This window comes from Mus caroli, unplaced genomic scaffold (assembly GCF_978045245.1).
Source record: "Mus caroli unplaced genomic scaffold, Mus_caroli_1 scaffold_4, whole genome shotgun sequence".
In the NCBI taxonomy this organism is placed as follows: domain Eukaryota; kingdom Metazoa; phylum Chordata; class Mammalia; order Rodentia; family Muridae; genus Mus; species Mus caroli.
Window position 1 is genome coordinate 76,516,447 of NW_028227259.1, and position 144,179 is coordinate 76,660,625.

At 44.6% G+C, this 144,179-nt stretch overlaps 1 protein-coding gene, 1 long non-coding RNA gene and 1 other non-coding gene across 4 annotated transcripts; 2 read left to right on the forward strand and 1 right to left on the reverse strand.

Annotated features, from left to right (window-relative positions):
• Window positions 1-23,142: 23,142 nt before the first annotated feature.
• Window positions 23,143-90,525, reverse strand: Usp46 (ubiquitin specific peptidase 46). Of its 2 annotated transcripts, none has more exons than XM_021163490.2 (9): window positions 90,364-90,525; window positions 62,106-62,186; window positions 57,406-57,619; window positions 54,046-54,275; window positions 41,619-41,695; window positions 30,281-30,364; window positions 27,583-27,780; window positions 27,093-27,171; window positions 23,143-26,546 (listed from the first exon to the last, which is right to left on the reverse strand). In XM_021163490.2, exons 1-9 carry the CDS (start codon window positions 90,397-90,399, stop codon window positions 26,445-26,447), a joined length of 1,101 nt encoding a protein of 366 aa, XP_021019149.1. In that variant the 5' UTR covers window positions 90,400-90,525; the 3' UTR covers window positions 23,143-26,444. The 2 variants fall into 2 exon arrangements, with proteins under 2 accessions (XP_021019149.1, XP_085692885.1); XM_085836759.1 differs by lacking the exon at window positions 90,364-90,525 and adding an exon at window positions 87,785-87,893.
• Window positions 90,526-115,056: 24,531 nt separating this feature from the next.
• Window positions 115,057-116,462, forward strand: LOC110295283 (uncharacterized). The gene is made up of 3 exons (XR_002378036.3): window positions 115,057-115,270; window positions 115,489-115,550; window positions 116,017-116,462. It is a non-coding gene; the product is annotated as an uncharacterized LOC110295283 (long non-coding RNA).
• LOC115031232 (small nucleolar RNA SNORA26) lies at window positions 115,661-115,781 on the forward strand. Its single transcript, XR_003836843.1, has one exon. It is a non-coding gene; the product is annotated as a small nucleolar RNA SNORA26 (small nucleolar RNA).
• Window positions 116,463-144,179: the final 27,717 nt, after the last annotated feature.

The window sequence follows — 144,179 nt, forward strand, 5'->3', positions numbered from 1 at the left end:
AGGACAGTCCTCAGGGCCTCAGAGGAGTTCGTGAGAAAAAGACTACATGGAAAATGTTCATTTTCGCGGCCATGTTAGGAAGTAAGAAGAAAAAGAGAATGTATGTGAGAGCGCAAGTTATCCTGTGAGTAACTGAGGCTCATCTGCTGGGGAACTCCTAGAGACACTGTAGCCATCTTCCAGCTCCTGATTGACAGCTGTCCCCAGAGCCTTTAGCCTATCAGCTCAGAGCGGGTCTCTGTGTGGAGCCTCTTTGGGAGTTTGCAGTAAAACTTTTATTTGTTTGTTCATTTGTTTTTTAAGATGGTCTCACTATGTAGCCCCAGGAGACCTGGAATTCTGTATGTATGTCCAATAAGATTTATCTGGGAGAAGGAAAGTGGCTTTTCTCTAAGAGTATAGCCTTGGTAATTTGATCACGTGGCAGTGGAAGACCACATAGCAACCACATCATGACCAAGAAGCAAGTTGGGGAGGAAAGGGTTTACTCAGCTTACACTTCCACGCTGCTGTTCATCGCCAAAGGAAGTCAGGACTGGAACTCAAGCAGGGCAGGAAGCAGGAGCTGATGCAGAGGCCATGGAGAGATGTTTCTTACTGGCTTGCTTCCCCTGGCTTCCCCAGGCTTGCTCAGCCTGCTCTCTTATAGAACCCAAGACTACCAGCCCAGAGATGGCACCACCCACAAGGGGACCTCCTCCCTCGATCACTAATTGAGAAAATGCCTTACAGCTGGATCTCGTGGAGGCATTTCCCCAACTGAAGCTCCTTTCTCTGTGATAACCCCAGCCTGTGTCAAGTTGACGCAAAACTAACCAGTACAACAGGGGAGGGGGGACAAGGTTGGGAGGAGAGGTAAGGGAATGAATCTGAGAGGGATTTAGGAGAAAGTGTGGATGGGATCCAAATATGTTGTATAAAATTCTCAAAGAACTGAAACTGTAGACAGCTAGAAAGAGCAGATTCTTTTACACAGTGGCTCTCAACATCCCTAATGCTGGGACCCTTTAATACAGTTCTTCGTGCTGTAGTGACACCCCCCCAACCATAAAATTATTTTTGCTGGTACTTTATAACTGTACTTATGCTGCTGTTAGGAATTGCAATGTAAATATATGATATGTGGGATATCTGATATGCTGCTCCTATGAAAGGGCTGTTTGATCCCCAAAGGCAACACAGCCCACAGGTTGAGAATTATTGTTCTTTAAGATTACAAGAATGGGATAATACGTTGTGGACCCATGGCATTTTCTAGGCAATGGCGTTAGTCCATAGGCCTCTTGCCTGTGTCCCTCCCCTCAGCCCCATCCCATTCTCATGCGTTCCTCAGCATTTGGCTTAGTTAGCAAACACTTAACTTTCTCAACGATTGCCTAAGACTTCACACTTACCTTCTCTTTTCTGGCAGAAGACAGCAACCAAGATGCTGCCCGGACTGGTTCCTTCTAAAGACTTGGAGAATACGATCAGTTTTTCAGGTCACCTGGCCTTGTCACTGGCAGAGGCCGCCATCTTTGTCCCGTGACCTTGGTTCCTCGCACATCACTTGCTCCTCTAGCTAGCTCACATTCACTGGCTCGCCCTGTACTCTGTGCTAGTTGCCTTTCTGTTCTGTGGAGACTAGTGTTTTAATGCAGGACCTCCCCTAAGTTTAGAGCAGTCTCATCTGAGAGCCTATACTAATTGTGTCTACCTCTTTACCATAACTTCACATTCACAGGTATCAGGAGTTAGGATTTGAACCCATTGTACCAGAGGCTAAAACTGAACCCACTGTTAATATATAATTATCTATTTATTAGAAAAATAATTGCACTTGCAGGAGAGACTGAGAGAGAGGGGGAGGAAGAGAATTTACAAGTTTTCAGGATGTATAGAAAAACATCTGCTTCCCCTCTGCTGCCAAACATTAATTTGCTGTAGTTGTTTGGGGGTTTTTGTCTTCCTGAGATACCCTAGAGGAAAGCAGGGTTTTCAGTAGTTATCCTGAAGTTTATGGATAAACACAGGAAACAAAGAATTTGTTCCATGGGTCATGGCCTTGGAGATGTATTCAAGTGCTTTCAAGCTAGGACTAATTATTTAGTTTAAAGGCTGATAATTTATTTGCCAAAGAGTCAGAAAATAGCCAGAGATTAAAGAGCAGCTGTGGACGAATTAATTTTATCCTGTCACATGACCAAGAGCTGGCAATGCACCAGGAACAAAACAAGTAAGAGAGTTAGAAATCCTGAGCGTGGGCAGTAGACTTAAGCTGAGGGTTTTCTGTTTTCCACGGCAGAGAGGAATCAGAGCACCAAACACCTAGTTGTCATGCCAGGCTTCTCAGGCACTTGTCAGGGCACTTGCCCTGTTTCTTCTCATTTGCTCCTCACAACAACCTGTAGGGGTGACCATTCCCATGTTAGAGACAGACACCAAGGCAGTGAGAACTCAGTTTAGTCAAAAGCCACTACACGGGAAGTCTTAAAGAGAGGCGAGATACCAGAGCGCCTACTTCCAATGCCTACTGTTTTAAAAGATTTTTCTTATTATTACTTAAAACTACATAGAAAGCAGAGATTTTGTTTCACATATGCTAAAGGCCCATGCGTTGGGTGGAATTTTGCCTATCACTATCAAGTACCAAGCCTTTCTATTTCCAGCCTTCTATCCCTACCTTCCCATTGCTTGATCCATCGAGAAAGAAGGATGTCTTTCTCCAGACGAGTAAGAGGTGAAAACATGCTTCTGAGAGCAGTGTCTCTATTTGCCTGCCCATCCAGCTCTGGATTCTAGGCACTGCAGGCAAGGCCCACATGAAAGATGCTCTGGTCATTTGAGTAAGAATGGAGCCCGCATGCTAATGTTTTTGAATGTTTGGTCTTCAGTTAGTGGATTAGGAGGTGTGGCACTGTTGGAGTAGATGTGGCCTTGTTGGGTGGGCTTTGAGGTTTCAAAAGCTCTCACCAGGCCCAGTGTCTGTGCCCCCCGTCTCTCTCTCTCTCTCTCTCTCTCTCTCTCTCTCTCTCTCTCTCTCTCTCTCTCTCTCCCCACACTACAGATCAGGATGTAAAGCTCTCAGCTGTCACTCTGCCACCATGCCTATCTGCTTCCCACCATGATGGTCATGGATTAACCCTCTAAAACTGTAAGCAAGCTCCTGATCAAATTCTCCCTTCTTTAACTTCTGTTGGTGATGGCATAACCATAACCAGCAAGAGAACAGTAATAAAAACAGATGCCTTCCAACATCAAAACCACGACAGTCCAGACTACAGGTCATATAAAAATTTTTAAAAGAAAATAAAAAGGTCAGTTATAAGAAAAAAAAATTAATTGAACCATGGTGTTCAACAATGTGTACTAGGCAACAAAATTATTTTTAAAGACCCAAGAAAGTGGTAGCTGAGCAAGCGAGGGGCGTGGTTGCTCTTGATTAGGGCAGGACATATGGGAAACTTTCCAGAAGGATCTGCCAGCATTCTGTTTCTTGGCGTGTTTTAATTTCGAGAGTGTTCAGTCACAGTGTCAGCCCATGGCTTTGTGTGCTGGTCTGGCTCAGCTTTATTTTACATTAAATGCATGAAAGTTTTTTTCAATAGCATTTTGATTTTGAAATAATTTATATTAATTATATATGCAGAAGCAATGATCATACAAAATGACCAGAACAGATAAGCGTGGTTCTTCTACATATCTAAGAATGATCAATGCCTGTGTCTCATCGGGACTCTTTTGGTGCTGTTTGAGTTTTTAAATTACACATGTATGAGATATAGATTTACAAAGCAATTTTAACATAGAATAATCTAGGGATAGTAAAGATTTACTTGCAGAACTCCCAGAATGATTTATTGGAGAACACAGACCACCCAGCCTAGCGTCAGCTTGCAGTGGATTCTCAATAAGTGGTTGTGCTCATATTTATTCTCTGTAAAACGAGGACATCAATCCACAGATTCCCCGGTACTAAACAGAGTATGCTATACATTCAGCAAGTACGTATTTATTAAACAAGTAAGGGAATAGAGTCTTTTTCATCAAATCCAAAATAGCTTCAACATAAATGAGCTTCCCAGCCTATCCTTTACCACTGTGAACTGGTTAGGCAATGTGACATCAGACTGAGGCACTTGCTATCTGGATTAGGGGAGATATTCAGGCTGGGGCTGATAGGACTCTAAAGAATACAGCTTCTCCATCCCAAAGTAATTGAGAAGAAAGAAAAAAACCTAAAGTCTGAAACCACAAAATGAATACAAAAACTAAAAAACATTCAGGTTATTTAGCTTATCTCTACTCTTACCCAAGTATGGGCTAGACTTAGTGATTTGTTGAAAATTGAACATGGAATAAGAAATACAAAAATGCTCTTTGGCCTGGACAGTAGAAGCAAGATGGGGAAAGGAACACCATCCTTTGGAAAGAAATGCAGAGCCATCTCAGACTAGAGGAGACAGGGAGACATGGTCACTACATGGAATGCTGTGTCCTGGATTACATCATCATACAGAAAGGGCTCATTAGTGGGAAGGTTGGAATGAAGTCTGCAGTTTAGTTAATAGTCAAAATATGGCAATGTTGTTTTCTCAGTGTTAACAAATGAACATACTGAGGCTATGGGGGATATTGACAGTTGAAACTGAATGAAGCATGCAAGGGACATCTGCAATATCTTGTCAACTTTTCTATACATCTATTCTAAAAGTATAGTTTCTATATGCCCTCCAAGTGTGTGAGAATAGGTGCACAGCAGGTAGGAGCCACATAGGACACCAGACTCTCATGTCCTGGTGCACTGACTGTGGACAGCCTTGGACCCAAACACTATTCCTTCGCGAGCAGCTTTCCCTGGGCTACCCCTGAACAGATCCATCTCTGGAGCATCAGGCATTCAGGGTCTGCTGTGAAGCAAGGTGTTCAACCTGGAGTGGGCCTTTATAGCACATATTATGAATAGTGGCTCACCATCTTTACAAAGAATTCTAAATGGAATTATTTAACCATTTCTCTAGCTTTATAAATCGTAGCACATTTACTTCCCACTCCTAAGAGACCAAGAACGTTTCAAGTAAAAACACAAAATATCTTAAAGTTTTTGGAAAAACTACATTTAAGATCTTCTTGTTGCCTACCCACGCCTCCAAAATGTTAAAGCACAAAACAAGGAACTGCTGGAGTTATGTGGGAGTTAGTGTACTGGCTTAGTTATGTTTCAATTACTGTTAGAAAACACCATAACCAAGAGTAAGTTAGGGAGGAAAGGATCTGCTTCACCTTAGACCTTAGAAGTCCATCACTGAGAGAAGTCAGGGCAGGAACCTGGAGGCAGGAACTACAGCAGAAGCCATTGAGGATCCTCTGTTCTTGGCTTCCTCAGCCTGCATCCTTACACAACCCAGAACCACCCTGTCCAGGAGGGTCGCCACCTGGGCCATCCCACCGCAAGCATTAATCAAGACAACACTCTGCAGACTTGCCAATTGGCCGATCCAATGGAGGCATCTTCTCAGTTGTAGTTCTCTCTTCTCAGATGACTCTAGCTTGTGTCAAGTCTTAAAAGTAGGTAGTACCATATGCCAAGTACAGATACTCTACCTGTGATTGTTTGGTTATTATAGCTCTACAAATATGTTAGAGAAACTATTTGGAAGGAGAAAATATGTTTAGCTCACAGATTCAGAGATTTCTATCCATGGTCATTTGCCTTCCATTATTTCTAGGCCAAGTGAAGCAAAACCTTCTGGTAGAAGGGCTTAGTACAGCCAAGTCACTTACTTCATGGTGACCAGGAGGCAGAAAGAAAGCAGATCTGTATTACAAGGCTTCCATCTTCTCCTTTCTGATCTATCTAGGACCAGCCTATTGGATGGTTCTGCCCACATTCAGAGTGGCTTCCCACACCTACTTAATGGATGGTAGAAACATTCTTCGGACACACCAGAGGTATGCTTTAATAATCTAGGTGTTTCTCAACCCAAGTCAATTGCCAATCCAGATTAACCATCACACTGCTTCTTATCCAAAAGGCAAGAAGGTAAGGTATGAGAAGTGGGAGCTAAACGTTGTGAAAAACAAAAGCAAACAACAAAGTCATCTCCAGACACTTCCTTACTTTCTCCCATAGCTAAACTCCTGGGATGAATGGTTTAAATGATGGGAATCAGAACAGAGTAGGGAAGCTTTTAGGGGAGTTGCTTGACTTGGTTGAGAACTTAGACACAGTGGCCAGAATTTAGAGAAATGAAAAAGAGGAAAGGATAGAAGCAGGTCAATGTGTATAAGACCTAAATGACCAAGGTCCAGAACTTTAACCCACTGAGATGCCCCCCAGAGCGTGCAAAGCTTGGCAGCAAAACCATCTACCTCCCATCGTTCAAAGGACCCTCTGATGAGATGCAGCAGGAAAACCCTATCAATGGTCTGTCACCTGCTCCCTGGCACTCCTCCAGCAAACACCAATGGAACAGCCATCTTTCAGAAGTCGGCACCCTTCAAAAGTCCTGACTCAAGAGGCAAAGCAAGCCTGGGGTTTAAAAAGGCTGAAGAGACTTAACAAAATGTCCAGGGTCATCACTGCCTAGAAGGAAATAAATTACTGCACGTGATGTTTTTAAAGCCAACTGACAAAACAGGAATGCGCACTGTTTATAAGATAATAGTTGTGAATCAATGACCAATTTCTTGAATTTGATCCTAGTGCTGTAGGGTGGTATAAGAAAATGTGGGCTAAGGACATCACAGACTCAAGTGTTTAAGAATACAGCATGGTCCTGTCTCCAAAATACTCTCCAATGGGCCAACAGTTACAATAAATCACATATATGTAGATAAAAGTACAAAGTTACTGATATCTACGTATCTACTTAAGTGGGGCAATGGGCTTTGCACAGACAGCCTGGTGTCCAGTCGAGCTGAGGTCTTGAACCCCAGTGGTACCCAATGGGTGATAATTTCCACCTACATGGGAGGAAAGGCATTTAATCATGTCTCCTGGACCCCTGGTTCCTGTCGAAGTTACTGCCCTCACAGCCCCCACAAGAGAGGCATGTGGCTAGCAGTCACGTAGACAATGTCCCAAACTTCTGGCATGCTAGCTAGATTCCTCCACAGTTACCTAGCAACAGCAAGATAGCAGCCCACTATAAAAGGGGCTGCTTGGTCCCTCCTTGCTCTCTTTAAGCTTTCTCTTTCTCCTTCTCTCTCTCTTTTCTCTTCCCATATCTCTCTCTCTAAGCTTTTACCTCTCTTACTCTCTAGCCTTTCTTCTCTCTCTCTCTTCCCCCTTCTCTCCTCATGGCCATGGCTGGCCTCTCCCTCTCTCTCTCTCCTTTCTCCCTGCCTTTCTACAATAAAGCTCTAAAACCATAGACTGTCTCTGACTATCAAGGCCCGCCATGCTTGAACAATGGGATAGGCTTTCTCCTAATGAGCCGTGTATAATCTCCCGACAGAAAGCCATCCTACGCTGCAGCCACAGACCGGACTAAGGACTCTCGCCTGCGTGGGAGCCACTCAGCGCCCCCTCTCCCTCTGCTCTCTTATCTCCAGGGCTGAGTGCCGCCCCAGGGCCCCTATTCTGTTTCCAGCTCCAGCGTGGGATGCCGGAGGCTGAGAACCTGGTACCTGGGGCTGCCCTTTGTCCACCACCCATCATGTGCGGTCAGTGGCCTAACATAGCCAGATGCCCACCCAAAGCTGTGTGGAAAGTGTTGGGCAGTCCTCCCACGTCCGCCCACCCAGAGCACAGGAACTCTGGTGGGATGCGGGCACCCTCCTACCCCTCTTCCCACACACCCATGGTCCTGCATACTTATACATGTGTAGATATAAGATGACAATGTTATTAAATCAGAATATCTACATGAAGAGTAACTATGCTTATTACACTATTGCAACTTTTTGGTATGGTTTATGATCTTTCAAAGTGAAATATAAAAGAAATCTCTCAAGCTCTTATTCTAGGAGTGTATTGGGTTGAGCAAGAAAGTCAGAGCTAGAAAGGATGGAAGATGGCTTGGGCTCAGACATTGGTGGTGGCTGTCGAGGGATCCTTCTGTTGTTGACATGACTTGAACGTAGAGGGATAACCCTGGGGAATGAAAGAAAGACTATGTTTTATTTATGCATGTTAACAGAATTGCACTAGTTTCTTACAATTGATCTAGTAACATAACGCTAATTTCCTAGGTATCATTAAGATCATCACTAATGTAAGTGTTATATATCACATCGTTGTGATTATTATCAATTTCATAATAACATCTCCATTGTTATAATAAATTATCATGAATGAACATGCCAAAACTCCAGCCAAGTGCATCTGGGGTCCAGGAGATGTTGAGAGAAAGTGATGCTGTGGTGATGGTGGTGGTGGTGGTGGCATAAGTGTTAGCACGGCTGTTGGCATTACTGGTTATGTTGATATTCTTGGTAATGGTAATTGTTGGCAACAGTGGTATTGGTGTTTGTGGTGTTGTGGCTGGTGTTGGTGGTATTAATGATGTTGGTGATATTGATTATTGTTGGTGTTGATAGTATTATAGGCAGTGTTGGAATTGGTGGTGATTGTAGTGGTGGGTATGGGATGTTTGCTGCTGATAATGGTAAAAGCCTTCCACTATTCTGAGATGCAGTCAGGTTGGTTACCCATTGCTTTGGGCACAGTCTGTTTAAATTCTAGACTGATAATGGTGCCTTCGGCTTCTCTCAGTGCTTCAGACTATAACAGCACAAAGGTTATCTGACAAACAAAATTATGTAAGAGACCTTAAAGTTAAAGCGAAGAAAGATGTCATTGAGGGCTTTGAATCAGGAGTCCACTGAGCCTTCTTTCCAAACCCCAACTTACAACTTTTAGATGTATTCTTTTTATCTCAAAAATAGGCACGCAAAAAGGGGGGGGGGGTCATAGTCTGAAATACTGAGAGAAGCCAAAGGCACCATTATCAGTCTAGAATTCAAACAGACTGTCCTCAAAGCAATTTACAAAGAGTAAATTTTGTTTCATTTACAATGTCTATGGTGTGTCTTTGGCAACGATTACAAAACAACTACAAATCAAGAAGGCAAGTTTCACAATTAGACCCACTGGAAATTCTAGACGCTGTCGAAAGGGCAATAGTGGAAAAATACACTATCGACTTTCAAGCGTCTCTCGGGCTTAGGAAACTTGAGAAGAAAGAATTCCGCGCATGTCAGATGAGGACAGACATTAAACAAATGATACTGTCTTCTGGCAAACTTAAATTTATGTCTCAGATTACCATACTTGGATGATAGTGGTGCGTATCGGCAAACACGAACCTTACACAAGACTCTTGGCGGACTATAAAGCCAGGTGGTGCTCGGCTTCCATTGTTAGCTCATGGTCCAGAAAACTTCATGAGTCTGTCTGATTTACTCAGTTACATTCTCTGAGCTAATTTGACACTCAGACATGAATACAACCCTCTTCTCTATGCCTGCTAGTGTAAATCCTTCATCCTTAGTGGGAAAAGTTACAAGTTTAAAAAACAAAAAAACAAAACAAAACAAAAACCCTGTTCATTCTAAGATAGGTGTACAAAGATACTCACAGCAAGGTTGCTTATAATAGCCTTATAGTACGGGCACCTGGGGCTGCCCCTTGTCCACCATCCGCTGTGTGGGGTCAGTGGCCTAACACAGCCACATGCCCACCCAGGGTTGTGTGGAAAGTGTAGAGCAGTCACATACACACAAAAAAAGAGTCACAAATGATCTTTAAATAAATTACACACATCCATAATTTGAAAATATATGTGATGGTTTTATTTTTATTAAAGAGCTTCAAAACTATCAATCTGGGGGAAAAACAAGCCGCAGAACAAAATCTAATGATGTGAATTTTTAGAAGGCAGTGTAAGTATTTGTTGTGTGGTACACGTACCGATATGTACGCTCAAGGAAGAAGTTTGGTAAGGGCCTTCCGCAGACTTTCATTTGTGAGAGAAATGTAAGTGGACTGAGTAAAGGGGACTTTTCTGAGTTTTCTCTATGTAACTGGGTAGTCGAAAAAAAAATTTTATCTTTAAAAATGTGTTTATTTTTTTTAAAAATTCAGTTGTATACAAAAGTGTTTCGTAGTTTTTAATTCTCAAGACAGACACCCAACCCCCGCCACCCACAGCCCAATATTTCTGGTATGCTTCAATATTTCTGGTAACAAGCCCATCTTCCCCTTACAAGAAGTTAATGGCTCAGAATGGACCCTCCTACAGAATTACCATCACCAACAAACTGTTTAAGAGCTAAAGACGCCAACAAGCAAGGTTCTTTCAAAATGAGGGCAGTGAAAATCCCTACAATGGCAGTAACTTCCAGCAGACACCACGACAGAGCACCATCAAATGCTGAAAGCTAAAAAATAGATATCGTTTTCAATAGTATTTCATTTTCTATTGGAAAAAATCTTTAAATTACATTAAATAAGTCTCTTCCCCCAAGAAATTGTCTAGCTTTTGTTATGATGCCTGTAAAAAGTAGGTAACAATAGGAGACATGATCAGTAAAAGCAGTGCTATGACCTGATCCACTTGCCTCAGAACCAAACAGACCTGGCCACACCTCACCATAGACGGCTGGGGGGTGGGGGTGGGGAATAACCGTGCCAAAGGCGACACAATCATGACACCTTCCAGTGATGACTGCAGGCTCCGGAGTTTCTAGCAGTCTAAGGAAGCCGTAACAAGATAGGTAAGGAGACACCAACATCACCCCCTACCTTATGCTGTATGTAGGTTTGTCACATGTATAGACACTGGAAGTCATGCTTGAGAAAAGGCTATTCCTCAGTGGTGCCAACAGGCTGATGGGTACACACTAAGACAGGTACTGAAAGATGAAAATGTAACTTCAAACAAAATTTTAACTATAGTCGTGATTGGTATCTATTTTTCTAATTTTACCAAAAATACATGTATTTAAGTCAATGGCAATAAAATGGCAAAAAAAAAATTTAAGAGATTTAAGGTTGTTCTGTATTATATTTCTTAATGGTCAACTCGTATTTATTTGTGTATTTATTTTTTTATTTGGGTTGGGATTTTTTTGTTTGTTCCTTTGTTTGTGTTGAGGCAGGGTTTCTCTGTGTGGTCCTGGCTGTCCTGGGACTTGCTCTGTAGACCAGGCTGGCCTCAGACTCAGAGATGCGCCTGCCTCTGCCTCCCAAGTGCTGGGATTAAAGGCGTGCGCCACCACTGAATCCAGCACTTATTTTTAAAATACTGTTCTTGTCTGCGAGAAGTGATGCCTCTTGGGAAGCTGAGGCAGGAGAATCACTGGACTCAAGAGTTCAGCATAGGGAGACCCTGTCTCAAGAACATACTAGATCAGTAACTCCAGCACTTACGAGACTGAGGCAGGAGGATTGTGAATTTGCGATAAAGTTGGGCAGCATAGTGAATTCCAGGCCAGCCTGGGCTACATGACAAGTGCTAACTGAAGTTTTCAGGAAAAGCTCATACCCACATTAAACACTACACGAAGTTGATCAACTGCTTAGGGCTTCAATGACTGTGGACAGTCAACATTACAATTACAATCCCAAAGCCTTCTTATCTTAGTCATCTTAGCCCCCATGTTTGCTGCCTGACTCTGTGCTTGATCAAACATCTTGTGACTGTTAGGTAAATCCCTTTGAAATGTCCAAACAGACCAGAGCTTTCACCAGCAAAAACCTAATACTGTGAGCTAGTACCTGAGGCTATAGCTGAGCCTGCCTAGCTACAGTGCACACACATATACACACATACACACACATACCACACCACACACACATACACACCCACCATGCACACACACACCACACCACACACACATACACACACACACCACACCACACACACATACACACCCACCATACACATACACACACCACACCACACACACATGCATCACACACACCACACCACACACACCATACACACACACACACACACCACACCACACCACACCACACCACACCACACCACACACACATACACTATACACACACACACACACCACACCACACACACACATACACATACACTATACACACACACACACACACACCACACCACACACACACACATACATCACACCACACATACATACACACACACCACACACACATACATCACACACCATACACACACACAAACACACACACCACACCACACACACATAGCACATACAGTATGAGTGTACACACATGCACATCACACCACACACACATACATCACACACACACACACACAGCACATACAGCTTGAGTGTACACACACACACATCACACCACACACACATACATCACACACACACACCACACACCACACACACACAGCACATACAGCTTGAGTGTACACACACACACATCACACCACACACACATACATCACTCACATACACACACACACACCACACACCACACACCACACACCACACACCACACACCACACACCACACACCACACACCACACACCACACACCACACACCACACACCACACACCACACACACACACACACACACACACACACAGAGCACATACAGCGTGAGTGTACACACACAGAGGGCGGGGATGATGATGGTGGTGTTTTGGTCTATGACTTTCTTTTTCTGTTACTATAAAGACGTCATGAAACTGTTACCACCTTGGAGCATGGAATTTAAGGTGATCTAGATATGTATTTGTACTGGTTTGCTGATTGGCCTGCAGGCCCCGTAGCATGTGACTGTAGACACGTGGATGCCCTTTGCCCAGATCCATGCATGAGAGTAAGAGCCATGACAGGCAAGCCTCTGCCTTCCAGGAAGTGCAGAAGCAGGAAAAACACTGACTTAACCACACACCCCTGGTCAGACCAGCTCCTGGGCCAATACTCCCTCAAAGCCAAAGTGTGAGAGTTAAAATATGGGGATACTCGCAATTTCTTTCCTTGATTGGCCACCAAAGCACCCATCTATACCCCAGGTCCTAATCTGTAGCATGTACTGTCCAAAAAGATGCTAAATAGCTACCTTTAGAATCAGGCCACAGTGTAAGACACACACTGATGGTCCAGACAAAAACCAAAAAAGCAAAAAAAAAAAAAAAAAAAAAAAAAAAAACATAAAAATCTTACCCTTAACATAAAAAATCATTAAGCAAAATAATACTAGTCTCATTTTCTTTCTTAAATTAATAGAATTTCAGCTACTATTTAAGTATGTACTTACGGGCTGGAAAGATGGCTCAGCAGTCAAGAGCACTGACTGCTTTTCCGCAGGTCCTGAGTTCAAATCCCAGCAATTACATGGTGGCTCACAACCATTCGTAATGAGATCTGATGCCCTCTTCTGGCGTGTCTGAAGACAGCTACAGTGGACTTAGATATAATAATCAATAAACCTTTGGGCCTGAGTGACTGGGGCTAACCAGAGCGAGCAGGACAGACCAGAGTGAGCAGAGGTCCTAAATTCAAAAATTGCAGCAACTACATGATGGCTCACAACCATCAGTACAGCTACAGTGTGCTCATATACATATAAATAAATAAATAAATAAATAAATAAATAAATAAATAAATAAATAAATAAATCGTTAAAAAAAATATGTACTTACTCAGAAGATTTGATGGCACCGCTATCTTCAAGTAATAAAAATTTAGAAATCCATCACTTGCATTGTTTTGGTCATGTGGTCACAGACATCACTGTAGGAGCTGGGTGTGCCTTCCCCATTCCAGCCCTGCAGTGGTTAGCCAGAGGTGTGCTGTGATTCCCTACTTTGCTGGCAAACAAACTGGAGCGGGCTGATATACCCTGGAAGCTAATTTGTGTCTCTGGTTTCTGAGCCTGCTCTTTGAACTGCTATGTTATTGCAGAAGGAAAGCAAGAAATCTAGTCTTCTGAAGGGAGTAAAATGCTGCCTCTAAACCACCTCATCATTTGGACTTGGGAAGACTCTGGAACACCGTTCCCCCCTCCCCAGTGTTCTCAGAAACATAAGATTATAAGAGAACCCTACATCTCATTGTAACCACATAAAGGTTTCTTGGTGGTTCTTAAAGTTGGAGGAAAGTGTTCAGACAAGGGACAAGGGATACACACACGCACGCACACACACACACACACAGAGAGAGAGAGAGAGAGATTGAAGAGGACTGAGCCAAAGGGGCACAGAGCAGCCTCTTGATCTCCTAAGAGGTTGTTATGAACACTCATGGGGGCAAGGTAACCTTTCCCCTTCCAAGTGGATCAGATCTTCCATCTTGAAAGGCCCGCAAAGGGTTTCAAAAACACAATGTAAATGGCATTATAAGGAAGTCAGGGTCTTTGGAGGACATAGGCCCTCCCTGAGTGTGCATGTGAAACTTTCAAAGGTCTCTTGGTTGTAGTCAGAAAGTGCCTGCCTCAGCTTCAAGAATGTTTAACCACAGTGTCATTCTGAGCACTGGAAGTCACAAGGCAGCAGCAATGCCATTGGTCAACTAGCCTGACCATCCGAGAGACACATCTACCAAGACACAACTGCAGATTCATCGATTCCTTCACCTTTAATCCTTCCCCCAGGGAGGTCTCACAGGCTGTTATGGAAACCTAGTGAGCTCACCAGGCTGTTATAGGAACCCAGTGAACTAACTCATGCTAAGTGCTGTGACGGTTAATCATGATGGCCAACCTCATTGTACTGAAAGGCACGTGGGTGTGTGGAATGCACATCTCTGTGTTAGTGAGGGTTCCAGAGACAGATCTGGAGGGTTCTGACCTCATCGATGACTTAAAAGAATTTTATTTTTATTTATTTTTAAATTGTATGCATGTGATATTCTCCTATATGTATGCATGCATGCATGCATTTATGTATATCATGTGTGTGGTTGATGTCCACAGGGGTCAGAAGAGGGCATCAGATTCCCTAGAACTGGACTTACAGGTAGTTATAAGCCACCATGTGTATGCTGGGAACTGTACCTGGGTCCTCTGTAAGTGCAACAAGTGTTCTTAACCATTGGCCCTTTTCTCCACTCGCTTAGTCAATGGTTTAAACCAGTGATAGATAGATATTGAATGAATTGCTGGCATATGGTGGAACTGTGGATGGTGTCATGTAGTTACAGGAAGTGGGTTACTAGGGATGTGTCTTGTAAGGGTTCATTCTGTCCCAGGCTCCTTCCTGTTATGCCTCTGGTTCATGATCACCCTGTGGCAAATGACTTTATTTCACCACACCCTCTTTGCTATGGCCCCCAAACAATGGAGCCAACTAGCAGGAGCTAAGACTTTAAAAATCACAGCCAAGATAAGTCCTTCTACGAAGTCCTTGTCACAATGAAAAGTCTAAGGAACACAGGCTTACTGCCTGGCACAAGATAATTGCTCAATAAATATGTGATAGGAATAATATATATTTGCAAAAAAAAAAAAAGTGCCAGTCAAGATATCAACCACATTAGTCTATTGGTTCAACTGGAAGCATTCAGCCAAGACGCAGTCTGGGTCATGGGTCACTGAATGAGGAATTCTCAATGGAAGATAAGACGAAAAATAAACAATCTAAGGCACAGTGCCCCGGGGACACAGTGTGTGTTGGGGCAGGAAAGCAGGTGGCACAAAGAGTACAAATAAGAGCAAATGGGCTCCCTACCAAAGAAGTCCTCTTCCCGTGTGGGGATTGAACTTGGCTCTGGCTCAGACCTCACTTGTGATGGATGTGCCAGCATGAGGGGACAAGGCGATGGTGAGGTGTGAACACAGGGATTTGGGGAAAACATGCAGCTACTTCAGTTTCTTCCCGTCCTCAGTGACACTGAGTTCGAATGAGCTCAATGCCACCTCTCTGGGGGGAAATGAGCCATATGAGGGAAACCCAAAGGCTGAGATAGCTCAAGGGAGAGCCAGAGGGAAGCCTTACCTTTGAAAATGTCAGATTGATGGCTTTTGAGCTGTGTTACCTCAAACCCTGCTCTGGACTTCCAGAAATCTCTTCATGAGAATTTCATTTCTACAAAACATCTGGACTCAACAATCCACCAACATCCTTGGATAGCTTATAAATTAAGTTTGAACTCAACGGAGACTTGATGTCAGCTGGGAGGTTAACTCATTTCTATGAAGAGCCCTATTCTTGCTTCTTTGAATAGAATTCCAGAGCTTGTTGAATCTTTCAGAGCATGGCTCTGACCCTAACAGGAGCTTCAGTAACTGTGGGTTCAGCCTCCTTCCATAGTCTGCTCTTTTGTTCAATGAGAGTCTGCATTTTTAATTCTCCCATAATAAGAAAGTTTTCTTAGACATAAAATATGTCTGCCTTCCCTGAAGTTTCTTTCTAAGATAAATTCCACGAGGCAGCTTCCACTGAGTGTTAAATGTGACAAAAGCCACTCAGTAGTCACGCCTCGGAAGAAGAGCGAGTTCTTTCTCCACATCCCTTCAGCTCGGCTTTGCAAGTCTTCTTTAGTGGCAATTCTCACACTTCCACTGTTTGCTTCTTCACAGTTCCTCTTCCCAGAATGTCACAGCAGACTTCTTGTCCGATGCCTCACTCCCCCACGGTGTCTGCTCCTGGACTTAGGAGGCTCATGTAGTCAGCATCTTTTTACATGGCTTAGACTTGGGCGCCAGCAGACGCAACGACAAACATCTCTGGTGAATAATAATCTAGGACAGTTCCAAAGTGCACACCAACTTGCCAGAAATTCTTCAACAGCAAATAGGTGCTTCTGTACCGTTTTACGGAAGTGTGTGTGCATCAGTGCACAGGTCCACGTCTATGTGTGTTCAATGTGTGTACCCATGTGTGTGTATGCAAACATGTATGCATCTGTGTGCATGTGCATGTTTATGTATGTGTACTCATGTCTGTGTATATATGTATGCATACATGTGTGTGCATGTCTACATGTGTGCACTTGTGTCCCATGAATGTACCCATGTGTGTGTGCACACATGTATGCATCTGTGTGCATGAGCATGTTTATGTGTCTGTATTCGCATGTGTGTATGCATGTGTGGAGGGCAGAAGACAACTCAGAACAGTCAGTTCTCTCCTATCGTATGGGTCCTGGGGATCTAACTAGGGTTGCAAGGCTGGGAGGTAAGCCCTTCTACCCCGTAAGCAATCACACCGGCTCATCTTGTAATTTTTGGCAGCCAAACTCCATAGGTTGTTAAGCATTGGGTCAAAGTGTCGATCAGTAAAAGCCAGCTATTGGCCTTGGGCAGGACACCAAGGATTGAAGTTGTGCTATGTCCCCTTACATGCTTACTTTGGGCTGTTTGTCAACACTCCCTAAAATAGGAGGGTGGCTCCTTGGTCTTTGATGTAAGCCTTTCCATCCATTTCGTATGTTCTCTCCTTTCTTCCTCCCCTTCTTCCCTCATCAGGAGGTTGTTTCTTTGTAGCATTAACATGTTCAATGAGAGTGGCATCAATGTCTCTCAGGTCCCTGTCATGCAGACCCATCAGGATCATGCATGTGTTCTGCTCAACCGCTTTTTGAGACACAAGGTTTGAGAGACAAGCAGGTCACTGACTTCAAGAGCCCACTTTCTCTGCAAAGGCCTCTTGCTTTATTCTGCAGAAAGATGAGAGCGCTCTGACTTCACCTTTGGCTTGCTTTCACAACAGCAGCCCTGGGTTTGATGTTCTAGTTTAGGGTTTTGTTTAGTAGAAAACTGTGCCACAGCTCTTCTGAGAAAGCTCGGGGGGTGTTTTAGGCCATTCTCACTAGAGGGCACCACACTCTACTATTGTGTCCTGGGTCAACTCTACACCCAGGGCGTGTACTTGGTCTAAGTCTAAGCTTAGGGTTGTGGAAAACTTTTGAGTGTACATAGTAAGATCCAGAGAGACTAGGACCATCTCAATTAAGGCTTTCTGGACTTCCGTTGGGAAGGCTCTCAAGTCACGCTTCAGGGTTCACCCTCAAGTTGGGGATTCTGGTGCCTCAGCAAATACAAAGGCTCTGGAGACACAGCTGAGCCACAGGGACTTCAAGAGTGGCTCTAGAGGCTCAAGCCAATGTGCTTTCCAGAAATTTCTATAACTCTGCTCTTTTGATAAGGGAGAGAAGCCTAAAGTCATTGTTTACTCGAAGTTGGAAGACTTGGCATACAGACCAATGGAACGGACCCCTCAGAGAAAATCGCTGTATTCTGTGGTCATTTTTTTTCCTTCCCGCTCTTAGACCAGCAAGGCACAGAAAGTGATTTACATCTCCTTCCGCTAGACTACCCACACAATTACGGTATTAAGCTGAGTCCAGTGCAACTGCAGCTGGGGCCATGCGTTATGCAGAACCCGGGGCATCTACTAAAGGGGTCTTAGAGCTCAAACAGACCGAGCCTCCGGCTGGGACTGTGGAGGAGGGCAACAATGGCTTTTCAGGATCCCACACCATTAGGAAGTGGAGTGGTTCTCTGTATATCTTGATATCTGGGTCAGATGCAAGAGGAGACAGAGTGAGAATTGGTAAAACAGCATCCCTCCTCACTCAGACTCCGGGAGCAACGCTAGCTAGCATTTTACCATTTACACCTCGGCCTTGTTCTTGCCTGCACCTAGAGAAAATTATGAAGTAGACATGTTTCTTGTCTGACTTCCTCATAGTCACAGCATGACCTCGTCCAAGGCTGCTGTTCTGTGAGATTGCTTGTGGCAGGCAAGGAGACCCATGGCTTAGCTCTGAGCTGCAGGCCAGCTCCTGTCAACATCCAAAGAGAAGCTTTCTCAGGCTAGCTCCTGTCTGTCTCAAAAGATCTTCCCTTACTGGCCTGTGTAGTCTTTCTGCCTAGTTCTCATAAGAAAGGTCTCTGCATGTTAGAGTTCGTCTCCACATGGAGAATTGCTGCTGATCCACACAGAAGTGTGTGTGTGTGTGTGTGTGTGTGTGTGTGTGTGTGTGTGTGTGTAGTGTGTGTGGTGTATATATGTGGTGTGTGTGTGGGGTGTGTGTGTGGTGTATATATGTGGTGTCTGTGGGGTATGGGGGTGTATATGTGGTATGGGGGTTGTGTTTGTGTGGTGTATATGTGGTATGTGTATGTGTAATTGTGGGGTGTGTATGTATATATGGTATGTGTGTGTGTGATGTGTATGGCAAGTGTGTGTGAATGTGTGGTGTATGTACATGTGTGTATATGACATGTATGTGTGAATTGTGGTGTGTGTGTATGTGCTGTGTGTATGATATGTGTGAATGTGTGGTGTGTGTGTATATGTGTGAAATATGTGTGTATGGTGTGTGTGTGCGCGCGCGCATGTGTGTGTACATGTGTGGTATGTATATATATATATATGTGAGATATGTGTGTATGGTGTGTGTGAGAATGTGTGGTATGTATATATATGTGTGAGATATGTATGTATGGTATGTGTGTGTGTGAATGTGTGGTGTGTGTGTATATATGTGTGAGATATGTGTGTATGGTGTGTGTGAATGTGTGGTATGTATATATGTGTGTGATATGTATGTATGTGTGTGAATGTGTGGTGTGTGTGTATATGTATGAGATATGTGTATATGGTATATGTGTGTGAATGTGTGGTGTGTGTGCACATGCCAGAGATTCTTGGGGCTTGACTTCTTTGAACAGCTTAACTGTCACACCATTTTGTCACTTTACAGCTGTGTTTTATGGCCTTTAAGTATCTGTGTCCTGGGTCCCATCTGACTTTTCAGGACAGGGATGAGATGTAGCTCAGTAGTGCAGTAACAGCCAATGATGCATAGGATCAGAGTTTGATCCTGGTCCCGTAAAGGTGTGGGCACCATAGCCAAATTGTGGCAGGGTACCCCAAGGCTAGGAGCTAAGCCTTAATGAGTCTTAACTTGTTCCCAAATCCTTCTCCAAACCTATGCCTTTATTCTCCTGCCGTCTACACAGGCCCTCACCCCAGGACAGGTTCTTCAGAATGTTCCTACTTCAGAGCCATCATAGGCTTCACAGATGTGTCTACTACCATCCCATCTTTTGAGTAAACATCCTGAGGCGTGATCTGTCTTTTCTAGAGGATCCCCACAACGTCCAAAGCCATAGTCTTCGGAGTCCAACCAGGCTCTCTCTCTCTCTCTCTCACACACACACACACACACACACACACACACACACACGCACACACACACACAGAGCTGGGGAATGAACTCTGATATGTATAGTCCAAGCGTTCCGCATGCCTCCACTTGACCCCATCCATCCTTCAATTCTTCTGGTGGTCATTTTTAGTTGGTTCAGCCCATGGATTCTCTCCAGCAAGAACCATTAAGACAGCCTCTAGAATGTGAATACAGCTGGATTGGCTGAATATATACACATGGTGGTTTTAATTGTTGAGTCATTTTGCTTCCAACCAGGTCAGAGCTGGATCTCCATTTGAATTTCTAAATTCCCACTGTCACGAAGAGGTGAAACCTAATGGGAGCCTAGCCCATGACACCTGCCTGCCTTTCTGATTCCCATCCGACCTGCATGCTCGCTCTTGAGAGATGAAAAGTAAAAGATGGGGGCTGGTGAGATGGCTCAGTGGGTAAGAGCACCCGACTGCTCTTCCAAAGGTCCAGAGTTCAAATCCCAGCAACCACATGGTGGCTCACAACCATCCTTAATGAGATCTGGTGCCCTCTTCTGGAGTGTCTGAAGACAGCTACAGTGTACTTACATATAATCAATAAATAAATCTTTAAAAAAAAAAAAAAGAAAAGTAAAAGATGAACCCGTTTTATGCCATGATGCTCCAAGGTAACAAATTACAGCCTTGTAGCAAATGAACACAGAATTAGGCAACCTTTTCTACATATTCTCATGTCATTTCTGACCCTGGTCTCTCATCACCAAAATGAAATTAATCTTCATTCTTTTGTAAGTTCATCAAGTGTAGTCCAAAAGCACTGTAATTCAGATGGGCAGCTAAAAATCCCAACACTTGTTAGAAAGCCAGTAACACTACTGATCACACAACTTCAAGACTCTCATGCCTTGATTTTCCTGCTAAGTTTGGCCAGAGTCTAAGGACTCGGTAATATGTAAACATGTTGGTTAGAATACATAGATACTTGAGCTCACAAGAGGCACCATCTGGACTTTCAAAGGAATGACTTTTGAGAAGATCTAGTTTTAATCACGTGTGTACACACATGTGGGTGAGGATACCCACAGAGGCCAAAAGCACCAGATACCCCCAAAGCTGGAGTTACAGGCATTGCTGGGAACCAACTCAGGTCCTTCTGAAAGCATACACACTATCCCACTAAACCTTCTCTCCAAGTCTCAGAAAGTTGATTCTGTCGAAAGATTAAAAGGCAAAAATACTCTAATCTATTAGTGAAACATAATGGGTTTGTACTTTGTTTAAACTTTTGCTGTTGACAGTAGGAGCTAAGACAACAGCTCATGCAACCCTAAAAGCAGCAAGGAAAAGTGGGCCCTAAGGAAAGGCCCTGCACAGGGCACCTGTGCCAAATGCCACTGCCTACCCCATAGGAGGTAGTTCTAGAACTTAAAAGATTCCACTTTTATGCAGATTTTTTTCTGAGATAAGAAACAAGGGGGACCCCTTTTGTCTCATCTTTCTATACCTCCACAAGTGTTAAATAAGAATCATTCCACCTAAGGTATCATTAGGAAAAATAGTCTGCTTCGAGTATTGTCCTTGAAAATTTATCCTTAAGAAAAGTGACTCAGCAAATGTTTTCACACTCATGTAAGAATGAAGCCATGGACATGGGATTCCCTACTAATGGTGTGGGTTGTTTGCTTGCTTAAGATTTATGTTATTATGAGTGTTTTGCCTAAGTGTGTGATGTGTACCATATGCATGCCTGGTGCCCATAGCTGGAACTGAAGCTATGGATTGGGGTAAGCTATCATGTGGGTGCTAGGAACCAAGCCCAGATCTTCAGTGAGAGCAGCTAGTGCTCTTAATGGATCCATATCCCCAGCCCTATTAAACTTGTTTTAAGCATCCATGAGAACAGAAGAACATTGGCTGAAGAGAATGACTTCTTATTCTCTAGAAAGAGATCCCTGAGTGACTTGTAGTGACAGGCCTACCTCTGAAGTCCATTTGACAGAGAAAGAAAACAGCCCAGGAAAGGAAAATCTTTTTCCCAAGAAGGTCTTCTGTTCCTTTGGGTTATCCTGGAAGTCGGGTGCTTTCCCAGCAGCCCACTTGGCCCAGTCAGAGTCAAGTATAGGAATCCAACTAAAGGTTCAGGAACAAAGAAACTTGGAGTTAACTGCCCAGTCTCTTCTCCCAGCCTGTAGTGTCATCTTTTGATATCGAGGTCTAGTCATGGACTCAGCTCACAATTTCCAGTCCACACATGGACCTCTTGAAGTCACTGGCTTGAAAAGCCTCGGCTGTGACTACTGTGGGCTTTGTGCTTGACCACAGGGCAGGACCTACGCTCATGGATGTGAGTAGAAAAGTGGACTGCATCCAAAGTAGATTTTTGAGGGCAGGGTCTCAACAAATCAGGCCAGAAAATCCAAGCCCCGGAACACACTCCTACTCCTAAAAACCAGTACTCACGGGCCCCCAGAGCTGGAAGCCAGATCCTTACTTTAGAATCGTAGGTGATAACTAGTAGGCTCCCACACAAGGAATTCATTGTGACGTCTAACTAGCTGGTGCTCCATTCTTGACACTGATATTTTTCAAGGTACTGTCTCCCCAACAGCAGTTTCCGGATTCTCTTCCACAGGCTGAACTATATTCTCAGCAGGGCATAGGTGTTGCCAGCCTCATCTGTGCTCCTGCCTTTCCATAGTCTGATAAGCAGGATCTTCGTGTTTTCAGAATTCTGTTCAGAACGATGCCCTGCTCAGGATCTCACCACTGGCTCGTATGTGATATCAAAGACTTGAAGGTCACTCATGTGACAGTATTTAGACGTGGTTCTCTAGGAAGATGACTTCTGTTTTATTAGTTTTTCTTGCGAACACTTTTAGAGGCAGAGTTTTAAAGTGGGTGAAATTTCCTGAAACTGACAGTATTGCTCAAAGGGTTTAAATTGATTACATTTAAAAAAATTTAAATAAAAACTACAAGCTTTTTTTCTTTCTTTCATTCTTTTTTTTTTTTTTTTTTAAAGCAACAAAATCAAGTGAATGCCACACACATACAGTAACTATTTTGGTTACAGAAATAGGAGCCAAAAATAAATTAATGTAATACTAGAAAACAGAAATTTAATTAGGCAGAAAAATAGGCAATAATTGTCTCTGGCCCATGGCATTTGCATGAGCTAACCACGATGGTGCCGGCAAATGCCGACCAGGTACAGCAAACGGGGGATGGGGGGGGAAGGGGGGGCGGACATTTAGTGCCACGATATTTTAATACACATGAATATACAAAGTTGATCAAAATGAAATGTTTAAAAGATAAAAATCCATCCATAATAAAGCTACACTCCAGTATCTAAAATAAGCCTTAAGCGCCAGTTAGAACAGACTTTCAAGTTAGGCATGCCCATGAGATTAAGGGCACCCATGAAAACCATGCACAGGGGCCTCTGCTGTCATTTTCCATTTTCCGTTATGCCCAAAATATAAACGGGACATGAAACCATGTGGGAATGGCTTCCTATTCAGACTAACACCCTGATGGCATTCTTCCCGGCTTTCTTCAAGCCAGTCTACCTGATGAGACCTTGGAATGGGAAAAACTGCATCAATGTAACAAGACTATGCACACCAGCTTTTCACTAACATTTGCTTTGAAACAAAAGATTCAGCATACTGCACCATACTCTAGATGATAAAGTAGCAAAGAAACATTTCATTTTTTTAAAAAAAATGTTAAAGTCTCTTGAAAGACACTTTTTAAATTTTTAAAATTTTAAGTTTCTTTTTAAGTACCCAGCTTTTACAGAAATTAAGAAAATTCAGCAGGCTTAATCACTCCTGCTGGGGGAAAGGACATACAGACCCCCATCGGGGACTGTTGCTGGGTCTTTGTGCTATCTCTGTGCCCTGGGATTGGTCTCACGTGTCTCACAGCCACTGTCATCCCCTGCTTAATACTAGGAACCAGGGAAAGTAAGTTAGAACATGACTTCTCTGTGGGGAAAAAAAAGGATGGGGCATGGGACAGAGCTGCCTTGTGTTTTCTTTATTGAGAAAGAGGTAAGTCACTACCAGATCGTTCTATACTGGATAAACTGATGGAGTGTTGATGGAGATGTGTGTTTGGTCTTCTCCGGTCTTCTTTCCCAGCACCATACAACCAAATGAATGTCAGTACGATAGTTTCAGCGATCGCTCATCTCCTTCGGTTCCAAAACCTCTTCACAGATACTCAATTTTAACTTACTTTTTTCCATTAAAAGCAACGACTTTGGTTACATTGCTGGGGAATACTTTACATGCTCACAGGAACAAAAGAAAGGAAGAAAAAGAAAGACGAGAAAAATGTGCCGAACCTTACAATAGCATTTGGGCTTCCATTTGAAACATTTTTGTCTAATAAATTAGCTGCAAGAGTTGTTTCAAAGATAGTTTTAATAGTTTTTGTTCTATGATCAGTTCCAAATATATTAGAGACCAGTAGCCATTTTTTTTAACCTTTGTAACCCACAGTGAAGTATATGGCTGTATGTATACAAATATCTCAGGCCATCAATCCCTTACACTTGAAAAAGTGCCTCACCTTAAAGAATGAAGGTTCACCATCCATGTAAGTGATTAATAAATATGCTTCATGGAGGGGGGAAATAAAGACAAAATATTTATAAATATGCATTGCCTCTAACCAAGGCAAAGTCCATTTTCGTCACTTGCATAAGAGAGTAACATGACACAACCCTGTTTCGTCTGCTCCAGTGAAGAATGAGACATGGCCCTTGAAGCGTGAACAAATGAAGCGTCGGCATGCTGAAGTTCCGAGTCACAAACAATTCAAGATATTTCAGAAATAAGGAGTCCAGTTTTCACCTAGATAAAGTGCTATCCTCTTCCTGCTGCAAAATGGCCACTGATGATTTCAACTGCAGTTTTTGAGTTCACATTACACCACGAGTTTGCATGTTCATTCGCCGACGTAGTACGTCGCAACACAACACATTCACAGTATATTAACGTGTGTAGAAGTCAACTGACATCCCAAAAGGAAGCCAAGGACTATGACCCATAGTATTTGTAGGAAAACCAAGATCCATTCAATGGTAAAACACCAAATCAACCCTTTTAATAAAAGGTACCAGTATGCAAATGCTCTAATAAATACACACATAACAAAAGGGGGAAACGGTGAGATAAGGTTCTTCCTGGAAACTGTCTTGTCAAGCATTCTAGGAATCTGAGCCACCATCTTACCTCTCCACCCACCTCCTAACACTTCCTGTGACCCACCTCACACTGCACTAACTCCAGCAAAACTCACCAGTGCCTCCATAAATAGACTGAATGTTAAAAAAAAAAATAAGAAGAAGAATAAGAAGCAAGAAGCTGTACAATCTGCTGATGGTTGTCAAGGTGAACAGAGTTCTTGATTCCTCGTCTTCCTCATCTAGGAAAGATGCTGATGTTGACTGGCTAGAGAGAGCCCTGCCAGAGGCAGTCAGCTAATGTCTCAGCCCTGGTGCCACTGACTAAAAAACATCAGCAGGATTGAAAAGACAGTTTGAAAAGCTTAGCGGTACCAAACATGAGAAGAAGACAACTACAGGACCTGATGGAAGAAAATCATTCCTAAAAATGAACAGCATCAAGCTATTTTCCAGAAACGTGGCTTTTGGTAGAAAGATAAGTAACTTCTCACTGACCACAAAAAACATCTTCCATTTGGCTTTGCCTGCCCTGAGCTCCAAAATGTCTTAGCCCCTGGGATTCTACCAGCTAGGTAAGCACAGTTGGGTGCAAACGCCATCTACCAATGACAGCCTTACCTCACCTTGCTCCAATGTGGAGGAGGATTTTGGCATCTAGGCCACTCACTTTTAAACATTTTCACTTGCACAAACGTAAAGCTATGGTTGCAACCCTAACAGATGAATATCTATCTACCCAACTCCTCCCATCAGAGGAGGCAGGCATGCTAACAACGGGTAGCAATGCTTTCAGGGACCTGTCAAAGGAATGCATGGGAAGGGGGGCCCCCAGAAACCATTCAGGAAGCCTACCAAACACTCAGTATGGACTGTGACATTTACAGGAAATATCACTCTGGTTTAGCCAGATGTGACAAGCGGCATTAACCATTCATCCCAATCTTAAAATTAGCAACAGTTATTCATGTAAATCTGACTATATAATCCGACTGCAGTTAACTCTACCTCAGACCAAAACAGAGTCAGGAGTAGTGCTGCATGTAAAAAACACAAAGGAAGGAAGGAAGTTTAACACTGCCGGACCAGTGCGCATCATAGTGATGACATCAGCGGGCCACTGGGGGGGAGGAGAGGTCTGCAGAGAAACCACGGCTCTAGTGCTTGGAGTATTTCCCTGCTTGAATGAGTCTCGCGCTCCACCAAGTTATTCTCTTGATTGATAGAATAAAATATATCCAGATTCTGAATTTTTTGATATATCTGACGTTAGCCCATAGAATTCCTCAATGGCTTGAGCGTCTATTTTCTGCAACAAAGGGGGAGGGGGGAAGTGTCATTATTTATTGTTCGCTTCCTGGGTAAACAAAATTTAAGCTGTAAGATACATGAGTTGGTATAAAAAATGCAATTAGGAGCCTTGGATGGTAAACAGCTCATTGTATACATTTCACAGATGCAAACTGCTGGGGCTGGGAGGAGACAACCCTCTCCTCTAATAGTAACCATACAGAGATGCCCTTGGAGACACTTAGGATGTCTGACTTTCAGGCAGTAACTAGAGGGGTCTGTGAATAACCTCAGGTCTTTCCATTTATCAAAGCTCACTTCCTTTTGTGTCTACTCTACTAAAAAATAGCTACCCTAATGGGTTAAAGCAGATTCCACCATTGAGATTAGAATTTATAATATTCCTTTACAAGAAATTGAATGCGTTAAGTAGGTGGATGTAATCTAAGTCGTTCCATAGTACTGGTAAGTGGGTCTATTTAGGTAACATTTGCAGGAGTTGTCCCACCCCAAATCCCTTCTCTATCCTGTGCCCATGAGGTGTAGAGGTAACCTATAAGCCTACCTCTACAATGTCGTCATCAAACAACAGCCAGAAGCCATGACTTTTTACGATGGTGATGTAATGCCCACGGTTAGGACCACTGGAAAAGAATGAAGGGGAGAAAGTTACCAGTTAAGTGCGTACTTCTCTATAACATCCCAATTCCATCCCAATTATCAATGCAAAAATCTAATGTCATCAAGTATAGCCACCACAGTGGCACAGACCTGGACTCTCAGCTACTCGGAAGCTGGAGCAGGAGGTCAAATTCAGCCTGGGTACCATACAGACATGCTGTTTCCAAATTAAAAGAACCGTGGACTAGTTTTTGTCTAAGTCCACAATTCTGGCAGAGCACCTGGGTGTGTTGGCACCACGCTGGCCATGGGGGTGTGCAGAGGCCCATTGGGGGAAAACATATTCAAAGTCGGCAATTAGGAGTTACTGTATACCTACTGCCTGCCAGAAAAACACTGAGCAAGATAAAACATGTCTCCCTGCCCACCTTTACCTTCCACAGTGAACGACCACAGCAACCAGGTCATACATGCGGTCCAGGTTCACAGCATCGCTGGAGGTGTTGAAGAGCCGGAGTTCCAGAGGGAAGACCACCCGGTAAGACAGCTTGGTGTACCTGTGGAGCTGTTCCATGTACTTGAACCTCTTGAGGTGCAGGGCCAAAATCATGGGCAGCTTTTTTACCCTCATCCTAAGAAAACATGAAACAGAAAACCAATTGTACCCGATGCCTATTAGAGGAAGAAAACACGCTATTGCCTATACACAAACAAGGCAGGATGGGCCCAGTAAGTATCCAGACTTTCCACAAGCAGAAAGATATACCCATGTCTGTTAATCGCCAAGTGAGATGGCCCAGCGGGAGCCCTGTGCTCCAGTTGGCGGGCCCGGCACTAGCGTGCCGTTTCTCTTTTTTAATATTTTCCTTAACACAGGAGGGCTGAAATTTTAAGAAAAGGAAGCTGGGAAAAGGAGCAGGCAAATGATGCAGACAGAACTTCCGGTGCTAAAGACTAGCAGAAGGAACCGTCTGGCACATACCTGGGCATCAAACACCACCGCTGCCAGGCTCATGCCCACATCTTACTCTTGTGATTTCGTGCCACGTGGGTCCTCTATCATGGTTCTCACTCTAGGTGTTTATGAAATGCAGGGGTTATCTTGGGGCGCTATCATCAAATCTGAATAGGGCTCCGACTCTTTTTGGTTTTTCGAGACAGGGTTTCTTTCTCTGTAGCCCTGACTGTCCTGGAACTCACTCTGTAGACCAGGTTGGCCTCGAACTCAGAAATCCTGAAACCTGCCACTGCCTCCCAAGTGCTGGGATTAAAGGCGTGCGCCACCACTGCCCGGCTTCTCTGTCTCATTTTTGAAGCTTCCACGTGTGATAATGTATTGAAGGTTTTGAGAAATACTGCGCTGGAGGAATTGATCCAATCCTAGCCTTACATAAACAGTTTCCCCCACTACTCTCTGACCATTAATTAACATTCCTGGGTAAAGTGTCTGTCTCACAGTAACAGCTGTGTAGATAACACTGCTGGAACACAGCACCCAGCTCTCCTCCCCCAATCCTCCCCAACCCCACCCCACCCCCACCCCCGCCCACCGATGAATGTGCTGAATTAGCACAAACACTGCTGGACCTGTGCACATTTTAGTATGTATTTTTTGGAAGGGGCTGATTCTAAGAGAATATTTATTGAAGAATCTCCTAAGGTAAAAACCCTCCTCATAAAAATAAACAAGGTAAAAACATCAGACAAAACAGGCATGACGGCACATGCCTCACAACCCCAGTGCTGGAAGGGAGGTGCAGACAGGAAGAAGTGGGTTTTAGAGCAGCCTGGGTTATACAGCCAGACCCTGCCTCATAAAAACAGATTGGTGGAAAAACAATAATTATAGGAGACCTCTATGTTTCCCAGAAACATGTGTCATTTTAATGCACAAAACAACCAGGGTTGAGCAGAAAACACCTTCATGCCACACAGGTAGACCCAGGCTTCCTGAGGTGAAGCAAGAGACTCAGCATGGGAGGCAGAGACAGTGCCAGCTAACACAGAGCACCAGCTGCCTGCTGTAGGGGTTGGCCTTCTCACATCGATGCCAGAAAGGAAGCTATTCATGGGTAGGGTTAGGGTGAAGGAGGCTAGGCAGAAACCTCCTCACTGCAACTCCAGGTCTAGATCCTCAGCTCCAGAGGGCACCGCTGAGTATCTAAGAGCTACCTTGAAATCTCCAGAACCAACGTGGAGTTCACAGGAAGATTAAACTTTCAAGTTTTTTGGATTCTGGAGACCAGATAGTGATGAACACCAAATTAGCTCAGAGTATCTAAGAGCTGTCATTGGTAGGGACCCGTAAAAAGATGACGGACCCTGGCTACGATGCCAAGTCAGAACATGGTAGCTTTCTTCAAGACGGTTTCTTTGTGTAGCCCTGTCCTCTGAACTCCTTTATTCTGTATTCCTGCAACTGGTGTGTCCTTGGTTCACAGCTCCTTATTAAATAACAGATGGTTTTTAAATCCTTGGCTGTAAGTAAGAAAGCCAAAGTCTACAGGAAAAGCAGCAATGTGCTGTGTACTGTGATAATTAATATGCTTTATTTAACTTATCTTTAATCCTAAGAGGGTAATGAGGATGTTCAATCCCCACTGTTTACCAGTATCCAGCACATAGTAACACTCGGTACTTGTTGATGGTAAAAAGCATGCGCAGGCAGACATAGGACCACTCTCTGAGGGCAGCATTCTTAGCTAGTGTTTGAATATGCTTGGCCCAGGAAGTGGTACGATTAGAAGGTATGGCCTTGTTGGAGTGCATGTGTCACTGTGGTATGGGTTTTAAGACCCTCATCCTAGCTGCCTGGGAGCTCGTCTTTTCCTAGTGGCCTTCATATGAAGATGTAGAACTCTCAGCTCTTCCTGAACCATGCCTGACTGGATACTGTCACGCTCCTGCCTTGATGATGATGGACTGAACCTCTGACCTGTAAGCCAGCCCCAATTAAATGTTGTCCTTGTAAGAGTTGTCTTGGTCATGGTGTCTGTTCGCAGCAGTAAAACCCTAACTGAGATAGCCAGGTTTTCCAGATGAGGTCGCTGACTTTGTGAAGTCACTGACTCTGTGCAGACCCATGGAGCCCTTCCGACACGAGCCCCCCTCACTGATTAGCCCCTTACGCACCTCTTCTGAGCCTCCTGTTTGCTGCAACATGTTTCACAATAATATTTTTGTTCACTACACAGCGTTTCTGTGTTGCTGAAGTCTCTGTAGAGAAAAAATATTTTCACCTTTTAAAAAACAGCCCAGACATACTTAATACACCGCATTTAAACCCCTCTATTACCTGGAAGATAATTCCCAAGTGAAACTGGGGAAAACAATAATCACAGAAGAGCCTTCTTAAGACCGGACTGTTGTGCCATTAGAGCACATCTACAGGCCCTGGCTGTGGCTTCACTGTGAGAGTTGGAAAAGCAGGCTGATTTAAGCTGGGAGTGTTGGCACACACCTCCAATCTCAGTGATCCAGAGGCTAAGGCAGGAGGATGGGACATTTAAAGCCAATCTAAACTACACTGTGAGGTCTAAAGCAGCCCCTGTTCCCAAACAAAACAAAATTTTATTTAAGGAGACCCAGACAGATACAAACTAGAGTTTTAACAGATTCAGAAGGAAAAAAAAAGTTAGTATTCAGGAGGAGGAAGAGGAAGAGGAAGAAGAGGAGGAGGAAGAAGAAGAGGAAGAGGAAGGAGGAGGAGGCGGAAGGAGGGAAGGAAGGAAGGAAGGAAGGAAGGAAGAAAGAAAGAAAGAAAGAAAGAAAGAAAGAAAGAAAGAAAGAAAGAAAGAAAGAAAGCCGCCATTACTGAGGCTATGGGGCACTCACAAAAAAGGGATCTACCCCCGGGCGTGGTGGCGCACGCCTTTAATCCCAGCACTTGGGAGGCAGAGGCAGGCGGATTTCTGAGTTCGAGGCCAGCCTGGTCTACAAAATGAGCTCCAGGACAGCCAGAGCTATACAGAGAAACCCTGTCTCGAAAAAAAAAAAAAAAAAAAAAAGGGGGGGGGGGAATCTACCATGACTGCCCTCTGAAAGACCCAACAAGCAGCTGAAAGAGTCAGATGCAGATATTTGCACCCAACCAATGGACAGAAGCAGCTGACCCCTGTTGTTGAATTAGGGAAGGCTGAAAGAAGCTGAGGAGAAGGGCAATTCTGTAGGAGGACCAGCAGTCTCAATTAATCTGGACCCTGGAGATCTTTCAAACACTGGACCACCAAACAGCATATACCACTGATATGAGGCCGCTGACACATATACAGTAGAAGACTGCTGGGTCTGTGTTCATTCAAAGATGATGCACCTAACCCTCAAGAGACTGGAGGCCCCCAGGGAGTTTAGAGGTCAGGTGGGAAGGGGGAATCCACGTGGAGATGGGGTGAGGTGGGGAGGAGGTGTGGGATGTGGAGCAGGAAGAGGGTGGATGGGGACGGGGAAAGGAATATGGAGTGTAAAAAATAAATTAAAAATAAAGAAAAAACGAAGAAGAAGAGGAAGAGGAAAAAATAGTTAAGTCAGGTCCCCCAAAGGCAATCATAAAATCCAAAGTGGTATTTCTATATTAATTAAAAACTGCATCTCAGAGGTTCCATTTTTCAAAGACCGTAAGAGTTACAGATACTGAAAGCAGAACTGTATACAACTGTCCTTATGTCCTGCTTAAACCCTAGGAAGGGTATAAGGGTGTGGCTCAGGTGATAGAGTGCTTGCCCTACCACATGCCTGGGGCCCTGGGTTCCATCTTCAATGCTGCATAAGCCAGATGTGGCAATGAAAGCCCATAACGCTTGCACTAGGATGTGGAAGCAAGAAGATCAGGAGTGCAGGGTCACCTGCCAACCCCTAGCTGAGTTTGAGGCCAGCGTAGGCTACATAAGACGCTGCCCTTCTCTCTTTCTGTGTGTGTGTGTCTCATACACACACACACATACACACTCTCACACGCACTCACACTCTTTCTCACATACACTCACACACATTCTGTCTTTGTCTCTGCCTCTCTCATACACACACACACACGTATTCTCTCGCACACATATTCTCTCTCTTCTCTTCTCTCTCTCTGTCACTCATACACACACACACTCCTCCCCCTCTCTCTAACACACACACTTGAGTCACTCACTGCTCTCCCACACACCCTAGGATAAGCACTTCAATCTGCCTATTTTAAAAACAAAGGCCATTATGGCCGTGCTGGACACAATCTTATCAGAAGGTTCTTCCGCCTGCTACTTAGAGCTTTCGCAGCGTTCTAAATGTCACAAGGCCTTCCATTCTTTCTGGATTCAACTCTGCATTTCTGTGGTCAGCTTCAAAAGGCTGAAAGCAACATTTAGAATCTCCTACCCTGTAGTTTCAAAAATGCCTGTTGACACTCCTTCTTCACACCAGCTCCCAGCAGCAGAATGATCAGGTTTTATTAAACAGAAAATGGTATTAATGACCTATCACTTACAGAGAACACATCAAAGGAAAGCATTGTCCATTTGCTCAATTCCCAGATAGGCGCTAGGTCCTGGGGATTTGGAGAACAGCTATACTCATACAGCGACAAGTACAAATGAGCCCATAAGTATACCTTAGTCATCATAAAGCACTAGAGGTGAGTCCGCAGCCTAAGACTGCCCTCTAACAGTTTGCTGCTGCACTCAGGAGAAACAGTCCAACACCCACACTCACAAGCCCTGGGCATCAGACTCTACCAATCCTCTGACCCTGCCTCTGACTCTAGTCTGCAGCTTACTGATCCAGCTACTCCTGTGTGGGCTGTGCTCCTCTGAGGAGGAGAACAGGTAGGGGCTACTTCTCAGCAATGAGAGTGCTTTTCAGAGCCCCCCATGGCTGGGATGCCTGGCTACTCAGAACTCAGGGAACCACCTCTCTCCAGGGTAGGTTTCCCTAGGGAACTACCCAGCTCTGACCCCACTGCAGTGGGTTTTCTTGTTTGTTTTGTTCTTAAGGGTATGTGTGTGTGTGTGAGTGTGTCTGTGAATGTGATTGTTAGAGTGAGTGTGGTTGTGTGCATATCTCTATGTGTATTATGTGAATGTGTATGTATGTATGTCTATATATGTGTATATGTGTGTGTATCTGTATGTATCTGTGTGTGTGTGAATATGTGTGAGTGTGTATGTGTATATGGCTGTGTGTATCTGTGCATGCATCTGTAAATGTGTGTGTTGTGTGGGTGTATTGTGTGAATGTGAGTGTGTGTATGCATGTGCCTGTGTGTGAATGTGTGAAAGTGTGTGTGTATGTTGTATGAGTGTGTTATGTGAATATGAGTATGTGTGCATATGTCTCTGTGTAAGTATGTGTAAAGTGTATATGTGTGTATGTGTACATGTATGAGTGTATGTGTGTGAGTGTGTGAATATATGTGTGTGTGTGTACTGTATGAGTGTGTGTCTGTGTGTGAATGTATATGTATGTGTATATGTATGCATGTGTATATGTATATTGTATGAGTATATGCCTGTGTGTTTATGTGTATATGTGTGTGTATCTGTGTGTTTATGTATATATGTGTGTGTATGTATGTATGTGTGTATGTGAGTGTGTGTATGTATGTGAGTGTGTGTCTGTGTGTGAATGTATGTGTGTATGTGTGTATATATGTGTATGTGTATGAGTATATGCCTGTGTGCTTATGTGTATATGTGTGTGTATCTGTGTGTTTATGTGTATATGTGTGTGTATGTATGTGTGTGTATGTGAGTGTGTGTATGTATGTGAATGTGTGTCTGTGTGTGAATGTATGTGTGTATGTGTGTATATATGTGTATGTGTATGTGTATGAGTATATGCCTGTGTGCTTATGTGTATCTGTGTGTGTATCTGTGTGTTTATGTGTATATGTGTGTGTATGTATGTGTGTGTATGTGAGTGTGTGTATGTATGTGAGTGTGTGTCTGTGTGTGAATGTATGTGTGTATGTGTGTATATATGTGTATGTGTATGAGTATATGCCTGTGTGCTTATGTGTATATGTGTGTGTATCTGTGTGTTTATGTGTATATGTGTGTGTATGTATGTGTGTGTATGTGAGTGTGTGTATGTATGTGAGTGTGTGAATGTATGTGTGTATGTGTGAGTGTATGTGTGTATATGTCTGTAAGTATGCATATGTATATTATGTGAGTGTTGTGTATGTATGTGTGAGTGTGGATCTGTGTGTCCGTCCGCATATTATGCACAGAGGTCAGAAGAGGGCATCAGCTGTCCCCTCTATCACTCTCTTCCTATCCTTTAAGGAAATCTTCTACCCAAACCTGAGCTCATATTTTCTCAGCTAGTGCTAAGATCCAACCATCCTCCTGCCTCCACACACCTCAGAACTTTGGTTGCACACGTGCACATGATGCCTGGCTTGTTACATGAATTTAGAACCCTGAACTTTGATCTTTGGACTATACACCAAGGACTCTTAAAAGGACAGGGAGAGATCTTGTGTGTTTCAATCACTGGTATATATCCAGCCTGACCTTGCAGAATGAATGAATGAATGAATGAAGACAGAAGAATAAAGTTCAGGGGGAAAGCAGAGAGAAAAGAGATAATAAACGTGTCCTGGAGTAATCAAGGGATTTCCCCCGAAGAGGTAATATCCAACTCAGGACAGAAGGAAGCGTGCTGGGGAAACAGAGTCACAAAGGTAAGGCACACGGGGGGAGAGCTACGGTTACGGGGGGCAGTACAAGCTCAGGCATTACTAAGAAGCTTGCATGGTCCCACAGCACAGCGGCTCCTAAACAGCACAGGAAAGACATGAGCAGACAGTGTTTCTGGAACCGCTACTTTCCACAGCTCCACCGAAAGGCGTAGGAAACATCAGGAGGCAAGGAAAGCCTTGACAGGCAATCACGCTGGACCCTCAGATTTCAGCCCTTATTGTGCAATCACACTGAGTGAAGACCTCGCTGAGTAACTGCTCTGGAGCAGCGTTTGGAGTTGTTTTCCTGATGAGAGTCATCAAGGAAACCACAGCCAAGAGGAAGGAGCCAAACACAGTCTGAAAAACTACACATTCTTTCTAGGCTAGCATAGGATAAAACAGTGAGAGTTTTCAATGGTTGATTATCCTGGGTCTCAAAATCCAAAATGACAGTCCCCAGCATTTAGAATGCGGATGCTCAATCTGTATTCATTTAAGGGCTTCCTGTGATGGTTTGAATATGCTTGGCCCTGGGAGTGGCACTATTTAGAGGTGTGGCCTTGTTGGAGTAGGTGTGTCACTGTTGACATGAGCTTTAATACTCTAGACCTAGCTCCCTCGAAGGGACTATTCTGCTAGCAGCCTTCAGATGAAGATGTAGAACTCTCAGCTCCTCCTGCACCATGCCTGCCTGGATGCTGCCATGTTCCTGCCTTGATGAATAATAATGGACTGCACCTCTGAAGCCAGCCCCAATTAAATATTGTCCTTATAAGAATTGCCTTGGTTATGGTGTCTGTTCACAGCAATAAAACCCCTAACTAAGACACCCTTTTGTTTTGTTTTGTTTTTTTGAGACAGGGTTTCTCTGTGTAGCCCTGGCTGTCCTGGAACTCACTCTGTAGACCAGGCTGGCCTTGAACTCAGAAATCTGCCTGCCTCTGCCTCCCAAGTACTAGGATTAAAGGCGTGCACCACCACTGCCCGGCTGACACCCCATTTTTAAAAGGTCACCGTGCTCCTCCATCCCCAGGGGGTCAGAAGCACAATGCCACCAGGTAGTGATGGCGCACACCCTTAATCCCAGCACTTGGGAGGCAGAGGCAGGAGGATCTCTGAGTTAGAGGCTAGCCTGGTCTACATAGTAGGTTCCATGACAATTAGAGCTACAGACAGAAACCCTGTCTCAAAGAGAGAGAGGTGGGGGAAGGGGGGAGCATAATGCTATAATAAAAAGCGTGAGGCTGTCATGACAATGAATCTGAGAAATGGGACCAGAAGGTAGGCCACTGAGGGACTGGCCCAGCAGTAATGGAGCAGAGTGGGTCTGTGAGTTCACACTGCTGGTTTGTAGAACGAAAGTGCTAGGCATATGTAGTACTCCTGCAAGCCTCGCACTCACAGGCTTAGGTAAGGAAGCTCGAGGCCAGCCTGGGCTACATGAGGACACTCACAACAACATCAAAATAATAATAAAGTGAGCAAGAAAGGTTGGGGACGTTTTCCAAAGCCATGCTAAAATAGGCAGCAGGCAACAGAGAGGTCTTTCTAAAATGTAGGATAAGTTCCCAACGCACAGAAAAGGCTGGGGAACTACGGAGTTCAAAGCATTGCCTTCCAAAGGGTCGTAGTGGCAATCAAACATTATTTTTAAGGTTCACCATGGGAACAAATCTCATAAGAAATGCGTGCCTTTATAAAGAAACTTAAAAGCTTTATGGAGACAGCCTCAGCATGAGTAAGTGGGGCCGAGGGTGGAGATCAGATGTTCCAGTTCCACCCAGATGTCAGCCTGCAAATGAAGCACCAGAGGAATACGGCCAAAATACAGAGTCTGATTCTCAAGACTGCATTTCTAGTGGCATCCCCAGCACTGTGCTGGTTCACTGACCAGAGCAAGACAGTGAAGAGAGAAAGGGCGCTGAGCTTCTCAAGGTTCAGTGGTACCAGAATCGCCAGGGCGTGCCTTATGGACAGAAGCCCAGGCTCACTGAAGCTCTTCATGTGTGCGATGCCTCTACTCTTACTACTACCCCAGGTGATTCTGGTATATGCACCCAAGCCAGAGAACCACTGACTTCAATGTTAACCAAAGAAAGGGGGATAGAGATGGAGGAGGGGTGTGCAGGGTGAGTAGGGGTATGTACTATGGAAATCGGTGTTGATCAGTATTGTGGTTCTTCAAACACACACACGTACACACACATACACACACAAATGTATGACCCAGCTTACCACTACTGGGTTCATGCTCGAAGGACTCTTAAGTCCGAATACTTGAGACTTAGGAGTCAGGATACCTCAGAGACACATGTGCATCCATGCCCCTTGCTACACAATTTACAATACACAGGACCAGTCTAACACCCCAGAGATACTTGTACCTCCATGCTGATTGTCACAATGCATGGAACCAGCCCAGATGTCTGTGGACAGATGGTATAAAGGCAATGCAGTACATAGATACAATGGACGTTTATTCAGACATGAATAAGAATGGAATCACAACGCACAGGAAAATGAATGGAACTGACATCATTATGCTAAGCGAAATAAGCCAGATTCAGAAAGATACACTCCTCCACCGCCCCTCTATGTGTGTGTGTGTTTCTCTGTGTGTGTGCCTGTGTGTACCTCTGTGTGTGTGCCTGTGTCTGTGCTTGTGTGTGTGTACTTGTATCTGTGCCTGTGTGTATGTACCTGTGTGTGTGCCTCTGTGTGTGAGTGTGTGTGTGTGAGAGAGAGAGAGAGAGAGAGACAGAGACAGAGACAGAGACAGAGACAGAGACAGAGACAGAGACAGAGAGAGAGACAGAGAAATAAAGGTCTATAAAGGGAGGAAGAACTTCAACAGAAAATGACGAGATCTTATGAAAGCAGGGGGCAGGACTGTTTGAAGAGAGACAGGAACCAAGGAAAGGAAGTAGATGAGAAGGCAGGGGAGTGAGGTGGGTAGGTAAGAACAAACTGTAATGTCTGAGAATGTCACAAGGAAACACATCCCTTAGTACATTAACTAAAAGAATAAACTTAAAAAATCTGCGAGTGTCAAACTCCAGGAAATGCCACATGTCAGTAATGACCAAAACTAAGACGTGGGTCACAACCCAGGAGAGAGATACACATGGCATTCAGTAGGGTGACAATCAGTGTAAACTCAGGACAGAAATTGAGTTTCTCAAAACAGGCAGAAAGCAGATTCCTAGAGATCAGTTTGCACACAGAGACAGCTCTGAGGGGATTCAGAGGCCGCTTGGACACCTGGCTGACCTCCTGGCCTGAGAGGGTTTCAAGAGAGAGGAAGACGAAAGTCCTTTTACGCCTGAGCTCTGAGAGGTGAAGAGCCACAGGAGAGCGAAAGAAAGGAGCTCACGGGAAGAGAGACAGGGCTTAGAAGGACAATCAGGACAAACTGCACACAGTCTGAGTCTTTGCCTGAGGCATCTCGGAGCTTTTCAAAGGAGGTGGGAGCGGAGTGCGGGGAGGCACCCTCTTTCTTAGAATCCTCAGTCACAGACAGCTCACCCTACCTAGGACGAAGTTCTGAGGCCTGACAGATGAGCTTTTGGATCGGAGAACAGTGTGGATCCATGGCTTCTATCCAGCTGATTTCTGAATTTTAATGTTATTTATACCATTTCTCTGGGACAAGAGTTTGGTGAGAATACACCGGACTCTGTCACCTGGTCCCTCTGCAAGGAGGAGAGTGTGTGCTTACTTCAGGTCCCACGACTTCAGCATGAGTCCTTAACAGTCATTAAGATGGATGAAAGACAGAAAGCTCACATCATAAACCCTAATACAGAGGACGTTAAAGAGCTCCCAACTGAAAACCAAATAAGATGAAGCCAACCTGAATTGAGTCAGGGAGACCAGCGTAGTGGTCATTCCATCTGCAGACTCAAAGACTTTATTATTTATTTATTTATTTATTTACTTATTTATGTATTCCTTTATTTATTTGAGTCCTTAGTTATCATGAAACTCACTAAGTATACTAGGCTGGCCTTGAACTCAGAAAAGTTGGCCTGCCTCTACTTTCTAAGTGCTGAAATTTAATGTGTGCGGCATCACAACCACTTTAACCCAAAGATTTGGCAGGAAAAAACAAAACAAAACAAAACAAAACACAAAACAGCTAATGGATCTGCTGGAGTTACCTACCCTGGGTCTGCTGCACTTTTGACAGAAGAGACGGAAGCTGTGGCCCCATCAGGAGTTCAATGGTGAGGGGCAGCCGCTGGCTGATGTATGACATCATGACATATAACGTATGACTTTATGACATATGAGGGCAGGTGTAAGTGAGCCGGCCAAGACCTAATTTAGGGGTGATCTAAGTTGTGGAGTACTTATCAGGAGTACTGACTGGACTGGGCTGTCCATTCACACAGGAATCTGATGGATCTCAAAGTCCAGTTTGGGAGCTATGATGTTATCTCCATTGTCAACTTCACCGGATTTAGAGGTACCTAAGAAATATGCTTCCGGGGGTAGCTGTGGGTGCATTTCCAGAGGGGGTAACGGGGAAACGCATGGCCCACAATGAATGTTGACAGCATCATTCCATGCACTGGTGTGTAGGACTCAATACAAATGGGGCAGCAGGCAGGGTGGGGGAGGGATATGAGCTGTATGTGAGCATTCACCTCGATGTTTTCTAACTATGGACTTAGTGTGACCGATGGACTGCCCTGTGTTCTGGCCACCATGTCTTCTCTGCTGTGATGGACTGTAGCCTCAAACTGTGAGCCAAAACCACCCTTCTCCCTGTCAGCTGTCTCATCTGTCGGACATTTTATCACAGTGATGAGAAAGGTGACTAACACAAGACCAATTACACACTGCCCTTCCCCATCTTTGCCATGTCCAACCTCCGCCTTGCTTACACTGCGGAAACTGAACCAAGTTTCCCATTCCGCCACGGAAACAGCAGTCCGTGATTCAGTTCTCCATGGCACATCTGGAGTCAGAACTAACCACTCAGCGCTTTATCCACCTGGCTTCAAGGCTACAGCTACCACAACCTTCTTTCTAACAACCAGGGATTCCCCATGAGGCAGAGGATGCTGCCAAACCTCCTCAAACCCCTACGTCTACCTCGTCTACTGCGTGAAGAAAGGCAACATCCTTCCCCACAGGACAATGTTGGGACAACTTTCTCTTTTTCCAGTCAAGTGCACCAATACAGTCATAAACTCTAAGAAGACCCAAAGATGGTCTGTTTTTACAGGAATATCACCCAGTCCCTTAACAAAACCAAGCTGAAGAACGAAGCCAGCCTGCAAAACACACTTCAAACCCTCCTTGTTTGCTCCATGCTGAGAGTGGAGAGGGAGGAACTGGGAACTGGGAAGTGGGAAGTGAGTGGAAGTCATATGGCCTACCACACCAAGAAGCTCTTCCAGCAAGATCCCGTCTGCTGATTCTCACTGATGCAAACCAACAGAGCCCTGTTATGATACTGTAAAACTTGTTATGCTACTGTCCACAGATGTCCACAGCTGTGGCATCTGTTCGTTGGGGCAGCCCACCCAAACCACTGAGCCACATTAGCATCTTCGCCTTCAGCCACTCTGTAGGGCAGTCTTGTCCCTATGCTCTGGGGGTCATCTGTGTAGTCCCACTTGACCAGAAGTAGCCAGGTCTTTAGGCCTTAGAGCTTGGTGATTTGTGACATTCGTTCCTGTAGCTTTTGTCTAGGACAGAGAAATTATAAGCACCTATTTCCTTGTTGAAAGGGAGTGGGGATGGGGAATTTTGCCCTTGCAACAATTCCAAACATTTTCTTTCCTTTAAAAGGAAAGAATTTGAAGGATTTCTTTTCCTTTAAAAAGATTTATTTCACTATATGTATGTGCCTATATATGGGTATGGAGGCCATAGGATTGGATCTCCCCCCCCAAAAAAAAAACTGGAATTGCCTGACATGGGTACTGAGAACTGAATTCAGGTTCTCTGGTCAAACACTGTGACCACATAATGACTGAGCCATCTCCCCAGCCTCTCTGCACACAGTTTCAATGCATTAAGTGAATATGTCCTATCTGCAGTAATCCTGGGCACATGTTGTTAAACACTGGCTCATTACTGTCTCTTGACACTAATGAGGGGCCTCTATAGAATATTAAAGCAATGCAGAAAAGGCAATTCCATCACTAGTTCTCAAAGCGCATAAATGTTCAGCACAAGGTTACCTCAGAGCAGTGGTTCTCAGCCTTCCTAATGCTGCGATCCTTTAATGCAGTTCCTCACGTTGGGATGACCCCCAACCATGAAATTATTTTTGCTGCTACTTCACAACTGTAATTTTGCTACCGTTATGAATTATAATGTAAATATCTGTGTTTTCCGATGGTTTTAGGAGACCTTGGGGAAAGCGTCATTCAACTCCCAAAGGGGTTGCGCCCCAAGGTTGATTACTGCTACCTTAGAAAATGAGTCAGTGACTGGCATCGGTATCATTTATTAACTATGTGAGTGAGTAGATGCTTGCAGCAGGCAGACACACACACACATACACAGAGCTAAAGCACGTCTGCATTACAGATTCAAGTTTTATTTTTAACTACAGCGATGAGTTACTTCCACCTGATCCTCTCTGCTCTAAAAGACCCTCCCTACTCCAAACCATATTTGTTTACTTTTAATCTCTTGGGAGGAGAATAGAAAATTAAAGAAAAAAAAAATAACAAGGCTCTAACTGGTTTAAAAGCAGGGGATGATTTTGTGGGATTGGAGTTCCCTTGTGTGCTTACTAACCAGGTCAAAAGTTCAAACCCCAGGCAGAACGCAAGCAGTTACCTCAGACAGTGGGTGATGGAGGTGTTCTGTTCCACATCGACAGAGAGGTCAAGAAAGTCTTCATCTTTGCTACTCACCTGAAGCAAAAGAAAAAGGGCAGGAGGTTAGGTACAAAATACACAGCAGACACCGCAGCTAAGACTTTGAGCATTTAAGGGAGCCTGACATGTGATAGCAATAAAGTCGCATGTGGCTATGAACACTCACCAAACCAGAGTTAGTTCAGAACGTCTCAACCTAATCCCAATTCAACGTCATTCCTTTCACGGTTCTGATTTAAAACGTGGCAACTAAAACTCAGCCAGGTTTCTCTTCCTCTTCCTCCATGTTCCTTATTGTTGCCACCAATGAGTATTAGACAGGAATCTATGTAGCCCACACATGGAGAGGATGGGGACAGAAAAAGTCCAAGAAATAAGAAACCTCCACCCACACAGTGACCCTTCACCAAGTCCAGTTCCTTGAAGTCCCTTCCTCCATTGCCCATTCAAGCCCTGTGAGACCAGAAAACTGGACTGTTGTGCTAACTCCCCCCTTCTGGAGCTGTCCTTCCAGAAGTGGTCACCATGTGCAGAGTCCTGTGCTGTCATTCCTGAGCTGGTCACACAGCCCATCCTGATACAGGCCACTATCAGCTAAACCTGCTCACTGCTCCAGTTGTTCCCCGGACCTTCACATGTCAGTCAAAGCTCCCGGAGTGACTTCTTACTTGCCACTCACTCACCAACAACCCTGAGGTTTTACAGTTTTGATGGTGGACTGGGAGGAATGAGCTGGCCCAGCAACAAACTCAAAATGTTCAGTCTGCCAGTGGGAAAATGAAGACCACACTCATTTAAAAGACAGTGTCGACCCTAAGTCGACACACTTTGCAGGGGTTATAATAATACATCACAGTTGTACTGGAGCCTCAGAGATACAACAGTAGCTGACAGTAAACATCGGAGAACTGATACAACCACATGGCATAATATATTTTCTATTTCCCTTACTAAAGCTCAGAAGGTTGGCTCTGGCAGTAAGTAACTAAGATCCTGGTTTATTAATATGTGTGCGCTCGGCTCTGCTTCTGCCCTTGGGGTACCAAGACTGTTTTCAGTGTGACAGTTCTTCTCTGTTCTGGGAAGTGAAACAGCTCTTCTAGACAATATTCAGTGAAGCAGCTCTCTTTTATTAGGGGGTAACAAAGGCTATATAAATCTTAGAGAGTGGGAAGGAGTTTTCAGGGTGAGTTTACATTATTGGCTGGGGCTGAAGTATTGGGAATCCTTTATTTGCATGAAGAGGGATTCTAGGGGCTTCAACCTGTAATTTGGCCATCAGGGGACTGTGTCTACCTCAATGAGGGTTGTGGGGCTAAGTGCCCTGGGGTGTGCAGGCCCACAACAGGGAGGGGACAATCCTTACTCCTGACAGCCTCAAGATGAGATTTTCAGGGTTTGGATATGTCTCAAACACACCCTTGCTCCAGGTCTGTGCCGTGTCCCATATCCTGCTCCGCACCCGCACCACGCTTGCCCCACATCTCCCCGCTTTTGTTTTATTTGAACTCAGAGATTAGCCTGCCTCTGCGTCCTACGTGCTGAGATTAAAGGCATGCACCATCATGTCTAGCAGGAAGCGGATTCATTAAGCCACAAAGGAATCCTGTGGAGATCCAGATCATCAGCAATGGTGAATATTTGTGTGAATGAAGATACGGATTGATTGCCATTCTTGCTTTGCCTTTCAAAATAATACTTGTGCCCGGTAGTGGTGCTGGTGCTGGTGGTGGGGACTGTGGTGGTGCTGGTGATTGTGGGGTAGTGGTGGTGGCGATGGTAGTGGTACTGGTACTGGAGATGGTGGTGGTGCTGTTGCTGTTGCAGTTTAAGGGGGATACACAGGTTGAACATGCACATCAGTAGACAGAAGAGTAAGGACCACCTTTTGCAAGTGCTATGTTTAGTTACTGACATAATTTCTAGTATGCAAGAGATACACAATAAATGCATACTACATGAATTGCTCAACTGAAGATGAACTGAACGAAGATTAAGATACCTAAGTCAGTGGCCTCTCAGAGGCAGAAATATGAATCTCCTTCTTTTAAATACATATTCCCTTTTCACATTTGCTCACAAATATTATATATTTAAATAAAACATTCTCTTAACTGAAACAGCCCCTCTCTGGGAGAAAAATTCAAGGACTATGGCCAAGTAGAGTCACACTAAAATTCTATGAGGTTGGGTAGAAGGAGGCAGGGGAACCAACTACTCTGTGGGATGAGCTGTAACTCACTTTCGGTTTAACTGTTTCTGCTCTGTTCTGAAGACACAGAGCTCCCAGGATGAGAGTGATAACGCTCTGTTCAGTAAGTCCACCCTGGCGGGGAGATCAAAGTCCTATCAGGATTTTTCTCTATCCCTGCCCCAAGAAGTCACAGTCCAAATGAGGCCCAGTCAAGAACTATACTGCGGAGGTATTTAAATGTTTGACAAGGTGGAGCTGAGTTTGTTTGTCGGTTGGTGGAGGTGGTTAGAGAATTTTTTGAGGTGGGGGGGGATGGGGGGGGAGAGGTCTTTTCTTCTGCAAGCTGCCAGGAAAGCATATTCTTCCCCCACACAAGGATCTGGTCGAAGGGAAAATACAGCTTGTCTCCAAGGAAACGCATCACTAAAAGATTCCAACACTCTCAGCATGAAAAGCCTACAATCACTTCTCCTTTCTTCTCTTAATTCTGAGCCTGGTATCCTTCCCTCAAAAAAAAAAAAAAAAAAAACAGCTCCCCACCTTAAAAAGAAGAGAAAGAGACCCTACTTGCTCAGTTTTAAATAACTATAACTCATTAATATTAATTTAAATAACTATAACTCAGCCTAAAGGCCATATTTACATCATGAGTGAGTGAGGCCATCTTTAAATATGTGTCTACCTCTCCCGACACCTTGCCTGAGTTAGTGGGAAAGCTAATAGTGTCTTAGGACTCCACCAAGATGACACTGCCATGACTGGTACCCAAGGATGGACTGCTGCCCACCTGAAAGCCTTGCCTCAACTTCCACTGAGTACATGAGCAACCTCCTGCCTCAGCCGGCTCCACCCCAGATCTGTGGGGGTCTCAGAGGCTCTGCTGGAGCAGTAGGAACCTCTGAAAACTAAGCAATAAGAGCTGAAGAACTGGTATAGTTAATAAAAGAGTTCTTTGCACATTTGTTTGGCCCCAGCAACAAATATAAAATCTTAAAGCCACAGAGAATCCCTGAAAAGCCACAGATCTTGCAAGGCATAAAAACCTCAGCTTTACATAGAAAGAAGAATTAAAATAAACAACTTCAAGATTAAGGTCCAACTGACCTAATAAATCTTATGAAGCAACAAAGGAACAACCGTGGGAGCAGTCAGACTCCAGTGGAAAATCCTTGAAACCCCGATCCAGAAGTGCCCTTGTCAAGGTTGTGTGGACAAGTGAGCTCTGATTACCCCTTAAAATAGGCCCTCCAGATCCACGGCAGAGGAGACCATTTGTCTCCATAGATCCTTCATTTGGCATCTGGGCCGCAATCATAGGCAACGCTTTACCAAGAGAGAATGGGCAGGAAATCAGCCATTGTCCTCAGAACTCGAAGGCTGGTACAGAGGTTTTCCACAACTTGAGGAACAAGAAGAGGTTGAAGGGGGCGGGGGGTGGGGGTGGCAAAGGCAAGGTGCCCCAAGGGCTAATCTGCTACCCAGGATCAAGAACAGCTTAATCCACTGTGACATTTCACAGGTGGGGGCTTTAACAATTCTGACTATATTGAGTGGACAGTCTCTGCCCCAGGACAGAACTCAAAGGGGGTTCCCAAAGGAAAGTTAGGTTTTTGGATTTTATTAAATCGTCTATGAAACCCAGTCCTGCACAGGCAACAAGCAGGAGAAGCCCAGAGGCCATGCACTTTCTTAGAAAGTGCAAGGCTTTCTAACAATTAGAGCTGGCTAAAAATGGAATGTGTCCTTGGGAGATTGGGTTCCCTGCCTCTGGCCAGTGTCCACTGGATGATGGTGACCAACTGGCTAGGACACCATAGAGCATGGCTGGGACACCATAGAGCATGGCTGGGACACCATAGAGCATGGCTGGGACACCATAGAGCATGGCTGGGACACCATAGAGCATACCCGGGCATGGGCAGAACAAGGATTGGGTGATTCCTAGGAGTCTGTCCAGATCTGGGATCTAAGAAACAGTGGGGACTATTCAAGTGACCAATAAAGAAAAGTATACATATTTTTTCTTGTCTCATATATATATTGTATCATATGTGTGTATAGCTTGTCGTGTGTGTGTGTGTGTGTGTGTGTGTGTGTGTATTCAAATGATTTAATCAAGGGGGAGGGTTAAAGATTGTTCTCTCTGGATTCTGAATAGTCCACCACAAAGAAATGATAAGTGCCATAGTGGCTATATTAATTGTTAAGATTTGCTTTATATAATGTATACAGTTTCAAGACACCAAATCATTGTCTGATTTGTACATTATATGCCACTTTAAAATAATAAATAAAGATGTAAGTCTTTAATTCTGTTTTCATTTTCATTGTTGTTTTATGCTATAAGCGTGCTTTGCATGCATGTATGGCTAGGTGTAACATTCACGCTCAGTGCCTATAAAAGCCAGAAGAGAGCTTGAGATCCACTAGAACTGGAGTTACAGGTAGTTCTCAGCAAGAGTAGGAAGTATTCTTAATCACTAAGCCATTTCTCCTGTTTCTGTTTATTTTGTGAGAGTTTTGCCTACACATATGTACCAAGTGCATGCAGTGCCCACTGAGGACAGAAGGGGGTGTGGGAGCCCCTAGAATTGGAGCTGCAGATGGCTGCAAGCAACCGTGTGGGTGCTGGGACCAAACCTAGTTCCTCTGCCAAAGCAGCAAGTGCTCTAACCACTGAGCATCTCTCCAGCCCCAGGATGTGCACTTAAAATCAATATAAAGAGATTGTTCGGCCCTCCAGAAAGAGACACTATAACATCTAGACAGTTCCAATCCTCTTAGAACAAATACTTCCATATGATTGAAGAACTAGAGTGGAATATTTGGATGCAGGTTCCTGTCTGAGCTAACCCTTCAGGAAATAAGCTCAGAAAGCGACTTCTGAGGCGTGAATACTTAATGCAACATTTGCATGCGAAGGATCATTTGTTCTGTTTGTAAGGTTTTGCTTTGTTTTGTTTTGCTTTGTTTTGTTTTAAGCTATGAATATGGCTGAGCCTACTATCAGAGTCATCCTGAAAATCCACACAGAATGCTGCCGAGGTGGATTTACTAACAATGTCCAATCATATCCGCAAAGGAGGGATCGGCTGTGGATATGCTACAGACGTCCCAGCTGTCAAGCCAGAACGCAGTGCCACACTGCTGCTTCCAGCCTCACAAGCACACAGACTAGCCTGCGCTTCCTTCATAGGGTTTGGATTTGAGATTGTAATTATATAACTGATTATTCATCTTGTCCTTCAGATCGGGTTTTGTGGTGGAAACCAGAGAAACAAGGTGAGCATGCATGCCCAGTCTTCATCTCTCTACACAGCAGTGTGTGTTGGAAAGCCATTCAGTGAATATAATAACACTTACACAGCCACTACATAGCAAAGGAGATGTCAGAGGGGTAAGGGTGCGCTAAGAGCGCTCACGCGAGTGCTGAGGAGACAGCTCAGTGGGTGAGAGCTCTTCCTGACAAGCATGAAGACCTTCTTTCAGAACTCTAGCACCCCCACATAAAAAGCAGGTGTGGCTATATGCTCTCATGTATGTACCCCAGTACTAAGTGATCACTGCAGCTTGCTAGCCACAGCCTGGGGAAAAAACATCAGGCTCCTGGTTCAGTAAGAGACTCTTTCTCAAGGGACTAAGGTAGAATGCAATAAAGGAAGACACCTGACATCCTCATCTGGTCTCCATATATATCCACGCATGTGCCTTATGCCTGCCTGCACACACATGTGTACACACACACACATATATATGTATATGTACACACACATATATGTATATATATGTGTGTGTGTATATATAATACATATTACATATACACATATATTATATATAATACAAAAGTAAAGAAAGAAAGAAAGAAAGAAAGAGAGAGAGAGAAGAAAGAAAGAAAGAAAGAAAGAAAGAAAGAAAGAAAGAAAGAAAGAAAGAAAGAAAGGAAGAGACAAAGGGAGAAACAAAATGCTTACATAGTAGAATGTTCGCATAGGTTGTAAACTATAGCATCTTGAGGACTGGACAAATTATAAGATGTCAATGATGAACATAATCTGCTATCCCATACATCTACTTTCATGAGACACAGGATAGAGAAACATGAATTCTGTGGCTAGATTTTATGTATTACAATATCCATGACAGCATTGTTCACAGTATTTTCCCCAAAGTAAAAATGACCAGATAGCCACCAACCATAAAGCCAGTGAACTATGAATGATGTCATCATTCATCCACTAAGTCATGGCATGGCAATGACAAAGAGTGAGCTAACTCATCGCACCAAGACACAGTGAACCTCACCAGGGATGCTACCCAAAGGAACCAAGACACAAAAGGCTACAATGGACATTCATGTAAAGAGCAAAATAAGCCAAAGTATACCATGAATGTTAAGGGTATGGCGAAAAGTAATGATTCCCGGCAGATATGCAGAGAACGGAGAGATCAGAATGAATGCAAACTCTTTCACAGAAACGTGGTTTTACAAATATGTTGATCCCTGAACATTCAAGACAACATATGAGAGAGGGTCAATTTGACTAAAAACTAGTGGGGGGAAAATGTCTAAAAAAAAAAAAAAATTACATCTTAAATTCCAAACAACAAAGAGTAAGCTGCTTGGTTACTGCAAAACCACAAAGCAGAGTTCAACACGAATAACTAAGGCTAACACAGCTCACCACCACCATGTGAGAGCCAACCGGCTTTACCAGGCACACCTAAAGATACGCATGTCCTATGACCAGCAGTTCTGTGCCTGAGGGATACCCTAGAAAGAAGTGCTTGCATGCACACATACACACACACACACACACACACACACACATCAGATGTGTGTGAAAGGGTTTCCAGCACTGGCACTTAGAGAAAGCTAAACACCAGACTATCATCAAAGAATGGGAAAATAAACTGTGGTACATTCCTGAAATAAAATACTACCCAACAATAAAAGAAACAGTGAACCGCACTGTACACAATCAAATGGCTGAATCTTAAAAACACGAGAAAAACAACTTCAGGAGACTATCTGTATATGACTCTATACACACATATAAGCGTGAAGGTGCAGAATTAAGTATATGTCTAGGATTAAACATGCAGAAATATAATACCTAAAATCTCAAAGCAGGGGGCTAGAAAGAAGGCTCAGCAGTTAAGGCACCTGCTGCCCACTCAGAGGACCCAAATTCAGATCACACCACACTAGACAGCTCACCGTCTCCAGCTCCAGAGGACCAGATGCCTCAAGCCTCCATGGGCACCTGCACCCACATGCCGACCCACACACCTACACATAACTAAAAATAGTAAAATTTAATATTCTTTAAAACTGCAAAGCAAGTGCTAAGAATATATAAAGCTGAAAATAATGATGTACTCGGAGGTAGAGGGTGAGAGAGGGAGAAAAGTGAGATTGGGAAGAAGGACTCAGAGGGCGACAGAGTGAGGGATGTGCAAAGTTTTGTTTTTAAGATGCTGCTCCAAAATCAGCTTTTTCCAATGGAGAAGCACTGGGTACTTCAGCCATAATCCAGTAGCCCCATGCCCAGTAGTTGACCAACACAACACCTTCATGGCATTGTTGTTGTTGTTGTTGTTGTTGTTGTTGTTGTTGTTGTTGTTGTTTGAGGGGTTTTTTTTGCTTTTTTTTTTTTAGGTTTTTTTTTTTTTTTTTTTTTTTAGTTTTTCGAGACAGGGTTTCTCTGTATAGCCCTGGCTGTCCTGGAACAAACTCTGTAGACCAGGCTGGCCTCAAAACTCAGAAATCTGCCTGTCTCTGCCTCCCAAGTGCTGAGATTAAAGGTGTGTGCAACCACTGCCGTGCTTGCTTGGTTTTTGTTTGGCTGTTTGATTTGGTTTGGTCTTGTGGGCTTTTGTTTCCTCTTGGTTTTTTTGTCCATTCTGATTTTCAGTTTTTGTTATGCTTTGTTTTAGAAGAAAGATTGAAAGAACGTGGGTAGAGAGATGGGGGTGAACTGGGAGGGGGGGAGGAGAAAAAGATGATCAAAATATACTGTATGAAAAACAAATTAGATAAAATACTGTTCCTACCCTTTCGTGCAAGTCTTTCAGTGGGCATGAGCAGAAGTCTTTCAGGGACTTCTCAGAAGCAGATCTACTAGAGAACTGCTGTCATTTTATTGTAAACGTTGGGTAAATGGGGAGCCAGTGAGATGGCTCACAAAAGGACAACAGGCAGTGGTAAGGGCTCTTCTACCAAGCCGATGACCTGAGTTCAATTCCCAGGTAGAAGGAGACACTGACATTTGAAAGTTGTTCTCTGACCTCCCAACATCACCTTGGCATCTGCGCGTGCACACACAACACTCATATAATACACTCTACACACACACACACACACACATACACACACACATCATATACATATAAAATTTTAATTAGGTAAATAACATCACAAAGATGTTTTCAAAATCTAGAAAATATTACAGGACAAACAAACTGGTTTCTTCAACAAATTAATCACAAGAAGGAAAAAGGTGGGTGGGGGGTGTGAATTATAGATTAACACACATGCTAATAAATTAACGAACATTTGGACTGGGGAGATGGCTCAGTGGTTAATCACTTGCTGTGTAAGCAGAGTTTGCATTCCCAGAACCCACTTAGATGCTGAGTGGGCGTGGTCACCCACTTACCATTTCTGCCTTGCAAACAAGAGAATGGGGATCCCCAAAGCAAGCTGGCTCTGGAGATCAGCTGTATCAAGTGAGCCCTGGGCTTTATAAACAGACCCAGAAAGATGATGGTGAAAGATGGTTCTCACATGCACTCATGCCAGCCACACACACACACACACACACACACGAAAATAGAAAATTGAAAAATATAATTAATCAACTGCTACAAAAACAGGACATAATCAGGCAGACTTCAACACTGAGCGAATAATAGCAGAACTCTTTTGAGGTGTGAAAATCGTATTGTGCTTTTTAAAAGACTTAATTTTTAATGATCTATACAGATAATAAATACACTGCAAGTGGCATGATATCTGGAGTGTGCTTATAAAATAACCCAGGTGGAGGAGGGAGAGGTGTGGAAGGAGAGGAAATGAAGGTGAGCCGGAGTTAGCTCATCAATCCTCGGGCACACACACACACACCATGCACTGTACTGTCTCAGTTTTTGTAGCCGTTTGAATTTTACTGAAACAAGAAAGTAAAAAGGGACAGAAAATGGAGAGGGCAGAGATCCAGACAAGTAAGGCTGTGCCAGAGACGCTTTGGTGGCTACATTTGTAAATTCTCAAGTGCTGATCTCTAGACTTATATAATCACAATTTTTTTTTTTAGAAAAATGCTATAAATTTATCATCTCCAGATGGGAAGAATACTTGTAATTTTTAGTCTCCATTTGACTTATCTGTGTTTTCTAACTATTTCTGTTAGAAACCCATCAGAATCTTGATTCAAGCACTGTTGAAAAGGTCACCGAAAAGATTGTCAGAGAGGCAGAGCCCCCCCCCCCAACCTCTCTTCGATGCTGAAGTTTGAATTTACATTTCTTAGCCATTGAGGGATCACAACTTGCAAAGGGCTGCTCTGACCTCCCAAAACTGTCATTGACCTTCCATTCAGAGAAGCTAGGGTATGCGGAGACACGGAGCCTTTCGGTCGTGCATTTTGGTGGCTGAGAAAGTTGCTTTCTCTCTCTCCACCAGAAGCACATCCTTGTCAGAAGCCAACAGCGAAGACTCCTGACCTCAGAACTATAAGCCTCTACTCTTTGAGGGCTCCTCTCTTAAACTGTGGATTGTGACCCCACATGGCTTGACATAACAAAATGGGGGAGCTGCAGAAATTCTGGTAATGAAAGGGTTCCAACCACACAGTGACCAAAATCAATCCAAATCAAACGCACGACGAACCTGGGGCATTTCTGACGGCCCTCACCCTTGTTACTCTGAGACATCCCTGAAGTCTTGGTTCTGAACCCGCGACACACTCATTTAGCACCGTGCGCGCCAACATTACTGCCTGAAACACGGGGGCTTGGCTCAGGTCTGAGACGACTGTATTTTATAACTGCAATGCTTGTCCTGCAGTTTTCTGCTCTTATAAAAACAACAGTTTAATTATAGAAACACTTTATATATTTTTCTGCCACCATTCCTTCGCAGGTAAGTATTAAGTCAGTATATGACTTTTTGTTTTTTGTTTTTCATTTTTCAAGACAGGTTCTCTTCATGTAGCCCTGGATTCACTTTGTAGACCAGGCTGCCCTTGAACTCACAGAGATCCACCTGTCTCTGCCTACTGAGTACTGGGATTAAAGGCGTGCACCACCATACCTGGCTAAGGATGCTTGATTTAAAAATCTGCTCTTACAGTTGCTGACTCGAGCTTCTTTTAAATATTGCTAAATGGGGGCTGAAGAGATGATTCCGTGGCTGAGTGGCATATGTTCTGAATACACACTGCTCTTGTTTAGGACCTGGATTTGGGTCCCAACACCTACATAAGGCAGCTCCTATAACCCCAGTTCCTGGGGATCCACAAGCCTCTTGTGTCCTCCAAGGGCCTCTGCTTGAATGTGGTACACATAAACTCACACAAGGACACACACATACACATAAAATAAAAATAAATTAAAACATCATTTAAAAGCACAAATAAAAAAATTACAAAATTAATGTCTTGGGATTCGGATAGAATGCCCAACACTTTATGAAATGGCCCTAAACATACTTCTGCCATTTTTTCCTATATGTTTATGTGCAGCAGGGTTCTCAGCGCTGATGGCTATAAAAATCAAAATATTGATCACCTCTGAAAAACACTAAAGGTGTTCTGCCTCCCACAGCATCAAAGAGTCAGCCATGATTGAAATCTTTGTGTAAAAATAAACAAGTATACAGATCCCATTAGAATGCAAATACGGTTTCAACAGTAATAAATGGTAAAATTATATGGACCCCAAAGAACAGTTGTAAAATAAATTTACGATTATTGTAAATGTTTGGTTTTTATGTCTACTTTATAAGCCGGTCATATAAAAATTTCTTGGGCTAAAAAGAGGTCACAAGTAGAATTAAAAAAAAATGCTAAGAAGCCCTGGTTTAAATCACCCTGAGGGATGGCCGTGCAAACAGCCAAACAGCAGTGGGGTGGACCATGGCAAGGGGCCTTGAGCAGATCCTGCTAAAAGCTACTTATCTCTTCTCCCCAGAAAAATGTATATTCATCCAGGTCTGTCTGAATCAAGAAATCTGACAGTTCTAAAGGAACATACAGACTTTCTGTGGGCTTAGCAGTTGGGATAAATGACAGATGGCATCCATTACATGCTTTGCTGTATGTCAAGTACATCTCAAATTAAACAGCCGCCACCAAATCCACTCTTCTCAGACACCAGAGGAATAACGTACTCAACATGCCTGCTTTACAGACCAGGACAGGAAGACAGAGAAGAAAACGGCAATGTCATGGGAAAGTTGGAAAAGTCTTTGAGAGTCAGGGCTGGCACAGAAACTCAGGCAGCTGGGCTCTTACCTAGCCAAACATGAAGCCCCTCTCAAAGTTAAACAAGCAAATAAAAATAAATAAAAATCTGAGTCACTCCCTAGAGAAGATAGCCTTAAATCCAAATGGCTTTAAGGGCCTTCCATGTGCCAGATACAACCAAGTACACAGAATCATCCGAAAGCCAAAATAACACTGCACCGGGCCTCTCACCTACCCAGAGGAATACAAACGGGAGTCAATCTTCCTTTCGCTCTAAGTAGGATACACCACAGTGGACTCCCAAGAAGTCAAGGCAATGGTCTCCGCATCACCCCTGATCTCTTTATGGTGAGAACTTTATTAAGTGGGTCATGGTCTAGTCCAATACTTCAGTGTGTAGCCTTAACATCCACCCATGGAATACAGTAACCTAACATCTTGTCTCCCAGCAGGTGGAGGAGGAGAGAGGGGTGGGTGGAGCAAGCTGGCTAGCCAATAAGTGAGTGCCAGACACTTGTCTCCAACACTGAGACAGACGTCACAAGGAACCCACAATTCCAAGAGTTTGCGCTTGACCGTCCAAGGCATAATAAATAGGATAGTCCACACGTACTGAAAACAACAGTAAGCATGAGATATCTCAATACACATATACAAGGTAGATGGACCCCACCACCACCACCACCACCACCACCCACTCACCCACCCACCCACCCAGTACTCACAGTTTCACAGTTCAAGCATCGAGTTTCGTTAGTGAGTGTTCCCTGAAAAATCTCGTGGACCCAGGTGAGTTCTGGCTTATTGTTCTCGGCTGGTTCGTTCATGTTGCCGTTTTTTAACTTCCCGTTTTGTTTTTCCTGTTTCTTCTCTTCCTGCAGGATGTCCGCAATAGTGTTTAGCAAATAATTTAAGAACTCGTGAGCATCCTGCTGCATGTAGTTATCAAAGAGATCTGGAAAGGAGAAGGTCATCATTTCACACTCTGCGTCTTCAAGAGCGAACAGACGTTTTTAGCTTTGCGCGACAAGCTTCAGTAACGATATCCAAAGACTGGGCAGGCACGGCATAGAATCTCTACTGTGCAATTACAAGAGAGTAACTTCCCAGAGAATCATTTCTTTCCATTTCCTACCACCCACCATAAACTAATATCCCCTAGCTCCCTCCAGTCATGTACAACAATGATCCAAAGTTTAACTCATTCTAGAAAAGAACCAAAATTACGAGACAAAAACCTTGATTAAATAGCTATTGGTTTTGCCTGCATGCATGCAGTGTGTGTGTTGGTGGGAGGAGCGCGCATGCGAGCAAGTGCACACTTGTGTACGTGTGAGGATTAAGAAGGCAGAGGCTGACACTGGCATCTTCCTCAATCACTCTCCACCTTGTCTGTTAAGAAAGGGTCTCTCCCTAACATGCTAACTCTGGCACTCACTTATTGGCTAGCCAGCTTGCTCTGCCCACCCCCTTCTCCACCTCCACCTGCCAGGATTACAAGCAGGCTACCACACCTGCCAGGCTGGCTTTGAGCACTGGGAATCTGAACTCCAGTCCTCTTACTTGCTTGAGTACTTTATTATCTACTGAACTCCCAGATAGCAATTCTTAATATGTGACCTCCAGTGACTAATTAGTCATTGAGTCATTTTTGCCATAGCAACTAAATGCCATTCCCGAGAGCCACATTAAACCTAAGGCCAGCCTGGAAGACTCTTACATGAAAGATGAAAGAATTGTGAAGTATATGCGAACAGATAACATTCCCACAGTGCTCCTAAAACAAACGCAAATGCCCTAAGCCTACTGCTGACCCTGCTGTCAGGACAAGCAAGCAGCTAGAAGCCTCTACTGCTAGGCCAACTGCTTACAACTGCTTGCAGCTGCTCACCACAGCTACCACGGCTCACCCCTGCTCCTCCTTTATTCAAATCCCGTTTATTCTAGCATACATCAACATTACAACTTCTAAAGCTAGCTATCAAATTAAACAAAACTTTGTAAAACAAACACTGGGTGACTAAGTTCATTGGAGTAAGTTAGAATTTTGGGCAGATACAACTTGCCACATGAAATAGTCCGATAATCAGTGTAAAACTTCTGGAATTTACGACATGTTTCTATCACTGTTTCCCTCCAAAAAAAAGGTGCTGATTGGAAACCTTGCACTGACTTTCGTAGCATTACTGTCCTTACCACGGACAAAGCACCCAACCAAGTTAACTCAGAGGAGGAAGGATTTGTTTGAGCTCGAGGTTCCAGAGGGTTCCACTCCTGCTTGTCAGCCCCAGACCCTGGCGCAATGGAGTATGGCAGAAGCTACCCACCTCAGGGTGCACAGGAGACACAGAATGAGAGAAGAACTAGGAACCAGGTGTCCCCTTCAAAGGCTCACGCCTGTGATCTACTTTACAGCTTCATCCCAGATCCTAAAGTCCCCATGACCTTCCGGAACATCATCCCCAGCAGAGAACCAGCAACCTCAGACTGAACGCACACGTCCCACCCAAACTGTAGCCCCGAGTTACTTCTAACATGGCAGAGCCTCTTTAAGTAACGTGTGCTTGCTCCGTTCACAGTTCAGAAGGTAGTGCTGTTCTGCTCAGAGAGTCATCAACATATTTCACCCTAGGGGTACAGCAATCAAAGGTCTGCCTTGGACAGTTCTATTTTACCCTTACAATCCTTCCCCAGAGTGCAGCATGAAGAAAGAAAGAAAGAAAGAAAGAAAGAAAGAAAGAAAGAAAGAAAGAAAGAAAGAAAGAAAGAAAGAAAGAAAGAAAGAAAGAAAAGGAAGGAAAGAAAGAAAGAAAGAAAGAAAGAAAGAAAGAAAGAAAGAAAGAAAGAAAGAAAGAAAAGGAAGGAAGGAAGGAAAGAAAGAAAGAAAGGAAGGAAGGAAGGAAGGAAGGAAGGAAGGAAGGAAGGAAGGAAGGAAGGAAAGAAAGAAAGAAAGAAAGAAAGAAAGAAAGAAAGAAAGAAAGAAAGAAAGAAAGAAAGAAAGAAAGGAAGAAAGGAAGAAAGGAAGAAAGGAGAAAAGAAGGAAGAAAAGGAAAGAAATTATTCTAAATGGGATGTCAAATATCAAATTTTGTTTGTTTGTTTGTTTGTTTGTTTGTTTCACATATAATGGGAAAAGAAGAAATGTCTTCTGTTGCGCAATGGCTGTGCACTGCTTCAGTCCCAGCATGCCAGAGGCAGATGCAAAGACAGGGGAATCTCTGTGAGTTTAAGGCCAGCCCAGTCTATCGATCGAGTCCCAAGACAGCCAGGGACTCAATTAATTTATTAAATTAATAAAAGGGAGAGGATAAATTAACTGATTAATTAAGTTTCATATTTGCATCAGGGTCTAAATATGTAGGTGGCCTGGTCTAGGTGGCCTGGAACACAGTAATCTGCCTGTCTCTGTCGCCTGAGTGTTAGGTTTAAAGTTATGCCACTAGTACACCTGCTCTCTCTCTCTCTCTCTCTCTCTCTCTCTCTCTCTCTCTCTCTCTCTCTCTCGTGTGTGTGTATGTGTGTGTTGTCTATGTAACATTTTTTTTAATTTATTTATTTTATATATATGAGTACACTATTGCTCTCTTCAGACACACCAGAAAAGGGCATCAGATCCCATTATAGATGGTTGTGAGCCACCGTATGGTTACTGGGAATTGAACTCAGGACCTCTGGAAGAGCAGTCAGTGCCATCTCCCCAGCTCCTGTGTCTATGTAATTGTATGTAACATGTAGGGTATTAGATCTTCTGGAACTGGACTTACAGGTGGCTGTGAGCCACTCAGTATGGGTCCTGAGAAGCAAAATCAAGTCCTCTGGAAGGGGAGAATATACTTCAAAAGAGTTCATTCTTATCCACTGAGCCATCACTCCAACCCCTGAAATATCTTTTCTTAAAAAACACTGTGGCTGACCATGCATACTCTCCCTTAAAAAAAAAATTAAATGAGTTTTTCATTTTGAGGCTACACAGAACCACTGCCGTTCCCCATTCCAGAGCCTCGAACCCACGACGACCAACCGCAGCAGAACCTCTGCTGTTCCCCTTACCGGAGCCTCGAACCCACGAAGACCGCAGCACTCACCGTTCTCTTTCCTCAGCCTTGAAATGAACTTCTTTGGTGGGATGACGCCAACCTTCTTCTTCTGCGTGGCAATGCTGTGGAAAAGGTCTGCCAGGCATGTCAACAGGTTTTCCTTCTTTTTTTGCTGGGCCTTGTATGCCAACACATTCTCCCGGAACGGCCGGCAGAAGTACAGCGCTTGAAGCACGGAGTTACAGTAGCATGTGTTTCCAAACTGCCAAAGCACAAGAGGAGAGGCTGCAATCATCGCCCGGACGTAAGCCACCGCCGGACAGGAGCGGGGAGAGAGGTGCCACCGCCGGACAGGAGCGGGGAGAGAGGTGCCACCGCCGGACAGGAGCGGGGAGAGAGGTGCCACCGCTGGACAGGAGCAGGGAGAGAGGTGCCACCGCAGGACAAGAGGAGGGAGGTGCCACTTCCGGACAGGAGAGAGGCGGGAGGTGCCAGGATCCCGGGACCTGCCAATCCCTGCGTTCCCGTATTAGAGCCAAGCGTGTCTAATTAGGTAAGGGTGGATCTGATCAACAAGGTCAGGGGCAAAGGGGTACAGCAGTGGTTCTCACGCTTCCTGATGATGTGGCGGCACCCCCCCCCCAACAATAAAACTACTTCATAACTGTAATTTTGCCACTGTTATGAATTGCAACGTAAATATCTGTCTTTTCCAACTGTCTTTGGCGACCCCTGTGAAAGGGTAGATGGAGCCCCAGATGGGTCACGACCCACAGGATGTTCAGAGGGGTCGCAATCCATGGGTTGAGAACCACACCCCCTCCTTAGCTGTAGTTTTACTTGCTATGCTTTCAGTTATGGGGAGTCAACCACAGTCTGTGAACATTAAGTGGAAATTTACAGAAATAAGTTACCTATAATTTTCTATTGTATACCATTCTGAGAGCTGGGATGGAATCTCACACCATCCTATGCCATCCTGCCCAGGATCTGAATCATTCCTTAGTCTCCTGTATCCACAAAAATATGGTACCTGCCCACTAGTCATTTAGCAGATATCTTGGGTATCACAAGTAATCTTCATATTATTTAACCATGGCCCCATCCTAGTTTTAAGAAACAAACTAATACTGATAATTTGCTGTAACTGTTCTATTTTATTAGAACATAATTTCATCTCTTGTGCCTAATGTATAAATTAAACTTTATCACCAGTGTATATATATAGAACAAAACAGTCTATATAAAATGTGGGACAATCCAGTTTTAGACATCCGTTTGGGGTCCTGCAATGCACCCCTGACAGATAAGAGCTTCTGATCCATCCAAGTCTATAAACTTATAAAAAGCACTCTGACTAGGAATCTAAGGAGGTCTGGTGCTTAGAAAAAGACAAGAAAGAAACCCACATCACATGGGGACTCAGAAAAGCAGCTGGCTAAAGAAAAGACACAAAGTAATATTTAAAAAGCTCCCCTGGCTGCAGGCATGGTGATGCACATTTGTGGTCCCAGCTCTTGGGAGGTTGAGGCAAGAGGATCACTGCAAGTTGGAAGCCAGCCTGGACCACACAATGAGTTCCAGGCAGCTTGAGTTATACAGGGAGAACCTGTCTCAAAAACAAACAAACAAACAAACAAACAAACAAACTCACATGGCTATAAAAATAAAAATCGGGGCTGGAGAGATGGACCAGTGGTTAAGATCACCAACTGCTCTTCCAGAGACCCTGTGTTCAGTTCCCAGCAACCACACAGTGGCTCACAACCATCTACGACGTGATCTGATGCCCTCTTCTGGTTTGGCTGAAGACAACTACAGTGTACTCATATACAATGAAATAAATAAATCTTTTAAAAAAAATCAAAAAGAAACTGAAGGGGCTGGGGATATAGCTCAAGAGGAGATTGTGTGTGCGTGTGTGTGTGTGTGTGTGTGTGTGTGTGTGTGTGTATGCATATGTACATGTATACATACACGCACATACAGTGCAGGGAGTGGGTGGGTGTGTATTTAAGGAGTTAAGAACCACTTGCTCAAACAAAGCCTTTAAGGAACAGAGCTTGTTTAGGGCTGCAGTGGCTGCTGCCGCACAGTACAAAATCTCACTTACTCCAACGCTTACTCCAACACAATGGAGCAAGAAGTGCCTTCATAGGCGCCCCTGCCTTCTTCCCGCCTCTCTCCTTCTAAGTTACCCTGCCTTGTGTTTCGACCAAGGTGGCAATTGTCCCAATATGGTATCACACAAGTCCCTGGTCTCTCTGTAATCAGATTAGGGCCCACACAGCAATACTCTATCCCTCTCCAGTCACAGACACAGAGATTTTTTACTTCGGAGGGGAAAGTCATTATCTCACTGGTTTCTAAGTGACTGGAAGCCCAACTCTGTTGGAGGCCCTAGCTGAGACCTGTACTTTAAGGTGTTCCCACTCAGTAAATGAACAGGAAGAAATTCCAAAGCAATAACAAGATCCATAGCCTGGATTATAAAACGCTGCAGAGGTCAAACAGAGCATGGGCATCTCTGAATGGCTTTGTGGCTAGGACATCTTCAGTTCCTGCGTGTTCTAATGTTCCCTGACACAGTCACATAACAGGTGACAAACCCTTTCACACAGAGGCTGGCACCTTCATAAATTACCAATTAAGGAATCATAAATGAAGCTATTAATAAATACAGCTCTCACGAGTCTTCTACAAGGTAGGCAACAGCCTTAGTTCTCTCTCCATAGTCTACATTTGTATTTTCCTTAGCTAGGGAAGAATTTCCAGGAATTGAATGACTCTCTTCAGAGAGTTAAGAGGAGAACTATTCACAGTTGCTAAAATAAGCTTTCTATTAAAGTTTGAAAACTGAGTTTTGCCAATACAATACCCTGTATTTCCAGGGCCTTATGTAGCCTTCCTCTGTCCAGTCTTCTCTCTCCCTCTCAGGATCTTTCACTCAGACACCCTACAGCCACAACCGGCCTGATCTAGTAGTCAACTCTGAAGAAATAAAAGGAATATTTTCCAAGTGTCTACAACATACTGCAGTCTCTCATCAGGGCCTCACATAGTCTCTCTCTCTCTCTCTCTCTCTCTCTCTCTCTCTCTCTCTCTCTCTCTCTCTCTCTCTCTCTCTCTCTCTCTCTCTCTCTCTCTCCCCCCACCCCCACCCCCACCCCGTTCATCCTTCACTGTGACTCAAGAGGGAGAAACCACTGCAACCACAATTACTGAATGCGGAATGGAGGAGCAGAAAGGCCAACTTCCTTGCCTGGGATCACACCACCAGTTAACAGTACAGGAAGAATTCAAATGTAGCTCTTTCCTTTATACCCAATGTAGCATTTACTTGCAAAGAATGTGTCCAGCTTCTCCCAGCAGGAAAGATACTGACAGAATGGCAGAGCAGCTGCTCCAGAAACCCAAGTGTCTGTGAGCTAACAGGCTTAGCACCTAAAACTTTGACTCAATAAAGACACAGTGACGTAGAAAATCCATAGGGGTGATGGGTAATACCACTTTAGCTCATAAAGCCAGATACTAAGGGGCTCCTGCCTAGCAGAAAGAAACCCAGTGTTGTGGAACAGTTTCCTCCAAGATTGAAACCCTCCATCTGGTAGAGAAGCTCCTTACATAGGAAAGTAAAACACTCAAAACAGTTTCAGGAAGTCCCTGAAACTGACCAGATTCACTGGGCCCCTCCCTGCCATAGTAAGCAGAGCTAAACTACAAAGAAGACTCTAGGAAGAACAAAAGCTGCCAGGAAGACTGAGGCTGGAACAACTGAGCGGAAGAAGCAGAAACCAGTAGAGCTGCTTGGAGGAGGTTTAGACCAGAGTCACTAGGAAAAGCCACTCTCTGCCCTGCTGAGCTGCCACCAGTAAGCTGTGCAGTGAGCTCCAGGTTCCCAGCTCTGTGAGCTGTCACCCATGCCTGGGTATGCCTTGGTAAGGCAGCTGTCTTTGTCTCCTGTAAGTAATCCCTCACCCATACTTTTGTATCCCCAATAAAATTCATTGGCTCACCAAATTAAACTTTGGTGGTGCCTGTAATTTGGTCTGTAGTGAGCTCCCTATCTGGGGTGACTGGATGTATGGGTTGTATCTCCCTACGAAAAATTTTGTCATACAACAATTGGGGCCAAGTAATTCTGGGGTAAATGACTCGTGGTTCTTGATTGGCAGCCCTCAGTTACGCATGTAACTGTAGATCTCTAATATCAGCTGTACTATCAGCCAAGCACAGGTAACCAGCTACCAAGTCTTAAAACTCAAGGTGTATTTTTGATCCATACCAAAACAAAGACTGAGAGGTCACGCTGTGAGAAAGGGAGGAACAAGCAAAGTGGGTTTGGCCACACACTAATGACATCACTATGAAAGCGACACAGACAAAGGAAAGCCCTCAAGGCAAATTCGATCAATAATGTAGCAATTAAGTCCTCTGCTGGGGACAACTATTACAACATTTTAAAAAATAGATTAAAGTGCCCTTCTCCAGCATTTGACTCTGCTACTAACTAAAGCACACAGGCAGTTCTTTAAATAGATTTGGCAATGGCAGAGGAGAGCTAGGAATACTCAGGCAGAGAAGGATCCCTCCAAGTTCAAGGCCAGCCAGGTCTACATAATGAGCTCAGGACCAACAGAGCTACATAGCTAGATCTTATCTCCCCAAAACAAAACAAACAAACAAACAAACAAGTCAGGAGCTTTACGTCAAATACCCTAAAGCAAATGGAAACAATAAATACTTACATTGACCAATCCGAAGTAGTGTTCATTGATCGGAAACTGCTCTGGTCCAATGTCTTTTTCCAGAGCAGAGGCATTGGTGCCCTACAAGAAAACATAACAACAGTTCTGTGGCATGAAAACAGATGAGGAAGTTGGGGGATGGAAGCTGGCCCACTCCTGAAACAAGCATCCCTTGTCAGCAGTGTATACTGGATGTGCGACACTACAAGGAAATCAGGAGACTCACTAGCAAGGCTTTCACTCTATTGCATATCCAACGTACTTGTGGCCCTGGCCCTGAGCTTTCGATTAGGAAAAGGTATTTGAGATAGATATGTAAATAACAAGATGGTCTTCTGAATAATAATAATATATTGAATAATAAAATACTCCAGATGGCTGCAGAAATAGAGGGCCTGGAAGATGGGACCATTGTCAAAATCAACATCTTCATTCTGCTAAGGAGTTCCCACACACCCACTCAGCCAGGCACTAAACCAGGCATTTATGAGAATGGTGAAGATACAGACATATAAGACAGCTCTCATGGGGTTCCCATTTTCATATATGATGATGGCCTGAAGCACAAAGCAAACCTATTAGACAATATACCAGGAGCTGGTGTGTACAGCAAAGGAAAATAAACTCAGAGATGGGCTGAGGCCGGCGGGAATGCTACAGCGAGGGCTGTGTGAACGGTAAAGGCTGCCCAACTGCACCTTTAAGTAGAGAACTTAGAGGTCTTACTGAGAAGGCTCTAAGTACAGACAATGTTGCAGATCATGGAAGGATCCAGTGTGAGTCCTGACAACTATGGGATGCGTCGGATTGCTAAGCCTGGTGATACTGGAGCACAGTTAAGACTAACAGCTCCTGTGCCTTCTGTGCCGGGGACTGTGCAGTTTATCCTCATGACGCGCCTAAGAACTACACTATGTGTGATGGCTGTTCTCCGCTGTCTACATCTGGAAGTGACTTAATACCCAAGAGGCTGTGAGGGATTTTTCATAATTAAATCATCTGCAATGGGAAGACCCACTTTAATCCAGATCTTTAGAGGAGGTAAGATCCACCTTTAACCTGAGCCACACCTACTGGCGGTCTAGCTAAAGGATGTGAGAGAAGGAAGCTTGCTTTCTTCCCCTGCTTGTTCTTGCTCTCACTGGCAAGTGTATTCCTTCGCTGGCAGTAGAGCCTATGTCTTCAGGATTCTAGCTGAAGACCATCTGAGATATATATGCAACCTCATGAACTGAACAACTCCAGGATTTCCGGGTCTTCTATTGGAAAGACAGCCATTGTTGAACCTGCTAGACCGCAGCCTGTTACCAACTCCCAAAGGCTGAACTCAGGAATCGGTTTCAACCTTATCCAAATGTTGCAGCAAGCCTATCCATCCAAACTGTGATGAAGCCCACAGCCGGGGCCAAGCACGGGTGATGGATAGTCATTTCTCCCAAAGAGCTGAGTGAGCTGGCTGTAAGGGGATAAAAAAGCTCACTCTAGTCAGGGATAGAGTCATCACTGACCACAGGGAACAGGTTCCAGATCCCTGAAAGACACTCAGTTCCTTCACATAAATGGTATAGTAGTTGCTTATAACCTATGCATATCCTCCTCTATGCTTGATATCTGCTGCTATGCATATCCTCCTCTATGCTTGATATCTGCTGCATTACACATTATACCTGGTATAATAAATGCTATATAAACTGTTGTTATATGTGTATACATACATACATACACACACACATATACACATATATATACATATATATCAACATATATACCTGGTATATATAAATGCTATATTCTACTGTATTGTTTACAGACTAAAGACAAAGTCCGAGTGCTCGGTACAGTTGAAATGTTTAAAACGTTTCTGACCTGTATTTGACTGCTCTGTGTGTACAGAGCCCACGCATGTCGGGGGAGTAGTGGGTAGGATCAGAGCCCTTTGCTGCTGTTATTCCCTGACCATCTGCAGCCTTCTCTTTCCCAGGCTGTCACAGAAGACTCGTAGCTCTCAGAGACACAAGGATTTGGGAGACAGAGAACAGAAAGCTAAGCATTTTATATTTAGAAAGAAATACTACTGGGCCTGGGGGTGAGGGATGATTCATGATTTAAGAGTACATAACTGCTGTTGCAGAAGACCTGAGTTTGATCCTCTGATAGCTAAGTCAGAAGGCTCACAACAACCTAGAACTCCAGCTCCAGGGGATCTGGTGCCCTCTTGATTCCACAGACACCTGCACATACATGTAGATAGACAGACAGACAGATAGACACACACACACAGAAACACACACAAGAGAATAAAACTTAAAGACATTTCTAATGTTCTTTTATTTATTCTCTGTGTGTATGAATGTTTTGCCTGCATGTGTATAAGTGTGCTCTGTGCATACCTGCTACCAGAAGAAGGTGTCAAGTCTCCCTCAGACTGGAGTTACAAATGGTTGTGAGCTACCACGTTGGTGCTGGGCCAAACCCAGGTCCTCTACAAGAGCAAAAGATGCTCCTTAACCATTAAGCTATCTCTTTAGCGCCCCTCCCCCAATGCTGTGTAATCTTAATTCATATACAATCATTTCCTCCTCCAGAAAAGACATGGCCATGAAGCAGACTGGGAACCAGTCAAAGTGGTCACTTGCCACAAAACACACAGTAAGTAGAAGATAACTTGAATCCAAGCATCCAGAACAGCAGTACAGCAGGCTCTCCCCTCCCGCTTAGGTTTCTGTGTGATGTCTCCCTCTCTCTCTGCTCTGGCAACATTCTAGTCTCCTTTACCCACCATCTGAGAGAAGACACAGTGCTCAGATGGGAGGCAGCTTCAGAACCCTTTCTTCAGAGTTGTGAAACCATTGTCTCCACAGCTTTACCACAGCCGACCTTTTGAAATAACAGATCAAATTACGGCAGGACTTCGTGGAACAGACAAAGAACACCAACATTTCTTAATAAAGCTATTTCTAAATCATAAACTAATATGAATAATGGGTATTAAATAGACCTACATCTATTTTTTTTTCAAGCAAAAGTAGAATGTTTGCCAGCAAGAGCAGGATCAACGGAAGATACGATGTATCAGTGGTTGGAACCAGATCTCATTGGATTTTTCTTTATGAAGAAGGGCAACATAGAGAAGTTAACAATGGTTTTGCTAGTTAGTTCTTTGGTTGAGGATGGTCAACCCTCCTTCCCTTGTCAAAAGCTCTTCTTTCTGAAGTTGGTGGCCAAAGTCCCTCTCTCCCTCAGTGGCCCCCAGTCATAGAGGACTCGCCCATAGGCCTCAGGTTTTGCCGTTATCCTGGGTGGTTTCAGGATCCATGTGGAGAAGTCACGTGGCAGAGTTGCTCTCCCAGCAACCTGACAGCCTCTTTTCTAGCTATCTTTTATTCCACTGTATTCGACTCCAGCCACCCACTAGAACCCAAGCACAGCTCTGCCCACTCTTTCTTAAAGTCTCCCATCATGGAGATATCTACACTGTGCTAAAATTATACTGCTTTAGATATAAGGAGTCACCCACAAGCTAGTGTGTTAGAGTCTCGGTCCCCAGGTGGTGGCACTCTGTAGGCTGGGATACTGTTTAGTTCTGGAACGTTAGGGGGCGGGGAATGGCTGGAGAAGTCAGGCAACTGAAAGCAGACCCTTGAGGGATGCATCTTGTCCTGGCCATTTTTTTGCATCCCCTTTTCTCCACTCTGGCAGCCACCGTGTGAACTGTTCTGCTCAGCAACACCCACGTTCTAACAGCGCTGAAGCTATGATCCAAAACAAGCAACTCCATCTTTTCAAACTTCACATGCCTAGGGAAGTTGAAACTTGCAAAATTCATGAGGGGCCCCACTCCAGAGCTATGGAAGCAGAAAACAAGCGCTCAGGGAAGAGACTGTGACCAGTGTGAGTGCAGAGAGGAGATTCTTGGACCTGTTAGCTGCCTGCCAGCCCCAGGACTACAACTCCCATGAGGCCTCCACCTTTCCCAGATACAGCTGCTTTTGAGTCATACTTGCTCCTGTAGTAACCCCTCACCCACACTCTAGTTAAAAACCCAAGCAAAAATACATTTGTCACCAAGTTAGACCTTTTTCACAACCATTACTTTGGTCTATCCTATCCTGGGGGGAAACACACACACATACCCCACAAGTGGAAGGAGAGAGAGAGAGAGAGAGAGAGAGAGAGAGAGAGAGAGAGAGAGAGAGAGAGAACGAACTATGCCTCCCCTGGAAAAGTCCCTCATACTACAGCAGGTGGTAAGAATTTTTCAGCTCCATTATAACCTTATGTAATCACTATGGTAAATGTGACCCACCATTTACCAAAACATTAGTCAGCAGCATATGTATGTGTGTGTGCACGTCTGTGCGTGTCTGTGTGTGTGTATGCATATATATGTGTGTGTGTATGTGTATGTATATATAATCAATCAATAATAAATTTGTGTATATGTATATATACATATATACATATATATGTGTATACATATATACATATTATACACACACACATATACACATATATACTGTTGTATACAAAGGTAGAATTCCAGTCTACCAAGGACACGTTTGTTTTAATTCCCCAAACAAGTGAACACAACCCTCACACAGCAAAGGAAACCTGAGACGATATTAATTCACACATCTGCTGGCCAAACAGAATGGGGCTTGCTCTGAATTAATCCAGTGGGCTCAGAATGCTCCCAAGTGGCCTTCAAAGGGGAAGCACAGACAAGGAGAAGGAAGGGATGCGGTGTGTATGATGACCTCAGAAGCTTTGCAGAGGGAGGCAGAGACAGAGCCAAGGCGTGGTCCAGTCCCCACCATGGACATGGCTGCAGCTCCAACACGATGCAGCCCTCCACCAACTGGGCTTCGGCCCAGTGAAACCTGCTTTGGATTTCAGAACTATCAGAAAGTCAGCGAGGCCGGCAGGATGGCTCAGCAGGTAAAGCACTTTCCATGCAAGGCTGGTGACCTGAGCTTGATCCCCAGGACCCATGTGAACACAGAAGTGGAGAACCAAGGTCAGAAAAGCTGTCTGTCCTCTGACTTCCACACAGGCCTTGATGTTATTCATGTACCTCTCCAATATTTAACAATAATAAACCAATCGATAATAAATAAATCTGCTCTATTTAAAGATAGTAATGTGGATTGTTTAAGCCACTCAGGTAATAGAATTGGCTACAGCAGCCTAGGACCCTGGCACTGTAAGTTTAATGGTTCCCGTCTGTAAGGACTGTCTGTCCTTCCTCACCTCCATATCTCTCCCAGCATTTGCATAGTCCTTAGACTCCATCCCAGCACCCAAAAGGGGAAAAAAAATCTCCTTCTGGATTTCACCCCCGCATCACCCTGAGAAGCTACAAATATAGCCAGCTCCCCAGAGCGGGACTTGTCGACAGCTGGCTTTTCCCAGAGGTGGCCTGAGGCCTCCCCTATGTCTCTTTCCAGGGTTGCAGGAGAAGCCTCTGCAAGGTTTCAGTCAGGAGCCCCAAGCCAGCCATTTCTGACTATCTGCACCTTGCAGGCTTCCCTTGGAGCTCCATGTGACACTACCCACTGGCCCTTGACATCCATCTACTCAAAACATCTCGTTCCTCTGGTGTCGTGTCCCCCCACCCCCAGTAAACAGTCCTGCTTTCTCCAGGCTGGACCCTCCAGGTCATAGCCAACATCCCTGCTGAACTGTCCCCCGTCCATCACTGTGCACTGCTGACAAACTCCTTCAGTCTCTCCACTCCAGCCACTTCTTTTTCAGCTGCAGCTGGGCAAGGTTGCAGGATATCTCTCACCCAAACCACCACCAGCTCCTACCGAGCCTCTGCCATCCTCCTTAGCCAGCCCTAACTACTACAGGAGACGGCGTTCTTTTGAAACATGAAATTGTTTTTGGAATTCCCCCTGGTGGCGTTCAGGACTGTCACTAACCTTTCTTGTCACTCATCCTCTGCAAACCCTAGCTGGACCAATGGCTGCCTTTCAGTCTTCAGACACCCACACTCTCTCCTTGTCACTTTGCCCTGCCTATACCTTACAAGACTAATTGAAAGGCCAACTCTTCCGGGAATGCTTCATAGAGCCTCCACTGAGTTACCACACATGGCAAAGGGGATTTTGTAGATGACTGAATGAAGGATCTTGAGACAGGAAGATTTTTCTGGATTCTCTAAATGAGAGATGGATTTGGCAGGATGCTTCAGGTCCCCAGAGGTCGGGGTAAGTAAAGATAGGTGATGGTGGAAACATAGCTCAGATATACTAAAACCATCACACTTCTGGTCCTGGAGACAGAAGGGCCTGTGAGTCAAGGAACAAAGGCAGCCTGCAGAAATCCCAACAGCCAGGAAGCAGAGGTGCACTCTAGGGCGAGCAATCTGGCCACACACTTTAAGAAATAATGGTGGTCTTTTTGAGCTGCTAATTTAGGATGTGTGTGTGTGTCTGTGTGTCTGTGTGTGTCTGTGTGTGTGTTAGTGTTTGCACGTGTGTGTGCAAGTACACATACCCCTGTGCGTATATGCATAGAAGCCAGAGGAGGACATTGGGTGTCGTGGTCTATCACCCTCTACTTTGTTCCATTGAAGCAGGGTCTCTCACTGAACCTAGAGCTAAGCTGGCAGCTAGTAAACCCTATTGTCCTCCTGTTTCTGCCTCATCCCTCAGCACTGGAATACCACATACAAACTGCCACACTTGACTTCTTACTCAGATGCTAGGATGGGGGCTCAGGTCCACACACTTGCCCAGCAGACTCTCCTGCCTACTGAGCCATTTCTCTAGCCACTCGGGTAATTTCTGATAGCAGAAAGAAGAAACTGATACACCTCTTCCACATCTCTCCATGCACATTGTCTCCCCCTCCTATGACAGTTATTATTTCTATAATCATTAACATCTGATTTAACCCATAACGATATATGACGTGGTAACCTTCACAATACTACATTCTCAGTGAAGAGCACATAGTAGGCCTACAGTGCCTACAGACTAGATGGATGGTCAGGTGGCTGGGCAGACAGGGGTGGTTAGGGATGTCTGTGATGCAACTGTGTGCATGACAATGTAGACCCAGGCCTGTATATTCTCCCAGTGTGCTGTTCAATGATGCGTAAGTGGTATCCTCCATCACCTCCCCATCCTCCCATTCCCTTTATAGACACACAGGAATTGGTTTCCATGGAAACAGAATGTAACAGATATTGACATTTGGAACTAAACTCTTGCTTTTACATCCTAGCGTTTTCCTTTGGTAACATGAATCTTTGTACCTCTTCAACAGATTTGGGGGTTATCTCCATTAAACATAAATGCATCCATGATACAGTGACACACACGAGGGCACTCATGTGATAGGAGTGGGGATGAGTACTTAAAGGTTAATTAGGTGGTATCAACCAAGAACTTAAATGACCATGTCTCTCAATCCTGCAATTCTACTTTATTACATAGATATACTCATACAGGTGGATATAGAAAGTATAACAAAGACCTAACTCATATGTGTGACTTCACAAAGTGGAAATCCATTTGACTCTTTCATATCAGTGTTCAAGATGGTGCAGTGCAGGTCTGGTGCAACAACCCCCGCAGTGCTTTGGACACAGAGTCCTCCTAGCTTGTCAACTTTGTTGTGAGTAGGAGTCAGATGACTAATCTAGTTCCTGCCACCGAATAATCTGTCACAGCAAAAGGGAAAAATGAATGGATGTCTTTCCCCTTATAAGGAGGCTCTTAAGAACTACAAAGGATACTTTTGCTTATAAGCCCTCTGACCAAAAATCTCAGTCATGGAGCCACATAGCTGCAAGGGAGCCCTCGCAAATGTGCCCGTTACCTAAGAATTTGTGGCCAGTTAGAAGCTTCTCTTACCTAGAAATAGAAAGTAGATATTGAAGGGACAATCAGCAGGCAATATCTCAGATGGTCTTTGCAGCAAAGGTTGCAACAGAAAAATTTACAAGACCTCAGAATACCATGCCAGTCTTTTTATTTCTGTAGTATGGAGATTGAACTCGTGACCCTCTGCATGCTTCTTTTCAGGTACTGCTGTGTAAAGTGACAAGTAATAGACCAACTGCAGGGTACCTAGGTAAGAGTGTACCTAGGTCATCCCTGGAATGTCATCTCTTCAGTCAACACACAAGGCCCCTGTTTGTGCCTGCTGTGTCCCCCACACTCTTCTTTTTCTGAGGAGCAGAGCCAGAGGAGCCTGTCCAACTGTTGTATTCAATACCTGCATTTTAGTGAAAATTGCCAGAATTCTTGAGAAATTCCTTGGCTTGGGGGTTTGTTTTAATTATGTTTGTAAGGTTTTCATCTGTTTGGTTTTTTTTGTTGTTGTTTTTGTTTTTGAGACAGACTTTCCCCACTGTGTTGTCCCAAGTGAAACTCAACTCCTGGACTCAAGTCAGCCTCCTACCTCAGCCTCCAAAGCAGCTGGGGTTACAGATGCCTACAGCTGCAGCAGCGGACTAACAGTCAAGAAAATATCAGTGATGTTGCCCAAGAGTACGGCTGAGGGATGAGACAGTCGCCAAAGGCTTTTCTTTTATTTTTTTAAAGATGTATTTATTTTATGCATATGCGTGTTTTACCTGCATGTGTATAGGTGGACTACTAGGTGCCTGGTGGTCACAAGGACATCAGATCTCCTAGAACTGAAGTGACAGATGGCTGGAAATCACCATATGGCTGCTGAAAGCTTAACCTGGGTCCTCTGCAAGAGCAACAAGTACTCTAAACCACTGAGCCATCTCTAGCTCCAAGAGATTTCTTTTTTAAATCCTCTTAACTCCGAACATTTTATATGGAGATGTATTATTTAGGAACTCATATTTAGCATGTTTAATAAAAGTCTAGTAAACTAATCCTCTACAGTAGTGAGCTAAGGCCACCTCCGTCACTGTTGCCTGCCTTTTCTTACCAGGGTTTGTCTTGGAGCTCTGTCCCTTCACCTCTCTAGGAGGTCAGAGTGCCTGGTGCTGATGTCCGGCCTGCCTATTCCACAGCACAACAGAGAAGTGACGCAAACAGTGAAGGTTAACAGTACTGTATCAGTCGTGAAGCGCATTGTCTACACAAAGCCTCGCCTCCTGTTGCAGGCACCTAGGACAATGGCACAAAAGGAAAATCGGAGGCCCTGAAAAATATAAACGCTGTTTGTCCAGGGGCTGAACAAAGAACCGATCCCTGTGGGAAAAAAAATCACAGGATCCGGAAACCTAAGAAACAAAATTCTTACTTCAGTCAGTGAGCGAAAGTGGGAACGTTCTGAAAAACAATACAAAGAATCTTATTAAAAATAGAATCTGAGCTGGGACCAGTTCCAACAAGACCGTAATGTTAGCTTTTCAAAGCACCTCCGGAGACGACCGAGGGGGCCTCCGACACTCGCAACAAACAACTCTAGAAAGATGAATCATGAGCGCATAGGATGGCACGAAAGAACTGTCTTCTTAAAACCATTTTTTAAAAGCCATTTATAAGGAACACAAGTTAGAATTCCCCCAGGGGAGGGAGGTTGCCAGAGAGAAAGAAATAATTAGAACACAGCATCACACTAAGGTCAAGGTCTACAAGAAGTGCCGAGAACATTGCTGCAATGTGTGAGCCAAAACCAAAGCCAGGGAGGCCAGGAGGCATCCTGGGAAGTGAGCTAGACCACACCACAGGTGTGAACCCAGTGCCAGAGAAGCAAATGCCCTTGCCCTGGATCTCCCCCAGGCAGCTCCCGTAGCTCAGGACATGTCACCTCTCTTTCCATTTTGTTCAAAGTAGAGAGGAGACCCAGGGAGGGCCTAAGATTATATCTAAATACATACAGAGGAAGGCACTGGTTATAGAGAGTTGAATTAAAACAGATGACAGGCATGGAGGATGTTGCCGGTAAAATTCTAGTTCTATGTTCAAAAAGTTACTAAACCAACGAGGTGTCTGTAGAACAATGAAACGTTCAAAAAGACTGTAGCCCTGGACTTGCAGTGACAAAGGTCATCCCATAGACAAGTGAAAGGATGTAGCCCAAGTTTTTAGAATGAGTCCAGAGCTCCCAGTAAGGCTCAGAAGGAATAAGGATCCTGGTGCCTTAGGTGTAATCAAGACAGATTAAGTGGAACGGGGTATTGACTGTATAGGCACCGCTCTGAGGGATTTCTGTGTACTCACTGTAGTCCTTACAACAATTATAGTTAGTCTCCCATGTGTGTGTGTGTGTGTGTGTGTGTCTACATTCATGTACATGTGGGTGTGTGCCAACATATGGAAGTAAGAAGATGATGCTGGCTGTCTGGCTCAGTCACTCTACCATATTTTTCGAGACCAGACCTCTCATTGAATCAGAGCTCATCCATTAGGGACAACATTGGTGTGATACAGGAGCACCCCTATGTCAGAGGCATCCTCTGAAAGAGAAAACATCCCAGTCCTCTTATACAAAATGTTCATCAGGGGCTGGAGAGATGGCTCAGCGGTTGAGAGCCCTGGCTGCTCTTTCAAGAAGATCAGGATTTGATTGCCAGCACCCAGAGGGAGGCTCACAACTTTTTGTAACTCCAATCCCAGAGGATCCAACTCCCTGTTCTGGCTTCCTTGGGAGCCAGGCACATACCTGGTGCAGACATACAATGCTAGAACATAACCGTACACGTGAGTAAAGCAAAATAAAGCAAACCTTTATAGGGCATACAACCTGCTTGGAGAAAATGAATCTGTGAGCTGGCAGAAACAAGACATGTGAAGGAGAAAAAGGCTTTTCATCATTGTGTCCAAGCCTTTACCCAAGTAATAAAATTATGTTAAATTTTAAAAGGCAAAATGAGAACGGATTTTTAAGGAATGAATCAGTTAACACTAAATAATAAAATAAGGTGCAATCTTACCACCTCCAACTTTTAAATTCCTGCCTGTAGATACTACAAACAACATAACAAAGCAAGGGACCATGGAGAGAGAGGGTGTAATGACCAGGGGTATGAAGAACAAAAGTGTCTTAGTCTGTCATATGTGGCTCATCTCTCTGGGCTATGGAAAGAAGAACGGGGGGGGGGGGGGGGGGAGTGGAGTTGGGTTAGAGAGAGCAAAAGTGCAAGCTGAAGCACACTCACTACTCCTTCAAAACAGATTGAGGGGAGAGACCCTTGCAGGGAACAGTCTAGACCATGGTCCCATCCCTCAGAGCTGCACCCTGTCTCTCCCTCTCCAGCTGTCTCCAACTCACCCTGTGGCTGCAATGTCCCGTAGTCCTTGACCTTCCTTCTTACAGACTGTCATGGTTTGAATATGCTTGTCCCAGGGAGTGGCACTATTTGGAAGTGTGACCTTGTTGGAGTAGGTGAGGCCTTGTTGAAGTGGGTGTGGCCTTGTTGGAGTGGGTGTGGCCTTGTTGGGGTGGGCGTGGCCTGGTTGGAGTGGGTGTGGCCTGGTTGGAGTAGGTGAGTCACTGTGGGCATGGGCTTTAAGACCTTCATCCTAGCTGCCTGGAAGCCAGTCTTCTCCTAACTAAGACACAGACCTTTCCTTTCGGCACTCATCCTAATTTATAACAGAGTAACTTATTAGTTGACATGTCACCCTACTAGATGCCTATGTGCAGCTCACAGACCTACTCTGCCTGCGCTTCCAGATGTTTATATAAACTTTAACTGTTATAATACGGCTGTGACCAGCCAGGTATTCGTGGCAACTACGTTCTGAGAGAACAATCGGATCATGGACTTGTTGCAGAGATACTATGACCCAGAAATCTAAACTCTGCGACTAGCTCTCTACAGAGAAGCCTGCCAGCTCTACATAAGATCCAGAGTCTCCTCAGGAAGTGATTATGTCTGATTCGTATGCCACCCCCTAGCAGTGCTTTCCATAGAAAGAACTTGACACATCTGCTCACTGAACAAACTTGGGAAAATGAGGAAGGATGGGGAATGGTGTGTACTCAGTGCTCCAAGAACCGCACATCTGTATGCTCCTTTGATCTCCCCCACAAACCCAAGGCAGAGAATCCTTGCATCCTACACAAGGAAATGTTGAGGCAAAGCTGCCAAGCAAGCTCACTGAGCCAATGAGGGCAGAGCCAGGGACTCACACATCTGTCTCCGGAATCAGCTGCTGACTACGAGTCAGGCCAGAGAATGCTTCGTTCACATTTTTAGTAATTCCTGAGCTGTGAGTGGAGGGAGCCGGCAGACGGCCAGGAGTGTTTTCTGGCTGCTGACTGGGCATATCCCTGAGTGTTATGAATGGCCATCCCAGTTATGAGCACGCAAACACCACCACAGCGCTTCAGCGCTCCTAAGCAACACTGAACCTAACTCTCCCTGTCAATAAATCATCAATAAAGCAGGCCCCGCCCCCACCTCCCAGGCGAAGGAGGGCGGTGCATGATGAAGCTGAAGAGGCTGAAGTAACTTGCCAAGATGAGGCCTGAGCCGGCAGAGCTCAGTGGTGGCCACACTCTACAACTCCAGCTCCTTGTCGGAGAACCATTTCTAGGCACTTCTCTGGGCTTCGGCAGGAAGCCAGCCGTGCGTAAGAAGGCACAGCGTGACAGATACATGGCAGCATGAGTTCCTGTCACTTATGTGACTCTGGAAGGGGTGATGTTTCTCAGCAGCCTAACATGATCCCATGTAACAGCTGTTCCACGGAAGCCCAGCGTCTACTCCCGGGACATCTGACTACGCAGTGGCACAGAGTCGCCCTACTCGGTGAAGGACACCTGCAAGGGGCTCTGGCTGATGAAAGTCACACAAGTTAACTTCAATTCTGGGTCTATGTCTGTTTTCCAACCCAGAGTGGAGAAGGACAAAACCGCCACCCAGCCACTGACTACAGGGAACCAGGAACAAGAACTTCACTTGGCCCCAGATCCCTCCGCAGGGATGATGGCCCTTCGGCTCTGACTTCCCCCATCTGTTCTCATCTCATTACTTTTCCAAGAGGTGGTGTTAGAGACGGGTCCTGGCAAGGCCTGGAAGGTGGTTCCGCTCCGCACAGTTTTACTGCACGGTCATCTCATCTTCCCGCTGCCCTAGCCTGCCATCCTGGTCTCTGCACTCAAGGTCCACAGTGAAAACAATGAGCCAGGCGACCCTGCTCCCGGCAAAAGGAGAAGAGAGTCGCCATGCTTGAGTATTAGCTGCCCGGTCACCTCTAGGAATCACATCCTTCCTGAGCAGTGTGACGCCATTAGAAATATTTAGTATAACAAGAAAAAAATCAGCAATGTATGGATTATAAAAGCAGAAATCTAAACCTCTGCATTGTCCCCCCTCATGGCAAAGAGCATGGTGGTGAGAGAAGGAAGGAAAGGAGAAGTGAGCAGTCCTTTAATGTTGCTTGAAAGTGTTAGCACCAGCACCAGCCAGCTCCAGAAGTGCAAACACATATCTACAACAAGTGGCCAGAGCAATTCTGTATCTGTCAGGCTGAGTCATAAAAAAAAAAAAAAAAAAAAAAAAAAACCTTGAGGCTTCTGTTTTATATATCTTTGGGTTTCTATTTCATTTGGCTCATCCTTTTTTAAAAATTGTATTTTACTAAAAGATACGGGTCTGAGACAGACTGAAAATAAAGACAAAGCACGCACTATCTCACAGACTTTGAAAATAACTGCCCAAAGCCAAGCACGGAAATGAGAGCGTCTTCCGTCACAAGTCTGAACAGCTCCTCAGGCACACCTCTAGTAAAAGAGACACAAGTAGAAAGAAAAAAAAAGCTAACAGGCCATTTGCCCCCAACTGCCAAGCATAAGAGGTTTCAGTGTGACACCTGTTAAGTAAGGCATGCTGTTGGCAATACCAGCAGCATGTGTGTCCTTGTAGTTTTGTTGGGAAAACAAAAAAACAAAAAAACAAAAAAAACCAAAGATTTAAAAACTACTAGTGGCTGGGCAGTGGTGGCGCACACCTTTGATCCCAGCACTCAGGAGGCAGAAGTGAGTGGATCTCTGATTTCGAGGTCAGCCTGGTCAACATAGCACATTCCAAGACAGCCAGGGCTACAAAGAGAAACTCTGCCTGCAAAAAAACAGGAGGAGGGGGAGGAGGAGGAGGAGGAGGAGGAAGAAGAGGAGGAGGAAGAAGAAGAGGAAGAGGAGGAGGAGGAAGAAGAAGAAGAGAAGGAGGAGAAAAATGCTAGCTGACAGAGACCTGGTGGATGAGGGAGCTCTTTACAGAGTACAGAGCACAAAAGCAGATAGGATAATCCATGTGTACTAAATGGACTGTGTTTGTAAAAACTAGAAGGAAGAGACTGAAGGAGAGAGCTTAGAAGTTAACAACACCTGTTGCTCTTGCAGAGGACCTGCGTTCAAAGCACCGACGTGGTGGTTCACAACCAGCCGACCCTCCAGTTCCAGGGGATCTGATGCCCTTTTCTGACCTCCAAATGTGCCAGGCACGCACAAGGTGCACATGTATATACAGGCAGAACACACACATAAAGTAAAATAAAATAGATGAATCTAAAATAAAAAAAATTAATAAAAATAAAGATTAAAACTAAGAGTAAAACCATACTTGGCTGAGTGTATAAAAGATGCCTCATGAGAGCCAGGCAGTGCTGGCAAACGCCTTTAATCCCAGCACTCGGGAGGCAGGGGCAGGCAGATTTCTGAGTTCGAGGCCAGCCTGGTCTACAGAGTGAGTCCCAGGACAGCCAGGGCTATACAGAGAAACCCTGTCTCGAAAAACCAAAAACAAAAAAGCCTCAGAGAACACAGAAGCTATAAGTATTGACAGCCATCGAGGACAGGAATTGGAAAGCACTTGCATTTTTGAACACTTTCCTTATACACACTTTGAAATTTTTGTCACATGGACACAAATCACCTATTCAAAGGCTTGGTTTAAAAACTTAGAGGAACTGTGTATTTGGTACTACATATATTTTCCCAGTTAGTAACTCCTACCTGTGCACACCAAATAACTCAAAATAGGTGGCATGCACTCCAGATGACTAAATATCCTTCAGTGGACCATATACCATCCTTATCAGGAGATGAAAGCACAATGATTCCTAACTGATGATTCCAAAGCATGGCTACATGCAGTCAGCCTGGGCATCCTGAGGACATTTAAGGATAAAGCCATGGCCCTTCTACCTATTGCCTTCCCTAACTAAAGCCAACAGTAGGCTCCAACGAGCTTGCCTTTGTACCACCATTCCTGCAGGAAAGGTGCTTTCTGTTAGGCCCAGACAGGTCAAGGAGACCTACCTGACACCACTAAGTTAGAAAGAGACTGGATCCTGGGATCTGGGGGGATAGCTCACAGCTCCAGACCGGCATTCCGGACTCCTCTGCTTATGGACAAAGGAGGCACTCAGAAATTCGTAAGTCACAGAATGTATAGGTACCACGTGAAGCACGAGGCATAACTGACTCCATCTTAGCCCCACAGCAGACCAGGGAGGCAAATCCATTCCTCACCCACACCATATTGCATGAGAAGGAGATCTGTGAGACGGAAGAGCACTGGACTCTTAGACCCAACCAACAGCATAGAAAAACTCAAACCAGACCTCAGCCACAGTCTTGTCTGCCCTCAAAAAGCTCTCTAAGGTTCAACTGAAATGAAATATATAGATCTAAAGAAAACTATTAGAGAAGTTTGGGTGAAAATCACCATTAAGAGACACTGAGCAGGGCTGGAGAGATGGCTCAGTGGTTAAGTGCCCTGGTTGCTCTTGCAGAGGAACCAGGTTGGTTCATAGAACCCACATGGCAGCTCAGAACCAACTCAAATAAGCCCAGCTCTGGGGACGTGAAGCCCTGTTTCGGCCTCCATAGGCCATAAGTAGTTCACAGACATCCGTGCAGTCAAAGCACCCACTCATCTAAGATAAAAATTAAAATAGTCACTGACCTAAGCAGTTGTATCTACTCCATTGGTGTTTTCTAGAGGAAAAAGAATTGGGGATAGAAGGCACCTCATCCCAGCGTACACACATATGCAGACACATACACACACATACACACACAGAGACGCACCGAGACGCACACACATACACATACACAGAGATGCAGACATGCAGACACAGACACACAATACACAGGCACAGACACACAATACACATACATATACATAAACATGCACACACACACACATATACACACACAGACACACAGACATGCAAAGATAGACAGACACACACATACACAGTAACACAGACACACACACAGAGACATATACACACAGACACACACACAGATATACACATATACGCAAACCCTGACATATACACACTCATACACATATATACATATATACACACACATACACAGACATATACACACACATACACACATATACACATGTACACACACAGACATATACACACAAATACACACATATATACATATTCACATGTATACACAGTCACACACATGCACATACATGAACACATACATGCATACACGTGTACATACACGACACGTACACATACACACATACACACAAATGTTTCTGAATATTACTGTACTTGCATTTTCTATTTGCCCTCATTTCTCTACTCCATATGCATTCTCCCAGACCAATGAGCCAGAGTCTGCTCCACTTATCAAAGTTCCCTGGAGCCTGGCATTTAACTGGCACGCACTCTCTGGGCATCTCCATAAACAGCTCGCACTCCAGGCACAGTGGAGTGACCAGCGCCTTACAGTCACCTTCAGCATCGCTTTCACTTTCAGAAGTCAGACTTGAGGAATAAATGACACAGTCTCCTGTTACAGTGCAAGGCTGATTAGGAGAGAGCTGTGAGCTTCCCTCTAGCTGTTTCTCTGACAACAGAAGCAGTGAGACAGGAACCCCTTCTCTGCGAGGAACCCACAGTTAGAATGAAGGCAAGGGATTTATTTATTTATTTATTTATTTATTTATTTATTTTAGAATTTCATACATGAGCGCTATCCTTATGTAATTCCTACCCCTCCCTCTTCTCTTCAACTCCTCTTGTGTGTCCCCTCCACTCACTCTCAAGTTCATGACCTCTTATTCTATAATTATTGTCGCGCGCACACACATACACACACACACACACACACCCCCTACCGAGTCGATTTAGTGTCTTAGGGCTGACAGCTAGGGATCGGATAATCTTTCAGGGAGCCAAGGCTAACTCTTCCCCTCTCATCAGCCATCAACTGATTGCCTGTAACTCTTCCTTGAGGAGTAGTGAGGCCTCATGAAATTCCCACTATCTACAGGAGCATGTCACCCGGCATTGTCATTGACCAGGACAACTGCGGCTAGATAGTGTCTTACAGACATGGTGGATGGATGCTGCACCCACGGAATCTCAACAAGGAGTAGATAGACTTGGCTTCTGTGCCTGCAGTGTCACTCTTCCCAAAGCCAGATGAAGTGCCCCACAACTGGCAAGTCAAAAGGAAATTAAGAGCTTTGTGCTGAACTGGGTGTGGTGGTGTTTTAACCCCAACACTGGGGAGGTAGACACAGGTAGATCTCTGAGTTCAAGGCCAGCCTTGCCTACAAAGTGAGTTTCAGGACAGCTGGGGCTACACAAAGAAACCCTATCTTGAAGACCACCCTCACCCCCCTAAAGAAACAACCAACCAAACAAAAACAAGCAAACAAGCAAGAAGAAGAAGAAGAAGAAGAAGAAGAAGAAGAAGAAGAAGAAGAAGAAGAAGAAGAAGAAGAAGAAGAAGAAAAGAGGAGGAGGAGGAGGAGTAGAAACAAAAGAGGTGCACGCTTTCTAACTCACAACCAGAAAGAGATAATTATAAAAAGCAACATGCGCAAAGCCAGCGCAGCTTGCCAAGTGCTTCCGCAGGGGAGTTCCTTTGATGCCCAAGAAAGCAGGGAGGGCACTTGGCTGTTTGCTTTTGTTGAAAGGATGAGGAAATGGGCTCTGAGACTTAGCGAGCAGGATATTCCAATATCAAACCCGTCACCACCACTACCCAGTGGAAAGTCATCCTGTTTCCCTCCTAAGATCTTGTCACCCCAACTGTGCTCCCACCAGAAGCACCTGCTTCCCCAGAAAGGGGGTCGCACTGCAAAGTTTCCTTCCAGCCTGCCTATCCAACAGAATCAACATTTTTCACAAGCTCTGTGCATTAAATACTCAGAGGAATACTGATTTTTTTTTTTTACAAAAGTTTGTTTTTTGTTTTTATTTTTAAGGTAAGCTGGCTTTGAATTCTGAACCCCCAATGCTCTATTCTCCACCTCCCAAGTGCTGGGATTCCAAATGTGTCCCACTACACCTGGCTACAACGTAAGTTTTCCATTCTATCAAGCTAGATGTACTTATTTATTCATCAAAAATTATTTATTGAACACCTATCACCTAAATGAGCTAGGAACCATGTTGACAGGTGGGAAATCACAAAAAGATAAGTCTAGCTCCTGCCCTGGGGCTTGGGGGGCTATCAAACATATGGTTTAAGGCCATTGAGATGCCCCAATGGGGACAGTGCTTGCACATAAGCCTAATGCTATGAGTTCAATCCCAGGTTCCCATATCAGGACAGAAGAAAGACCTGAAAGATGTTCTCCACATACACACACAGTCCCTTAAAAAATAACATTTTCACTTTGTAAAATATGGTGGTTTAGCCTCAGTAGCTCATCAAAATTAACCATGATACTTAAAACACCACACACACATACAAACACACACACACACACACACACACACACACACACACACACACACGGCCAATCTAGACTGCATACACTTTACACAGTCAGAGAGTGTAACACCCTTTCAGCAGCTGCGTATCAAATTCCTACTGACAGAACCACTTTGCAGAATACTTTGACAATACTTCGTTATTGACTCCATTTTCCTCCTACTATAACAAAATGCCCTAAAGACTGAATCTCATAAAGAAGAAAGCCAGACACGGTGATGCACACCTTTAATCCCAGCACTTGGGAGACAGAACAGGCAGGTCTCTAGGTTCGAGACCAACCAGGTCTGCAAAGCAAGTTCCAGAACAGCCAGGGCTACAAAGAGAAACCCTGCCTAGAAAAACAAAAAGAAAGAACAAAAGAGTGGATGAAAGGCAGGCAGGAAGGCCGAACAGTGGTGGCGAACGCCTTTAATCCCAGCACTCTGGAGGCAGAGGCAGGTGGATTTCTGAGTTCGAGGCCAGCCTGGTCTACAGAGTGAGTTCCAGGACAGCCAGGACTATACAAAGAAACCCTGTCTCAAAAAAAAATAAAGAAAGAAAAATAAAGAAAGGCAGGCAGGAAAGAAGATTTATTTACCTTATACTTTTTTTTAAAGATTTATTTACTTATTTTATGTATGTGAATACACCATCATTCTCTTCAGACACACCAGAAGAGGGTATCAGACCCCATTACAGATGGTTGTGAGCCACCATGTGGTTGCTGGGATTTGAACTCAGGACCTCTGGAAGAGCAGTCAGTGCTCTTAACTGCTGAGCCATCTCTCCAGCCCCTTCCTTATACTTTTAAAATTATATTGTATATTTGTTATAATTGATTAATATACTTATATATGTGTGTATATATATGTATAATATATTTATATATATGTTATATTATATATTGTGGGTGTACACATGCACGAACATGCATATGTATGGGAGCCCAAGTGCTATGGGGGCGGGGCTTGTGGAATCAGAGGGCAATTTGTGGGGATTGGTTTTCTCTCTCTACCACATGAGTCCCAGGGATCCAACTCAAGTTGGCAGCGAACACCTTCACCTGCTGAGCCATCTCTCTGTCCCCAGGCTAACAGTGTTAGAGGCCGAGAAAGTCCAAACAGCATATGGCAGGGGCTCTGGAGAGAACCTCACATGCATGGCTCATAATGACAGGAGCACATGTGGCCAGGACGGATCATGCTGTGAGACAGGACTCGACAGAGCCCCGAGAAGGGCTGGGCTTGCTCCATCGAGACCCCTCTTATGACAACTCCTGTAACTGTTCAGCAGAATCTGAGCAGTACAACATCAGCCCCTTCCTAGGGCATGCCGTGATGACCTAACATCTCCTGCTAGGCTCCACCTCTTAAAGGTCTCACCATCCTACTGGGGAACCAAGCTTCCAACACATGAGACCTGTATCCAAAACCCAGTACTTTGTAAAGGGGCAGGAGGCACATCCTAAGAGAAGAAAATCCACCTACTGCAGGACTCTAGGACAAAGAAATGAAGACCCAGAGACAAAGACAGCAGGAACATCCACTGTGTCTCTATTTTCAACAGAGAATATTTTAGAAGCTATTGAACCTGCCCTTGAAGAAGAGAACCAATATGGACCCATCGCCAAGATGAATAGCACTATCACAAAGCAATGGGTGAGTAAACTGGATTTCTGAGTCAACCTATTTGCAGCCATAATTGTTGAGCAAAGCCAGAGTTGCAAAAGGCCAGATGGTCTTGCACATGAACATCAGCAGACGACCTAGAGAATCGCAAAGAAAAGACGTGCGTGGGAAATGCCACACCAACTCCAGAAATGGTTTGTTCTGGGAGGAAGGTGAAGCAAAGAGAAAGGGTGTTGAAAGCTGGTTTCTAAGCACTACGTCTGAAAAAAACAACTAAATATGACTACATTTTAATATCTGTTATTAACTCTGAAAAGTAGATAGCTAGGTATATGACATATGTTACATTTCTTCTTATTTTTGTTGAGGCTTTATGATTTCATTTTTTAAAGTTTCTTTTAAAAGCTTCACAAGGGATACATAACCGGTACTCAAGAAAACTCGTGAGACAAGAAGAAAATTTAAAAAAAAAACCTAATTGTTTAATGTCAAGAAATACAACTGGAGAATGGTAGCACTCTCTACCTTTTGAAGTTAAATCACTGCCTTAAATAATTTTACATTGATTTTTTAAAACCTCTCACATGGCAGGTAATTCCTCTAAACAATATTTTGAAGAGCTTGGGGCTATCCCTCCGAAAGCTTGTATTTCTCAAACCCTGGTCCTCAGGAGTGTATAGGGTGTGGAAGTAAGGAGTAAGCATTTTAAAATGCAGGTTCCAGGGCCCCACCTAAGATCTGCTTACTCAAAATCTCTCCCGAGTCTGGACTCTTACTAAGAGAACACACAGGTGTGCTCGATTCTTTGGTACACAAAGAGCCACTGAATTATAAAGCATCATAGCACCTATTGTGCTCAGTGAGGTGACATTCACAGAGCTCTTCTGGGGTTGGGGTGAAAGGAATGTTTTCTGATAGTGAACGCCACAGACACTTGCACCAGGACATTCAAGCCAAACCTGATGAACCCTGGCTTCCTGTGCACAAAACCTAACCCAAAGGACAAAGAATTGTACTTTTAGAATAAGACCAGTTTCTAAAAGATCTTCCAACAGCAACTGGGTCAACAGGAAAACTCCTCAAGTACGGCCCTGCAGCTGTGCATGCCAGCAGAGGCCTGACATGATTTTCACCAAGGCCAATTTCATTCAAACAAAGCATGGACTTGCACCCAAACTGGACCTGAAACGAGCCCAGCCGGCCCAGAAACAGATCCGGAACAAACTTGCTACGTAGCTCAGGACATCTCCACTGGTGTCTGCCACCTCCACGCTGCCAGTGCCCCACCCCCTGGGGACAATTTCATGTCCCCCTACTTTCCCTGACCTTTGCTTTGGTCTTCCTGATTTTCCTCCTCGCCATCCCCATGCCCTGTGTTCAGGCAAAGCCAACGCTGATCATGACTTAGAAACATTGTAACACAATATACACATGAGATGTTCAGCCTCGCTAGTGAAGAATAAAGTGCAAGTTTAAACCACAGAGCTGCAATTTCACACCCATCAGATTGGCAAAACGCCACATCTAACAATATCGAGTGTCTGACGCAAGCGTATGGAACCACTAGGCCCCCCCCTCCCCCAACCATGCTGTGTAGAACACAAATTGGTACGACTGCTTCAGAGAGCAACCTGGCAATAAGTTCCAGCGGAAGTTGCCCTTTCCCTTTGCCGCAGTAATCCCCTTCTGGGTATTTACCATAGAGAGACTACAAACATTTACACAGGAAGACGAGTTTAAAACTGCTTATAACATTGAAATATACTGATCAAACAAGTAAACCCTGTGATTGTTAATAAACTGAATATATGATTGCACGTTCATTTGAAGGAATATTATACAGCACATGCACTAGACTTATGAGTATCTTGATGAAGGAACCTCAGGACGACTTAATTAATTAATATTAGAGAATTGGTAGATGCTCAGGATGACTTAAATTAATATTAGAGAATTGGTAGAAGCTCGGATTTACAGAGTTTGTTTAAAACACATGAGTCAGTTCTATATCTGGCTTGTCAGTGTACACATACTGGTAAAAGTATGAAACACATGATAAATGCCAAATTCGGAACAATGGCCCCTGTGTCTGAGGAGAAGAGTGGTGAGCTGGAGATGCCCAGGGGAGGTTTGAACCGTGTTTGGTGCAGCTCATTGCTTCCCTGGGTGGGGAGTGCTGGCTGCTTGTGCTATTATTTCGCATACCTTTCTGGATGTCTAAAGTTCACCTCCACCCTAAGAAGGAATCCCAGGACTGAGTGTATTTACTCTGTGAATTCTGAAGCGGGGGAGGTGCGGGGGGGAGGTTGGACCAACCAATGAATGGCAAGGCAAGCATTAGGAACCAACAGGTCCCCTGCCCGTGATCAGTATAAGGGATCCACAGCAAATAATCTCACTCACCAACCACCATGGTGAACCTGGGATTTACAATGTCCATTAATTAACCCGTAATCCCAGAACAGCAACAGTGCAGACAGCCTATAGCACCATGGAGGGCAAGTGATAAGTGTGTGCTGGTTCACTTGGGGGCCCTTTCTCTCCAAAGACTATCAAGGCCTTTCAAACCCCCTAGGCAGGCATTGGTATCACATCAAATGGCAGCTAACTGTTAACAACTTGAAAGAAAAGTATTTAGACCATACAAATTAGCCAGATTAAAAGATACCACCGTTCACAGCTCCTCCAGCCAGCTTTCTTTGGACTTCGTGGGGGGACCAGAGCTCAGATCAGGAAGAACTCAGGCCTTTCTGTTGACACTATCCAACTTAATGGCATCAGAAAACCTCAACTAATTGCAAAGACCAGGCTCAGATACTGGTGGGCAGGAGACCCACATCTAATTAAAGAAAGTTCTCTTAACTGCAAAGGCAATGGAAGTTCAAAATTACTTTCCGGCTTTAACCCAAACACATGAAGAGCCCACACTAGTGAAGATGAATAAGCAGGACCTAGTGTGTGGTTAAGTAGAACACCAGGCTCCTTACTCAGAAAAGGCCTCACAGTCTTCAATTCTAGCCAAATATTGGTGTTCAAATTTGTCTTCCCCCAGGAGTCCAAGGAAAACAGAAAATTCTGCAGACTTAATTGTCAGGTTCTGACCTAAAATAAACTACAACATATTAGACCTGAAAGGTCAGGAGAGTAAATTTCTTTTTCTCTTTAAACATTAACCCACTTCACCTCAGGCTGCATTTATTAAACACCTAACAACCATCAGAAGGAACCCTCATTCGTAACTGTATCCTTTTCTCACTGATACAGTAAACTCCATGTCCAGCCGCCAGTTATCTTTGCAAATAGAATTCATGAGTCATGGAAATAAGTTATCTCTTCAGGCACATTGAGAGACTGGCATTATTATTATTATTAAAATAAAGTTCTGATCATTCTCAAACCACTTGAGTTAGGTACATCGATTTATGAAGATTAAACGATCCTTATTAAAATCCTCAGTTTGGGGACTGGGAAGACCGCTCAGCAGCTGCTCTAGAGGGGAGCTGGGTTCAGTTCCCAGCACCCAGCGCAGCTCACAGCTGCATGTGCCTCTGGTCCCAGGATCCAACACCCTTTTGTGAGCATCAGGCACACACACAGTGCGCAGACATACAAGCAGGTAGACATTAGACACCTAAGATCAAGTCCCCAGTTTTGCCACCAACGTTTATTGGCTTTAGTGTTTCTTCATTTGAAGGCAACTTCATCCATGTAACAGGATTCCAATCTGGCACACAAATGAGCGTCGGAAACCATACTAGTGATGATCCATGCTAAACCACCAATATCTGGTGAGTTCAACGAGATTTGAAACAGGTAGTTAGGCACCGAAGAAACTAAGCCAGTTAAGAGAGGAAAGGCTTTAAGAAATACTGTCCACTAAGAAACATCTCAGAACCAAAACTATATTGCACAGTTTTACGGGATGAGAAAAATAATGTATAATGTATAATTTACCAAAGGCCACCAACACTGTACTGGCTATGTACAGGTTAACACTGTACTGCAATGACACCCAGTCCTACAGCTTCAGCTCCAACTGGTGTTGACTGTGATTACATGCTCATGAAAAGTAAGAAACCCACGTAGAAACCATGAGACTCTTACAGACGTGTCCAGTGGTGCTCATCAGTGTGACCACCTCCCTACTTCTAAGATCCTGTTCATACCCGTCTGTGTGGCTATCACACTATATTGGAATTGTTTCATCTTTTTCCAGAAACAGGCCACAAGCTAAGGACCCACAGAGCTCCTTGGGGCTGTGGACCCATATCTTTATGTACTAAGTACCTACACACAGTATGTGCTAGTGCTAACACTGCTGGTCCTTGATGCCATTCATCAGTAGAACATTTCTCACAGAGAGAGAGAAAGAGAGAGAGAGAGAGAGAGAGAGAGAGACAGGGAGAGAGAGAGAAAGAGAGAGAAAGAGAGAGAGAGAGAGAGAGGGAGAGAGAGAGAAAGAGCTCTAGAGACAAAGCCCAAGCCTCACACAAGCTAAGCAAAACACTCCACCCCTAAACTACATGTTATACACACACCAAAAAATACAAGCATCGCCCCCAACACACATCTTAATGAAATGAAGAAGAGATAACGTAGGCCAGTTTACACCAGTACAAGTCACATTCGCCTCCTTTTTTCTTTCTTTTGAAAATTCCTCAATTCAAACAGGCAACAAAAACAGTACATATTCACCAACGATATCTTCCATTTGTAGGACCCTGAAACACCCAGCGAGCAGCGTGCACTGCTCTAAACAGCAGAGGATTATCAGCAAGGGGACATCTCCTTGTGCTTGGTAGCCACTGAAGCATTTTCAAAAATTACAACACACCAGCCAAACAAGCTTTACTATCTCCACCACACACAGCCATGTGGTCAGACTGACTCGCCCTAGCCGGGGAGAGATGATCGGGCATTGCCAAGGGAGGACATTCACAAGAAGCAAACGAGAGCCAGGTCTGAACTTTGAAAGGACAGGTGCCTCAGGGGAAGGGGAGGCAGTAAGAGGAAGGAAGGGGGAGTGAAGACCTTAGGGAAGGACGAACTTGCTTCCAAGCTTATTTAAGCCCTGCTGCGAGCTCCTTCAATGGAGGAAAGGAGATCCTGTCAGAGCTAGATCTTCACCTATCTTGGTTTATCTTCCCCAAGAAGATAGTATCTTTAAACATTCTTTCAGAACACACATCAGAAAATGTTTAAAATAGACCTACAGCCTGGGTCTATTATTGCTCTGTGGTAGAGTTCTTGCCTGTGCTGTGTTTTGAGCCAGCCAGTACAAAATAAATAAATTAATAACAAACAATCCCTGGTTGCTCTACCACCCCTCAAACCCACTGGGAGTAAAAGGAGAAAGTGAAAAAGCCCAAGTACCCTAGTGAGAAACCCAGTAACAAGAGAGACTCGGCAGGCACCTACCTGGAAACAGTTCATGGTCAAGTGAGCTTTTATCTCCCTGTGCAGAGACACCGCAGCCTCCCCAGCACCAGCTTTCTCCTCTGGGAACCAGGCGTGAGGGAGTGGGAGGGGCAGAAGTGACCTGAGCAGGTTTTATAAGGGGCGGGGTTTCCAGCTCCCACCCCAGCTTCTCTACAGAGTCATTCAGCTTGTTTTGCATAAGTGGCCCAATGGGTGGTTTATACTCAAATAGGAGAAGACGACCAAATTCCCATGGCCCCTAAAGGGACTGGAGGTAACACCATAAGGAGAAAGAAGGTGGTGACCACAGTGGCCACTCACTGAAAACTTACTATGTCCTGGGCTGTGAGCCCCAGGAACTCCCTCCTGGAATGCAACCATTATCAGCCCATTTTTACAAATAAAAGCTGAAGCAAAGACTAGCGGGCTCAAGGACACAAGGTTGCAGTGTTCAAAGTGGGTCTTGAAAACTGGATGAAGCAGGGCACATCTGTCTGTCAGCTAATGCTTAAGGCACCTCATGCTGGAGGTCTACCTGGGCTAACGAGCCCCTGCCTCACAAGCCACAGAGTAATACATAAGCAGGACTGAACCTAGAGTCTCACATTAGAAGGCATGAATTTCTCCACTTGCCCAAGACAGTGTCTAAACAGAAACACTAGGTTTACTTCACTATGGGAAGGCTTGGGGGGGGGGGGGGGTGAGCTTTAACTTGGTCACCAGAAGTGTTTATTCTATTGACATAATACTGGCCCATTCCTCTCATGTCCTTCCAGAAGCTTGTCTTCCTGGCTGAGTGTCACTGAAAACAGGTTGTGACATTCTGTCCAGGTGTGCCAAGAAGTCCTAGCTACAGCAAGGGCAAGAACAAGCCGGAGGCAGACTTCCTCTTGGGACACGATTGCTCTCTGGTTTCCACTCTGCTTCTATACGGAGAGGTGTCACTGGATTGCAAACTGGACAAGCATGGCTCCACAAGCAGGCCCTGAGCCTCAGGAGCCTGTAAGCCTGCGGCCAACCCCACAGGCGGGAAAGACAGCCTTGAAGCTCCTGTGGTTTCCCAGTTCCCCACAGGAGCTCGGTTACAGCTGAGACACCGAGAAGAAATGCATTGTCTTCTCAGGGCATCCAGCCACATTAATGTCACTGGACAGGAAGAAGCAGGAAACCTGTGTCTTCAAGCAGAAAGGGGAAATGACAAGGCTGCGGGAGCCATCGGCTAAGGAGATTTGTACCACCAAGCAGGCAAGCTACCTCTCTGGGACCTGCATTTGCTCTGCTGGCCTGGACCAGCACAGAGAACTGGGGCCAGCCCCAGCAGGTCTCAACTCCACCTGAGCTAACACATGGCTCCTTAATGCTCTGTGCCATGTGTTGATCTTGCAACAGAATGTGGGACATAAGATTTAAAGAGCTGTGTGATGGGGGAAGGGCAGCCAGATCACCTTACCTGAGGCCTACTTAATCAGGCCTCCTCAGATTTCCTTTAGATGCTAGTATTACTGTCTAACTTGGTGGCGGGGAGGGGGGATGGATTCCCCAAAATGGAAAAAAAAAAACAAAACAGTGTTCCAGTTTGAAGGGGGTCCGAGGGGGTGAGGATCCAGAGAGTACAGGCAGAACACACACCCTCCTCAACTCCCACACCCCAGTGCCTTACCCCTGACCTCCCTATGGCTCCCACAAGTGGGGGTGCCAGCTGAGTACACTCAGGGGCCCCAAAGGCTGGAAACTGGTCCCGAGGAAACTAAACAGAACCGGAAAGTAATGGGGGAAATCTAAATTAAAGTGACCGCTGGATAACACCCCCCCTGACACCCCCACCCCCACCCCATCAGACAGTCCAGGCAGTGTCCAAGCTAAATGGAGAGGAGGCGGGGCAGGACGACCCCCTGCAGACTTCCTCACACCCACAGCCATCTCACTCCCAGGGCCTGCAAACGTCCCTGCCTCCTTATAATCTCCTGCATGCAGGTGGGGAAACTGAGGCCTCCAGAACAAATTGCCGTGCTTTTCTGATACCAGGTTTTAGTTCGCCTCTCTAACCAGATTCTTCACTTGGAATTTTTATTTTTTATTTATTTTTTTATTTTCTATTTTTTGGTCACAGCTTTTATGTCTATCCAATTTCTCCTGGTAAGAGCACTGCTGTTGCAAAGTGAATCTTAAATACAATCAAGGCTGAACTCCAGAAGGAGCAGAGGGCAGTCGGCGAGTCCGGTAAGGGTTTATTTACTGCACCAGGATTTGCTTTCTTCCACTCCGGGCTCGTACCCTCATGGTCCTCCCTCGGGACATCGGTGTGCAGCCACCTCGCACCCTCCACCCCCACCCACCGCCTGCACCGCAACTCGAGGGCGGGGGCATGGGGCCGCCCTGGGGATCCCTGGGATCCGCTCGGGGTCCCCGGCTGGGACAGAGGCGGGGGGGACTGCGGTCAGCCGGCCCAGCCTCGGGACCGGGAACTTCTGGCCGCACGGCCCCCACGACCGTGGCGCGCGTGCAGCTCCAGCCCGGGGTTCCCTTTCTTTGCCTGGCTCGCTGCGGGCGCGACCCCCGGAGGCTCGGCGGCCACTCACCATATTACAGATGGAGGCGATGTTTCGGACAGTCATTAGTCTAAAGGTTGCAGCGATCGCGCACCGCCATCTTTACCAGGGGAAAACGGGACTGTCCATGGTGGCGCGCAGCGAGGCCGGGTGGCGGCGAGGCGGCCTGGGGCCGGCTTGCAGTGGGGTTGGGCGAGCGAGGCCGGGCGGCGGCGAGGGCGGGGCGGCGGCGCGGGGCGGGGAGTGGCGGAGCGACGCAGCCCGGGCCGTGGCCGGCGGGAGGAGGAGCCCGGAGCCGGGAGGCGCCGAACCGAGGCCACTGCTAAGCTCCCGCTGCCAGCCAGGACCCGCTCGGCTGACCCCACTAGAAGCCGTTCTTGCTCCTCTGCCCTAGGGTCCCGCTCGGTGCCAGCTGCACCGAAGGCCAGCCCCTAGCAAACCCAGCACCGCGGCCTTTCCGCCGGACCCAGGACCGCACTGGACACTGGCCGATCGTGGGCTGGGGACCTACACCGCGGGGACACGGGCGTGCTCGCTTCCCGGTTTCCCTCTGCCTGTTCCTGCTGGTGTCCAGCAAGCCTTGGGCGTTAGGGGTTAGCTAGTGAAGGATATGAGTAAGGGTCTAAGGGTGAGTGTAGTCCAACTTTAAAGTTTCTCTCCAGGGTTCTAGCCAGATGGCATCCGCCGGAACCCGAAAAGTAAAATGAGATCAGGACATGGGCGTAGCCAGAAAGCCCTAGCCAGCAGCAACCCAGCTGCCTAGGGAAAGGTTCCCAGAAAGGAAAGAATTCCGGGTCTAGGCAGGCACACTCGGGAGATTTGTGACATTAGCAGGTACAGAGGAAATGGCCGGGTTCTGGGCGGTACTAGAGGCTGTCCAGGAAATAACAAAACAAAACTTTCCTATCTCCCATCCTCGGAGCTCCTGGTCTCAGTTTTGTGAGACGAGGAGGTGCTGTTTGAGCTTTTACACATTCCTGTGGAGGCCCAGACTGCAGGCTCGGGGTGCACATTGTACACACCGCTTGAGGGATATGTTCGTGAGAACTGAAAGAGTTCATTTCAAACACGGGGAATAATTGTGCAGACAAGTTTGCAGTCCTGAGCTTTCCACAGGGAAGTTGTGCATGTGAAACGTGATAAATTCCCGAACCAATGTATTTTGTGGGGAATTAAATTAGGAGAGAAATTAATATAATTGAAGACAGCTCTGTCTAGCCAAGAGTAACATACTGGGGGCTGGGAGGCTAGGGTTATACACATAACATGAGAGCCATCCATCCATTGGTAATTCTCCTAGGATCTGGGGTGGAAATAGAAGACAAAAACCACTGACTGAAGGGTGACGGTGGGAGGGTGGGTCACATGGATACTGTATTTTTCAGTGTGTAGAAGGATTAATATTCTGCTCATAATGAGTCATTCTACCTGAATTTTACTTTCATTCTTTTTTACTGCTGTCAGTTACAATTCTTTCAGCTTCTACACGATCTATTAGTTAATAGACATGGTTAGCTCCATAAGGCTTACAGAGCAGGTCTCCAACCCAGCTCTGTGTTTCTCAAATAAATAGTACAGATAAAGGCATGCTAACCTTAGGTGGGGCACCATTTGAGGAGGAGGGGCGGGGGGAGACCATCGATAAAACACTCAAACTATGACTGGCCAGAACAGTAAGGTCCTGAAAAGCTTAAAGACTGAGAAATGTCACAAGATGAAGGCCTCAGCTTTGTGCATGGTTAGTCTAAAGCTTTCATGCTTTCTAATGATAAACTTTGCGATTTTTTTCCAATATGAATGCACTGAGTGCAAGGCCTACAGGGGTTAAAACACAATTGAGAGCTGGGGAGATGGCTCAGTCTATAAAGTGCTTACTGCACAAGCACAGATCCCTAAATTCACATCCTGCCCCCCCACCCGCCCGAGTCCACACCCACAAGTAAAGAAACACAGTCATGGTGCATAACTATCCCAGTGCTAGAGAGGCAGAGAGAATACAGGGATGGGGCTGGTATTTGCTGGCCAGCCAGACTAGTCAAATCACAAGCTACAAATTTAGGCAAGACCCTCTCTGTCTCAAACAAGTAAAGTGCAAGGGGTAGAGAGATGGCTGGATGGTTAGGAGTGTACATTGCTCTTCCAGAGGACCTAACGTCAATTCCCATCACCCATGTGGGATGGCTCACAAGTACCTGTAACTACAGCTACAAGGTATCCAATGGTTTCTGGACCATGGCACCTACATCATATGCACATACCACCTACACAAACACACACACATCCATAATTAAAAATCAAATAAATCGGGTTGGAAAGATGTCTCAGCTGTTAAGAGCACTGACTGCTCTTCCAAAGGTCCTGAGTTCAAATCCCAGCAACCATCCTTAATGAGATCTGATGCCATCTTCTGGTGTGTCTGAAGACATCTTAAAAAAATATTAAAAAAAAAAAAAGAAAAGAAAGAAAATGCCAATTTTTTTAAAGGGGGAAGGGGCCTGGTGAGATAGCACAGTGGGTAAAAGCATTGACCACTCTTCCAAACGTTCTGAGTTCAAATCCCAGCAACCACATGGTGTCTCACAACCACCAGTAATGAGATCTGATGCCCTCTTCTGGAGTGAACGGGGCCAGCCAGAGGGAGCAGAGGTTCTAAATTCAATTCCCAACAACCACGTGAAGGCTCACAACCATCTGTACAGCTACAGTGTACTCATAGACATAAAATAAATAAATCTTTTTTAAAAATCAAATAAATAAAGGTGGTGGCACACGCCTTTAATCCCAGCACTTGGGAGGCAGAGGCAGGCGGATTTCTGAGTTCAAAGCCAGCCTGGTCTACAGAGTGAGTTCCAGGACAGCCAGGGCAATATAGAGAAACCCTATCTCAAACAAACAAACAAACAAACAAACAAAAAAAAACGAAAAAAAATCAAATCTTTAAACAAAAAAATAAGGCAGAGAGGGAGGGAGACATCCAACATCAACCTCAGGCTTTGACACATACAACGTACTCACACATGAACATACACATATGTTTACACACACAAACACCACTGGCACAGAGAAAACCAACCAGGACCTGGCCCTGGGTGCTGTGCCAACAAGAAAAAGGATTGTTTGGGTGCCCTCTAAACACCTAAAACCAAGTAGACTATGTAGACAGGTTGAAATCTGGATGTGGTGCGGTGTAATCCAGCACTCGAGAGGCTGAGTCAGAGGGACGGCCACATGTTCAAAGCCCACCTGGGCTACATAGTGAGTACCAATCCAGCCAGGGAGAGATCAGAAGATTCTGTCTACCTCTGGAAGAAGGAGGAAAAAAAAAATTGAAAGGCTATGGGTTAGTCAGCAAATCAATCGAACATTGCAGAGTTTATCCGACTCATGAATGATTAAATGTGTTTTACAATTCAGCAAGGTTGATATAAACAAGTCTCAATTACAGAAGGCTCTTGGATTGGAAAATTGTAACCCTGGCTTCACTGAGTGGAGAACTACCTCGGTAGAAAGAGGTAAAACCTCACAGATGGTGCCTAGCTAATGAGTGGATTTTGAGGGAAAGTGTGTCTCTATAGAGACTACAGCTGATGTGAGATCTATGGCTGGAAAAGAATAGCCAGGACATGGAAAAATGGTTTCGAGGCCAGCATCAACCTAAGTGGAGCAGAGCGAGGCAGCCACTCCGGGTAGCGTGCTCCCTGCTATAAAGTGCGACCCATGAGCCAGCACTGGCATTATCTAAGATGTGGTAACTTGTATGGGTACAAGTCTCAGAGCAGGTCTAACTCTACCTCAGCCAACCCTTGTGATGGAATTCACCATGTGCCCACCCTGGAATTATTCTGTGTCTTCCAGTAGCCACTGCCAGACCCACTCTGGGAAAGATCCCTCTCCCATGCTGTCTTAGTCAGGGTTTGTATTCCTGCACAAAACACCATGACCAAGAAGCAAGTTGGGGAGGAAAGGGTTTATTCAGCTTATACTTGAATTTTGCTGTTCATCATCAAAGGAAGTCAGGACTGGAACTCACACAGGGCAGGAACCTGAAGGCAGAAACTGATGCAGAGGCCATGGAGGGGTGCTGTTTACTGGATTGCTTCCCCTGGTTCACTCAGCTTGCTTTCTTATAGAATCCAAGACTACCAGCCAGGCACCACCCACAATGGGCTCTCCCACCCTTGATCACTAATTGAGAAAATGCCTTACAGGTAGATCTCATGGAGGCATTTCCTCAAGGGAGATACACAGAACCGACCAGTGCACATGCTCAAACCCTAGGGTTCAACAAAAAGAAAGAAAGAAAGAAAGAAAGAAAGAAAGAAAGAAAGAAAGAAAGAAAGAAAGAAAGAAAGAGAAAAGGCCGGGCATGGTGGTGCATGCTTTTAATCCCAGCACTTGGGAGGTCTTATATTTAAAAAAACAACATTTAATTGGGGCTGGCTTACAGGTTCAGAGGTTCAGTCCATTATCATCAAGGTGAGAGCATGGCAGTATCCAGGCAGGCATGACACAGGCAGAGCTGAGATTTCTATGTCTTCATCCAAAGGCTGCTAGTGGAAGACAAATTTCTGAGTTCGAGGCCAGCCTGGTCTACAGAGTGAGTTCCAGGACAGCCAGGGCTCTACAGAGAAACCCTGTCTCAAAAAACCAAAAAAATAAAAACAAACAAACAAACAAAAAAAACCCTAGGATTCAGGTGTGTCTTACCTTGCACCTAGAGTCAGAAGGAGCCTCATGGTCCAGCTACAGAGACTGATTTCTTCAGTAAAAAGTCAGCCCTGGGACTTCATGTGCACATGTGTGCATAGGGGCGTGCACAAGTGTGGGGGGCCATGGAGGGGCGTGTGTGTGTGTGTGTGTGTGTGTAGGGGTGTGTGCAGGGGTGTGTGTGTGTGTAGGGGTGTGTGCAGGGGTGTGTGTGTAGGGTTGTGTGTGTGTAGGTGTGTGTGTGTGTGTGTGTGTGTGTGTGTGTGTGTGTGTGCAGGGGTGTGTGTGTAGGGTTGTGTGTGTGCATATGTGTGTGTAGGGTTGTGTGTGTGCATATGTGTGTGTGTGTGTAGGCAAGGTTAATATTGGGTGTCTTTGGGGGCTGTAGAGATGGCTCAGTGGTTAAGAACACTGACTGTGGCTCACAGACATCTGTAATGGGAACCAATGCCCTCTTCTGGTGTGTCTGAGGACAGCTACAGAGTGCACACATACAAAAAATAAATAATTAACAACAACAAGAAGAATAATTTGGGTGTCTTCCTCAATTAGTCTCCACCTTATTATTTTTGAGACAACGCATCTCACTGTGTGCCCTTCTCAGCCCTGAGCAGGCTGAACGGGACCTTCCACGTTTGCCACCGGATGGACCATACAGACTTGGGTGGAGTCGTCCACCTTGGTTGCACGTGCACTTCCTACAGGAACTTAGAAGAATAGACTGCCCACTGAACTTGCTTTGCAACATAATCCAGATGAAACAAAGGATGGGTGTCTGTGGGCTTGCTCTTTACCCACTGGACAATATTCCCCGGATGCATTACAGGGTCCCACTCTGTGGACCAGGCTGGCACCCATGACCCAGAATGAAGCCAACACAGGAAAACGGCCCAAGACCTGGAAGAAAGATTCTATCATTGTTCATTCTGCTGCTGCCATATCTAAATACCAGACTTTTCAGTAACCCAGAGCAGTGAGATTGTTCTTTTCCCTGGCCAGTTCAAACTGAGCATCTACCACTGGAGACTCAAAGAATCCTAAGGTATCAGTGTCTCCCGGCTCCCAGGACTCAGGAAGCTCTCCTCTGCTCTCTAGCCAGACAGCTCAGGGTCTGCCACCCAGATTACCCCTCTCACACATTCAGTGCTCTCCACCCCTCATCTGATACGAAGGGGTAGTCCGGTGTCTTTTGCCCCCATGTGACACTTGAGGGACAGGTGCATTGTCCATTGGAGCCATTATTCCTCAATCACCATGCAGCCAACTAACACTAGACACTCTCAGCTCTCCAGCCTGAGCACAGCAGCCGTGACTTGGGACAAACCCAGATGATGGGTGCTGGAGGTTTTCCGATGCTAGCAGTACCTCTGCCATTTTTTGGGGGTACTGTTAGTATAAAGTAAGGCTAGCTTTGGAGTGAGCATGACATCAGAATTCCTCTAATGCAGTGGTTCTCAAATGGAAGCCAAACAAACCTTTCACAGGGGTTGCCTAAGACCATCAGAAAACTCAGATGTTTACATAACGATTCATAACAGAAGCATAATTACAGTTAGGAAGTAGCAATGAAATGATTTTATGACTAGGGTCATCATAACATGAGGAACTGCATTAAAGGGTTGTGGCATTTGGAAGGTTGAGAACCATGGCTCTAATGGGATAACTACATCTAACATCATGTTGTAGTTTCCTGCCTGTATTTCCTGGTACTGCAGGTTTTCTAAGTCCTCAGAACAATCAGCCTATTTCCGTGGCCACTGAAGGACTTTTGAGCTAGATTGAAACATGATTAGACTTTATTTGATAAATACATCGTAACTGAAAAAGCATTGCTCTGGTCAGCTACCCTGGGTGAAGGACAGTTGAAGGAAAATGGAGATGCTCTAGGTAAAGCCAGTTCCAAATCTGAGAAGCCTCCGGAGATGGATCAGCAAGTGAAGGACTTGCTAGGCAAGTGTGAGGACCAAGAGTTCAGATCCCCGGAGTCCATGTAAATTCCACATGATCCTAGCAGCCAGACTGTAATCAGCACTGGGAAGACAGAGACAGTGGAAAGCTAGACTAGCCAAATCGCTGAGCTCTGGGTTCAGCTGAGATGCCCTGCCTTAAAGAATTAGGTAATCGGGGCTGGCAAGATGGCTCAGTGGGTAAGAGCACTGACTGCTCTTCTGAAGGTCCTGAGTTCAAATCCCAGCAACCACCCATAATGAGATCTGATGCCCTCTTCTGGTGTGTCTGAGGTCAGCTACAGTGTACTCACATATAATAATAAATCTTAAAAAAAAAAAAAAAAAGAGTTAGGTAACAAAGAAATACTCCTGATGTCAACATTGGCCTACATACACATATATGGATGGATATATGTGCACATGTAGGTGCCTATTCAAACACATATACACAAACACTAAGACATCTAGATAGATAGATGATAGATAGATAAATAGATAGATAAACAAGTAAAGTAGGCATCTGAGAAGGTCCCAGAGTTGATGATATCCTGAATTTAGAGGGTGGTGAGAGAGAGAGAGAGAGGTGAACAGAAGGAAAACTGGCTTTTATGGTTGACTGGGATAAAAACCAGGGACCAGAGCAGATTTCTGGCTAGAATGAAGGGTCTGCCCCTTTTCTTTTTAACGTGTGTATGGGCGTTGTGCTTGCATATATGCCTTTCTATCCTGTGCATGCCTGGTGCCCACTGAGGCCAGAAGAGACATCAAATCCCCTGGAACTGGAATTCCCAACAGTCATGAGCTGCCATGTGGGTACTTAGAACTGAACCCAGGTCCTCCGGAAGAGCAGCCAGTGCTCTTCGCAGCCGAGCCGTCAGTCTGCCTTCCCAGAACACTTTCATTTTTAACAAGAAGAAATGCTAAAGATTAGATTTAGGTGAGAGTGACTAAGAGACTTGAGGGTGGCTCAGAGGTGTGGACTTTGAGACACTAAGCGCTTGAATTATTAATCAATTAAGCTCTTAACTATGAAAGTCTTAGGTTGAGAAAATTTTTCACTAGAGAAATAAATCTAAGAGTAATTAATGTATATATAATAACGCAGGACCTGCAGCTCGGGAGGAGTTTGCCCCAGGTAGAACAGGAGGCAGGGGGTTGTCAGAGAGCTCCACCATGCAAGGCAGCCATGGGAGAAAACTAGGAGAGCCTCCGAAATAGGGAGGAGAAAGACTGTAATAGAAACAGTAGTTAAACACAGCAGACTATGTATCAAATACAGCTATAAAATCAACATACACTACCACCAGGCACAAGCTACCACAGCCAGCAGCTACCGAGTAACGCCAGAGAAATAATAACAGCCTGTATGATCTCTTTCAGGTCAGGCTCTAAGATTCATGTCAGCCTCGCAGCTCTTTGGGAAAGGTGGTATTTGCTTCTGTGTTTGGAAGGACACTGAACTGAGGCGTAGGGAATTAAAGTTTTCTAGAGCCTGGGTGTGGCAGCACAGGCTTTTAATCACTGCACTTCGAAAGCAGAGACAGGTGGATCTCTAGAGTTCCAGGACAGCCTGGTCTACAATAGTGAGTTCGAGGCCAGCCAAAGCTACACAGTGAGCTCTTGGGAATGGAGGAGGAGGGGGCAGGGAAGGGGAGAGGAGGGGAGGGGGAAGGGAAGGGGAAGAAGGAAGGGGAAGGAGACCCAGAGTCAGGTGGAGGATGACTTAGTGGATAAATAAAGGTGCCTGCTGTTGAGCCTGACCACCTGAGTTCTATCCCCAAGATCCACATGGTGCAAAGAGAAACTGACTCCATTAGTTAGTTATCCTTTGACCCAAAGGTATACCAGAAAAGGGGGGTGGAGGGCGGGGATGGGAAGGCAGGGAAAGGAAGAGAGAGCTCTCCAGAACTGCACAAGCACCATCTCTAAGAGGTGCTCACCTGCTCTCTCTAGGGTAGTTTGGGTGGGAGGTTAGAACAGAATCCACATGGGAAATGGTTGGTTTTAAAAAAAAAAGGGAGAGGAGACAGTAGACTCTGACAGTATTTGCGGTGAGAAGAGGTCAAAATACCTTCCAGGAGGGGTTTCTCCCCCGACACTTGACACCGGGCTCCGCCCACTTTGTCCAATTAGCCTGCAGCCCACGCCTGCCCCTACCGGCTTACTTCTGCGTCAGGTCTACTCATTTCCTCAAAGCTCCATGTCACAGGAAGTCTCTCCTGGTTTAAATTTCTCCAGGAAAAGTTCTAGTCAAAGATCGTCGGTTTAAAAACCTTATTAGAAACCTAAACTGCCCCGTACAGTGGCCAGCACCTTCACAGATGTCCTCGGAGGCGTGTTTGACCCCCAGCTTCTCAATCTTAATTGTAGCACTCACCATCTCGCTTTCCTGAGGGATCTCTCTCTTCCACACTCCGGTCTGAATTAAGTAGGATTGGAGGCTCTGGTAGAGGTGGGAAGGCGGGGATTGGCAGGTGAATCTCTGCGGGGAAGAAAGTTGAAACAACCTGGCTTCCATAGAAGTCAGGCATCCTAAAAGAAGTTTGGCCATCAAATGAGGAGAACTCTCAGGCGAAGAAAGCAGAAAGCGGGAGGGAGGCGAGAGAATGCATGGGATTTCCTATTTGTTTCTTTTGACAAGATTATCAGTGTGGGAGCTCCATCACTGGGTTTCTCATCTGAAGGTAAGAGTGTCAGGCCGGGCAGCAAAAGGGTCTATAATTCCAGATATGTCAGAGGCTGAGGCAGAAAGATTGTAAGTTCAAGGCTTACCTGGGCGCACTGTAAATTCAAGTCCAATGTGGGCAACTTAGCAAGAATGCTGAATCAAAAGATAAAGAAAAAAAGGCATGGGGTGAGGAGGCAGGCAAAGTGTGGAATATAGCTCAGGGCTAGAGTTGTGTGCTAGCCTGGGTTCCCCCCAAACATGCAAAAAGAAAAAAAAAAAAAGTGCCAGGCTAGTAAATAGTGAAGCTGTATGACAGCAGTTATTACAAGAGGTTGGCTAGCATCGAGGCAGATCTAAAGCCCCACGCAGGAAAAGAGGAAGCCCTTCTAATCAGCATGAGAAAATTCTTGTGAATTGGTCCCCAATCTTCTCAGGAAAGTACACAGATATCCTCAAAGGAGTCTGATCTCTGCTCACAGTCAGAGCCTTCAGACTTGTAGGCTCGTAGTAGGGGTTCGGTGAATATTCGTTGAATGAGCAACCGACTGGAAGAGGGTAGACGGGAAGGAGGCTAAACACAGCTGCTAGAGCCAGCTGAGTGGTTCCGGAGCTGGGTTAGACTTAGAACAGGCGTTCCTTGGGACTGCTGTGAGCTCTCCAGTGCACAAGCCAAATACAATGAAGCAAAGAGAATCACTTCCTGAGTCACACCCAGTGTTTGGTTCCCCCACCACCACCACCACTTCATGTGGAGTTATTTTCATTTTAACAACCCACCACCCCCACTGGCTGCTCAGAGGCCAAGCTCACAAGAGTGACACCTGAGACATCCCTCAGAAGGGCATCACCCACAATTCTCTTTGTCCCTGTTCTAGGAAGCTACAACTAAACCACATGGCCCACAGAAAGCAAGATAGGACTGCCCTGAATTCTCATACCAGGTTTTATTGTATGAGAGTTTTTTAGTATGAGAGAGAGAGAGAGAGAGAGAGAGAGAGAGAGCATCTGAGGGCAACTGCACAGTTTGTTCTCCCCGTCCACCTTTCCTTGAGTTCTGTGTATTTTTATCTTTGTACAGTGTGGTGGTTTAAATACGATTGGCCCAGGAAGTGGCACTATTAGGAGGTGTGGCCTTGTTGGGGGTGGGGGTGATGGTGATGTGGCCTTGTTGGAGGAAGTGTGTTGCTGTAAGGGTGGACTTTGAGACTCTCCTCCTAGCTGCCTGAAAGACAGTCTTCTATTAGCTGTCTTTGATCAAAATGTAGAACTCCAGGGCTGGAGAGATGGCTTAGTGGTTAAGAGCACCCACCGACTGCTCTTCCAAAGGTCCTGACTTCAATTCCCAGCAACCACATCGTGGCTCACAACCATCTGTAAAGAGATATGACACCCTCTTCTGGTGTGTCTGGAGACTGCAACAGTGTACTCACATATATAAAATAAATAAATCTTAAAAAAAAAAAAAAGATGTAGAACTCTTGGCTCCTCCAGCACCAGGTCTACCCAGACGCTCTCATGCTTCCTGCCTGGGTGATTGTAAGCCAGCCCCAATTAAATGGTTTCCTTTCTAAGGGTTGTTTGGTTGTCGTGTCTCTCCACAGCGATGGAAACCCTGTCTAAGACAAACTGCAAGCAAGCATCATGACTCTTACTAAACTATCTTACAGGCCTTCCGCTGCCTGTCTGTCAAGTCTGAGAGCGCTGCATCTCTTCTCAGGAAACAGGGCAGACAGACAGACATCTTGAGTTCTGTCCTTTCAGGTCATGTGGGTCTCATTCTCCTAGCAGCAGCTCTGCTAGTCTGTTCCCTGTGAACACCTACACAAATGCTGGCCACGGATCACTGTCATGAGCTGCAGATAAAGAGGTGGCCACTGAGGATAAGTTCCAGGGCTGCTTTCAGTTACTAAGCCTTTTAAGGTAATGGGAGCTGGAAAGCGGGTTCAAAGGTCTCAAGAGAACTGTTTGGTTCAAAGGTTTTAAATAAAATGTTAAATAAAATTCTGGTTCAGTGGCAGCCTTGTGGGGGGCAGAGGATACACTGTACGGGTAGAGACTTCCATCATAATCTGGCTCTCTGCTGTGTGGACTTGTTAAATAAAAGAATGGGGCAGTATGCCAAAGGTCATAGTGCTTGGGACGGAGGCAGGAGGATCAGGAGTTCAAGGTCATCTTTGGTTATATAACGAGTTCCAGGTCAACCTGGGCTCCATGAGATCTTGTCTCAGAAAACACACCAAAAAGACTTTTTTAATTTAATTTATTTTTTTAGAATGCACACAGCTGTAGATAACTAAGTAGTTAAAGGCTCCAGCTTCAAAGCCTGATGACCTGACTTCCATCCCCACCCCAACCCGCCCCACCCCCACCCCCACCCCCACCCCCCGACCAGTTCCCACAAGTTGTTCTCCGACCGCCACATATGAAGCAGTGGAGTATGCACGTGATCACCACCCCACACAAACTCAATACATAAATAAAAGTAAATAAATATGATTTTTAAAAGAGTGTAGACAAGCAGGACGTGGTGGCGCTCACCTTTAATCCCAGCACTCCGGAGGCAGAGGCAGAGGCAGGCAGATTTCTGAGTTCGAGGCCAGCCTGGTCTACAAAGTGAGTTCCAGGACAGCCAGGGCTACACAGAGAAACCCTGTCTCAGAAAAAAAAACAAAAAACAAACAAACAAAAAAACCAAAACCAAAAAACCAAAATAAAATAAAAACCAAAAACATAAAAAAAAATTAAAAAAGAGTGTAGACCTCTGCAGTGGCTTCCACTGCTCACCTTACTGAGCCATTGAATTGGGACTCAGAAAAGTGTAAGCGTCCCCCCCCCTTTTTTTTTTTGTTCCTGTTTTTTATTTGGTTGATTAAGATTTAGTGAGTTGTTGTTGTTGGGTTATTTATTTATTTATTTATTTAGGTTTTGTTTGTTTGTTTTTTGAGGCAGGGTCTCTCTAGGTAGTCCTGACGGTAGATTTTTCTTTTACTTTCTTTATCCCCCACCCCCCACCCCCACCCCCAGGTAGTGACAAAAAGGCTAATAAGCATGCTCTCCCTGACACTGGGGCTCTTTTTTCTCTGAAGATATCTTCTGCTCGTTTTCATTGTGTGGAAGCTTGGTGACCTCCATTGTAAGCAGTGTGGTTTTCTTTCTTCTTCCTCTCCATCTCACTTATGGAAGCTGCCAGAACTCCCGCCTGCCTGCCCGCCCGCCTGCCCGCCCGCCCGCCTGATGTTTCTCTAACGCTGATAAAAATGTTTTTGAGGGCTGGCAAGATGGCTCAGTGGTTAAGAGCGCCAACTGCTCTTCTGAAGGTCCTGAGTTCAAATCCCAGCAACCACATGGTGGCTCACAACCATCCGTAATGAAATCTGATGCCCTCTTCTGGAGTGTCTGAAGACAGCTACAGTGTAATTACATATAATAAATAAATCTTTTAAAAAGAATGTTTTTGAGCTTCAAAAGTATATAACAATGACTAATAATAATAATAATAATAATAATGATAAGACTTGGGTTGTGGCTCAGTGGTATTTGCACCTTACCTAGCACCTGGCACTGAAAAAATGAATAAATAATTGCAAAGGTGCATTAATTATGCACTAGGAGATAGTACTCACGAGGCTTTTGATAGAAGTCCCTGAAAAAGCAATGCACTTCAACTCCCAAATAGAGTGGATTTTTACAGGTCGTTACAACATTAAAAGACATGTTGTATCTAAATAAAAAGACTGAGTCTGGTGCTTTAATTTGTTTGGTTAAGACACAACATGCAGGAAAGCACATACAGCTGAAATGAGTGATGATAAAGCAGACACACCTGGCAGTGACCACCCAGGTGAGGGCCTAGCCCGGTGCCAATCACTAGGACATCTGCCTTTCCCCCCAAGATACCCCCTTCCCTTCCTGTCATTCTTCCATCTCCCCAGGAACCTCTTTTCTAATGCCATAGTCTGGCTTTGTGTGGGCTTTTGTTTGCATACATTTATATAAATCAAACCATGCGCTATATACGCTTTGGCTTCTTTTCCTCGGTATATTTGAGATTCATCCATGTTGTTCAGTAAAGCTGCGATTCTGGGCTAAGCCTCAGCGGTAGAATACTCTCCTATCATACTGCAAGGCACAGAGTTCCTCCACTCCTAGCTTCAAAACAATAATAATGATAAAAAGAGCTATGGTTAATTTGTTTTCATTGCTGCATAATAGTCTAGTCTATTAAACACAAATCTCCTAGTGCATTTACAATAGACTAGGGTTTGTTTGTTTATTTGTTTGCTCTAGTTTGATCTCATTACCAAAACTGTTTCTGGAACTTTGTGTGTCCTTCAGTGAACAGAACATGTATGCATTCCTGCTGGCTCTCTACTTCATGAGTATGAACTTTAGGAGACAAGGCCAATGGGTGTTTGAGGTGACCATATTAACCTCGCCTCCCGCAGAATGTCAGAGTTTTCTGCTCTGCAGTCTCCGAGGACATAGATAATGGGTTCCAAAATGCTAGTATAATACAGTTATACTCACTGTATAATTTGTTTTAAATACTGCATTTTAATAAAGCAATTGTGGTTTTGCTTATGGCACAAGAGAGGGAACCATAGGTAACTTCACAATGCTCCTGAATATATTTTTGCTCAGTGCACAGAAAGAAAGCTAAGGTAGGAAAGGTTTGAGTTCCAGGCCTGCTTGGAGCATTGGCAATGACATCATACCATGCTGTTTCCTTTCAGCATGGTCTCCATGCAAAAATTCCAACATAGACATGAAGCTACTAGTAAGCCCAAGGACCCATCTCCATCTTCTTGGAACTAAGTGAGATGGACAGGGAGGGATGTAGACGAGCAGTAGATAGCCACCTGGAGGCTGTGGGTTCAATCTCCAGCACTGAAAATTGGAAAACAAAATAGAAGTTAGACAAATTAAGTCAGAAACTATATACAGTAATGGAAAATATAATTAACTTTTAAGAAATCTAATAAAAGGGACTGGAGAGATTACGTGATTAAGAATGTTCTTCCAGAGGACCTGGATTCCATTCCCAGCACATACGTAGTAGTGGCTCACAACTGTCTGTAATTCCAGTCCTAGGGGCTCTGACACCCTCCTCTGGCTTCTGCAGGCACAAAAGTGGTGTATACATACACACACACATGCAGACAAAACACTCATATATATAAAATAAAGATGCATTTAAATTTGGAAGTAAATTTAAAAATTCTACTTGAACAACTGGATATGACATCGAGGTTTCATAACTCAACCCAACTCAACCAAGTTAGAGCCAAAATCAACTGAGTATGCAGGACCTGAGCGGCTGCAGGCTGAGCTGGTTAGATGTTTGGTCCACACACTACAGCCTCCTGGAATTACTCCCTGAAATGACTTTTCTTAAGTCTAAAGTTTCTCCTGAAACTCAATTTACCTTCTCAAAGTTTGAATTCCGTATTCAGCTAACCATGAAGAAGATTGGTCTCTCTATACCCTGTAACTGTATAGCTATGTTCTCTCTCTCTCTCTCTCTAGACAATTAGCAGACAACTCTAGGCTGAAATCCAATCCCAGTAGAGCATGCTATCTGCCTATCACTCTTCCGTCTAAATTCCTGCTGCTTTTTTTCCGACAGCAAGACAAGCCTTAGCATGGAAGCCCTCAACCTTCCCGATGCTGTGACCCTTCCAGGCCTTATGTTGTGGTGACCCCCAAGCCATAGAATTATTTCCGTTGCTACTTCACTACTGTAATTTTGCTACTGTCATGAACAGTGATATAAATATCTGATATGCAGAAATATCTGATATGTGGCCCCTGGGAAAGGACAGTTTGACCGACCCACAGGTTGAGAACCACTGGCTTATAAAGCAGTCCTTATAAATAATGCTGCCCCTTTTTATTTGATGAGCAATAACCTCACAGCAGAACAGCCTTCTCACAGACCGACCATATCACAGGCCCACAGCCCTCAGCGTGTGTGCTGAGTGACTGGTTCGCACCTATCAGTTCCATCCTCAGCTGCCAGGCAACAATGACTTCTGTCCACAGAAGCCTGTCCTGCAGTTCCTAACCATATCACATGTCACTTGTCCCTACAAGGTCTATGGTTTGAGTCTCCACTAACGGCCTTGACAAACTCCACTTCACTCATCTCTCATCTAATTCTCTTCTATTAGTTTTTGGTATTCATTTAAAGTATTTATGTCCCCTAAATCCAAAGTTCTAAACTGATGGCCCACAAACAAATCAAGTTTAACTGCTGTCATGTTTCAATCCATTTGAATCAATGCCAATACGTGAAATACAATGACTTCTCATGAAACTTCAGATTGCAACAGCCAAGAATGCTGGTGCACACCTATAATCCCAGCACTTGGAAAAAGGAGACAAGAGGATCCGACAGCTTAGGACCAGCCTTGGCTACATGATGAGTTTGAGGCTAGACTGAGCAACATGATACACTACTTCAGAGGAAAGTTTTAAAAATAAAATAAAATTAAAAAAAAAAAACCAAACCATCAAAAACTCAGATTAGCAGAACCAAGGAAGTTTCTGTGTTGGTGAGTAATGTGTTTGTCCTGCAATCATGAGGTTCTGAGTCCACTTTCCAGAACTCAAAAATAAATAAATAAATAAATAAATAAATATTTAAAAAACTAAAAATAAAAAAATTAAAAAGCCTGCCATGGTGGCAAACCCCTGTAATCCGAGACAAGAAGCCCCTTGGGACACACTGATTAGCCAGCCTAGCCTACTCAGCGAGCTCCAGGCCAATGACAGACTGCCTCAGAATCCAAGGTGGACGGTGCCTGAGGTCCCCTAATTCAAAGATGCATGGGGAATGACACCAGAAGCTGGTTTACACCTTCCGCGTGTCCTTGTTCACGCGCATCGGCACAAATGCGTGCACACATGCACAAACACACACATGTACAATAAAGAAACACAAACTATTCACATTATCAGTGTCTTTGAACTAACAAAAGTTTTAGCCATTCAGCGTCCACATTCCTGGCTATGGCCAGAACTAGCTGAGTGGAGTGGCCTCCTTTAAGTGAGGGGACACATCTCCCTCACTGGCCACAGCCTTCCATCCAGGCCTCCTTCCCTTTTATGCTGCTTTCCTGGCAACAGTGGCATTTAGGTTTCCAAACCCTGACCTAAGCCAGTTCTTCTAAGGCCAGGTTTCTGCGTAGACACAGTGATGTCAAGGCGTTGGCAGCAACAAGACTTTCAAACTGGGTAGTTGTATGTACTTGTGCCCCCTGTAAGGCCCTGGTGCAATGCCCAGTCCTTCTGTTGCTGAGTACTTTCTGTGTGGGATGTTGGCAGGACTTCTCTGGCACACGCCAGGACTGCTCCCATGGGAGAGTGTCAGGATCTCTGCACCCCTATGAACCTGATTCCACATCCTTCTTTTGGTGCCCATGCTGAGAGCATTGCTGGGAGATGTGACCCAGCTTTCTCTGATCAGCAACAATCACAACTGACAGGAAGACCTGTTCATCAGAATCTTTAATATGTTTTTTAAGCCTCACATTTTCCCTCTGTGAGTCGATGCACGCAACAACGCTAATTAAAATTCAATCGCTAAAGAAAAACGAAATGATAAAACCTGGAACGTCTTTTATGAAAGATCCGACTAAATACGTTGTTTTGTTCAAAATGGCAAGCACCAGGAGACTTAAACAAAATAGGGAGAGCGTGCTCCCTAAGGGGAGAGGAGCAGTTCAGAGCTAGAGGGCTCGACAACAGTGCTAATTCATATCTCAGACACAAACGGAAGAAGAACTGTGCTACCTGGTGGGATGATGTAAGCCGAGAAGAAGGCAGGGTAGGGGGAACCTCTGGGATAGAGGGAAAGCAGTGCAGGCTGTGAGGACATAGATATTGCCACACTGTATCCATGATGGGCCACAGCAGAAATTAGGTTTTTGTCATGTAGAACCACATTATCTAGGATCTGGGGTGTGTATGTGTGTGAGGGGTTTCTGTCATGTAGAACCACATTATATAGGATCTGGGGTGTGTGTGTGTTGTGGCAGGAAGGGGGGGGACGTAGGACCCCTAGAGTTCTAAGAAGGCCAATCAAGACTCAGTCCTGACAGGATTCCAGGATTCCAGGATTCTCTGCTACTGTCTGCTAGGCCCTTCTTGATTCTCTTATAAACCTAGTTAGAATAACTGCAGTGCCCCCCCCCCAGGCCCTTGTTCTTTACTTCCAGTGTCTGAGGGGATTGCCTGAAAGAAGCTGTGCATGCTAGAATCCTCAGAGAGTCAGCAATACAGATTCCAGAGCTCTGCTCCCGAAGACCCTAACCTTGTAAGTCCTGGGAGAGCTTGGAGGTGGGGAGGCAGGAACTGACATATGACAGAGGCTTCCAGGGACTTCTGATATTGATGTCCTGCATCCAGACTTTCAGAAACACTGTCTCAGAAAGCCCATGTCAGCAAATCAATTTGAAGAACACATTTGCCATAGAAACACTTAATACATGAAAATTCTGGGTTCATAATAAACAATTCAGATTTTTTTTTAAGATTTATTTATTGTTATATGTAAGTACACTGTAGCTGTCTTTAGACACCCCAGAAGAGGGCGTCAGATCTCGTTTGTGATTGTGAGCCACCATGTGGTTGCTGGAATTTGAACTCAGGACCTTCAGAAGAGCAGTCAGTGCTTTTAACCACTGAACCATCTCCCCAGCCCCAGCAATTCAGAATTTATCTCATTATAATTAAAAGTTTTCCTGCTAAACTTCATAATGGGCAAGAAAAAAAGAATCTGGGCTGCTATTCCTATATGAACTGTTTTCTATGGAACCAAACAGTTTGAGAGAACGCTCTTCCCTCTAGAGAAGCCCAGCTACGAGTGCAAAAGGATTGATGAATCTTAAAAAAAAAAAAAGAAAAAAAGAAAAAGAAAAAAAAGAGAAAAACAGTGGCTAAGGAGACAGATAGAGACTTGTACAAGACTATGAGTTTGATCCACAGCACTGCAAAATAAATAAATAAATAAATAAATGACTATTTCACAGCTACCGATTACATAAAATGTGTAAAGAATAAACAGAAGCCCGGCGTGGTGGCGCAAGCCTTTAATCCCAGCACTCAGGAGGCAGAGGCAGGCAGATTTCTGAGTTTGAGGCCAGCCTGGTCTACAACGTGAGTTCCAGGACAGCCAGGGCTATACAGAGAAACCCTGTCTCAAAAAAAAAAAAAAAAAGAATAAACAGAAATGGATATTTACTTAAAAAGTAGAAAAGGAAACCAGGCATAGTAGTTAATGCCTGTAATCCCAGCACTTGGTAGAAGTGGAGACAGGAAGATCCTGAATTCAAGGCTACAAGGTGAATTTGAGGCCACCTTGGGTTACCTGAATTCTGTCGAAAGAAAGAAAGAAAGAAAGAAAGAGAGAGAGAGAGAGAGGGAGGGAGGGAGGGAGGGAGGGAGGGAGGGAGGGAGGGAGGAAGGAAGGAAGGAAGGAAGGAAGGAAGGAAGGAAGGAAGGAAGGAAGGAAGGAAGACAAACACAAAGTGATGAGAGAACACAGGAGCAAACACAGGAGTGATGAGAATCCACTGCAGGGATTAGATAGATATTCTGAGCCCACTAAGGAGGCCTAGAGAATGTGGGTCCACGTGCCTCAAAGAACCATGTGGCAGGAGGTACTAAGAAGCAGAAGTCTCAGTGCCCCACAATTCAATCTTATTCTCACTAAGCTAGGAAATAGGAAAACATGATCAACAAAGAATAGCAGAAGAAACTTGACCATACTTGTAAAACAAGTATGGGTCAAAGGTCATTTTGCAGGACCATCCAATTTCCATAACAGATCAGGAACTGAATAAGGACAGACAGATACTATAAGAGACTTAAGCGTGCGCATACCAGATGCTATACTGTCTTATTTAGAGTTTCTCCCTGTCCCTCTCCTCTCCCTCCTCTCCCTTCTCCTTCTCTCTCTCCCTCCCCTTTCTCCTCTTTTCACTCCCCCTCTCTTCCCCCTCTCTTATTGTTTTGAGGCAGGATCTCACTATGGCTCGCCTTGGCTGGCTTGGAACTCCCAACGTAGACCAGACTGTCTTCAAACTCATAGCAATCCACCTGCCTCTACTTCCCAAGTACTGGGATTAAAGGCGTGCACCACCATGTCTGGCTTTTAGTTTATATTCTAACTCAAAGAAAGTCACTATAAAAGACAAATTTGAATCCCCAAATAGATGCGATAGGTAGGTGCTCTCCAGGCCACACCCCTTCTGAGGAATCTTTGGCCAGTGACAGTGCTTAGAGAGGGAGATGCTCACTGGTAGGATTCTCATGCTGCAGCTGATGGCCCCACACCCATGGACAAAACTAATGGCTCTTAGTGAAGTTTGTTTGTTTGTTTGTTTTGTTTTTTAGACATGAAGTTGGAAGAACTTCTTGAGGCTGTTGGGGGGGGAATTAGAAGGGATAATAGCAATAAATATAGTATTTTACTATATACATGTATGAAACTCAAAACTAAAGGGAAAAATTAAAGACAACTGAGATAATCAAATTCAGGGAGTTTTGCAAAAACTGGAGTGAAGATGAGGTGGGTATGAGATGAAACAGAATTGGCAAAATATTGATATTTGCTGAAGGTTGTTATATTCTTCTTACTTAGAGGGATGCATGGCGTTTTCAAAGATTAAAATCTGTTTTAATTATACTACTGCATAACCCCACTCTCCATCCACAGGCTAATGAGGTCAGGAGAACCAAGGAGGAATGTAAGTCATTGCTCAGGATTAGCGATTCCCTTTCAGGGACTTGGTATAAACCTCCTTCAGACAGTTGTCGTTATTTTCCTTTTTCCTAGAATCCATGTCTTGTTTTCTTTTTTTATTATTATCTTTTTCCCCTTAGGTATTTTCTTCATTTACATTTCCAATACTATCCCAAAAGTCTCCCCTACCTCCCCCCACTCCCCTACCCACCCACTCCCACTTCTTGGCCCTGGCATTCCCCTGTACTGAGGCATATAAAGATTGCAAGTCCAATGGGCCTCTCTTTCTAGTGATGGCCGACTAGGCCATCTTCTGATACATGTGCAGCTAGAGACATGAGCTCCAGTGGGTACTGGTTAGTTCATATTGTTGTTCCACCTATAGGGTAGCTGATCCCTTTAGCTCCTTGGGTACTTTCTCTAGCTCCTCCATTGGGAACCCTGTGATCCATCGAATAGCTGACTGTGAGCATCCACTTCTATGTCTGCTAGGCCCCGGCATAGCCTCACAAGAGACAGCTATATCAGGGTCCTTTCAGCAAAATCTTGCTAGTGTATGCAATGGTGTCCTGGCATATATCCAGAAGATGTTCCAACTGGTAAGAAGGACACATGCTCCACTATGTTCATAGCAGCCTTATTTATAATAGCCAGAAGCTGGAAAGAACCCAGATGCCCCTTAACAGAGGAATGGATACAGATAATGTGGTACATTTACACAATGGAGTACTACTCAGCTATTAAAAAGAATGAATTTATGAAATACCTAGGCAAATGGATGAACCTGGAGGGCATCATCCTGAGTGAGGTAACCCAATCACAAAAGAACTCACATGATATGTACTCACTGTTAAGTGGATATTAGCTCAGAAACTTATAATACCCAAGATATAAGAAATGATTTGCAAAACACATGAAACTGAAGAAGAACGAAGACCAAAGTGTGGACACTTTGCCCCTTCTTAGAATTGGGAACAAAACACCCATGGAAGGAGTTACAGAGACAAAGTTTGGAGCTGTGATGAAAGGGTTGACCATCTAGAGACTGCCATACCCAGGGATCCATCCCATAATCAGCCTCCAAACGCTGACACCATTGCATACACTAGCAAGATTTTGCATGTCTTGTTTTCTTAAAGCTCCTGTCTTAGTTACTTTTCTATGGCTGTGACAAGACACCATGGCCAATGCAACTTATAAAAGAAAGCATTTAATTTGGAAGCTCACAGTTCAGCCGTCATGGAAGGCAGCTTGCCGGTAAGTACACATGCATGACACTGGAGAAATAACTGAAAGCTAGTGTTGAGACAACAAGCACAAGGCAAAGAAACAGTCCAGGGGAATGTCGTGGGCTTTGGGGACCTCAAAACCACAAAGCCCTCAGTGACACACCTCCTCCAACAAGGCCACACCTCCTAATCCTTCCCAAACAGTTCTACCAGCTGGTGGTCAAGCATTCAAACAAGGGTCTATGGCAGCCATTCTCATTCAAGCCACTCCAGCCCCCTAAAAGTACCACCTATAATCAGATTTGGTGCCCTCTTCTGGCCTGCTGTATACATAATAAATAAATAAATAAATAAACAAACCTAAAAAACAAAACAAGAACAAAAACAAAGAAAGTGGTATCATAGTCAGTATTTCAGCTTTCTCACATTTGTGCTGGAGAGAAAGGCTTAGTTAGCAAGCACGAGCCTTTATAGTCAAGCCTGGTGAGCCGACTTAGGTCCCTGAACCCCAAAGTGGAAGAGGAGAACCAACTCCCCGAGTCGCCCCGTCTGACACCCACAAGTACACTGTAGCTCTCCCCCTTCCCAATAAATCAATTTCCCTTATCTAACTAATCAGACTGCGTTTGTAAATATAGAGGTCAAGACTATAAAGACATGTACAATAGATTAGTTATTAGAGGCCCTCTGGCCTTCACCACCTATAAACCTGACTTGGCTCAGAGCAGGGAGGTTAATAAACACCACACAGAATTCTCCTGGCCAGCAGCATTCTTTCAAAGCCCAGCTTTACCGCCGAGCCTAGGCCCTTTTTTAGTAATTCTAAAAGTGGTCTTGGCAAATTTATGTTTTAAAAGTATTAGAGACCGGACAGATGTTTGCATGGCATTTCCTATGTAATGCTAAGTTCTGCTAGAGTCAAAATTTAGGGACACTTAGGATTTTTTTTTTAAAATAGTGTTTTTATAAGTGTCCAAACTATGTTCAGTATCTGAGAACCGAGCAACTGGTGTATTAAAGATGCAGAGTACCAGGCTCCCCCAGAGAGCCTTTAAAGTCACTCTCCAGGACTTGAGAGATGGCTCAGCACTTAAAAGTACTGGTTGCTCTTGCAGAAAACCCAAGGTGCCATCCAGCAGCCATCTGGTAATCTGACACCCTCTCTGGCCACCAGGCACACTCATGGTACTCAGACAAGCAGGCAAAATGCCCCCACATACAAGATAAAAATAAATCTTTTTTTTTTTTTTTTCTGTTTAACCACTGTCTGGTAATATGGCCTGGCACTCTGGACCTCTCGCAAGGAGACCAGGGGATTCATTTCTTGCACTAAAGCTTAACAGTCAAACCGTCAAGAACATGATGTTTCTCTCAACTTTATGTGAAAAACAAAAGTAATAACAGCAGAAATAAACAATCAGTCAAACCCTATAAGCGGCAAACTTTTGGGGAGTGGTCTGGTCTCTAGAGTTAAAAACTAGAGTGTGGTTGTCTGTGTCTGCCCATAATCCCTGCAAGCAGGAAGATTAGGAGGTCAAGGCTAGCTGTGGCAACATCCGAGGGATTCAAAATTACCCAGGACTGCAGGATCCAGATAACAGACTACACAAAGTCCGAAGAATGGCTAAACAGATTGCTGTTCCTTATAAGACATGATGCACGATACAACATGAACAAAGCTTAAAAGCAAGTTTCAAATGAAGAAAATCTAGTTTTAAAAGGACCAAGTATGACCTGGCTGTGCTGGGGGCACGCCTTTAATCTCAGTACTCAGGAAGCAAAGGCAGAAGGATCTCTGTGAGTTCAAGGACAGCCTGGTCTGAAAAGCAAGTTTCAGGACAGTCAGGACTACACAGAGAAACCCTATGTCAAAATAACAACAACAAAAAAGGTCACATGTGTGATTCCATTCCTACAAAAAAATCTAGAAGAGACGGTTTCCAATTTTTAAAAATGTATTTACTGTTATGTGTGTGTGTTTGTGTGAACTTGTTGGTGTCCAAAGAGGACTGTGGAGCTGGAGACTGGAGTTACAGGTAGTGGGTGCTAGGAACCTGCAAGAGAAGCAAGTGCTCTTAACTGCCGAGCCATCTCTCCAGCCCCATGGGGCTTTTTTTTCCAATAAGACGCTGACTGCAAAATGATCTGGGAGGAGACAATGGAGATGATTATTAAAACCTTGACGAATATTAAAAAACACGGATTTGTACACTTACAAGGGTGACCTATAACACTGGGGTTCAATCTCAAAAAGTTATCTAAAAAGTCAAAACAAGTTGACAAAGCAGGTCATCATTTTTTTTTTTCTAGACTAAAAGTGGCTGTAAAGAAACACAGGCGAGCATGATGAATAGACTTTGAGTCCTTATTCAAAGGAACTCATTGTAAAGTAACATTGTATCAGAATCGTCTTGCTGTGAACTTGGAGCCGCTGTTTATTCTAGCAATCACATTGGCATTGTCCTCAGGCAAGATGGCCTCTTTTCTTTTGAAATAAATACTGAAATACTAAGAGGTGAAACAAACCAGGCTTGAGATTTGCTTTAAAATACGCCCCCACCCCCACCCCCTGCAAACAGACAAATATGACAGATGCGCCAGGTCTGGAATGAATGGCTGGCTTTTAGCTGAGAGAAGAACGCAGGCACGTGGCTCTTTAAACATTTTTAGTTTTAATATAAGTTTGGAAATTTAATTTCTTCAAATTTTTTAAAAAATAATTTTATTATTATTATTTTTAAAAACCTTGCCAATAAAATCATCTCAGACCGTGGAAATTCTCATTAAAATAAGTTAAGTATATATCCAGGCCCGGTGGTGAAAGTTTGTCGTCTCTTCTACTCAGGAAGCTGAGGCAGAAGGACGGAAAGTTCCAGTCTTGCCTGGGAAATTTAGTGAGACCTAGTTTCAAAGTAAAAAAAGGGTTTGCAATCCGAGACGCCAGACTCTACTTTCAACCCAGGACCATTAAAAAACGAGACAAAAGAATAGCCTAGGTGGAGAGTGGCATGCATGCCAGCAATCCTAGCACGGAGCGCTGAGGATAACAAGTTTGACGCATACCCTGAGCTAGCTACACAGTAAGTTAGAAAGCAGTGTGGGCACCTAAGAGAGACGCTGACTCAAAATTAATGATAAGGGCTGAGGAGGTAGCTCTGTGGTAGAGCTCTGTTGAGAACTAACTGCCTCACATCTCGTACAACACTTCTCCTTGATATTACTCTCCAGGAACACAGAAAAAGGCAGCTCCTCTCAGGGTTAAGGAGGGGCCCTGGGAGTAAACTAGCTAAACAAGAAGGGATCTAAGTGAGAACACACCTAGCACCGTCATAGCTTCAGGAAAGGAAGGTTTCCACTGAGCACAGCAGCAACGCTTCCAACACCGCAGTGGGTGGAGAACCTGCTGCTGGAAGTCAACGGCCCCACCCTACCGGGTCCGAAACGTCCCGACGATTGGCTTCCCATACCAGCCACGCCTACAGTCTTTCTGACGATTGGCTGCTCTCCTTTTCCTGTTCTGCCCCCTCCAAGCGGCCCTCTGATTGGTTGCAGGTCTAGGGCCCAGCTCCGCCCCTCTCCCCGATGGCTGTATTAACGCAGCGCGCACAGGCTCGGTCTTTCCGTCCCGGCCTTGGTGGTGAGTGTCCTCGTGGGAGGGTGTCAGGATGTCCCCGTGTCCCCTCGAGCTTTGCCCGCCCCGAGCTCAGCTGCTCCCGGCGGCCAGAACGGAGGGGTAGAGCAGTTCTCGGCGGCCCGCGGGGCGGGCGGCAGTGCCCAGCCCGGGGCTGCGCGAGACACAAAATCCTCTGCGCCGTCCGACCCGGGCGTCCTGACCACCGCCCTTTCCCTCCGCAGGCCGATCCACCCGAGCCGGTCCCCACTGCCCAGCCGTGCTGCTGCCTCGGACACAAGCGCAGGTACGTCCCGGCATTGATAGGAGGTAGGCCCTGGCCACGTGGCCGAGAAGACTGAGGTTCCAGGCCTGTCTTTGTTGAGCTGCGCAGGTCCTCCCCAGTCGCCCTTTCCTGTGCCCTTTTAAGGTTGTCGCAGTACTTTAAGAGGCTAACACAGAAGGGTAAAGGAACTCTCCATAAAACCCAGAGAGGAAGACTACACCTCCTCTTTGGATCCTGTCTGGAGTCACAAATGAACCAAAACCTTCATTTAAAACTTAAGTGTGCGCATTTTAGGTTCTGGCGATTGCTAGGTAGTGACATAGGGCGTTAAAGAAAAAAAACATAGCCTACTTGGTTTAATTTGATTGGAAGGGAAAGTTCAGAAGACAAGAATACATTTGCTTTTCGAGAAGTGAGATATTAGGTCAGCCGAAAGGATATAGTTGAGTATGTTCCACTTATGTGAAACATTTTTATTCTTTCATAGGTTGAAAACTACAAGAAACTCGTGACTGAATGGCTCCAAGGTGAAGTACTCTTGCATGTAGTGACCAGGCTTGCCTGTATCCCACTTTAGGATTAGTGTCGAAGCTGAAATAGGTGAAGTCCATTTTACAAATAGTGGGGGCCATGTGAGTTTCCTTGAATGGCCTTGTAACTGATTACCCTGAAGGTAGTTTCCTAAAGTTTTTAATCAATGTACTAGGATCCTGCCCCACCCCTTCTGCATGTCCCACTGCCCTAGAATCAGATCTGCATGGCTATGACATGCTGGCCATTTTAAAGATGCAAAGATTTCATGCTAGATCATCAGAATGTATCTGGACTTCGTTAGGACAAGTTCTTTGCTAGCAATCGAGGTGTGTTAACCTGTATATTGTTGCCTATGAGTAATTTTCCATAATCTTAAATAAAGGCTTCCTGTGTCAATTCTATGGCGGTCTTTTTCTTTTTGTGAGTAGTCACTCGTTCTTATCACTGGGGTGGGGGTGGGGTCAGAACCACTTGGAGCAATCTGTCCTTCCCCCAGGATCAAACTCAGGCTGTCAGGCCTGGTGCCAGCCACTGCTAGCTGTAAGGTTATTTCTTAGCATTGTTTTTCCCTTTGGCCTTTCCAAGCTTCTGTATCGTGCCTATTGAATGAACCCACGATTTATATTCATCTATACCTTGTATATGTGATGCTAGGGATATAACTTGTCCTTAGGCTGCATGGCGCCTTTCCCTGGGCCTTTTAATTTTCAGAAGTGGTTTCATCTTAAAAGAAGCCAGCTTCAAGGATACAAAGTTGTGTGAGTATGCAGGGAGACAATGGAAACTGTTACAATTGTGTCTGAAATGTCAATTGTTTCTATTTACACAATAGCTTTAAAGTTTAAAAGGTCTCTGGCCAAAGTAGACAAAACTCTAGCACAGTTCGGCTATAACTATATTGGCTACATTGTACTGAGAGTGAGTACTCAGTAGCCACATATGGCCAGGGACAGCACAGTACAGGTTTCTGTTACTATAGGGTTGCTGGTAGCTATATAAGCTACTCTGAAAACATCTTGGTCTTTTTTTTTTTTTAAAGTGAGCAGCCTGTAGATGTGCCTCCATGATGACAAAGTCGGGGTGTGGGCAGAGGAAGCTGGAGGATGGGACGTTACCATCACACCCTGCTTTTTAATTGGGCCAGTGGGACATCAGTAAGATGAGCAGGAGTCTAAAACTACCTGGTGGCACCTGCACTAGCCAGAAAAAGGACACAGGCTGCATTTAATTGAAAGGTATAATGTAGAAAAATTCAAAACAGACTGGAGAGCTCGCTTGTCACTTAGGGACCACTTGCTATTGCAGAGGGCCTGGGTTTGGTTCCCAGCACTCACAGGGAGGCTCACAACCTCTAGGGAAAAGCTTGGGATATACATGTAGTCAAACACCGAAAGTCTTAAAAATGCCAAAGCTACCTGTATGCTTTTATGTTGCAATTTCAGTGCTTAAGTTGCAGTTTTACAACACAAAGACGGGAAAGGAAATAGGTATATATTTACTAGGTTTTGAGTGTGTACTTGTTCAAAATTAAGTCCATTTAAAGTAGAAATGAAGTTGAAATATTACCAACAAGTGAAGTTGTAATTTGCAGGGGTAGAGGGCATAAAGGGCATTAAACTCACCGGTCCTCATAGCCCTTAGATCCATGCACCCATGAAGCCAATGGAAGATGTTCAATATGTATTACATGTTGACATTTCCTTGAGAACAATGGCCCTGAATGTATGCCCAAGTTACAGGTTCTTGTATTTGCTTAGGCCTCTGCAAGATCATCAAGGTAACAATGAGGGGCAGTTTTTCCAGAAGTGATTTTAACTTTGCAGCTACTTTCACCTGTTGGTGTTCCTCAGATTTTATATAAATGCTGTCGCTGACTGCATTGATAAGGGCTCTGGAGGTGTAACAAAGTCATCAGGCACTATCAGTGTTTCTCAGCCTTCCTAATACAGTTGGGACCTCTTTAATAAGTTCCTGATGTTGGGACCCCTAACCATAATTACTTCATTGCTACTTCATAACCAAGTTTGTTACTGTTAACAATTGCAATGTAAATATCTGATATGCAGGATATGATCTGTGACCCCAAGGGGACCCAGAGATCGAACCACTGTTAGATGAACCAAGTTACAGCCAATACTAGCAATAGCTACTATGGCTGATTTCTCAAGCTGCTCATGAAGGATTAGAGCAGACAAAATACAAATAACCTGTGGGAAGTTGCAGGCTTAGGGCCCATACCACCTCAGCCTTCATTTTCCCTTCTACTAAAGGATGTCTACATTTCCCTAGTTGTACAGTGAAGAGGGTAGTTGAAATGCCACAAGGCAGACAGCACCACAAACCACACAAAGTGTCCTAAAAACTGACCTTGGGCCGTACATTTAATATGAGCTAGCTAGTGTGAGCCCAATGTGCTTGCATACACTAAGGCGTCTGTGAGTTCAAGGACAGCCAAGGTAAATAAATGCAAAACATGCACAAACTTAAGAATGAACTAGTTTCAAGTTAACAGTATTTCGGTTGGAACTCACTGGGAACCTCAAATACAAGAGATTGATAGAGTTGGTTTTAAAATAAAGTACATGCTGATGTCTCCTGTCTTTTTTTTTTTTTTTGAGACAGGGTTTCTCTGTATAGCCCTGGCTGTCCTGGAACTCACTTTGTAGACCAAGCTGGCCTCGAACTCAGAAATCTGCCTGCCTCTGCCTCCCGAGTTCTGGGATTAAAGGTGTGTGCCACCACCCTTTGATGTCTCCTGTCTTATGCATGACTGGATATCTATAATTCTAGTTCCCTAATACAAATACTGTGTATTTTTGGAGTTGAGTATAACATACTGAAAGCAATATTTTGTAAGCTTTAAATGTTTTACTTAGTTCTCAGGTCAAAGTCTGTCAAAGTTATTTTTGGTGTGTGTGGAGGTGTGTTTTTCCTGCAGGTAAGTACTTCGTGCTTGCCTGAGGGCACTAGGTCTCCTGGAACAGAACAGTTGTAAGTAGCCTTGTGGATGCTATAACCAAAGCAAGCATCCCCTTTGAGAGCAGCAAACATTTAACCATCAACCTATTTCCAGGCCCCATTTCATTTTTGTTTGCTTTTGTCTGCTTTGGGGACAGATCTCCTGTCACCCTGGTAAGCCTAGAACTCTAGTTGAGGGTGACCTTGAACTTCTGATCCTCTGCCTCACGAACCTCCCAGTTTTAAGGTGGCACTTGGGATCGAACCTAGGACTTCTTGCATGCTAGGCACTCTGTCAGCTGAGCTCTGCCTGGCTCTCCTGAGCATGCGTCTCAATGCATCCATACAGTAATAACGTCTGAAGAATGACTAATGCTCCATCGTATGCTTATGCAACAGATGACTATTGTTTGAAATCATGCTCATCTGTTGATGGACATTTGGACTGGCTCCTTTTGGCTATTGTGAATGTTAAACCTCTGCCGTGATGTGCAAGTATCTGTCTGTGTCTTTTCAGTATTTACTGAGAATTAACTTGCCTTATACAGGATTTCTGCTTTTAATCTCTGAGGAGCCATCCTGCGTTACCACCGCTAGCCCACCACCTCACTAGGAGAGCGTAAGCACTTCGAGACACTTCTCACTCTTAAGAACCTCCCCACTCAAGGTTTATGGTATTAAGTATAAGGTTCTTAAAGATAATTTGGAATTACTTGCTAAGTGAAGGAATTTGAAGGGCTCGCATTACCTTTGGGGTGGGGGGTGGGGATAAGGACTTTGGTAAGTGTTTGCACAGGAAAGATACTTCAAACTATAAATGTCGCCTTATCCCACTTCAGCTGAAATATGAGCGAGAAAATGCCTGGGAACATCAAGAGCAGTTAATTTCCCCTACCCAGGGCACCAAGCCCTGCCTCCAGCATGAAATGCTCCAGCAGAAACAAAGAAGCTCGCTTTTCACACCAAGGGTAGGCAGCGGTGCTTTAGGTCCGTGTGTTGGGGTTAGCTTATTAACCTGAGTGACTCAGACTGACTCAGACGAGGAAACAACCTCGTGACCCACAGAAGCATCAAGGGTTCTCGGACGGACGTGAAGACACTGGTAGACACACCTGCCAATCACCGGTTGGGAGAGTAGTGCATGTGATTGGTTAGACCCAGGTTCCAACTCCAGCCCCTCTGCCTGAATCCCGCCTCGCTATATTTGGGGTTGGGGGGGCGGCTCTGCTGACCTCGGGAGAAGGAAGTGACTGGGCCTGAGTTTATTGTTGGAATCCAGGATACAGTAAAGTTCTGGTATCTTAGGCACATTTCACGCAAATCTGACGTCCCTCCTCCTCCTCCTCCTCCACCTCCCTCACCCCTCCCCCTCTTCTTCCTCCTCCCATTTGGCCTTATGACTTATTTCCTACTTTCATACAGGTCCAAAGCAAGGTGGGGATTTTACCTGTGCTTGGAGAAGATGCATCACCTAGACCTTGTCAAATCAGTTCTCTTGAAGCCTTCTTAGCTCTCTCTATACGTACATCTTCGGTAGATTGTACAAGGAGAACAGATCCCGTGGGCGAGGGAATATAGACAATTACAACTAAACATTAAGTCATTAAAATAGCACCCAACATAGAGTTATTCACATTTTTCAAGAAAGAACTCAAAAGACAGGAAGAGAAGTCCCATCATGCGGGCTGTCTCTCGGCCTCCGATAGCCTTCCTTTTCTTCCTGGTCGCTCTTGCTTTACATCCACCCCGGGATTACTCCTGCAAGCAGCCTGGCTCTGCTTCTCCTGCACTAATCTCATTAATGCAAATCTGATCACATCTCTTAAATCTGATCTGAGCCTCTCAAATGTCAAATTCTGCGATGCCTTGTTGCTTATAGGTTCCCGCAGACACTTTATTCTACTGTAACAGACGACAGGTAAATACACAGAAAATTAATGAAGTCAGTATTGAAGTTTCACAAACAAATCACACTCAGGATCGAACATAATCAGCCTGGACCATTTCCCCTCAGATCCTTAGCCACTGTCCTTTACCCTGGGGGCCACACCCTGTTTTCTGTGGGTAGAGTACTAACCTTGTGTTTACATGGGTCAAGACTTGTCAACACGCATTTTTGTTTCTGGTTTCTTTATCTCGATATTTCGAGGTTCACCCATATTCTTTGTAGTTTGGTCATGAGAATGCATTCCATTATGTGAATACAGGAATGGAATTATGTGTCTCCAGATAAATGTTGACAGTAATTGGAGTTGTTTACATTTTGAAGTTATTAGAACATTGCTTCTGTGGCCGTCGTGATGACATCGTTAGAAGCATGAGACATGGTGCGCACATCTCTTGGTTGGATGCCAAGAGACAGAAGTCTTGGATCAAGGTTATGGCCATGCTCACACTGATATGTTTAATGTTTTCCAAAGTGTTTGTGATTTTTACACTCTCGTTAGCAACATATGGGAGTTGCAGTTCAATCAGCATTTTTTTTCCATTTTGGTGGGTGATAATCGAGTTGCCTATGTTTTTAATTTGCATCTCTATGGTAATTAAGTTGAACACTTGTTTTGCTCACTCGTTTAGTTTGAGACTATGTCAGATATAGTCCAGGCTGGCCTGGAATGCATCATGTAGCTGAGGATGACTTTAAGAAACAAACATACAAACCAACCACCATTTACTTCTGGGAGGGAGGTGGTTGTGGCACGATGCTTATGTGCAGGTCAGAGGGCAACCCCAGGGAGGCAGCTCTATACTTCTATCCTGTGAGTTCTGGGGATGGAGTCAGGCCATCAGGCTTGGCAGCAAGGGTGTTTTCTGCTGAGCCATATACTCACAGCCAGGACGATTTGTGTCTGTTGATGCTTCTCTATACAGATAGCACTACCATCCTCGCCCGCTGAGCCCCTTCTTCTCTGCTTAGCAGCTACTCAGAAATAACCCTGTGAGACATTTGCTAAAGCTCTTTTTTCCTGAATGTTTTCTGTCTTCCTGCCATTTAACGACTATGGAGCATCTTGAGTATTTGACAAATTTTAAATAAAGTTAAATCCCTTAAACTGACCACATACATTCTGTTGCCAATACTTTCATAAGACTGGTTATATGATATCCCATCCCTCCCTCTATCCATCTAACACTTGCATTTCAAAGTAAATTGCTGGTAGCTATGCCTGCTAAGTCTTGTAAATACTTGTTTCTGCATGTACTTTTTCTTTTTTAACTAGACCCCAGTGGGAGGTCTCTTTTGATGTAAAATGCACAGAACATTCACAAATTGTTAGCATGGCAAATTTTGAATATTCGTTCACTTGTGAAACCAGAATTTCTTATCAAATATATATAGCACCCTGCCACACTGCAGAGTCCTTCACAGCCCCTCCCATTCCCACCTGCTCAGAGTGAGTCACGTGATTATCAGCCTCACTATGGGCTACGAATGCCAATTCCAGAATTTGGTATAAGTGGAAATGATGATATAGCCTTTGCTGTATGGCCTTTCTCTGCAACCTTATTTGTGATTTCACTATGTAATTGCACAGCAAACGTTTCCTCCTCTTGAAGTTTTCAGAGTAAACATCCACTTGATGAGGCAGACTATTTATTATAAGTATGTGGGCTTTTATTTTTAATTTAGTGTGTGTGTATGTCGACTGTGTATGTATGCCATGTGGGTGTGGTGCCCTTGGAAGCCAAACCAGGAGGGTGTTTGATCCCCTGGAGCTGGAGTTCCGAGAGCTTGTGTACCCGTGACATGGGTGCTGGGAACTGACCTGGGTCTTCTGGAAGAGTGCTATATGCTCTGAACCACTGAGCCATCTCTCCTGACCCATAAGCATAAATTCATTTATTGAAGCATAGGTACACTAAATTCTTATATATTCAACCTTTCGAACATGATAGATGTGGAGGTAACTTAATACTTTTCAGACTATCAACATGATCAATGCCTTAAATATATCCATCACTCCCATGATCCCTCCCTACCTCCCCTTCTTTATTAGCATCATAATGATTCAGACCTTGTCCCTCCGCACTGCAAAGCTTTTCTCTCTTCAAGATAGTGTCTCACATTGTATCCCAGGTGGGCTTCAAACTCTCAGTGACCCTGCCTTGGCTTCCTCAGTGCTAGGGTGGCAGGTGTGAACTGCCTTGCCTGGCTCTGTAATGCCTCCATAGTGTGGATGTGCTGATTCAGTGGTGTGCGCTTGAAACCTGCCTGAAGAAGGAAGATCTCAAATCTGAGGTCAGAGTGAGACACACGGTGAGCACTTCAAAGTGAGAATGTCAAAAAGCGATGAGATGACTCCGCAGGTAAGGCACTCGGTGCCAAGCGTGACGACCTGATCCTGGGGACCCACATGGTAGAGGGGGGAAACTGACATCTGGAAGTTGTCCTTGGACCTTCACACTTACTCTGTGCTGGACAAGCACACACCTGTATATGCACTCAGGCGTACTCACACTAAATAAACTAATAAACAAATGTAATTAAAATAACATTTAAAACAAAAGTGCTGAGACAGGGGTGGTGGGGGCACACGCCTTTAATCCCAGCATTTGGGAGGCAGACGCAGGCAGATCTCTGTGAGTGAGAGGCCAGCCTGATCTACAGAGTGAGTTCCGGGACAGTCAGAGAGGCATAGTGAGTGCCAGTCTCTCAAAAAACAAAAATAAAGCAAAACAAACAAACAAAAATAGTGTTATATTTTTGGGTTTTGTTATTCTGAATATTTCTCTGTATATACTGAAAGTATCTCTTCCTATCTCAAGTTCCTTTTGACCCCTTTAATGATGTCCTTTGAAGACAAATATCCTTGACATTAAAACAATTCGGTTTTATCTTATGGCTAGCTTTTTGTTTTATGAGAGGATTTTCTGCTTTCTCCGAGCTTTAGCTAGCTCCATCTGCCACTGAGAGTTGAAGATTGAATTGCTGGCTGTCCTGGCCATCCTGGCTAGTTTCATCTCAATGTGACACAATTAGTCATCTGAGAGGAGGGAAACCGCAGTGGGAAAACACACCTCCATAAGATCCAGCTATAGCAAGTCCATAGGGCTTTTCCTAATTAGTGACTGATGGGAAGGCCCAGCCTATTGTAGTTGGGAACAACTCTGGGCTGGTGGTTCTGGGTTCTAGAAGAAAGCAGGTGGGTGCTGGAGAGATGGCTCAGTCGTTAAGAACACTGACTGCTCTTCCAGAGATCCTGAATTCAATTCCCAGCAACCACATGGTGACTCACAACCATATATAGTGGGATCCGATGCCCTCTTCTGGTGTGTCTGAAGACAGTGACAGTGCACTCATGTATATAAAATAAATAAGAAAGAAAGAAAGGAAGGAAGAAAGGAAGAAAGGAAGAAAGAAAGAGAGAGAGAGAAAGAAAGAAAGAAAGAAAGAAAGAAAGAAAGAAAGAAAGAAAGAAAGAAAGAAAGAAAGAAAGAAAGAGAAAGCAGGACTGAACAAGACACGAGGCTCACCCCAGTAAGCAGAGTGCTGCCAGTACCCCATCTGCATCAGCTCCTGACTCCAGGTTCCCCTCCTGCCTTGGCTTCCCTCATTGGACTATGACTAGTGATATGGAAACCAAATAAATCCTTTCTTCCTCAAGTTGCTTTTGGTCATAGTGTTTCATCATGGCTATGGAAACCAAGCTGAGACAGTGGAATACAGAAGAAAGCTCACATACCATTTCTCTGTGTAGATCAAAGCTGTTCCAGGATGTTTAATTTAAAAGATCACCTCACTTGGAGTTGTCACAAGGCAAATGGTCATATATAAATGGTGTTAATATCCCAATGGTCTGTGCACCTTTGTACCAGTACCAAATCTCCTCTGCTATTGCTTTTAGGACAGGCATTGATGGTGTAGCTTGGGATTTGATTACAAATTCAATTAAATGATGGTGCAGTTATTGGCTGCACAGAAGGCAGCATAGATAGAGTCCACTTCAGTTTTCTCTGCAAGCTTTTGAGAGTAGCCATGCTCTGGAAGACAATCTACAAGTTTTTGTTTCAAAGCTGTATGCTCCTGAGTTTAGTGGTGAAGTGCTCTTAACAAAATATCTACAGAGGGGCTGGAGAGATGGCTCAGCAGTTAAGAGCACCTGGTGCTCTTCCAGAGGTCCTGGGTTTGGTTCACAGAACCCATATGGTGGATCACAACCATCTGTACCTCCAGTTCCAAGGAATCCAACACCCTTTTCTGACTTCCAGGGTACCACATATGTGTGTAGTACACATATATACATGTAGGCAAAACAGTCATGCCATGAAATAAATCTTAAAATTCAGAGTATTTACTTAAAGTTGTTCTTACAAGAAGTTCAGAACCCAGTTTCTTGACAAGCAGGAGACTGTAAAATCGCACTTGTTTAAGGCATGCCGTACCAATGCTGTTATTGCCACAGTCAGTAGTGATTCTTATGGCTGCTGTAACATGTGTGTTTCGAAGCAGTGTGTATGTAGTATTTTACAGTTATAGATAAATAAATAAGACACCAAGTTCTTTTGCACTTGCACTTTTAGAAATAAAAATAGCAGCTGGGGTGGTTGTGTTAACATGACTTTAATTCAGTATTCAAGAGGCCCAGGCAGGTGGATCTCTGAGCTTAAGGCCAACCTGGTCAACAGAGTGAGTTTCTGGGCAGCCAGAGTTATACAGAGAAACCCTGTCTCAAAAAAAAACAAAAGAAAAGAAAAACAAAACAAATGAACAAATAAAAAAATAAAAGCAGATTCCTGTTGAAATACAGTTGCTACTAGCCATGGGCTAACTATTCAGTTTGTTTGAGTAGGAGACTAAATATTGGTATGTAAATAGGCCTACACTCTAATCCTGACGCCTTATATGGCAAAGGGGTTTTGCAGATGTAGTTCAACCCAGGAGCTTGAGATGGGACAATTGTCTTCAGTTACCTATAAGAAGGTGGAGAAGTAGCTTTTATTCTCCAGATGTTAATTGTTGTATCAGAGACTTACTGCTGAATAAGCTCTTTCTAGCTCTTTTTGAACTCTGGCTGGCTTGAACTCTGAACTCAGCTCTTCTAGTTCAAACCCCTCTCCAAGCTGCTTGGTTCAAATTGGCTTCTTTGGCTTTTGGCTGAGTTGCTCTGCTTGGAAAAACTGCCTCTGAGTTCCACAAACTGAACTGCTCTGAACTGCACTCAACTGCACTGAACTGAACTCAGCTAAACTCCATTGCGTTTTGTGAACTCAACTCAACTGCACGCACTGAACTGCTCTCCATCCCGACTCACTCTATGCTGCTCTTAAGTAGCCTCTCTTCTTGCCTGTTCTTGTGAAAGTTGGCCATCTCCTACCTCTGACTTATTCTGTCAAGTCTTTCTCTGATTCGTCACTTTGTCTGCCCCTCAATTAGAGTCACTTTCAAGCAGGGCTGCTTCCTTCTACAAATCAACGTTACCTTTATTGCTTTTGATTAAAGGTGTGTGCTAAGGATGTGTCTGTATTCCAGCCAGAGGGATTAAAGGTGTGTTAGCTTGGCTGGATCACACAGACCTAGAAGATTTTGGGATATGATCCCTTGCTAGAGCAGCCATGTTGTTTGATTTAAATTCCTCTACAAGAAGATTTGACCACAGGGCAGAAGGTAGCAGGATCCAATGACTAAGGTAAGGGGGTCGGGGGGGAGGCTGTGGGCTATGCTGGTGGCTTTGAAACTGGAAAAAGGAACCCCTAACCAAGAAACACAAAGACCACAGCTCTTAACACTGGAACAGGTAAAGGAACATTGTCTCCTCATACCTTTACAGAGTATGTCCTGGCAGATACCTTAATGCTGGCTCAGTTAAACTGACTTTAGACTTCTGATCGCCAGTCTGTAGAATAATATAATATACTGCTTTATGGAACATACATGTTAGAGCATCCATGGGAATTAACCCTGTCTATGGCAGCGGCCACACTGGTATGACACACCTCAGATCAATGCAGTTATAGAGTCTTCTGATTGCCCAGGAAGCCTATGTGTCAAAGATCATGAGCTCTGTTTCTTTATGTGCAGACACACCTACATGTGCCCAATATCAACTTATCATAGAGTGCTTTGTGAAGGACAACCATGCCTGCTAATGACATCCCCATAGCAGAACCCCAGAACTACAGTTCATGAAGGCTCCCTGCCAATGGCATCCATTGCAAGACCACATGTAAATGGCTCCCATTCCCCCCGCCCCCCCACAGAATCTGATACCAAAGAGAGATGTTTCAGTTCATATTTTTGGAATACCAGAAACATCAAGTAGATGTAATTCACACTTCTTTTGATAACTTTGTCACTTAAGAATTAGTGACTTGATGGGCTGGTGAGATGGTTCAGTGGGTAAGAGCACCGACTGCTCTTCCAAAGGTACTGAGTTCAAATCCCAGCAACCACATGGTGGCTCACAACCACCCATAATGAGATCTGATACCCTCTTCTGGTGCATCTGAAGACAGCTACAGTGAACTTATACTAATAAATAAATCTTTAAAAAAAAATGAGTGACTTTGGTAGTGGCACAAATCTTTAATCCCAGCACTCAGGAGGCAAAGGCAGGCTAACCTCTGAGTTCCAGGCCAGCCTGGTCTACAGAGCAAGTTCCAGGAAAGCCAGGGCTATGCTGGGAAACATTGCTTGGAGGAAGAGGAGGAGGAGGAGGAAATTGTGACTCAGAGATAAACACAAGCCCTTTCTGTCATTGTTCCTCCTAATCCCCCTAAGTATAGAATCCAAACAGCTACTGCTGCTACTCATTAAATCTCACTGGACATTCAGAAAAGGAAAGAAATAAAGGTGAGATGACTCAGCTCTGTTTACGTCCATGTGCAGCTAGGCAGGCCTGCATCAAAGGTGTCGGGTGATTGAGACACCTTTAATCTTGCCTTCAAAAGGCTCTCTCTGCACAATGGTCTTTACAGCAGAGCTCGGCAGGTTTCAGCTCCAGGCCCCACGTGTCTACACACGTGTGAGGGTGTAAGAGCAGCTACCGGTTGTTAGGAGGTGTAAAGGCTCCTTCCTTTGAGGATAGTGTAAGGAGCTGGGTGTGGTGCTGTGCACTTTAATCCCTGTACATTTACAATACCAGGGCTGTGATGGCCGAGAAAGGATGATGGCTGAAGATCTGAGGCCACCTTGGGCTTCACAATGAATACAAGGTCAGCTTAGGATACACAGTGAGATCCTGTCTCTAAAAGGCCCAAATGAACAACTATACAGACAAATTAATTTTGAAAAATGCAAGTACGGGCTGGAGAAGTGGCTTAAGATCACTGCGTGTTCTTTTCCATAGGAACTGAGCTGAGCCTAGTGCCCATGTTAGACACCTTACAACCACATCTACGTATAGTTTCAGAGGATCTGATGGCCTCATCTAGCCTACACAGGTACCATTTTCACATACACACACACACACACACACACACACACACACACACCCTAAAAATACAACAAAACTTTAAAAAAATGTAAATACATGTTGTAGTACTTTAAATAGGAATGACCCCATAGCCCTTTTGAATGGGGATCGTGTGAGGACAATATGTAGCTACGAGTGTCTCCCAGTTTCCATGGTGGATCCACCAGGATTCCCCACCAGAGGATGATGAGAACCTGGGCAAGGCTTTAAGTCCCAGAGACAAGTGTTAGATTATAGGCTCCATTGAGTAACTGGAGAAACATGGATTCAATGATAACCTTGGCAAGGCTCTATGACCCAGTGAGCACTTGGCGAAGGCTGGAAGGCCTTAGATTCCATTGACCACCTGGAAAGTCCTGAGGTACCAGTGAGAGCCTGTGGGAACTCTTAGATAGCAGTAAAAATCACAGAAGGTCTTAGGCTCCAGTGTCAACCTGTGAAAGGACTTTGGACTTGAGTTTCTCAGGAAGGCCTTGGAAAACAGAGCCTGCAAAAAGCCTTAAAGCATAGTGAGAATCAGTGAAAGCCTTTTTGTTCCAAAAAGAACGTAGGGAAGGCAGAAGGTCTTTGAAAAAGGCCGCTAGCCACTTTAAGAACAGGTAGAAGGTTGTTGGGCACAGGAAGAACATGAGGAAAGTCTTTACACTTAGTGAAAATCTGGTGATGGCCTTCTAGATTCCATGTGAACTTAAAATGTTTAGGTCCAGTTGAAACCCTGGGCATAGGCTCTAGTAAGAACCTGGGCCAAGCTTCCAGACCCAGAAACAACATTGGAAAGACTTAGAACCCAGTGAGAACTTGGGGTAACCCTTAGGCCTCAGTGAGAATATGTGAAGACCTCAGGTCTCTGTAATGACCTAGACATCAATGATAACCTGAGAAAGGCCTTAGGCCCCAGTACACCTGGGGAAGCTTTAAGGCCTACTAAGAACATGGAGAAATTCTGAGGCCAATTGAGACCCTGAGGAGTTCCTTAAGCTCCAGTGAGAACTTGTAGGTTTTAGGGCACAGTGAGAACCTGTGGAAAACGTAAGACATCAATGTGACTAGAAAAGACTTTAGGTCCAAGTGAGAACATGGAGAAGAACTTTAGATTCAGTGAAAATTTGTAAACTGATTTACACCCCAATGTGAAGCTTTAGCATGCTTAAAACCTCATTGAGAAAGCTTTGAAGTTTTAGTCTCCTGTAAGACACTGATCCCAGTCTTAGATCCCAGTCTGGAAAAGCCTAAGGCTCAGTGAGGAAATGAGAAAGGCCTTAGGCCTCAAAGAGCATTCGTGGAAGGTCCCAGATTACAGCCTGCATCTAACAAAGCTCTTAAATCTTAGTCAGAACCTAAATAAAGTTGTGGGCTCCAGTGAGGGCCTGGGAAAGGCCTAAGGTCTCAGTGAGATGTTGGAGAACATCTTATTGTAATGGCCTTAAACCACATGGGGAGTCTGCAGAATATTTTAGGTCACAGTGAGAATGTGAGGACAGCCTTCAGACCCAATAAAACCCACTGAAGGTCTTACGGGGGGGGGGGGGGGAAGGAATGACCCCATAGACTCCATAGACTCCCGTGTTTGAATGTTTGAACATTAAGGAGTAGCATCACTCGAGGCAGTTAAGAGGTGTGAACTTGATGGAGAAAGTATATCAATGGCACTGGGCTTTGAGGTCCTGCAGATACAGATGTAAAACCCTCGCTTCTTCTCCAGCAGCATGTCTGTCTGTGTGCTTGCTGTCTTGCTGCCCACAAGGATGGCAATGTGCTAAACCTCTGAACTATAAGACAGGCCCAGTGTGTCCTCACAGCAAAAGAACACTGACTATGATCTGAGAATATTATAAGGAAAACAACCACCAGTGAGCAAACTATTAGTCTTTACTAATATAAAACATCCTATATTATTCTCCTGACACTCGGAATCTAGCTGGGAAAGGAAGCTTGCAGATACCCAATGGCTGGGTGTGTATATGTGTGTGTGGTGTCTGTGTGTATAGGGGGGAGGTGTGGTATGTGGTGTGGTGTGCATGTGTGTGTGTGTGTTGTGTAGTGTGGAGTGCATGTATATGTGTGTTATGCGTATATGTGGTGTCTGTGTATATGGGGAGGTGTGGTACGTGGTGTCTATGTGTTATGTGTATGTGGTGTGTGTGTGTGAGTGGTAAAATGTATGTGATGCTGGCACTTTGGAGGTGTTAGAGGAAGGAGCAGAAGTTCAAAGACATCGTTGGCTACATAGGGAGTTTGAGGCTTGCCTGGGTTTCATGAAACACTGTCTCAAGGAAATAAATGTTATATAATATAAAACATCTCCTTTTTGCCATTTATAAGCATACAATTCTGTGGCACCAAATACACACACAATGTCACACAACTCCAGAAGGTTTTCAGCCTTCTAAATTGAGAACTCTATACCACTAAACAAATCTCCCAGGTCCCCTTAACCTGTCTACTTCCTGTCCCCAAGAGTTTGACCCTGCTCACTGCTATAATCAGGAGCACACATTTTGTTTTTCTTTGCCCTATTTCACTTAGCCAAGGTTTACCCACGTTGTGGCACATATCAGAATTCTCTTCCTTGTTAAGGCTAGACACTGTCCCACTGCATTTCACACACCGCATTTTGTCTACCCATTTGATTACTGATGAGGCCTGGGGTTCCTCCTTTGGGCTAGTGAACGCCGCTGTGATGAATGTTGTTTATATGCGCTTGCGTAACACATACTTGTTTATTGTATTATGTGTATTTATTGTTTATGTAGGTTACACAAACCTCTAACCTGGAATTTGTGTAATATAGGTAATAGGTTGGCTTTGTGTTTCTGTTGTATCCTTGTTTCTCATTGAGACATGGTCTTACAAAGTTATTCTGGCTGTCCTGGAACTCATTCTGTAGACTAGGCTGCCTCGAATTTACAGAGATCTGCTTGCTTCTGCCTCTCAAGTGCTGAGATTAAAAAGGCATACACCATCATACACAGAAGGAATTAGCCTTAAGGTTCCTTAGAGATACTGGCTATAAAGCCTGGACATACTTTTGAATTCCCTGGGTCTTGAAATTCTCCCCAACTATACCACACTCCAGATCAACTGTGTCCTTGGAAGTGGGACTCAGGCATTGGTGTCAGTTGTAAATCTTACCAAGTGATTCAAATGTGCAGCCAAGTTTGAGAATTGCTGCCCTAAAAAATTAATTAGTGAGCACTTGTTATGGTTGGGATATAAAATGTTCCCCGATGGGCTCATTTGCTGAGTGCTTGGTCCCCGACTGTTGGCAATATTCTAGAGAGTTAGCTCTGAATCTGTTAGGTGGTGGGGGCTGGGTGAAGCAGGTCGCTGGGGTGAGCCTCTGGGGGAAACATGTCCCTGTCTCTCCTCTCTCCCTCATTCCTTCCTTCCTTCCCTCTCTGCTTCCTGTCAGTCAGGAGGTAAAGTGACTCCTCTGTCATGAGTTCCAGTTTCCTGAATGTTCTTGAATGAACTAAGCAAGCACAAACTGAACACTTGGAATCCATGAGCTAAGTAAGCCTTCTCTCCTTTCCGTTGTCCACTTGGGTATTTTGGTCGCTGAAATGCAGAAGTAACATGATACTGTCTCGCCTGCTGCTCCCTACAGTTAGTGGACAGGCAATTCCACTGGCCTGCCCTCAGGCCCCTAGCAACTGCTTAGGTCATCATCTGTCGCTCGCTGCCAGGTGCACAGGTGTGTGCTGCAGATAAATAGGACAGCCAGCCACCCCAGTGCAAGCTCTCCTGGCCTCTTCCCTGCACACACCCCCTTTCTCTCCCCTCCTGGCTTTCCTCCTGTCTGTCTGCCTGTCTACACATCCACTTGTCTGTCTCTATCCCTTTCCCAGGCCCTCAATCCTCTCTCCTCCCCAATAAACTTCTTTGACACAAGGTCTGTTGCATAACTGCTCAGAGGCACACCCTGGCATGGGCCCGCCGAAGGTACCCCCTTGCCACGTTATATGTCATAATGCCTACACATTCCATAGCATACCACGGACTTGCAGACCTTCCAATCCAATTGAGTTGAATTGACTTCACTTTCTTACCTTCAAGACCCTAAGATCAGAGAAGTTGATATGGCGGCATATGCCTGTGATTCCAGTACTGGGAAGGCTGAGGCAGGAAGATCATGAGTGCAAGATCAGCCTGGGATACACAGTAAGACAATGTCCAGTCTGGCGAAACCCACCATCACCACCAAAGGAGAACCATGTGGCAAGTTTCTGAGCAGCCCGGTGCTCATGGTGAAGGAAACAGGCTCTGCCAGAGGGCTGGTGGATCCTGTATGCTGAAATGTGCACTACAAACCAGGAATGAGACTCTATAGACATGTTAATATCAGCACTAAAAACTAATTCTAACACAATTAGTATTTACTGCTGCTTGTGAATATGTAAAGTATTCAGAGCAGTTCCCGTCACGCAGCAAATGCCATCTCTGTTCTAGCTTTTAGATGCATTAATGGGAGTCTGTGGGAAGGGAATTGATTACATGGGGCATTGTTCCTTGGCCTTTGGCTAAGATCTAAGGTGAATATTTGAAGACCATGTTCTTCAGCACAGTGAGACTGTCGTAGTTAAGGTTTCTGTTGCTCGTGAAGAAATGACATGACCACAGCAACTCTTATAAAGGAAAACATTTAATTGGGGCTGGCTTACAGTTTCAGAGGTTCAGTCCATCATCATCATGGTGGGAAGTGGGACCGCATCCAGGCAGACACTGTGCTGGAGAAAGAGCTGTGGGTTCTACATCAGATCAACAGGCAGCAGGAAGTGAACTGGCTTGAGCTTCCATGACCTTAAAACCCACTCTTGCAGTGACACACTTCTTCCAACAAGACCACACCTACTTCAACAAGGCCACACCTCTAAATGGTGCCACTCTTTATGGGCCAAGCATTCGGACACATGAGTCTATGGAGGCCAAACCTATTTAAATCTCCAGAGACTGAATGGTACCAAGGATGAAGTAAAAGAGGGCCATTAAATGGCTAGATGCACTAGAAATTCTGAAGCCCGAGACTAAGTATTTTATATGCCTATTTATGTGTGGATTAATATAAAATTGGTGTGTTGGTACAATACTAAATCCAAATATAGAGATGTCTATAAAAAGTCATAAGAATGGGAGAGATATATAACTTGACTTACATAGTGCGTAGTAGGGCTTGCATCTGAACCACAGCACTGTGGAGGATAAAAATATCACTATGTAAAAAATAAGCGAATTTGAATATGAAGGAATATACAAAAAAGAAAGGCTATTATTAGTTTTTAAAGTCAATTATGCACAATTAGAGAATTTCAGTGGTTTCATAAAATTTTACTACAGTGAATTAAAATATAGAAACACACTGCTATATTGTTCCAAGCTTAAATGAATGAAAAATTATTAGGGAATGCTTGTTATGAGGTTGGTTGGTTGGTTGGTTTGTCTGTTTTCTGTCAGGCTCCTGGCTGGCCTGAAGCCCACAGAGATCCAGCTGCCCCTGGTGGGATTAAAAGCACACACCACACCCTCACATGCTCCGAGGAAACGATCTTTATAGCACAGTTGAAGGAAGTAATCGTCCATCCACTTTGAGGAATTCAATGGAAAGGTACTGGAGGATCTGAGCAGGTACCTTGTGATTTTAATTGTCTCTAAATGGAAACAAAACAACCAATAAGAACATATGAGGGGGTGGTAAGGTAGCTCGCCTGGGAACAGCGCTTGCCTTCCAGCCTGCAGACCTGAGTTTGACCCCCAGTACCCACACGGTGAAAGGAAGGTTGGCCCCTTATTCATCCTCTGATCTCTGCACATGTCTGCATATGCAGGAACACACAAACGAATAAACATAATGACAACAATTCTTAAAGAGTACACGATGTTTGCAAAGTCAAGATAAGGACCCAGAGATGACTTAGGTTCAGGGTTCTCACTGCACACAGTGGAGGACCTGGGTTCTAATAACCAGCGCCCAAAACTAGGAATAGCTCTTTGCACCGTAATCCCAGAGCTGACAGCAAGCAGAGTGGGGGCAGAAAGACTGCTGGGGCTTGCCATACTTCCTAACTGGTCCTCTCTTTGGCCAGGCCCTCTGCCTATTCTCTTGCTTTCCTAGAAGCCCATCCTAGAGCCTGGTAGGGCAGGTCCTGTCAGAGATTTTAATACGACCATGACAACTCTCACGATGTCACACCCCGAATCACCTTCCCATGCTGCTTACATAAAATCCAAACCCCTAAGCAGATCTACTTGTCCCCACCCCCAGACCCCTCCCATTCCCAGAGCCAGCATCACTCTTTGGCCCAGCTGGTCCCTCTGCCCCATTATATTCATCCTCAGCCTACTTCACAAGACTGGATCCTTTTTATCCGTTAAATCTCAGCTTAAAGGGCTCTTCCTTCTAAACACCATATGCAAACTCTGCATTTAAATTAGACAAAGATGCTCAATGCTGTTCTGTATGGCTGCCACTGATGCTTGTTATGCAGCACACACTCTCAGAACTCCAGGGGACAAGGCTCCAGTATCATCATGCTCATCTTTAGCAAGTTAACTGAATCCCAAGACTTAGGTAAGGACTCTAGCGGGCAGCAGTCAAGTGGCTTAGCAGAACTGTCACTGAATTTCCTGCCCGGCTGTCTGCAGCACAGCTTGCTAGTGACCCTGGTCACATGATCTGCTGGTTGTCACCCCAGCACATTGCAAGGTGCCACTTCTTTGAGAATTGTCCCTTCTTGACAGACTATAAGATGATGTTTTGCCTGCTGTCTATGTCTAGCACCTAGAATATGTGTAGCATATGCTATGAACTCTGTGAGTGCCTTTGTTCAAGTCGGGCCTTCAGAGAATTAGCTGAGGTCTCTCCACAGCAGAGAGAAACCTGCTTTTACTCTAAGAGTTGTCTACAGAGTTAAATGTCGATCTTGGCTAAACACTGTCCTCAAAGGGACATCCAGAACACTTGAACCATTTCCCGGTACCCCCAAGCTCAGTCAAGTAGACACATAAAATACTCTCAGTGTGACTCAGGGGAGGCATATAGAGTGGCCAACTGTGCAGAATGTGGCCATAGGTTCTATTAACACTTTATGGGGGGGGGGATTGCAGGGAACTGGAGAGATGGCACTGACTGGCCTTCCAGAGGTCTTAAGTTCAATTCCTAGCAACACATGGTGGCTCACAATCATCTGAAATGAGATACAATGCCAATGCCCTCTTCTGGTGTGTCTGAAGACAGCAACTGTGTTCTCATATAAATAAAATAAATAAATCTTGAGAGAGAGAGAGAGAGAGAGAGAGAGAGAGAGAGAGAGAGAGCTTTATAGGGGACTTGCAAGGGGGGGGGGGCTTGGTTCTCTTGCAGAAAACTCAAGTTTACTTCCCAGCTCCTATGTCAGGAGGCTAACAACTGCCTTTAACTCCAGCCCAGGAGATATGAAGCCCTCTCGGGCCTCTGTGGGAACCCACATACATGTGGCACACAGATACATACAAATAAATCTGAAATAAATAAATAATAAATCTGAAAAATAAATCTTAGTAAGATCACTTGGCAAGATGGAGGAGGCCATGTGAGTTTCAGTGAGCAGAAGCTTTGGTGAAGTCGTTGAGGGTGACGAGGCAGAGAGGATGCTGAAATATTCAAGGGTATCTGTGGAAAGAGGGGAGACAGGGAGGAGACTGAATGGGGTAGGTTGAAGGGAAGAGGATAACCTAATTGCTTCTATTTCTAAATGAAATGGGATACAAGCTCATCTGATAGAGGAGGAGGCCTAAGAATATTCTGAGAAAAATCACAAAGTATATACGGGCTCAGGAGTTTGTTTGCTTGCTTTTGAGATTTTGAGACAGGGTCTCATGGAGTCTAGGGTGACCTCAAATTTGCTTTATAATTAAGGATGATCCAGTGCCCCCTGATCTTTTCGCCTCTACCTTGAAATTTCTGAGTTTATAGGCATGTGCCACCCACCACCCATAGTATGTCCATGATGTCGGAGAGCACAAACTAGAATCATGACGCAGACGCGGACGTTCGATCTTGGCTTTATGATCCTGAACTTGAATGGTTCACATTTAGGCATTAAGTTTTAGCCACACCCAAGTAGCAGGCCAGGAAGGCCAACCAGAGCTGCCTTTATCAGCTAAGTACAGCAGATAAAGAAGGTAGGGGATGGGAAATAACTATCAGTATTGATTTTTGTTTAAGTACAAGTCCAGATTCTTTGTGTATCCTTGTAAGGTTCTTCACTGAATAGACAAGTGGGGAAGATATTTTCCTATTATTAGAAAGGCACAAGAGGGTGGAATATTTCCTTAAGATATACCCTCAGTAAAATTACTCAGCCAAAGAGAATGGGGTTTTTAATATTCTATTATACATGCAGCAAGTAATGTGATCTCACTTGAGGATTTACTATGACTGTAAATACAGAAAAAAAGTTAGGACAATTACGTTTTAATATACACACATTTAAGTTGAATTAGAAGCTTTAAATGTCGCTTTAAAAACATCTTATTGTGAATTACAGTTTCACAGAAACTTGCAAAAACAGTACAGGGGTTCCATGCAACCCCTTCGCAGATTACCCACACTGCATGTCACCAGAGCAGGACATGGCACCAATGTCCCATGGTTCCAAGCCATTGTGTCACATGTAGATATGAGCAATCAGTGAAACTGATACAAAAATCGGGTCCTGATGAAGATCTCAAAAGTCAGTCAGAGAGCCGGGCGTGGTGGCGCACGCCTTTAATCCCAGCACTCGGGAGGCAGAGGCAGGCGGATTTCTGAGTTCGAGGCCAGCCTGGTCTACAAAGTGAGTTCCAGGACAGCCAAGGCTACACAGAGAAACCCTGCCTCGAAAAAAAAAAAAAAAAAAAAAAAAGTCAGTCAGAGCATCCCACCCGGTTGGGAAGACACAAAGTATCAGAACCAGAAGATACAAAGTATCAGGACCAGTCTCCCAGGAGACAATTACATTAGTACGCATTTCCCCAGTTGTAACAATGTGCGCAATGTATTTGTGGATCCACCCACTTCCTTCACCTTTTATTTTGCAGACCTTGCTAGTAAATCGGGAGTTACAGAGCTATTGCCAGGGAATACTGAAACTTCTCTGCCTGGCTTCCTGTTAAGATTGGTACATTGAATCTTCCTCTAATACACTCAAGTATTATTTTATAAAGTTGAGAGAAAGTAGCCAGAAAAGTCAAACTTACCTATTTTCCAGTCAGTCCATCTATGTAACATTAATGCTGAGCAAGGAGAGGTCTGGAGAGATGCCTCAGAGGTCTCTGCTCTGCTCTGACCTGGCTGCTCTTCCAGGATCCAAGTTTAATTCCCAGCTCTCAAAGGGCAGCTGACAACTGTAACCTCAGGCTCAGTGGATTTGACATCCTCTTCTGGCTTTCCTGGGCATCAGACACACACATTGCAACCGTACACATAAAAATACATTTTAAAAAATTCAAGAGAGGAAACTATTTCAAAGCAAATTAACGGGTTTTTTTGTTTGTTTGTTTGTTTGTTTGCTTCCTTTGACTTTGTAACCAGATCATCTAACTTCCAATAATAATGAATCCATTTTAAAAGAAGCAACTATGTAAGCACATATGCAAATCTGAGAGCAGACTTAACTTTTATTCTTTCATAGTCTTAGGGCCATGCATGTGAGCCCCAAGAATCCATGCATGTGAGCTCTATTTTGGAGACAGAAGTCTCACTAAGTTGCACAGGCTGCCCTTGGACCAACTCTTTATAGGCAGGCTTTGAACTTGGCATCCTCATGCCTTGGCCTTCCAAGCAACACAGACTACATGGTTTCAGTCCTTGACCTAACTTTTATTTTTGGGTTTTGAGACCCAGTCTCACCCTTTAGGCCAGGACAGCCTTGAACTCATAGCACCCCTCCCTCATCTTTCCTAACTTCTGAAAACAAAGCTTAGACAAGGCACCGCAAAGCTGAGGGGAAAGGCAAACTCCGTCAGAGGTAGGAAATTTATTTCTCACAGGGATACAGCTTCTCGATCTGAACCTTGTAGAATTCTAAGCACAGCGGAATTGAAGATACCAAATTTCAGGTGACTGGAAACAGAAATGAAGCTACAAATAATACAGGAAAGAGAAGGAAGGCCACTGTGCTGACCCAAGGGGGTGGGGGTTGCAGTCCGAATGTCCTAATTTAAAGTGTTCTAGATATGGAGTATCTGTGTATATAGCGATCAATTTATGTACATCTATATCCTACCTATGTCCCTGAGGGAAGCTATGTGTGGATACAAGGATGCATGGACACCTGATTAGTGCAAACACCAAATGCAGCTCATGCCCAGATCTTGGTTTTAAGATTTATTTATTTATTTATTTATTTATTTATTTATTTATTTAATGTAAATGATACTCTATCTGCATGTATACCTGCATGCCAGTAGAGGGCATCAGATCACATTACAGATGGTTGTGAGCCATCCTGTGGTTGCTGGGAATTGAACTCAGGACCTTTGGAAGAGCAGCCGGTGCTTTTAACTGATGAGCCATTTTTCCAGCCCTCAGATCTTGGTTTTAAATTTTTTTTTTTTTTTGGTAGGGCAAGGACTGTGGTTTTCTTGTTTGGGTGGTTGACGTGTAAGAAAAAATACAAGATGAGCCTGGAAGTTTGTGCTGAGCCCACAAAAGAAAGCCAAGAAAGTCAACAACATCCAGGAATCAACTTTAAAGAAATCTGAGAGGTCAGAGCTGGAAGAACTTAGACAGAAGTATCAAAGGACAGAATTGCATGACAAAGAATATATATGTAGTGTACACACACACACACACACATCCATGGAACCCATGTTGATAGAGACTTGAAACAGACCTTCCCAATGTAGATGGAAATAGAGAGACCTGCAAGCTGGCTAATAAACTTTTGTCAACCAGTGTACTTTGAGTTTCTTCTGAAGCATATATATTAAAAAGATCCAAACTCCCCTTCCACGAAAGCTGGGGTTTGGGACTGGATAGATGGCTTAGTAGTCAAGAGTACTGGCTGCTCTTGCAGAGGACCTGGATTTGGCTCCTGGCACCCCACATAGCAGCTCTCTCTCTCTCTCTCTCTCATATATGTGTGTGTGTGTGTATATATATATATATGTATATATGTATATATGTATATATAAAATGTTTTCAAAAGTTGAGTTTTACATATTAAAAACATCCTTTATGTCCATCTTTAGAGATTTTGGAGCTTTTTTCCACAGCCTGCAAGGCAACACAAACAGAAGAAACAATAAACCCAGCACCCTATGCCTTCCTCTGTCTAAAAAACCACTTGGGATACCTGATACGAATTTCCAATCCTCCCAATAGACATTTTTTAACATTCCAGTGTCAGCATTCCTTCCTTCTTCAGGGCTTAGAACCTTTCTGAGCTTAGAATTGGACATTGTGACATTGCTTAAAAACGTATCATTAACATCGAGCACTAAAAACTGAATCTTTTAAAAATGGGTTTTCAAGGTATGAGATTAACTTTGCCTCACACAGCATACTGTATTCTTCAGCTCAGGTTTATATTTTGTTTTGTTTTGTTTTCTGTTATGCTCCATTCTACTGGATGAGTTCACTTTTTAGCCTCCTTTGACAATGTCTATATCTGAATGGATAAACCTGCCTCTAAGAATGTGCCCAGGCTATGTGTGTAATTTGAAAGTTTAAGCTAATAAAGTATGAGTTTGGTTCAATATTCAGCAGTTTGTTTACATCCAACTTCTCTGTGAGGTGGGATCTCACTCCCTAGCCTTGGCTGATCTTGTATTCAGCATGTAGACCAGGTTAACTCCAATCTCACAAAAGTCCACCCACCTCTGACTTCTAAGTGCCAGGATTAAATGTGTGCATGACCATACCTGACCCTATATCAACCTTTTTAAAAATTATTTATTTATTTATTATCTGTAAGTACACTGTAGCTGTCTTCAGACAGAAGAGGGTGCCAGATCTTGTTATGGACAGTTGTGAGCCACCATGTAGTTGCTGGGATTTGAACTCAGGACCTTCGGAAGAGCAGTCAGGGCTCTTAACCACTAAGCCATCTCACCAGCCCCTATATCAACCTTTTAAAACATTTTTATCTTCTTTGTCCTCCTTTGTCCTAGTTGGCTTTAACTGTCAAGTTGACACATCTAGATGTCAGCTATAAACATCAGAGATGAAAGCCTTGATTGAGGAGTTGCCTAGATAAGATTGGCCTATGTGCTATGTCTGGAAGGGGCTTGCACTGCTTGTTAATTGATGCAGGAGGGTCCAGCCCTCTGTGCGTGGCACTATCCCTAGGCAGGTGGTTCTGGACTGTATAGGAAACGTAGCAAAACATGAGCCTATAATCACTCATGGAGCATGGTTCTTCTCAAGGCTTCTGCTTCAAGTCCCTGTCCTGACTCCCTCAAAGGTCATTCATGACCTGGAATTGTAAATCAAATAAAATAAATCCCATTCCTTATTGTGATGGCTATTCCCTCTGTCAGCCTGACTATATCTGGGACGAAATGGAGGACACACCTGTGATCCAGATCTTGAGGGTGTAAGACTCAGGCTTTTGATCCAGATCTTGATGTGGCGATGACACAACCTTGTGATCCAGACCTGAAGCAGAGTGGCCATGAAAAGTTTAGGCAAGGTGGCACACATCTTTAATCCCAGGAGATAGAGGCAAGCAGATTGAGGCCAGCCGAGGACAGAGCAAGTTTCAAGTAAAGAAAAGCTTAGGTCCAGGTGTAGTGGTACCTTAATCGGGTCATACCTTCTGCTGGAGGCCTACAGAAGGACAATGGAAGAAGAAGGCTCCATTCTTCTTTGCCTGCTTGCACTTACCTGCCAGCACATCTGTTGGAACCTGCTTCTTCAGGACTCCAGCTTATACAGAAGACCAGCTGAACCACCCAGGCTTGTGGGACCGAGCAACTACTATATTTTTGGACTTCCCAGTCACAGCTGCCCATTGTTGGGTTAGTAGGCTGAAGCCTGTAAGTCTGGAAACCCAATACATTTCACACTCGCGCACGTACACACACACACACACACACACACACACATACACACAGTATATATATATGTGTATATATATATACATATATATGTATATATATCATGTATGTGTATATATACATATATATAGTATGTATGTATGCACATATGTATGTATTTCATTCCACAAGTTCTGTGACTCTAGAGAACACTTCTTTAAGTATCCTGTTTGTCATAGTGTTTTACAAAGCAATGGAAAAGATACTGGGCCACCCTTCCTATGTAATCTTTCTTGAGTTTTTGACCTCCTGTTTCACTTTTATTTGTAAGCACACATACAGACATTTATGGTTTACTTATTTCCTCCTCTTCTTAGGCGCTTCCCCCAAGACTAGGTAAAAGGATGTATTTGACACAATACATGTTCCCTTTACTGTATCTGCACACTCCTCAGCTCATCTGGTGCTAAGAAGGCTCTTTCATTCCAGACGAACATCCCCGAGACTCAACAGCATGGGTTCTCAACCTTCCTAATGCTGTGGCCCTTTAATACAGTTCCTCATATTGAGGTGTCTCCCAGCTCTAAAATGATTGTTGTTGCTACGTCATAACTGTAATTTTGCTACTGTTATAAGTTGTACTAAAAATATTTTCAGAGATAGAGGTTTGGCAAAGGAGTTGCAACCTACAGTTTGAGAATGTTTGCTCTGGAGTAAATATCTCCAGGAGTTAGGTGGGCAGAGGCCAGTTAGCTTAAATGACTTGTAATTTGCTCCCTAAAGAAAAGGTTTCAGTCAGTCTCCAAGGGCACAGAATATCTAGCCAGTGTATTCTCTGAGGTACGTTCAAAAGGAGAAAAGCCAAGGTATATATGCATACATCTGAGGCTTCGACCTTTAAATAAAATCAACTTCTTTAAAATCTCTTGTTAACATTACTCTGGTCTGTTGGAAAAATCTAGAATGTGTCCCTAAGAGGAAAACTTGTCTTCTATCAACTTAGTTTCCAAGTTGGATTCCGTGGTTGGTTTTTCTTAACAGGTTAATAAGAAAATGGTATTAGTGTATACATATGAGCACATTCTACAAGAAACTCTGTGTCAGGGTGGTGCACGCATGTGTGTGTGTGTGTGTGTGTGTGTGTGTGTGTGTGTGTGTGTGTGTGTGTAAGACTTCAGAGGGAGACTGCAGAAGGCATAAGGCCTATTTATGCAACTCAGTCCATTGGGAAGGCCTCTCCCTCAGTCTCCCTCCTTTCCGGAGGCTTTGTAGTGGGTTGTGGCAGCTGCCTCTGTAGAAAGGTCTGCAGAACCCATCAAAGGGCAGTGTGGATGAGGCTCCTCCCTGCAGCTGCTGTGCTCAGATGTTCAGACTCAGTTTTTAGCCTAACCTGATGGGCTGTCAGGCCCTTCATGGGCCTGTTTGAAAACTGACATGAAGTTTCATTGGCAAGCAGCTGGCTCAGTTCTTGCACAGAGGAGACTTGGGTGAGAGGTCAGGTGTTAGAGCACCATGGAAGGCAGGAACACAGGTTAGAACAGAGCTGAAAAGAGCTCCCAAGATCAAAGGGGACCATGTAGCTCCACGTTCCGCTAAAATGGGTCTCCGATCCCGCAAGCAGGTCAGTCCAATTAAATGACAGCACAGCCTTTATTTGATGTTGGGCATTGACCTGTTCATGTATACACTAGATCAGACATTACTTCGTATTTACATAGAGGCGCTGCCGCTTGCCAACAGCTGCAAGCGCCTGCCAGTTGTCCGCTCAGTGTAGGCAGGACAGAGTTTGGGATTTCAGGGGCAGCACTACCTGATGGCAGGGAGTGTTGTCCCTGCCATTTGGAAAGACTCAGATCTGCTTTTTCTAGAGGGTAAGTTCTCAAACTTGAGCAAAGGGTCTACATGGCTGAATGAGTCTGTGGTATTTGGGTGGACTGTCTCTGAGTCGTTGGTGACATCTAAGTGGTGTTCTGTGAAGGACCTCAAGTTTGCAATCTGCTTCGCAGTGACGTGGGATTCCCTGACAAGCCTATAGTGCTCGTGGGTCAGTGACAGGCACAGAGATGAACCACTTCCGAATACTAGGCATGAACAGCTATTTCTAGAGCCTGTCAACTGTAATTGGTTAGCAAACGACCTTAGGTTGGACAGTGGGCACTCATACCACAAAGTTCTCTGTGGAAGAGATACACAGAAGGAGAGGAGGAGAGTGCAGACTTGTCAGCAGGCCGGCCACTCATGCTGCTTCAGCATTCAGCACTCTGACTTCTGGGAACACTCAGGAGCATGGTGTACCATGTTTCTTATTTAGCAGTGCAGTGTGCCAGGTAGGCTGGCCACCAGGTCATGGGTGCGTTTTCTCCTACAGGGACGGTTGCTAGGAAGGTCCCACCTAGCCAAATCCACGCCATCTTGATTGTTGGTTCTTAATATAATTCTTCATACAGAAATTAAAGAGATCAAGGTGATTTTCAAACAAAGTCAGAGTGGTCCCTGAGAGACACAGCTTGAGATTTGATGCCTCTGTGACCTTTGGACTTCACTCATCTCTGTTTCCAATGCTCCTCTGTTGGCCTCTAAGAACAAAACCAGGCAAAATACACGGGGAATCAATGGCTGTCCTACTTTGCTGTAACTGTGATAAAGACTATACCCAAAAGCAACTTGGGGGGGGGGGAAGAAGAAACATTTGTTTGGTTTTTACATCCCTATGATAATCCAACATTGATGGAAGCAGGAATTCAAGAAG

Excerpts from the sequence above, each read along its gene's own strand:
- Usp46 (XM_021163490.2), bottom strand. The coding sequence starts at position 90,399 with ATGACTGTCCGAAACATCGCCTCCATCTGTAATATG. Across the intron at positions 27,172-27,582 it reads GTGGTCGTTCACTGTGGAAG|TGGTCCTAACCGTGGGCATT; the intron begins GTAAAGGTGGGC and ends ATTCTTTTCCAG. Across the intron at positions 26,547-27,092 it reads TTGATGACGACATTGTAGAG|AAAATAGACGCTCAAGCCAT; the intron begins GTAGGCTTATAG and ends CCTTTGTTGCAG.